The following is a 144,179-nucleotide window of genomic DNA, read 5'->3' on the forward strand; positions in this document are numbered from 1 at the left end:
AACAGGAGCTTCATTTTAAAAATAATGAATTCACCTTGTACAGCATCTCAATGTGGTCTCAAAGAAATCTTATCACAGCATGTGTATTACTAAGTGAAGTTTGTTAAGATGATGATATAGCATGGGACCTAATTAGTAGACTTTGTCTACAGAGATATGACTAGTCTAATAAATAGGAGGATCTTAAGAAGCACTTCTAACATGGTCTGATCATGTGCTTAAAAAGACTAATCTAGCATGATTTCAGGCGTAACTGTTGCCTCTGAAAAATATTTGGATCATCTGCATTGGCATTGTTTTTAGAGAACACCAAAACTTCTGTTCTAGAGTTCCTGTGTTTCAATCCTGTCGTCGGACGATTTTAATGTGTATTTATTTATTGCATAGTATATTGCTGAAAATGACTAGTTTACAATGTCTCAAAGCCGTTTGAAGCCAAACAGACGAAGTTTAGGCAAATCCATGTACTTCCCATAATTCCCATACTGGTACAACCGTTCTTGTTTCATCTCCTGTAGACACTAGCGTCAGAGTTCCCTTTAGTAATTATTGTATGAAAGTCTATGATTTGTGCACCTCGCTCGTGCAGAAGCGGCACCACACCTGCTGCGTAAACATTCACTACCTTTCGGCCAAGTGCAGGGAATGCTGTGAAATCGCCCTGTACAAAGACTGCACTAAGTAAAACAAATCACAACTTGCAATTGCTGCCATGTTGAACTGGTGGAACGAGTAGTGAAATACAGCACCTCCTAAACTAGTTTAAAAAGTGCAGGTTAATCGAGTGGAGATTATATAGTAACAGACGTTGAATGATTCTGCATTACATTGACGAAATATACTTCATGATACCTTTCCATTTGTTTCCTCAGTTATTAAGAATTCCTTTTGCATTGTTGGACAAAACTACAGAATGCCAGCATATTTTCTAGCATTGACTGGTCGCAAACATGTCAAAACTTGTTCTAGTTTCTGGATTGCCGCTTTACCCGTTAACCCCCAAGTTGATTCCGGAAGAATGTACCAAATTTTCCAAATTTTTTACGTACTAAATTTTTCCGTGTCATTCTCATTCTAAAATTATATTACTTCATTTGTCTCTGGTTAGAAATAACAAAAATAAAAGCTGCTCTTGAGGGCACCTTTCGCTCAATGCCGACTGTAACTCATCTTTGACAGTAAGAGCAGGATAACATCGGACAGGAAGAGTGCGACTTGTCATTGGCGATATTGGTACTACCTCCAGTCACTAGCACAGCTTGGGATAAAGGGTTAAAGGTTACGACTTCGTTGCTGCCCAATTTTAATTCTGCAGCTGTTACACTTGAGTGTAGCATGTGTATGTACGTGTTCATGCATTAAAATGACTTCATGCTAGAACAAAGCAACTAGCGCTGAGAGGCATTAGTCATCTTTATATGTTTGCTTTGTAAAGATGCCCTTGTGCTATTAAAACCTATCAATTAATTAGCTTTTTGCAGTAGCAGGTACTTATTCCTTTTTCATGATCGGTGTGCCAGTTTTAATTTGTTTTTCTAGAACTGTGCAATTCCCACTCACAGGGCTGCATGTCATCTGAGGTGTTCCTTTTGCAATCAAGAATGTTGAGGTTGTCTTTGTGAAACTCGATTTCTTGCCTCTAACGAGCTTGTACAAACTGACCAAGCTGATAATTCTACCTGCTTATACATAAAATATGTTGCGGTTATGAACTCTCATAATGAATGACACATAGTACAAAAAGTTATGTATTAAAACAATTTCATGAAATTGCGCGTGTTTTCGCGTTCGTGTTCACTTCTCCATTCTCGTGTCCTGTCTGCACGCCTCACCTCTTTTTTGCATATCAAATATCGTCGAAACTTAACCATGCTTTTTTTACCACAATGCAGGGGGAACGAGTTCCGGTAACACCATGCATTCAGTATGATGGGCCATACGTGTATGCAAGCAACCTCCTTCATGTGGACCGAGAACTACTCTGCAGTGTCTCGCAGACTCCCATGCGCAGCCCTCAGCATTCTCGTCTCAGTGGAATTGCTGCTCATCTATCAGCGTGTCCATCACCAAGACGGCCATTTGTAAAGCTTCTGAACCCGTTTAAGAAAGCTTAATGATTTTGTTTAGTTTTCACGGTTGGTCGTAGAATCTTAACATTTTTGATGTTTTGAACATTTTTACCGGGCACAAAGCGGTGCAATAACTTTAAACCAGTGTAATGTATTTAAGTGATGCTCAATGCAATGTCTATCTGGTTTTGCTAGTGTTTAAGAAATTTGAATGTCTGATGACGTAACAGCATTTGAATTTGTCATCGTGGCTCGTTTCAGTGAGCTGCTAGGAAATAAGACGCAAAACTTATCACGCGCTAGTTGTGGCATTTTTGTTTTCATGACTGCAGTATACGCGTTTCAAAAGATGGAAAGTGGGGAGAAAAGCCTCAAGAACATAATCATTCTTGGATTGTCATGTCCTTACAGCTCTGCAATGACTAATGCCTCATATATCTTGGGAGCACATTGGTCGCAATGCCTACAGGTATATTTGATAAGAGTATAGCTTGCACCCAGATTTGCCACACAGTTGATGGCTGATGGCTTTTTTTGTCGTCTTCATGTTACTACTATGTATTCAATATTCATTTAGATGTAAAGGACACTCAGGCACTGAAGTATCAAATGGCACTTGCATTTCAGGGGATCAAGTGCCCAGCATGCCTGTCATGAAACTTGTTCTAGGGGCTACCTTGCCTCTATAGGTAAATGGACACCAGATGCTTTGTGTACAGTGTAATCGGTCTACTTGTCTGGAGTGCTTGAAAGATGTACTACGGGCTGTACTGGCACTGTCTGAAGATAATGCATGGTTCTAGAAAGCCTGCAGCTGAGCATCTGCCACCGTACTCAAGGAACTGTCCTAATTTATTTTGTTGATGTGGTTGAAATTTAGGAGCTGCAATGAATAGTTGTGAATGTGGCAGTGCTGCCGAACTAAAGCTGAAATTACACACCTCGACTCACACAATGCACTCTGAAAGCTTTGCTACGTGGTATCTGTGTTTGCTGCCTGACCTTATGGCACCTTCACGAGTAGTCAGAATTGATTGCAGCTGCTGAGGCTTTATCAACTGGCAAGGTGAAAAAAGAATGCTGTGCCACCAGTGTGGCTGCACACTCCGAGATGCAAGCTATCTTGAACCAGGTGTTCGGTAGACAGTACCTGTGCAGGCAAAACCTGGTGTTTGAGCCCTATAGGCAACTGCGTTCACAACTTCCCACAAGTGTGCTGTTGCAACAGAAAGTTGAGAACAAGCTGCATTTTTACTGGTGTTTCTTCAAAACATTAGTGCAAGTCATTCTTTCACCAAGGCTGGTAATCATGCATATGTAATGAGAACAGGGAATTTGTGACACACAAGGTATCATGTGTCAAGTTTAATTAGATCAGTAATCTATGAGATGGAATTATAAAAAGTATACCTTTTGTTCCTCAGTGGTCTCTTGGAGAGATGACCATTTCGACAGTTTAGTTTTGACTTTTTATGTCTAAATTTGGTGGGCATATTGCAACTATAACTAACAGTCAGTTCTCTGTCCTACCCAGTTATGCTGTCTTTGTGATATTTGCAATATTTGACAGTTCAGCTGAGCGAAGTATATGTCTTTACTATTACTAGTTTTCATGTTAAACTTTTGTGCAGTACTCACTAGTTTATTACTAGCAGTGTTTTGTTCACATATGTTCTAGCATTGTAGCGCGAAGTGACACGGACACAGACTACAAGCAGACAGGACGAGCGCTAACTCTCAACTAAATTTTTATTGAAACGAAGAACATATATATAAATAGGTGATTGCAAAAAACCGCAGCATGAGAACATGACAAGGCATGAAGACATCAGTTAAACATATCAGGAAGTAAGGAAGTCAAAGGAAACAACAGAAAAACACTACTTCAGATTAACACAGGTGTTGTGAAGGTACTTAAATTCGCATTTTTACAGACAGAGATGCATGGCTAACGCAAGTCTCTCCTAATCTTTTAATGTGAAATGCCTCGATTATTTCCCCTGTGGTTTGGCATTTGTGTCTCGAAGGAACTTTTGTCTTCAAACAAAGGTTTGCAACCGCAATTGAAACAATGTGATGCTAGATGTGAAGCATTAGATTTGTAATGTGAATGTTTGTGTTCTTTTAGTCTACTATTAATGCACCTGCCGCTCTGTCCAATGTAGGTCTTCCCGCACTTGAGAGGAATCTGATAAGCTATACCAGTGTTAAAAGGCACAGACAGGGACACATGTCTAACGCCGCAATCATATTTTCTGTTTTGCCACCCTGTTCAAGTTTCCTATTTATCATAGGGCACATGATAGACAACTTGCGGGGCCGAGAAAACTTTATCCACGTCATATCTATTCGCCACGTTCCATAAACCATGGGATAATCTATGTACATAGGGCACCACAGCAAACCTTTTTTTTCAGTTTTTTCTTGTTTCTTAGAGGGCCTTTTACCCATTTTAAAAGCTTTTCGCAGGTTAGTGATAATAAATGCACAGGATAACTAGCATTATCGAGCTTATTTGTTGTGAAAAACTGTTTCATATTGTGTGGACATGACTTAGTAATGGCAAACTTAAGAGCTGAGTAAGCTAGTCATGTCCACACAATATGAAACAGTTTTTCACAACAAATAGATAGGCTCGAGAAGGCTAGTTATCCTGTGCATTTATTATCACTAACCTGCGAAAAGCTTTAAAAATGGGTAAAAAGCCCCCCTAAGAAACAAGAAAAAGAAAAAAAGGTTTGCTGTGGGGCCCTATGTACGTAGATTATCCAATAGATATGACATCGATAATGTTTTCTCGGCCCCCGCAAGTTGTCTATCATGTGCCCTATGATAGATAGGAAACTTGAACAGGGTGGCAAAAAAGAAAAGATGATTGCTGCGTTAGACATGTGTCCCTTTTGTGCCTTGTAACACTGGTATAGTTTATCAGATTCCTCTCAAGTGCGGGAAGACTTACATTGAACAGAGCTGTAGGTGTATGAATATTAGACTAAAAGAACGCAAACATTCACTTTACAACCCTAATGCTTCACATCTAGCGTCGCATTGTTTCATTTGCGGTTATAAACCTTTGTTTGAAGACACAAATTATTTCAAGACACAAATGCCAAACCACACGGGAAATAATCGAGGCATTCCACATTAAAAGATTAGGAGAGACTTGCGTTAGCCATGAATCTTTGTCTCTGTTAGAATGCGAATTTCAGTATCTTCACAACACGTGTGTTATTCTTAAGTAGTCTTTTTGTTGTTTCCTTTTTTGACTTCCTTACTTCCTGATATGTTTAACTGATGTCTTCATACCTTGCCATGTTCTTATGCTGCGGTTTTTTGCAATCACCTAGACACACTCACATAGACACACATAGACACATAGTTCACATAGACACACTCAGACTTGTTCCTTCTTATGTGACCGGTTATTTTTGCCCTTTATAATAAGATGCAGTGCTTTTCGAATGAAAACGTGTGATAGTTCGTAGTGAGGTTATTTTAAAAAACTGTTCTGCTTAAAATTTAATTGAACAAGCCTGTGCCATTATTTGGTGCTTATGTCTTTGTATTGGTATGGTTTTACTCCTTATCTTCCTTTTTACTTTTAAAATGTGCAAACATTATTATGTAACCGTTTCTCTTTAATGAAATAATAAATACTTTTCTTCTGACATTTCGTCACAAATTTTACAATGATTTTGTTCAATTAGGTAACCTTGGGCTAGCTGATTGTTTTTCTGGTAGCTCAACTTACAATGCCTGTGGGATATTCAATGCAAGCACATGGTGAAAAATAAACTAAATTATTGGTTATAAGCATGTCACTGGCAGTAAATGGAGCATACATAAATTTCAGGAAATAGTGCATGCTTATATATTGAACAGCATGCACAGCTACATATGCTGTTTTGTTCGTGAATGCTGAAACATTATTCGAAGTGGAAGCGCTTTGTTGCACTTTGTTCTTTGGCTTTCAGTGCTACCTTTAAGTCATATGTGAAGGTACTAGTAGAAGCATCCCGTGGAGATAAATGACAACTTTGATGAACAGAGGTATAAAATATGTGCTTAAAACGGCAAAAAACTGCTTGACAGGCTAACGTATGCTTCTCTAGTACTGCACTTGTTACTGTCGCCAACCCATGCTATGCTTGTGCTCTATTGCATTCAATATGAGCTACAACAATGAGCTGTGGTGTCTTTCCCTCCTGGTCGAGCTGGTGTTGCCGCAAAAATGTTTGACCAAGAAAAGCGGAGTCACGCGCGGTGTCACGCGCGCACAGGTAAACTTGAGCACATCTCGCTCGATGAATGCGTCAACTCGCTTTCAACATTATGGAATGAGGAATCGCGGCAGCAGCAAGCCGAAATGACCTTCATACATATCTCGCTTCAACGCGAACGAAACGTTGAAAGTACAACGCATACGAAGTTACCGCCACTACGCGCACTGTGCAAACTTCGCAAATCGCTTTAAGGATGAGGCCTGCGCGGGTGCGCGCTTGGGCAACGTCGCAGATCGCTTTGAAGACACATGGGCGCCGGCAACGTGTCCCTACGGCGTCCGCGATTTGCGTGCCGACGTCATAGTTGTCTCCACTTTGTATGGAGCGGCGAGTGAGGAGTACATTGGGGCACCCTAGCAGGCACCGGAGAACATCACTCCTCCCTTGTATGACCCCCCTGCTACCTCTGCCTCGCACGCGACAAGAGTGGGGGCACGCATCCGAGCCGCGTTCCTCACTGGCGCAAGCGAAATTGAATCGCGCTCGCCGGTTCACCCTCACAAGCTTTGACTCACAAGCCGACGTGGAATTGCTCTCGCAATAAAAATTTTGCCGAAATGATCCAAAACACGCGTAAGACAGTTGAATAGTTTATTTCTGTGGCCATGAACATCGAGAAGATCGCCGTACGCTGACGTCAAACTACGCAAACATTCAAGATCTAGGCACTGACCTGCGCGCGCATGTCTGACCGGTCGTGCGGGAAAAGCTGCAAAGGTTGTCTACTTCATCTGAGCCCAAAGTGGCCTGCGCTTGTGGCGTGCGTCTAAATGTCGTACAAAAATCCCTCACGTGACCTTATCCTAGGTGCCTAGGAACAGGATCGTTTGGGGATTTTTGAGAAGGCGCGATAGTGGCGCCGAGCGACGCCGTGGCGTGTTCGTCCTCGGCGTGATCGTTCTCTGGACCGCGCGTAGTTCAACATTGCTCATGTGATTGTGCTTGCGTTGCTTGTGTGTTGGTTGTAGGTTCTGTGTTGCTCGGAGGAAAGCCGTGATCAGTGGTGGTGCGGGAGTGCGGCTTTGGCCTCGGTGAACTCTGGCAGTACAGAATCTGCGTTGTGTGTACCCGGTGGTGGTGACAATTGAAATGCCGAAGTGGTCTAGCGCCTCGGCAGCGAAGTTCTGCAAATCGCTATGTGGCGTCGCCGTGTCCGACTTTGCTTAACGGACATCGAGGAATGTGCTGCTCGCTACAAGTCATGTAAATGCGACTGCGTCGACCGCCCACTGTTCAGCGCTGAATGTGTGTTTGGTGTGCTGTGCTTGAAACGAGTGGTGCAGCCGTGCAGCGGGGTTGGTGGAGGAGCAGAGTGGCTTTGGTGCTCCATTGGTGCGTTCACAGACATGTGCTCCCGTTTTGGTCTCATTAGCGGCTTTTGCGGGATTGTGGTGTGCTGCTTGCGTAGTATGAAGTTTACGATGCTAACACACAGCATGTTCACGTCTTTCCGTGCTATATGTCATTTGCAGGACGACCGATTTGAAAACGAGGCATATGTCTGTTCTTTGCGTTTGTGTGTTGTAAATTACTTTCTATTGTGGAACTTCTGGCAGTCTTATTACGCAAGGAGTGTGAACGTAAACATATAAACACACTTCTGTGTCTCTGAAATTTTGAATTACCCATAATATCCTTTACGGCTGATAAGTGGGTTACACAGTCTGTGTGAATCGGCTACCTTTTGTTGCGACGCTCTTCTGTATGGTCGACTGATGCATGGTGCGCGTTTATTTCTGTAGTGTTGCAAAACCATTTGTTTTGTAGTGAAGAGGAATGCCCGGCGCCGGAGCCACATCGCCAGTGGCCCGGGAGGCGCGAGCTCGAGATTGCCTGAGCTGCTCTGGTTGAGACACGCTGCCTGCTGCTTTCTTGTGCTGTGTTCATATTAGAGTATGGTGGAGGTGCTGGGCATTCCTCTTCACTACAGTTTATTCACTGCTTCTTCGCCGTAGTACATTTGTTGCGCAGTGAAGCATACTATAAGTGGGAGGGGGCCGCTATCACCCAGCATAGTATGTCCACTTAGGCGACCTGAGAGGCGGCGGGTGCGCGAGTGTATAATTAAACTCCTAACATGTCCAGTGACAATGACCCCTTTACACTTTTAGTATGCTTCACCGCAGTACACTGTTTCGGCTTCACCGCAAAACATGGGTGCATTGCGAGAAAGGTAATCTTAAAAAGCCCAGTAATGCAACGTTTATTTTGTGGCTTGCTACACCACAACACAGGAATGGAAATAAGCATCGTGCAGTAAAGCATACTAAGAGAGGAAGTGCTCGTAGGTTTACACTGTCCTCATTATTTTCAATTGTGATATAATTTGCAAGTGCATCCGGGCTCGTGGTAAGCTTCATTGACAATTCTTTGTACATTACAAATTCATATTGCAGGGAAGCTTACTAAAACACATTCACCATTATGGAACGCAGTATTCACCTTCAATGCAGGAGCACAATTAGGATTCATGCCCATACTTTTCGCCGGACTGCACATGCTCTTTGAGAATTGATTCGTTGTTCGTAAGTGCACTGGTACTTTAGTCTAAAGTGGAGGGCTGAAGTTGATATGGAAGCACAATTTTTATTAAGGGGACAAAATGTTGCCAAGACAGTTGCAGCACAGCGTTTTTTTTTCTTCCAGGCACCTTTTCTACTAGAAGCTACCATTAAAGTGTTTCGAGCCTCTTTGAGCCAGCACATAGTGTATATAAATATCAGACACTGATTGAGCTTGGGAGCATCACCTATGCTCTCTCGAGTTGGCTGTGCCTAGGAGAAGCTCATGCCTATCTATAGTAAAATAAGATATAGCACGACCAGACAAAATAAAGAAAGGGGTGGGCTGCAGCAATACTAAGTGTTAAATGGTGGTTTATCCTTTCCCTTGGGTTTTCTGTTTTTGTGCTTTTTAGTATGGATCCTCCACAGTAACCACGCGAGTGCCGAAGTTGAGCTTGTTGGTTTTGCGGTCTCATGGTTGTTACCAAGAGAACAATGTTATAAAAGAACAAGGGCTCGGAGGCGTCCAGTGACCTTTCTTGTCTCATGGTACCGCTCCATGAGCACCGTTAGCCTTCAGACCGACTAGGAAGAGGTTTGTTGCAATTGCTTCTGAACTATATTGCCACCATAGCAACAGTGCTCTCAATGATAACTTTTGGAGAGTAGAATGCTTGCACCCAGCAAAGTCTAAGAAGGAAACATTTAGGATGTGCGAAGTGGGTCTCTTGAAGCTGGCAGGATTGCTGAAGGGGCTTTGCCTGTCTGCCCTCTTTATGGATGCACAACGATGATTTCCTCTTTGAGAGGAATAGTTTCAGAGGTTGTTACATGGCAACAGTGTTGGGTGTTTGTAGCAACTGTCCCACTATTCGGCGACTTTAAATTTCCTGGTATTGACTGGCATGGCCTATCTTCAGCAGCATCAACTAATGCTGAGGCTAGAGACTTCACCGATATCTGTTTGAACTTTAATCTTTCACAGCTTGTTTCTGAACCGACACGTGTCTAGCTTGGCTGTGCGAACATCTTAGATCTTATACTAACTAATCACCCCGACAGCTTATCATCATTAACCTTCCTTCCTGCTATCAGCGACCACAAAGTTATTCATGCTACCTGTTTCTTTTCCGCACCACCACGTGCAACATACCGCAATACTATCAGCCTATACGATAAAGGAAACTTCGAAGCCACAAATGACGAACTGACCGCCTTTCTACCAAACTTTCAATCTAGATTTTACGAGCGAACCACTCGCACATATTGGACGCTGTTTTAAAAAAAAATTATTGAATTAGCAGACAAACATATACCGAAAATTACCTTCCGTCCAAACCGTCGGAACCCATGGTTCACCAACCATGTAAAACGACTAGAAAATAAGAAAAAAAGACTTTTTCGATCTGCCAAGCAAAGTACGAATGCTAACACATGGAAAAAGTATTATTCTGCCGAAAAAGTGTACTTATCTGCTGTTCGCAGCGCCAAGCATACCTGTTTTAACATCGACGTACCGAAAATACTCAGAGAGAACCCCAGGAAATTCTGGGAAGTAATAAAGCCCCCTCAAGCTCGCGCCATAACTCTTGCTGACGATACTGGAGATATCGTGACTGATACCGACTGCGCCATTTCGTTCAACAATGCCTTCGCCTCAGTTTTTACTAAAGATACCAGTTCTCCCTACCATTAATGCCTAGTAGCATAGTATCTGTAATGCCGGCCATCACGTTCTGCGTAGATGGTATCTCCAAAGTAATTGATAATCTCAAACTCTCTTCATCCACCGGTGTCGATGGTATTAACTCGAAACTGTTAAAAGATACTAAGTATATCTCAGCTGCATGTTTGTGCCTCTTACTTTCTCAGTCACTTTCAACAGGTTGCATCCCTTATGACTGGAAAGTAGGAAAGGTCATTCCTATCTACAAGGGAGGCAATACGAATAACCCACTAAATTATCGCCCCATCTCCTTAACGAGTCTTCCATGTAAGATAATAGAGCACGTCATTTACTCACTCATCATGGACCATTTAGACGCCAACCATTTTTTTCTTCCTGCACAGCATGGATTTCCTAAGGACTTTTCTTGCGAGACCCCACTAGCTCTTTCCCTTCACGACCTTCATGCGAATCTTGACTGTAATCAACAAACTGATGCTATCTTCCTCGACTATGAAAAAGCTTTCGACAAAGTGCCTCACAGTCACTTATTGCATAAACTTTCTTTCTTGAAATTAGACATAGATGTATTAAAATGGCTAGAAACGTTCCTCAGTAACCACGAATAATTCGTTACTATCAACGACCAGTCCTCCGTCAATCTTCCGGTATCTTCAGGTGTCCCTCAGGGGTCTGTTCTTGGACCACTTCTCTTCTTAATATACATCAATGACATACCGCTTCATGTAACTTGCCAAATTCGTATGTTCGCTGATGACTGCGTTATTTATCATACCAATAACAATGACACTGAAGGAGATAATTTGCAACAAAATCTCAACCATGTGCAGTCTTGGTGGGCCCATTGGCTAATGACTCTTAATCCAAAAAGATGTAAACATATATCATTTACTCGTAGTCGTACACCCTTCTTGCCTTCTTACACAATAGCCAACAATCGAATTGAAACCGTAAAATCATTCAAGTACTTAGGCGTCTTAATATCCCGTGATCTTAACTGGGGCACGAATATCAACAGCGTAGTATAATGGGTGAACAAAACATTCGGCTTTATAAGGCGCCACTTGCGTCATGCGCCTCAGGATGTCAGACTTGTGGCGTACAAATCACTTATCAGGCCGAAAGTCGAATATGCGTCCCCAATCTGGAACCCATATAAAAAATATCTCGTTAACGCACTTGAGCGCTTCCAAAATCGTGCAGTACGATACATTCATTCATCCTGCTCATATGACGTAAGCATATCATCCTTAAATGAGAAATCTGAGTTAGAGTCACTCTCGCACCGCCGTAAGATAGCCAGCGTTGGTCTTTTTCGTAAGTTTTTCTACAGTTCACTTAATCGCGCGCCATACATCATTCCACCCGCAAGAATATCACAACGCGCTCATCATCCGCTCCAAGTTTTAAAACCACGCTCACACAAAACTACCTTCTCTGCTTCTTTTTTTTCTCGAACAGCAACTGATTGGAATGCTCTTCCCCATCATGTTGTATATACAAATAACGACCATGTTTTCATTGCTGAGGTTGCTTCAATTGTATCAAATTAATTGCCTTTTTGTGCAAATTCGTCATCTACCATACGTTTTCGATTGTATGCAATGCATCTACCTTTTTTCAAATGTTCCGCAAGTTACTGAAGTAAATTGTCCATTGCCACTGTTTCTTCTCTTCGGCCAAAATAACTGTCGCTTTTTTCTTCTAATTGACAATTTGTCACGAGTATCTACTTGTTTATACAGGGTATCTACCACTTTTCAAATGTTTCGTTTGTTATCACGTTGAATTGTTGTTTCAAGATGTACCCCACCCCTTATGTAACACCTCTGATAAAGGGGCCTTTAAGGAAACAAATTGACCTGACCAGACCTGACCTGAATGAACGGAGGCCGAATCAGAATCGACAGTGTCGATGGGCGCTTATTGCTGCCTAAAAGAAAAGTATGCTGCGATTCATGCAAGGAAGGAATCATTATGTGTTAAACGTGTTAGTTTCAGAAGCTGTTTAGAATGTGATACACGGTCAAAAGCTTTCTAAAAGTCGAGGAATATGATATCAACCAGGCCAGATTTATCCGACGCTGCGGCAAAGTCGTGAATCTACTCTCGTATTTGCGTTTTCGTAGAAGCTCCTCATCGGAAACCATGCTGGCGACTTCCAATTATTTTGTTATTTTCAACGAATTTGGAAATGTGTTTGAAAACAATGTGTTCGAATACTCTGGCACACGTGCAAATGAGAGAGATTGGCTTATAATAGGTAACAATGGATTGATCGCCTTTTTTGGCCATTGGGGTTATTGTAGCGCGTTTCGAATCACTGGGAATTGCCGCGTGTGATAATGATGTCCTAAATATTAAGCACAGAATTTTTCACGCACAACTCAGCATATCGGTGTAGGAAAGCGTTAGGGATTCCGCGTATTCAAGGTGACTTTCTGACGCCTAGTTTAAGAAAATTTGATAGTATTATTTCCTCAATGATAGTGAGGTCATCATTGGGTAGTAAGTCTTCAAGCGTCGAAAAATAGGGAACGATACCGTCGTCGTCAGTGAACACCGAGCAGAACTAATTTACTTGTTACCAGTTCTAGCAGTACTGTTAATTAAGTGCGTCGTGATAGATTTTTTGTCCTTCGGAGAAAGGTGTCGCAAGAAATTTTCCGGCGATGTAGATGGAAAACGCTTCAAAGGCACACTTTGATAGTAGTCACTTGGCCTTGGTATGTCATGCTTTAGTCGAGTAACAGCAAAATATAAAACAAAACAGACTAAAAGAAAAGAAAGAACATAACATCCTAACATCGTACCAACACGCGTGCGTTGCTAAGTGCTTGTTACCAGCTGCCCCGAAGAAAACTTTTTTTTTTGGCAGACAAGAAAGGAGCCGGTGACCTGACGCACTCATAATCATCGCTATTCATTACTGCAGCTGCCACAGTCTCGTGCGACCTTATGTCTGATCGAGACTGCAGTGTTTTCAAGATACGGAGCACATTCACAGTCACGGGAGTGTAACACCAAGTAGCACAGTCCTGTCACATTCCTGCGGTGCACCTTTCACCACTCGTTCCGTCTGCCGCATGATAGCGGTATTCGATCCACAACACCTTCGGCACATGCAACCAATCTTTCCAGCGGAGGTGTCCATGGCTAGGATCTGGCAAAAGATGTGTCCGAGATGTTGACAAAAAGAAAGCGCCGAAGCGATGGACGCTGTGGCCCAAATTCCAGCCTATAACGATGCGTGTAGAAACGCGAGTGATGTGGAATGTTTTGCGCATGCTCTGCGTAAAGGAGGTGTTACTGCGCGCGCACTGCGTTGTCAGTCGCAGCGGTCGGTTTGAATGTTATCATATTATCGACCGTGTTATGACGCATGATCTTCATGGCCATATATAAAACGTGGGATGGTTACCCGCCGTGGTTGCTCAGTGGCTATGGTGTTGGGCTGCTGAGCACGAGGTCGCGGGATCGAATCCCGGCCACGGCGGCCGCATTTCGATGGGGGCGAAATGCGAAAACACCAGTGTGCTTAGATTTAGGTGCACGTTAAAGAACCCCAGGTGGTCAAAATTTCCGGAGTGCTCCACTACGGCGTGCCTCATAATCAGAAAGTGGTTTTGGCACGTAAAACCCCAAATATTATTATTATTAACGTGGGATGGCGGCGCTCCTTCGATCCTATCGGGGGGTCGAGAAGCACAGCGAAACGCGACAGCGCACCCACCAGTCGTTGTCTTTAACGCGACTGGACGGCAAGTGGATGGTCCTGTTGGAACGGATTGGAATTGAGCGCTACACGGACGTCAATTTGCCGACCACGCGTCATCGGCTGTGTATAGATTTAACCTTTGGCGAGAACGTGTCGAGCAGAGCAGTACAACCTATCGCGGTGTACCACAGCGAGCACAAAGCTATGGTCATTGCGGTAACGATGAGACAAAATAAAGACGATAACTACCACAAAGTTACGTGTTCGTGTACTTATTCACTAAATGTTGCAATAACCATATAAATAAATATCGTTGTCAATATAGTCATCGCAATACAGCTTCGCTGGTTATCCTTCTTCACAGATTGGAAGGGCACTAAATTTAGTTTGCACTGTTTCTTTTGGTTTTTCACCGCCGATATCAACCTGCCCAACTTCATCAATCTGTCCGGGCCTGACGTGACGACTTTCACGCCTGCATTTTCCCAATCTCCTTGAGATGATGGGACGTCATGTGCAGATACGGAATACCGTCACCTTCTTTCAATCGGACTTTCATTTTACTTTTGTTTAGTTTACCGCACGTATGCGTCAAGTTGTTTGCGAATAACTGAATTTCTAAATTCGGCAAGCATTACTGCGCCTTTATGTGTATTGAGTACCCAGAGATCACGGCCTCTGACCACCGGTGTTAGTACGTGCGTGAACGATAATTGCTTTGAAGTCGACGATGTGCAAGTGAGCAAGAAAAAGAAGTGGAACCAAGGGACCGGATATTGGTAAACATGACCACATGGAACCAACAGCAAATGCAGCCGCGGAGAGCATAGGCGAAGTTATAATGCAGGTGTAGAAAGGATAAATTAAAAGAAAAATGAAATTGGACGAAAGCCAACTTGCCGCCGGTGGGAAGCGGACCGCGAAATGCGACGTTTGTGCGCTTCCCTACCCCTGGCGGCGTGTTCGTCCCATTTCGTTTTCCTTTATCCCTTCTGCGCTTCAATTTAGACTACAAATAAGTTCCTCCGTGCTTTGCGCAATATCATTGATTGTTAGTTTCATATTGAATATAGAGAAGTGTGCAGCAGTATTTCTGTGCCAGTTATTCCATTTTAAATGGGCGTTCACCTAGTGTTCACCGAGTTCCTAGATTGTGTCTTTTTTACTCAGCATCTGGCATCACCGAAATAAAGAACAGGACTTGAGACGCAAAACGAACTCGATCACGTGTTTCCTTGCTTCGGACGGCACCGCCACGCTGCAGTGCTCAGTCGCCAAGCGACTTCGTTCAGCGAGCAAAACGTAAACAGGACGCGCAATGGCGACGGCGAATGCGACACCGCGAGCTTGCGTTGTCTCTTGTACACATTGTGGCAAGTTAGGCGACACCTCTATAGTGAGCGAACAAAAAAAAACAAAAAGAGAAAATAGGCGAGAGAATGCGCAAGCTTCGGGACGGCCCTTTGCATCCCGACACGGCGATACCAGCAGCGCGCGAGAGCCGACTCTCGATGCCATTCCCACGGGCCTAACAGACCGACCAACGGCTGACGTTCGCCCTTGGACTTGTGGTGTGGCCCCTCAGCGCGGCGGTTAAAAGCACAATAAAGGCACTAGTTGCGGAACACGACCGCGCGATGACGCTTGAATCTCCAGCAGGATTTTTACGAGACTCGCTCGACTTCCGTCTCGAAACCGCGGTGCAGGAATTACATGGCCTGCAGCGAGTTCCCTTGGTACGGTGGTTACTAGAAATGAGGATATAGAGAACGCCATTAATGTGTCTCTCGATAGCAGCGAGCTTACCGGGATGCAGATGGTAGCGCCCTCTGGTCGTGTTGCCGCTAGCGCCAGCAGGTGAAGCACGACTGGGGAGCGCAGCTTGCCTCCTGAACATCACAAGTGCGCGTCCTGCAGCTAGTTGATCGTCTGGAAAAGCGCCGCCGCGGCAGACGCTACGGGGACTCGTCACGCTGCACCATGGAGGCTACTAGCGGACAAGGTAAATACCCTGTTTACCGGCGCTGCGGATATTTTGTCTGCCAGTACAAGTTGAAAAACAGAGAAATATGTGTCGTCTACGTGAAAGTTATTCGCACGATCTGCTTGTTGCGTTTACTGTGTGTGCGTGTTTTGGGAATGCGTGTTTTCACCGCCAACCACCGCTAGCTGTTTGGGCTCAGAGTCCAGTGACTCTTCAATACAAACTATCTTCAACTCTGCACGCAAATAGGTGGTCCGCACAGCAGAACTGACACGCGCCTCACTTTAATGCATTGCGAAATTCGCAGCACCAATAACTCGCTATATTTCGCACGGGCGGGGTAGCTGTGAACGTTAGGTCCTACTGCTGTCATCCGTTCATGAAACACCCGCAAAGGCCCCTCATTCAGATGTGACAGCCTGTACAGATGTGCCCCACCATTTGAGCTACCTTAGCGAGTACAATTTTGCGGCTCCAGGGCCCTGGTGCTTAAATTGATTACGTTGTGGTCCTCGATTGCAAGGCAGCGGTACGGAGAAGACGTCTACGCTACAGGATACACGAATGGTAATTATCTTGCCGAGGATTGTGGCTTTGCGAGGTGTGTAGCACAAACGCGTTGAGCAGTTGTTTCCTTCTTGACTCTGAAATACCTTCATGTTCCTTTACGTCGTTTCGCGTGTACAAGATAGATTTCCAACTGGTATTTTTTTTCTTGTTACTCCACTCATGCCTTGCTAGTCTTATTTTTTATTCAATCACTTGTAATATGCTCCAAGCCAGCAATAGATCGACAGTTACTTTAACGCTTTCAGACGCCTCTTTATCCCGTTGATTGAAAACATGCTTTCACCACATCTCTTGCATCTTCAGAATCATGGAAAGTGTACAGCTGCAGAAAAAATTAAGAATTTTTAATCGTTTAGTCGGTTTTGTCAAGTTTATAGAATTTCGACTGCATGCGAAAACTCGCTGCATGAACATCAAATATTAGAACACAAACTATCTCCTGTTTTGAAAAGCTTTAAACGCACTTATTCAACCATTTGAAAATTATGCTTTGTGCATGACATTGTGAAAAACAATGAAAGAAGTGAACAAACTACATACAATATACTGTCACAGAGTAAAAACAACCAACCGTCTCCTTTCCCACTCATTTTGCTAAAACATGCTGCACGTTATTCAAAAATGCAGCACAGTTCCAATAATAAGTGTTTCAAGATGTATGCAACTCATTTTAAATATCAGTACTTTGATCAGTGCTTTTGCTGTGATTCACTACCGTGCTGTACACAATTGTGTTGACAGCGTCTGAAAGGGTTAAGCTTATGTTTGTGCAACCGCCCTGGGAAAATGCCGAATGAGTTGCATTGTCCCACTTTACTTAAGTACACATAACGAGACGTGGATTAAACCAAAATGGGCTACAGAAAACAGTTCGAGAAGATTCAGCATGCAGAGTATCTGCAGGTAGATGCTGTAGTTGTCAGCCCCACAGAATGTGCAAGCTGTCTCACCAAAATGAGTCGGTCGAAAGCTGCTCTTCTTTCTTCTCTTCGTTCTTTTTCTTAGAAGTACTGCATAATCTTGTGTTCAACATTGTTTACACGCAATAAAAGTTCACACCAACAACTGAACTACCTCGACAAGGAGTACTCAAATAAGAGCTAGAGTGGGAGCCACCCAAAAACACAAACGCTGTTAAGCCGGTTCAGGAACAGGTCGCATATAGCTCGTGTTCTTAATGCTGGTTTGCCTTAAGTAAACAGTGCTGTTAACGCACTACGTATTACAAATCGCTATAAGCACCCACAGTGGAACTCAAAAAAGCATGCACTACCTTCGGAAAAATTCGCACGATCCGCCGTTTGGACACTCACGTCATTTGCTGCTCATTGACGGCTTTCCGCTAGAAGCAGTGATCTGCGTTTCGGAAGCAGCAGTTTCGTCAGTACGTAGGAGCTGGAATGTCTCGCGAAAGCTAGAGCAACCTTCCAAAATGTTTTTCAAACTGCACACCTGAAAACTTAGCCAGCTGATATGTCATGTCGTACTAACCACCGCCATAAGGTTCAAGTCCCTTTTTGCCAAACTAATTTGTTTTCTGATTCATTTATCGCGGAGGTAGTCAAACAATTAAATCACTTGCCCACCTCTTTCGTCCCCATTCTAAAAGCTTCCTATTTAAACGTGCTATTGAAGAATATTGTATGCGCCAACCACTTATGCCATGTACTTTTTTTCGTTTTACTTGTCCCTTGTGAAACGCTTTCAGTTATTGAAGGTCCGAAGATAAATATTTTAGGCATTGATATAGGCGCAGACCGTGGCAGGATGGCAGAGTAGCAGACTTTCGAGGTGAATTAAACTCTAGAATATATCCATTGTTGCTGCTTTTATTTCGAAAGAATCAGTCATAATTGTTTTCTAGGAGCGCTGCCCTAAGGCATATTAAAGGACATTTAATTTCAGCAGTTATTTCGGGTCCGAACTCACTGACTGCGACAGTGTCGTTCTCCTAGAGTGAGACCAGCGTTTAAATTTTGCTCGGCTGCCGTTGTCCTCAAACACTGGCCCTCTACCACTACTGGGGATGGACAAAAAGCAAGCGGTTGTAGGTCGGTTGGTTGGTGCGTGTGTGTGCAGTCCTGAAATAATTGCATAAATGGACATATCTGGTAGATTACTTCAGCGACAATGCGAAATTATGATTTACTGGAGAACAGAAAGTGTCGTTTAGATAAGTTGTGAATTTATCCAATTTATTGTGTACTGAACTTCCCTTTTGTATAGCAGAGTAATGTATTTTCGCACAATTCTAATGCGTACTGCATTGACAGACTTCAGCAGTCTCAGTCTCGTGATTTCTGATTAGGTTGTATTTATTTCAACAAAGAGCGATACGAACCATATGGTAATAACTGTAAACAATGCAATGATTATTCTTTGTTACGATATGCTATGCGTATTTGATGCAGTTTATGACAATTTTTCAAAAGTGTTAGAAAATTTGTTATGAATATATTCTCTTGCAGTGGTGACGGTGAATTATACAGCGGTAAAACTGTGAATGAAGAAACCTTTTTATTGGGGAACTTGTGCCCACAAAAGAAAGTTACACTCAAAGCACAACGATACCGGCGAACACAGTTGGCGATAGTCGAAAATCTGATCGGCGGGTCAAGCGCGTCGGCGTTTATGCGCCTGTCATCGACGGTTCCAGTGAAATCGCGGGTGCCCGCATGTCTTCCAGAAAATTCTACATATTTCGCGTCGCACATGCATTGAGATTACATAAGATTCAGTGGCAACAGAAAACGGGTAGAAAGATCGATTACATTTGAGAAACTTCTAATACATGCGGGCGGGTTCCGCCCTCAGCGATAACAATTGTTACACGATAAAAAGCGGTCGCCCTAAAAACATAAACAAGTACACGTGTCAATAGCCTCCTCTCGAAAAGCATCGTACCAATACTACAAACAAAACAGCAGAACGAAAATCGAAAGCACACTTAAAATACAAAAGTAACACAACAAAGAAAGAAACTCCAAAGTAACACAGTACAAGAAAGAAAAAGAAAATCCGAAGTTCTTTAGCACTGGTACAACGGTTTAAGTCGCGCGTCAAGGACTCTTTACGATCGTGAGCAGCGCCGCTGTGATAGCGAAGTGCCGTCTGGCCCGACCTCATAGCCCAGTGCGCCAGTGCGTTGGATGATCTTGTAGGGTCCGAAATAGCGGCGTGTGAGCTCCTCACTGAGTCCTCGCCGGCGCATCGGGGTCCAAATCCAAACATTTCGCCGGGCTGGTATTCGACGTAGCGCCATCGAAGGTTGTAGTGTCGGCTGGTAGGCACACATGCTAAGGAATCTAGCAACTGCCTTCTTGTCGATGGGCCTTAGAACTTTGCGATGACAGGTGTCTTCTGCAGGTCGGCGAGGACTCCACTTTTGCTTATTAAGTGGCCCAGGAACACAAGCTCATCGTAAGCGAAGCTGCACTTTCCCGGCTTCACAGTAAGCCCTGATGACTTCATGGCCTCTAGTGCACTCGCAAGCCGCCTAAAGCGATCGTCGAAATTTCCGGCGAAGATTACGACGTCATCCAAGTGAACAAGACAAGTCTGCCACTTTAACCCATCACGTGCTGAAGCGTCGCAGCTGCCGAACCCAGTCCAAATAGTATGAGCTTGTCTCGTAGAGACCGTCTGGCGTAAGGAAGTCGCTCTTTTTGCGATCTCTATCGTGGACTTCTATTTGCCTGTACGAAGACTTGAGATCCATCGACAAGAAGTACTTAGCGTTGCAAAGCCGATCCAATGCGTCGTCTATCCGTTGAAGGGGGTATGAGTACTTCTTCGTGATCTTGTTCAGTTGATGATATCCAACACAGAAACGTAGGGTTACGTGCTTTATCTTCACCAAGACTACAGGAGATTCCCACGGGCATTTGGACGGCTCGATGATGCAATCGCGCAGAATTTGACTTTTTGCCTCATAGCTTCACATTCTCGGGTCGAAACGCGGTAAGGGCTCTGGCGGCATGGTCGAGCGCACTCTTCCGTTATGATGCGATGCTTTGCAGCTGGTGTTTGTCGAATCCTTGATGACAAGTCTTTGCATCGCCGAAGAACACTTTCGAGGTGTTGCTTACTCATCGGGAGGTTTGTATTTATGTCGAACTATGGCCGTCTAGGTAGATTCGGCAGTATCCGAGAAGACAAACGCATTTCTAGTTTTCACAATTTCCTTGAGGTATGCTATCGCTGTGCTCTTTTTGACATGCTTGAAGTCCCGGCGGAAGTTGGTTAGCATGACTTACGCTTTTCCGCCGTTCAGTCGAGCGATGCCTCTTGTGATGAAAATTTCCCGATCGAGCAGTAGACGTTGATCGTATTCGATGATGCCTTCTATATCTGCAGGTGTTTCGGTATGGACCGAAATGACAATGCTGGAGCGAGGCGGGATGCTCACGTGATCTTCTTGCACACTCATGGCGTGGTGATTACGGGAGCTCTCTGTCAGTATCGCTTGATCTTTGGACTGCGTTATGAAATTTGACTTCAGGTCGATGATTGTGCCGTGTTGGTTCAGCAAGTACATGCCGAGAATTACGTCTTGCGATCACTTTTGGAACACAATGAACATCGCAATCTAGGTCTGGTCATGAACTGTAATTTTTGCTGTGCAGATTCCAGCTGGCGTTATGAGGTATCCTTCAGCTGTCGGAATTTGAGGGCGGTCCCATGCAGCCTTGACGTTCTTCAGTTTGGCTGCGAATAATCCACTGTTGACGGGTCGCGGCTCCAGTGTCTACAAGCCCGGTGACCTCGTGGCCGTCGAGTACGACGTCGAGGTGTGTGGTTCTCTGCCTTCCGTTGTATTTAGGTCTTGGCGTCGGATCACGGCTGCGTCGCTTATACCGGTGGCTGGTACCTGACTTGGTCAGGTTATCTTTCGTCGGTGTATTCTTTACTTCCAGACTTCGTCGGGCTGGCATCTGGTTGATATCTCGTCGAGACAGGATTTTCGGCGTCTTCGTGAGCGGCGGAGGATCTTCGTCAGTTCGGCGGACAGCAACCACACCTCCATCGGTTACTTTGAGTTTTCCGGATATAGGCTCGAAGACCCGATTCGGGCTGCGCCAGTGTAAGGTTGGCGTTGCGGCAACAGCTAGCGGCCTGGTGAGGGCGAACGGAACGGACGTCGAGAACTCCCCTGAGTAGCGGCGAGGTAGTCGGCGGTGTCCCGTGGGCGCTGCCGAAGCTGGGAACGTCGGTGGACGTCGGTCAACGATGCGGGAGCCATCGGTCTGAATGCGATGAGTGACGACAGGCGTTTTATTGAGGACGGGTGAATGGACGTCGGACAAGGCACCGTGTTTTTTCAACAAATCGAGTAGCTCTCGGGTCTGAGTAGGTGAAAGGTCTGGGCTGATGGAAATTATCAGAAGAGAGCAAGAAGAGTCAAGAGAAGACGGAGTTGATTCCGTTGGTGGAACAGTCGAAGGAATGAGGGCAATGGGTTGAGTATAAACGGCGCATGTGATAGTTGATCCTCAAGGCAACAATTGGGGATCGGGAGTAGTGTTCAATGCAGTAAATATTGCGCACTAATGAGTGAAAAGACGAAGGCTGGGAGGGATCACAATTCCTCTAGATGAAATGCGTTCACAAGGGTGAATGAACATGTCGCCGTGTACATTCCTGGCGGAACGAACGGCGATGATTTATTCTCTAGAGGGCGAAAAAAAGCACATAAGCTGCTGCTGTTACGAAACGGCTATGCGCATCGTCTGTAGAATGGCATTGCTGACTGGCGTCGGTGAGGCAAAGGAGGCGCTGGCGATAGCTGATAAACGCGAAGGCTGATGACAAGAAATCCCAAACCAAAATAAGTTTTTGAGTGCACTCACGTTGCACGGCAAATACTATGTCATGACGGATGACATCAATTTAGACATGTACTGTACATTGCGCGATCAGGTAAATTCTTGCATGGCTTGCACCACGCAAAGGAGCAGCGCAGAATGGCGTCGTCACTTTTCGTAGACAGGAGCACAAATCAGCATGAATGATAAAATTGGTGGCACCAGCGTCACCAAGAGCTTCTCCGCGAACAGCTTCCACAGACAAATAATCCGACGGTGCACTGGTGCAATTATAGGCAGTCCGCTGGGTGCATTTTCCCCTCCTGAAACTGCAGCGTGGAGTTTTCCGAGCGGAAGTCAGGGGCCTGGGAGGGGGGCCAAAGTGGGGATATTGAAGAACGGCGTGGTGAAGCTGAGCGGCACCAAGATGAACGATAGGTGGAAGGCATATCACCTTCGTATGGGAGAGACGGTGCGACGAAGGTGGGTATGTCATTCGCGTAAGTTATAGGAACATGGGTATCGGAGCGTTCTTGAGCGTAACCACGCCTCTCGTCCTGTTGGCACCGTCGGCAGCACCGGGAAATGTGTCCTCGGTATCCGCAGTAATAACAAAGAGGACGGGTAGGACGCCAAGCAGGGCAGGAAGGTTGAGGACAAACCTGCGCCTATACTGAAGCCACGGATGCGTGTGCACATGGTGTGGTGCCAGGCGCAGTCGTATGTGGAGACATCGCGGCGATGTCGGCATATATGTAGGTACAATAGGAGCACCGCTAGCATACCTACACCTGTTATCCAATTGTTCCCTGCCGATTTCTTGATTTTCCACGGTATGAAGTGAGTAGTACAGTGCACCATTGAATTGTACATAAGCTAGAGCAAGTTAGCGTCACTGGATGCGTCTGAAGCTAAGTGCGAAAAGAATTTGAACTAATGTAGGAGATGGGTTAGCACACTGTAATCGTATACCCTATTTAAATCGATTTTAATGGATCCACGCTGCCGACATGCAAAGCTAAACCCGAGTGGCGCAAAGGAAGGAATATGCTATCGTCAAATATGCCCTCGACTACAGCATTCTTCCGGGAAGTGCTGACTAAAAAGTATAACGTTCAGCGTGTGCATGGCACAAGCGCGTTAGAGATGATACTATTTTTTTAATATTAAAATTCAACATTAAACCGTTAAATGTGTTCGAGGCCACTGATGTGTGGTTAGGTATAGTCCGATGAATTCCGGGAAGACAAAAATTTTTGATATTGTCTCGTAGAAGTGACGGTGAAGAAACCAGCAAAATTCGGAATAACGAAACTAGCCTTTTGGCGGGCGAACCTGTGCTCTCAAAAAGAGGCCACACTCAAAGAACAACGACAACGGCAAACACAGTCGGTGACCATCGAAAATCTGATGTGCCGGTCAAGCGCGTCGGCTTTTATGCAGGACTCATCGAACGTACCGGAGTAACCGCTGGTGCCCGCGTGTCTTCCAGAAAGTTATACGCAATTCGCGTCGCACATGAAATGAGATCACAAAAGCTTCGGTGGCAGTGGATAGAACCATCGATAACATTCAAGGAACTTCTGAAACACGCGCATGCGTGCCGCGCTGAGCGATAACGTTTGCTTCGTGGTGAACATCGGTCCCCTCAAAAAGATAAACAAGTGCACGTGTTGATGCCCCCCTCTCAAAAAGCATCGTCCCTATGCTACAAACATAACAGAAGAGCGATAAAATGGACACTTATCAAACAAAGAAAAAGAAACAGCAACGAAACAAGGTCCAAAGTAACCCAGCTAACCCAGAAAGTCTGACTTTAAGCTATGCAAAGCCACAAACTTCGTTAGTGCTGTTAGAAAAGATTCAGTCGCACAACCTGGACTATTGCAGGCCATGAGCGGGGCCTCTGTGATAGCGATATGCCGTCTGACACGACCTCATATTCGAGGGCCCCAATGCGTCATGTGTCGCGTATCGGGGTGCAAACCCAAATACGGTCATCAGGCTCGTATTCCACGTATCGTTGTCGAAGATTGTAATGCCGGCTATTGGTCCTCTCCTGATCCTTGATGCGCAGGCGGGCGGGCTGTCGGGCTTCTACGGCGTTCTAGATATAGGCGGCGATGTCGGATTCTCTTCGTCGGTGACGAGCCACAGCATGATGTCGACAGTAGTGATCAGGTTCCTAAAAGCACTTCTTGTTGGGCTAGTTGGTAGCTGTTCATTGTAAAATATGAAGACGCCAAATAAACAGACACACACAAGAGAAGAGAACGGGACAGGGCGCCTGGTCAGGTTCATTCCATAAAGCAGCTTGAGCGGCGTCATTTCAGTTGTTTTTTGCACTGCCGTGGTAAAGCGCAGGTGGATACGGAAGGACCACATCCCACGTTATGAAGTAAAGGCTCAATGCAAATCCTGGCTGCTCAGTGATTCTCTAGGCGCCCAAGTACCACACCTGGTTCATTAGGGGCTGAGATTTCAAATGTATTTGGGATGCGTTGCAGCTAACCATTAATTTCCACGACTATCTGCTGATAACAAGAAAGTTGTATCTATCCATCCATCTACTGATAACGCATGATACCTATGAAGGTAGAATTGGTAGTTCTTGATCTCTGAACGCAAAAGCTCGCATTCTACGTTGTGTGACAAAAAACAAAAGATCAGTGCCTTGCGTTTTACAGCGTAAGCTGTCATGGGCTCATTCCAATGGCTGTTTCGGGTGGCGGTGGTGCGCCGCCGCCGCCGATGTGCGTAGCAGCAATCGCCGGGAATGAAAAAAAAAAAAAGTTCCCACCGTGATCGAGCCTGGGCCCACTATGTGGGAGTAAGCTTCTGTACGACTGAGCCACGCCAGCTTTATTTTTCTTTAGCATCTGTTTTGTACTACTATATCAAACAACAAATGGCAATTGGGCAAACAAACTAAAATAGTAAGTTTTCAGCACCAAGGGCCAGCCTTACTGGGCTGACTCTCTTAGAATTCTTTGAGCGCGGTCAAATGTTCCACCCCCGATAGCCACGTAGGTACACATTCTTGCGCTTTCTGAATCTCTACAAATCTGGACGTGCATTCTCGAAGACGCGTTCGTGCGGGCCGAGCATCCGGATCGCAGTAAAACCCTGTCATACAGGCGCGCCATGGACAGTGAAGGCCAACTAGCATAATAAGGTCAAACGGAAGTCCATCATCCGTTTCTATAGATAAATGTCTAGTACCCCGTGGATCTAACGTAAAATCTTGCTTGATGGTCCTCTGAAGTACATCCCAAAGGAAGATACCCTGCAAACAATCAAGTAACATATTATGTACAGTTTCTGGTTTCTTACAAATAAAAAATGGTTCACAAACGCTTGGCTTCCTTCCTTGATAAGCACCATATGATCACTTCATCGCAGTTCGGTTTCATGAAAGGTCGCTCAATTGAGCACATTCTCTTAGAGCGGAAGGAATTTACACTGGATGCGTTTGAACACAAACTACATACATTAGGCATCTTCGTAGATTACTCGAAGGCTTTTGACACCATAAGTCATGTGACACTGTGAAAAAATGCTATCATTACCGCTTTCGAGATCTTTTTCTACAACTGATTGACTCTGAATGTATCGTCAGCAAATGGTTATCACCAATTAACACGCCTGCAATTTACAAGCACTTTGAGCGGGAGTGCCTCAGGGTAGTATTCTGGGACCCCTCTTATTTTGTATATATATCGACGACATTGTAAATATTGACACTTCCCTATAGTATATAATGTATGCTGATAATAAAAAAAGTACTTCTGACTGCACAAGATTATGCAAGCCTAATGAGCGACGCGAATTAGGTGCTGATGAACGTATCGCCATGGACACATGTAATCTCGTTACCAATAAACACTTCCAAAAGGAAAGTTATTTTGCTTAGGCCTAGAAATCGAAATATCGTCTCCCACGTATCGTTAAAACTTAACAATTCAGAAATTTAGATGATACCACGTTTCAGGTGTCTAGGTGTAACCTTCGAACAACAGTTGTCATTGACTGCGCATGTTGAAACACTGCTTTCCAGTACATCCAGAATCTGAGACTTTCTGTCGAGGCTGCGTTTTTTATTACGAAAAACAGTCAAACTTCTCATCATTTAATCGCTGTTTTATCTCATATAAACTACTGTCGTCTTGTTTCGGGCATGACGGCTGCGACAAATAGCCGTAAATTAAATAAAATACAGGAAAAGGCTATTCCTTATGGCAGTCCCACTGCCCCACTTTTCAATGAAATGAATATAATAACTCTACCGCACTATTACAGCACAATTATTACGAAGCTGTACCACGTAGACCTTCGAAAGAATAAATATATAAGCACCGTTACAGAACTAAAGCGCAGGATGCTTTTTCTTTTTCTGACAGAGCTATTGAGACGGCACTTACGCATTTGTCTTTGAATTTCTGGATTTCATGGGCTTCAATAATCTCTGTAGTGATTTTTGTGCAATTATCTGACAACGCGCTGCACTCACTGAAAATGAGATAACAAGGCGCTTCCTTATTCTGCTTTTTTCTCTTTTCCGTGCAGCCTCTGCAATGAATGCCCAGATGACCGGATGCGCGGTTGCTCACGTTGTAGTTATGTTCCCATAGACGGTCGTTCATCCGAGCGTGCGAGAACATCCGAGCGTAGGCTAGGACTGAAAGATGGAGTCATACGCCGCTGCTTCCTGAAGCTTCCTGTTTGTCTCAGGTTTTCATCATTTCTGATGATAGTCGGCGTGTTTGATCTACCGCCACACTTCCATGACGGATATATATTTCTGGCCTTCCTCTTGTAATTCGCAGCTCGTAAGGCAAGGATCATTTTTACCTTCTGCTCGCTAGAGAAAGACGTGCTGACTGGAACGAAACAAAACGCACCTTTAAACATTTGTACATCGTCAATACGATTTTATGGTCATTGGTGCTGTGGCAAAAAAAAAAAAAAAAAGAAGCATCCGCGCCCTTTATCTACGCCAAGAAAACAGCTATCACAGCTTGTTTGCAACCAACACCAAACACGACGTGTTACTTCGGCCGAAGCACAACATGTAAGGCGCTATTACGATGCTTTACAGTGAAGCTGTGTATGGCTAGCCGATTCATCCATCCCTCCATCTGTCGCCCGTACGCCGAAATCTCCTCCGGCGCCGCGCCATGCGAATGCACGAAAAGAGCAAGCGAGAGGCGCGCGAGAGCGACCGGAAGCGGGAACGAGCTCGTCTGCGCCGTCCCGATGCCGGCCACACGAGCAGGCTCGTGCCGCCGTGTGCAAGAAGCAAATGCGCACAGAGCAGCCTATCAAGCCGTCGTTTAATGAACCGTCGGGATTCATCCAGTGATAAGCACCGGGGCCGCACGTTTCAGCTTCGCCGGTTAACAATGTGCACGGAGTGCTTGTGCGATAATTTGTTTCTTTATTTCCTTGATTTCGTTCCGGCTAACTAAGAAGGAGCCTGTTCGAGGGCACTGCTCTACGATGAGAGTGGGAGCGCAGTCACATGGTATTCGACATATTTTGCAGGGTTTATTTAACAGTCGGAAAAACATAGTACGCAATTAGTATGTCGCTGAAGATACCGTGGTTAGATGTCCCATGGCTTTGTCTCCAAATGCCTCATTGACAGTTTGATAAATATAATAGTACATCTCGAGTTAGATAAATAATTACAATTACCTAATTAAGTCTAAGTAACAAAAGATTACTTGCAGCTACTCCACGGTACTGGAAACAATTGCACAAAGTTTTCTTCGAGTAACGCATTGCTTTTGTTTTAAATCTTGATCCATAATAGTTAAGTGGGGCACCCTGTATATATTCATGACCTCTGCCTGCAAGTCACGATGTTTTCATCCCTAATAAGGGTTGTAAATTACTAGCAGTTTTTTTTTGTGAGTCGTTAGTTTTTCTTACTGGAAAGAGAAGCGATGCTGAGATACATACCATTCAGGTGCATTTCACACGCCCTTGTTGAAAGACTGTGCCGAAGGGGCCAAATGTCTACAGCTTTTTTTCAGGGTCAGGAAAGCACCCAAAGAATTTTGAAGCGAATTGAACCTACAGCAATCACTCTAAGAAAAGTTTACACCCTTTGGAGTGCCCCTTCTGCCACACAACAATAATCGTCGTCTGCCTTGATGCGGTTCCTTTCTTTAACGCTGCGAGCCCGGTACTTTCCAGTAACGAATGGCATGCGCGTTATCAGTATGATAGCATTCCCGACAGGAAAGTAGCGGGCGCGGCGTTTTCAAGAAAGGAAACGCATCAAGGCAGATGACGATTATCGTTGTGTGGCAGACGGGGCACTCCAAAGGCTGTTAACTTTTCTTAGAGTGATATATTCATTCTGTATGCATAACCGATTCACACCCTTAGGCATAATTGTTAACTGGCTAGTTCCTTCTCTTTAAATATATGATAAACTTTGTCCTGTGTGTATATTGAAATATATTGTGTATGTGTATGGTGTTTACAATAGAAATTCAAAACAATGTTGAAGCGAGAAATACGGATGAGGCAGCCGCCACTGGTACTTCTAATGGGCTTGTTCTATTGTCAAGATTTGCAGAAATAAAACAAAGTATGAATTTAAATCCGTGCACGTCCGCGCCAACCATGATGCATTCACCTATTAGACACAATAACATTTTATGTGAAAAGGTCGAGACAAGTCAAAACTAACCTCAAATGATGTGGGTGACAAACTCTGGCAATGACACGTTGGGTGGGCGAGGGAAGTGGTACGCTTCGGCATCTGTGGGGTGGGGGGGTGGGCTCAGCCCTACTTTACCCCAGAAAACTCCGGAGGGGGTTCGGGCACCGGAGCCCCCCCCGTAGTCGGTGCCTATGGTTGACTTTGTTTCTTTCCTAGAGGCAGACGTCTAACGTTTAAAGCGGCGAGTGTAAGTGACGTTTGAGGAGCCATCGTTGATTTGTGGAAAAGATAGGCCGGGAGCATGGTGCCTTCTTTGCGCGTCAAGCTCAATGCTAGACGCCTCCGATACTGTCCGTTGGAACGGTCTCACCACTCTGCGAAAGTGGCTTGACTCAACATTCCTATCCGCCGTGCCCCCAGGCCTTGCCCTGATGTTCGTGCGCCTACCTGTTGATGCTTCGGGCACCGACGTTGTCTTCTTGGCATGCGGCGTCTTCTAGGGGTCTTTTAACTGCCGAGCTGACGCCAGTACCATAGCCAGTACTCCCAGAGACGCCACTGGCATTCGGGGATGCGCCGGCAGCGTCCAGGTGCGAACTTGCACTACGAGGGACGCTTTTCGCCCCCCCCCCCCCTACCCCGTTTAGGCAATAGTGCTGACGCTCCGGCAACTTGAGAACTTACATCCTTTGCTGAGTCGTCTGCTACCTCATCCGATTTCGCTGTAGGGTCCGGTGGGCGGTGGACTGCTTCTGATTGATAGTCACTTGCTGAAGTTCAGGCATCGCAACGTAGTTCAGTTCTTGTCCCATCTCCGCTAGCTTTCGCTGCGTTCTCTGCCTCGGTCCCGCTCATAATGTGCGCCGTTGAATCCTCGTTACCGTAGAAACGAATGCACTCGGCGTCGACGTGACCAAAACGCCGGCGGTGTGAGCAACGTGGCACGTTGCACTCGCGACGCACATGTGCCGAACCATGGCGGCGCAAGCGCTTCATGTGCCGTCCTGGTGCAACAAACAGGGCTAGTTCACCGCCGACGCGAATCTGGTGTGGCAGGTCGTCACCTTTGAGACCCCTCTTGACCTTCAGGAGCACAGTTCGGGTCGTGGAACCTTTCTCATTTACTGGGAAGGAAGGATGTTATGAGAGTCCCCTTTGGAACTGGGCGGTGGGTTGTGCCACCAAGGTCTTCCTATTATACTGTCCGATGCACTACCAGGTTAAAAAAGAAGAAAAAGAAAGAAGGAAACCAAAGATGAATTCCCATCACCGAACTTTCTGACCCCCTATTGCGAACTTTGTTACTGTACGTCTCCGTTTTTCGTCGTTTTCCTACTTTTCTTCCAACAATAATGCAATCGCCTCTTATAATCTCTATTGTGGACATGTTTACTTTGCCCCTGATCTCGCTGAAACCAAGCTATTCAAGGAGGCCAGTGGTGCCTAAATCGACGGCTGCGCAGATATCTTGATATGCTAATGAAACTTGCTCCATAGCTTGCCTAGCTCTACAGCAGCAAACACATGCTTATTCTTCCTTCTTATATCTCGCATTACATGTGCGTGTCTTAAGGCATCCTGATCTTGCTTCGAAAAGCAATGAGCTTCCCTTTAAGTTATCATAAATTGTTTCTTCCCTGATGTCGTTATTTTTTCTCTTAAGTAGTTGGTCATGGCAGGTTTCTTTTCCATTGCTGTCACACATGGGATAATTTCAGCCTCTCTGGCTTCCCGCTTGACGTTGTTTGTTGCTTCGTTGCTCAACCTACAGGCCGCATACTTGCTGATGAGCTTCCTAGTTCTTTTCCTCCACTGTGAACCCATGTTTTTCCTTTATAAATATCTCAACACTATCCCAGCCGATTTACTTTTTCCATGTTCCTTAGTCGTTTTTCAAAATCAATTTCTCTGTGAGCTTCCCTCACTTCAAAACTAGTCCAGCCCATATCGCCCTGCACAGCTTCATTTGTAGTGTTCCCGTGAGCGCCAAATGCGAGGCGTCCCACTGGAATCGAGTCCTGATTGTACCCCTGATTTCAAGCAAATAACCGCATTTCCAAAAGTAAGTTCGGGAAGCCTTACACCTTTCCACATACCCCGGAGCACCTCGTACCTATTGTATCCCCACAGCGCTCTGTGCTTCATTATGGCTGCGTATCTCTTTCCCTTTAGTGTTATTGTTTTTTCGTGCGTTTCCAATATCTATTGCCTTCGTTTGTCCATACACCGAGGTATTTATGTTCTTTTACCCGAGGTATTTTCTGGCCTTGTATTGCCACTGTCTGTTCACTATTTCGGTTGAATACCATAACACCTGATTTTCTAACACTAAATTGAAACCTAGATTCTCGCCTTCCTGTCCACAGTTATTAGCCACACGTTGCAAATCATGCTGCTTGTTAGCTAGCAACCCCATTCCGCCCACATAAAATAAAACTGGAGGCTATTGCTCTACTACTGTACCCAGCTGTTTGTAAGAGAGATTAAATCCGATATTACTTCTTTCTAGCGCCCTCTCCATCTTCACCATGTACATCATAAACAGCAGTGCGAATAAAGGGCACCCCTGCGTCATTCCCTTGTTGATATCAACTTTCTCCTCGCTCCTCATCTCTTTCCATTCAAAGCAAACAGCATTTTCTAGGTAAATCTCTCTCAAAAGCTGTATACAATCGTTACCTAAGCCTTCCCCTTGCAGAATATCTCACGAAATCTTGCGGTCTACATTGTCATACGCTCCTGTAATGTCTAAAAAGGCCACATATAACGGTCTGCTTTCTACTCTTCATATTTCAATACACTGTGAAAGAACACATAAGTTGTCATATAAACGCTTACCTATTCTGAAGCCATTTTCTCCCAAAATGCCATTATTCTCCGCCTATGCTTGCAGCTTTAATTTGGTTGCCTGCATTGCTAACCTGTATATTAGCGATCTAATGGTCAACGGTCTCTACGAGTGAATTCTATCGTTCTCCCCCTTACCTTTATAAATTAAGTTCTTTCTACTTTGCCGCCAACTGTCTGGTATTCTTCTAACTTTTAAAGTTGTTTCCACTGCTTCCACACGCCAGTGCTCCCAAGTGACCTCGGTCCCATTGCCGAACGCAGCCAACGCCTTGTGCACGTCGTCCTCTGCCACGTCGTGTGGCAACCAATGAAGCCGCAGCTTCACCAGCTGCTCCTACGGGTCGATGACGGCGCAGTGTCGCCCGTTGACCTGACGTTTTTTTTTTTTTTTTTAATCTAGCTAACCGTTTCGTCGCCTCCGGGCTGTTTATTGTCACTGCCCACACGTGGTTGATCTGGTAGGCGGCCAAAGCTACAATGTCAGGGAGCAGCCGTTATTGTCCAAAGCGTCCAGGAAACCTTCCACCCTGAAGGGCCACGCTCAGACATCTCCGTGCAAGAACAATGTGTTCAAAACGACACCTCCTATTGGCAAATGAGTCAAGATAACCTCAATATCCCTGTTGACTTTAGCCGGAGTCCTGTTACTGCTGCGCGCTGAAACCCCCCGTCCGCTCACCTCGGCGTCCGCTCACCTCGGTGGCTGAAGAGGGAGTGACTGACCCAAGCCACGCTTGCAGCGGAAGAATGCCCTATAAATGCGTCCTAGCACGCGAGGAAACACGCGATGCGACATGCCCGCTGCGTAGCGTTGATACATGCACATTTTGCATTGCAGTTGCATATTATTACAACAGGTAGAACGCCATGTAGCAGATGCACATGTAGCGCTCCAAGGCAGTTGAAGAAGGTTTGAGGAACAAAAAGAACTTCAAAGAGATCTATACAAGAATGCTGGAAAGACATTACCGTCATAATTTTCCATTTCACATGCGCGCTGCATAACGTCAATACGTACACACTTTGTAATGCATTTCCGTTATGTTCCAAAACATGTCCCGTCCGTTGCGTATAGCTGTTGTATGCTGCGTGCAGTTGACCCTGGATGTCGCTGGCTAGGTGAGAATATGCCACCTTCCCGTTTCGAAGGGGATGTCATCATTATCATCACCATCATCAACAGCAACGAACAACGTACCGTGCCACGAGTCGAGGGATGGGACATATGCGCCACGTAGTGTGGATACCTGCCTTCACTCTTCGATACACGTTATGGCACCTCCTCTCAAGGGACAAAGCCGAAAAAGCGATTCGTGGAGCTGCGCGCGCGGCTGCAGCCAGGCAGTGCCGGGCTCAGCAGGTCGCTGTACAGAGAGCAGGACTAGCTGCAGCTCACCGTTGACACCGGGCGGAGAGTTCAGTTCGTTCTCGTGAAAACGACGCGAACATACTTTGCCGCGAAGGCCTGTTGTACGTAATGCTGAAAATAGAGCTCCTATGCAGCCGCTCCTCCAGCTTACCATGTGACTACGCTGCGTGTGCCGCGCAGGCTTTTCACTTATTCCTTTATGTTATTGCTTTTTAATTTTTGTCATTTCAGAAAGCTCTAAGAGAGCCGCTTCCTAAATGTGCACCAGGGACGGTATTCTCGGACGATCGGTTTCGGCGATATTGCCTTCACGTTACGTAGTGCTCAACCAGCCAGTCAGTGCGCGCCTGATGGATGACGCGATAGCATCGCGGAAAGTGTTCGTCCCAGAATACGCCCCGAGTATGATGGATCTCCGTAAGCAAGGTTTGTGTGTTGCAGCATTTATATTTCGTAATAAAATAAAGATGCATGTGAACGTTGCAACCGCGGGGATGTTAGCCATCGATCCGAAAGACCTCATCTGGTACCAGTAGATATCTGAAGAAATAAAAGACCGAGAATCCTCGGACGTCCCATACTTGCGGAAAACATAACCACACCAACAATAGTTAGCCATGCGGTCGCCATTACTATTTGGTCTCACTTCTTCCTCCTCCACTTCTCTAAACCATCTTCTTGCGTTGTCATCCTTCTTGTTCGTCTTACGCTCCCACTGTCCCCCCCCCCCCCAAATAATTTTCTTTGTTCACCCCTCCTGGGGCGATAGCGGAGAACACTGCTTAAAGCAGCGAATTCGACCTGTCCGTTAAGGAGGTACCCGTAAGCCTGAGCAAACCCTGTTGTACCAATGTTTGCACGACTTTGAATGGGCGGAGTACTCTTGTATCGTTGCCGAGTAGTCCCTTCCGTACAAACACAATATCACGCAATGCAGTATCAACCAGGTGTTATTGGTGCCGCTTGTCATATTGCAACTACATCGTTTTACGATATACGGTTTCCTTCTCGTGGATTTTAAGGCACTCAAACAGGCACATGTTGCCGTCAATTGCAAGTTCTTTGTGAGCTGGTAGCATGGGTATTTTGCCATAAACTGAAAAATGAGGGCCACAACCAAGGCTATTAGAGTGTGTCCTGTTCCGGTGAGACAAAGCCGCTTCTGGACAGTATTTACACCCTCCTTTAAACGTTTGGTACATAGAGATGAACTGCGCAAGATCACGAGTCACTCTCTCGGCCATTCCATTTACCTGCAGGTGATATGGAACACGACGTCGTAGCGTAAAACGACAGCTATCTGCCAACTACTGAGCTTCTTGCTTAGGGATTCGGGTCCATTGTCTGATATCAACTATGAAAACATTGATCGATCAACAAGGGCCATAATGCTGTTAGTGTCTTCTCTTTGAAGTTGTGCTGCTACCATTCTGGTGTTCTCATCTATGGCGACCTAAAAAGGTAGTTTTGCGGACCCCAGAACTCTTCTTTCGTCCAGCAAAATCTACGTGTACAGCTACAAAGGGCTGACCGAGCCTTTATGGCAAAACTAGTTCGTCAGGTCAAGGCCGGTACTTGGACTTGTTAACTTGGCGCAAGTGGCACGACTTGACGTAGTCTTCGATGTCTTTTTTACTTATTTTTCCATGTGAACCTCTGAAGAAGTTTATTATACGTCCACCAGAAGCCGTCGTGGCCACCACATTTATGACTGTCACTTTATGACAGCCCTTTGGTACCTTTGGTACCTCTCGTACCAGTGTCACTGGTACAGCGAACCTTGTATCCTCGAAGTGCAGGTGCTCATAGCATTTCGATAGTTTTGTTAACTGGATCATTCGACATGGGACCTCAACCGCCAATTGAAATGGGGTAGCTGTATCTGTAAGTCGACTGCCTGCACGGCCAAAGACCTGAAAGTCGTATTGCTGGAGTTCATTGATTTAATTGGCCAGCCACCCTCTGGCCTCTGACATAATCCAAAGATGAGTTAGTGCTTGGTGATCAGTGTACAACTTGAAGTTCCTTCCATCGATGTCTGAACACAAATAATGCAGGGCCTTTAAAATGGCTAGTGCCTCTTTCTCAGTTGCAGCAGAGTAGGGTTGAATTCGTAGGAGTAGTATCCTAAAACCCGCAGTTGCTGAGTAGGACAAGAGTTCAAATCTGTTTGGTATAGAACAACCCTTGCACCGTAATTTGACGCATCCGTGTTCATGCCAAAAGCTAAACTATAGCCCGGCAGCGTAATGACAGTGTCCGAGGGTATACTTTGTACCAAGTCTTGATAAGCCTTTGCACATTCTTTAGCCTCGACAAAATATACATGTTTCTTTGCGAGCTCCCTCAAGACTTGGCGATCTTGGCAAAATCATTAATGAAGCTCCTGAAGTGACGTGCGAGTCTCAGGAAGACCTTGAGGGAGCGAATGTCCTAGAGTTTTGTAAGTTTCATGATCCTTTGGATGGACTTCTGTTTAGTGCTCTTGGCAGCTCCGCCAAGCGCTCTCTCGAAAGAAACCCTTGACATAAACAACTCTATTTTCTTCGAATTTATCGTGAGGCCCACGTCACTAAGCGTTTGGAAAACTTCCTCCAGGTGTTTGGAGTGAACCGCTTCTGACCGTGAGTACACCAGGATATCATCAATGTAAATTTTGCAGAAGAGTCCCAAGTGTTGCTTCAGAACACTGTTCATCATTTTCTGAAAGGAGGGAGGAGACTTTTTCCGGTTAATTGGGAGGCTAACGTGTTCATAAACATCAGACAATGTAATTAGTACCGAGATCTCTACCTCCTGTCACAAAAGAACTTGTGAGACGTTCTTGCAAAGGTCATGAGAAGAAAGAAAATTCACTGACGATTACGATACTGCCTAATGAGAAATTTGAGCGAAGCTCTATAAGTGTTTTTATTTCACGATATATCGAGACAAACAGCTTGAGAGAAACATGTAGCTTAGTTGGCAATCGCCGAAAATTTGAACTGCTATTATACATGACTCGTTGAAAGTTCCAGTGTAATCGCTGGTACCGCTTGGCTTCCAGAAAGTACTACGCAATTCGCGTCGGGCATACAATCAGATTACCATACAGTCGCAAACCATGACAATCAAAACAAGCGCGAACGAGACCAAACGAAGGAAACCAAATGAGCGCGAGCGAGAGGTTACGCAAGCAGACGATAGTACGGAACTAGCGCTTGGGCTGAGACCAGATGCGAGTACGCTCCTAGCTGTCTGGCGGGTCCGCATGAAACCACTTTCCCGCACACACGTCACTAAAGTACGCTCCAACATCACTGAAGGGGTGGCTCTGATTGGTGTCCGCCGTTCGCGGCTCGCGTCTTCCGCTCGGCGTTTGCTCTTTCGCTGCTGTGCTCCTTCGCTCGATTATACTGCCCTCGCTCGCCGCAGGAACGGGCCAAGAAGAGCTGCGCTCTAAAAGCTTTGCCACCTCTCGTCTCAATAATTATGTTGTGTATATGTGGCACAGAAAACGGGAAGAGGTTGGTCTGTTTATCTGCCTGCAGTCGGTGCACAGACAAAATGTGCGATCCTCTTTTGGCGCAATAGTGTTCGGAGGAGCAAAAGATGTAGAGGGGTGTCGACGCCAACGTCAAGCATTTTCTGGAACTTTTCTTTCAGCGAAAGCTTCTTGCCTCTCGACATGCTGCAGGCTTCCCGCTTTGCTACAGCATACCTTGTAGCTCGAATGGGACTTGAAACTTTGACGTCGCTTTGGGTAGTCTTCAACAAAAAGTAGCTCTGGGTACATCCGAGTGACTTCTTCTGCTGCAGTGGGCTTCCGAGGGTTTCCATCCAGGATTGCGAAGGAAGGGAACCGCGGATAGTCTAGGATTGTGACTTGGCCATCGCAGCAGAAGTTTAAGTGGAGCTCTTGCATTACCAGACGGGACAAAAGCATGTAGCACTTCACACCGCCAGGACTTTTACACACCGCTAAAGGCTAGAACATTTACGCATGTGCTCTTGCCCTGACATGTAGTGAGCACATCCACCCTTCTTTCTTTCCATCGTACCCGTAGACGTTGACAGGATAATTTTTGCTTATATTTAGCTCTGGCTCCTCGTTCTTATAGGCCACAGTAATTGACGCTTCGCTGTCGACGAGTGCTTTCACATCCTTTCCATTTGCATGTGCGGGAGCACATATTACTTCAAGCTTAAGAATGGCGCGACACGAAACACACGGACATGAAGTGACTGGACGTGTGGAAACTTCCAACTGCTTTATTCAGAAAAGCCTTCACCGAAGAAAACATCAGGCGCATCCGTATGCAGACAGCATTCAGCACAAACTGCAACCAAGAAGGACCAATATTATTTATATAGTCGCACCTATAAACAGCTACTCATCTTGACTCATTCGCTTTATATCCATGCATTTCGTGTAGTGCCATTCTTAACCTTGAGTTATGTAGCAACTAGCCCAGCAAAGAGTTTTAGTCAACATATATCAGCATGGCCCGATCAGTGAGGAAAATTCTTTCCTGTAGGTGCAGTGGGAGGTCACCAGGCTTTTTAAGTATATGATATTTCTGCTGTTTAGAAATATATTTCGCAGACTAACCAGGTTTGCCGCCTCCCTTCCAATAACTATCGCCTCGGAAATGTGATACAAGATATATGTCGTTCGCGTTTACTTCTGATGTCGCATGTTATCGTTTAGTAGGGCGCTCTGGCGGGCTTTTTGGTTCATAGCTTGAGACGTTTCTTATAACTGCGCGAAAAAAACAAGGACACAAGAAAGAAACACACCTCACCACGAGCGCAGACTGCTAACTGTTTTTTTTTTTTAAAGCAAGCAACAAACATATATTTCATTCAGGAAGCTGCACGTGTCGGCATTGTCACTCTCACAGGTGCCAATAAAGGTAACTACGTAAAATATTATCTGCTGGGTAACAGCGTAGTCCGAGATTGCGACAAGTGATCACCAAAATAACTATGAACCATTCTTTCAGCATCATCAAAAGACAGAGAGATAACGTAGAAAGAACAGAGGATGAAAAACAGGAAAAGAGCGCGAGTATGTGAAGAAAACGGATATTGACACATAACAAATAAAGGCAAGGGATGCAGTGTAAAGCAAGGGATGCAGGCATAAAATAGTTTGGAGAAAGCAAAAAGGCAAAAAAAAACATAACAGCAAACAGAGAATATCACGCCGATCAACAAATGTGGCAAAGACGTCATGAAAGCATGAAGGCTCAAAATATGGCCTAATGAAAACAACCATGGAAAGGAGGGGGGGCGGCGACATTCGAATTTACAAACGTGACTATGGAAGGAGTGAAACCTGGTGAAAAAACTAACCCTCGGCGGCATTCACAGTACAAAACACCTGCAACAAACAAAACCAAAAACCAAAAGAACCTTAGACCGTCAAAGAGAATTTTTTTTAAAGTGTATTCTAGAAAATTTACTTCTGGAAGCAACGAAAAAGATGGTATGCTGATACGTTTGCTGCCATTTTTTTAGTATGTAGAACGCTTCGACAATCTCCCTTTCAGCCTGATCCCTCTACTAGAACAGGAACGTTGTGTTGCAAAAAATTACTTTACAAGGGTTGTTTCTTCCATCCTGCTTTTTTTCTTCGGAATCTGTCACAGCGCACCGTCAAAGTGCTCCTGCTTTACTCTGTACATGCCACTGGTGTTCCCGTGCCCTTTCACTGAAACAGCTGCCCGTTTGTCCAATATAAATTCTGTCACATGTCAAGAGAATCGAATACACTACCCCCCAAACACAATCTGTGTAGTGCGTTTCGTGCATGGTTGAACACTGTGGCTTACTCTTTCTTTTTGCCGGTCACCATTGGACACGCTCTACAGGGCTGGCATGGAGCCGAAGACCTTGACCCCGTAGCGGCTTGCTACATTTTTGATGTGCGAAACTCGATTAATATAGGGCGTGACCAGCAGTTTTTTTCCCTAATACCCTGCGTTTGTTGCTTTTTATCTTTAAGTTTATGCAAAAGGCTTTCGCAGGCGCCTGTGATTAAACTCTGAGGGTAACCAACCGTGAGCAAGCGCCTAACTTGCGGGTTGAAACTGGTTTCTAACTTATGCTGACGTGATTTTTCCAGGGCGGACTTAAAAGCTAGGGTTATGTTGACTCTCTAAACTAGTTTGGAATGTGCACGTTTTTATGGGCTCTCTCCCTATTGTGATGATGCTGCAAAAATCGCTCATGTTTATTTTGGGGATCGCTTGTCGCAATCTTGGACTACACATTTACCCAGCAGATAACTTTTACGCGTTTATATTGATCGGCACAAGTGAGAGTGACGATGCGGAGGCGTGCACAGGTTCCCGATTGAAATATATATATGTGGCTTGCTGTCCAAAAATAAACAGTTCGCAGTCTGAGGTCGTGGTGTGGTGTTGCTGTCTTGTGTCCTCGTTTTTTTTTTTTTTTGGCGCAGTTGCAAGAAACGTCTAGAGCATGTTGTCGTTCCTTAACCAATAATTGCTTCCTAATTGGCAGTAGGTCTTCTAGTGTTTGAGGCATCCCAAGCTGAACTTGATGCTGTATCCACTTGGGACGTACCAGTATAATGAGGGGCATTCTGACAGTGCAGAATCTGCTGCATGCAAAAGCCTCCACTTTTAGAAAAATATAATGATGCACAGGGCCGGAAACATACGTGCAATTTATCACCCTGTCTTAACTTCGACGCCTATTCTCAGAAAATTAGGTCAAAAAGTTTTTTTCTCTAGTGTACCCAAGGATGTCATGCCTTTCTGTCACTTGGATCTCACACCAAGTCATCGCGATGGCTCCGAAATCCAACCGCATGTTCATTACATTCTCAACATTATCCTGCAAACAATTACGGTCGCAGGCGTGTTCACGGAATTCAAGCATTGTTTGAGCACTCCCTGTAAATGACCCGCCGAAGATATCCGGTTGAGTAAATTCTATTAGTGTCTTCAGAGACGATTGCAGGCCCGTTTGCATTCTGAGTTTCAACGGCTGCTGTGGCCGGTTGCTGTATTTTCTCGTATATGAAACGTATCTCGGAAAATATCTTTTGTTCCAGAAATAACCTTATCTTTTTCGTAGGAGACCATTTCCCTGTAAATTCGTGTCCCAATGCTCCTTATAAATTTGCTCAGATAGCCACTTAATGTACGTGGTCGTTGCTATTACAGTGAAGCTGTTTATGGCTATGATCCTGAGATTTCTTCGTGGCATAACGTCGACCGGAAATTATCATCATTTGTGGCTCAAACCACCGAATGCAATGGCTGATATCTCCGTAAGCAGAAAGCTACAAGCGCTCAGCGGAGTGCATCGAATAGTGCATAGATTCTTTGGAATCACGCATACAACATACGTAACAACATATGTTTAACACTTTAATGATTAGAAACATAAATACCAAGAAAACAAGTTTTTCCTTTCTAAATATGCAAGACCCATCACGAATATGCATAGTCAACGAAAAGAAAGAATACCTTTCGCAAGTTTTTTCAGCAATAAGGGGAAAATCTCAGGCAGGAAACTGGCATTGGGCTTCACCCCAAGCCATCTAATGTTGCATGTTAAATTTTTAAAGGCAGCTTTCATTATGTGTGAACCATAGGCGTACTTGTCATTTGCTTTGTATCGCACGTGTGCGACACCACTGCAGCTGGATACGTGGCATGTCTCCTCTGACAATTGCTTTCGCAAGACATCAGGTGGCTCAAAACAACCATCCAAACCACATAATTGGTGATAAGGTGCTCCTGCGACTACATGCAATGCGAAGCACGTAGCGCTCCCCGCAACTGCCGTGGCGACGGCTGCTTGGCTGTAGTATACGAAACAGGGAGTGAGGTAACTTGGTACGTAAAAGAAGAACCCGCCTAGCAATTTGCATTGTGACAATGCTTTTGGAAGGCCACGTATAGTGACGTCTCCTGAATAGCAGCGCGCATATGAGGATAAGCGAATTTCTCTACTCTCCGATCCGACCTTTGTAGGTGCCCGAAGCAGCGGCGCAAGCCAAGTCGAAGACCGTCGAAGCTTCGTAGGCTAACTATTAGGTAAAGTACATATGAATGTCGCCACGTGAATAATTTCAATCTACGTGGCTGTGGGTACTCCTTCTAGTATTCGTTTGCTGCTTCGCTGTCCAACCACTTTCACAGAGTAGACACGAAACCATTTTTTATCTTGAGAGTACTCATCGCTGCTGGGTCGCCAAAAGGCGTGTACGCACTGCTTAGGAAAACAGGCAGTGTTCCCGCTAACAGGGCGACAAGACAACTGGACAACAGGACGCTCCTCAACTTGACACCATCTATGTGGGTGGCTGTGACGTTGACACATTGTCCTTGGGACATTGGAGTGATCCATCAAGTGATTAGGATGCAGTAGACAATAGTCTGTCATAGGGTCTCTATTACTCTTTATTCTCACTCCTTCCTCCTCGACCTATATAAAGCGCTCTCTTGGGTCGTACCATTGTTTCCTACCGTTATCCTGCTGGTATTTTCAGAGAGCTAACATCTGGTTGTATATGCCTCTGCTACATATGAAAATTCGACTTCGATGTACACGGAAGCTTTGCTCAACGAAAGTTCATTCTACTCGCCCTAATAACCTAGGGTTATCCGTAGTATAACTGACTTAGTGCGGATGTTCTGCAGACATTCTTATGTGAAGTAATTGTCATTTGGGTGTCTGTTGAACATTCCTGGTCTAATTGGTATTTACCACAAGGAGCGCATGCTTAGTACAGGGGTACGTATACTACCGGGCAGTGCTAACCTCTCTAACCTTCGAGACATCCCCATTACAAAGCCTCCTAGCTCCTCTATGATTTAACAGAACATCGCTAGAAATTTCTTTAACAAAGAACATTGCTAAGACTTCTTTCTAACGACATCTTGTCCAGATCTCGAAAGTTTTTCACTCTCTGCATTGGCTTAAACAGATGTGACTACCACTTTGGTGAAGTGCTCTATATTCTCTTATAGGTGTCATTGTATTGCAAAATATTGCAAGCATGTGTGAGCCCCAAGGTGGTCAAGTCATGTTCTCACAGAAAAGTAGCTCATGCCGCGCTACAAAAATGTAATCGGGCCAAGAAGTGAAGGTGGTCAAGCGTAGATGTCGTAACCCGTTGCCAGTATTGTCGTGGCTTTGAAATTGCAAATGCGCTTCTCTGCAGATGCATTATTCAGGGACGCCTGGCTTGCACCGAGGCCGATCGCAGGCGGATCCTACCTGGGAGCGCTAACCGGTGGCCCTGACGATAACAAGACTGGTAGTCACGTGGCCAGCAGTAGCGGCACTGGGAGCAGAACCACGCTATCGCTCGTTGATGGTGAGCAGCCGGAATGCTCGGTTGCGTCCTCACCGCTGGCGGTCGAGCCTTACCCGTGCGCGACGGGTTCCCGAACTTCCACGCCTTCAGGGGCGGGGCTTGGCGCAGGCGGTCAATCTCGGCGACTAACCAAGCCTCCGTACTCGTACGTTGCTCTCATAGACATGGTCCTGAAGGAAGCACCGGACGGAAAGCTTACGCTGAGCGAAATCTACAAAGCCATCATGGCACGGTTTCCATACTTCAAGAAGGAACAACGCGGATGGCAGAACTCTATTCGTCACAACCTCAGCCTGAACGAATGCTTCGTTAAGGTGTGTTGCTTCTTTCATCTTCTCTTGGTAAAACATGAGAGGGCAAGCAGTTCTTATCGCTTAACATTCCCTTTGTGGCAAGTTGTTTATCTACACAGCCTGATTAGAAATTTTGAGTGGAGCTCGCCGTGCCCCTTCTCTCTTCGTATTGTTTGTATTGAGACAACCGTAGTGCGAGAAATGGTTGGGAAAGCTATATTATATGGAATATTGGGTATGACACGATCAATGCATACAAACACGGCTCGTGAACATATCCTTCCTTTGCATTGCTCAACAACGCCAAGCAGGTGCAGTGGTATATATGCTTTCGCGTATGCAGAAAAATGTCAAATATACAAGCGCTACATTCTGTCATTGAGTGATTGATTTGAGTGGTTTCTAGCACCAAGGTTTCCTCAACTGCATTGACTATATATATATATATATATATATATATATATATATATATATATATATATATATATATATATATATATATATCTATATATATATATATATATATATCAAGAGAAAAGCAATTCTGGGTCCGGGTTAATGTTGTATGGGTGACGTGATTTTTTGAAAAGGAGACGGAAGAGATGAGTGCAGCGCCGTAACTGTCTCTCACAGGAGGACACCTCAACGGCACTGCACGGGGAAGGGGGAATGGGGAGAAAAAGGAGAAGGAGAGAAAGACAGGAGGAACGTCGCAAGGGCAAAAAAAATAAAAGAAAATGCGAGTGCGGGGCTCAGAGCCGCGCTCTCAAATGCGTCGCGTTGCAATAGTCTAGCAGTGCCGAAAGAGCGTGCTTCACGATGGACGAGTGGGCTGCAGGGAATAGCATCGCGGTCGCCGTATCGCAAGTCAGTCCGAGTCGCCGATAAACTGTACACAAGTCCATGCGCTCCACGCCGAAGGCAGGGCAGTGAAGTAGCAAGTGGTCGAGCGTCTCCAAATCGGCGCAGTTGCTGCACGCGGGGCGGCCAATTCCCTGCAGCCTGTGTGTTCTAGCAGCCGTTTTGTAGCAGCCGACGCGCAGGCGAAGCAGGAAAGAGCGGTCCGCCCGGGAGAAGCCCACGCGGGGGAGGAGTCGAAGTGACGTACATGCGGCGACGCGCTGGTCCGGGTGCCGCGCGCGGAGCGTGCGCAGAATGGTTGTTTTGGCCAACGTTACTAGACTAGGTTCAGTTTTCAAACTCCCGTGACTGCGTGGACCCACCACCGATCCTCGCATCTCGTGGCGCTGCTGTCGCACTTTGCTCGGTCAGCACGGCGCGGACGCGGCGACGAAGCACTGTCCGTTGTTTATCTGTTTTGGCGCGTTGTATACATGCGTGTTTTGCTGCAGTCTCGGTGCATTGTTGACACTCTTGGGCGTTTTAAATGCCGTGTGCGTTTTGAAGAGTTTACGGGTCGTATCATTCAATTTTATTTGGTGACGCGAATGCAGATTTATGCTCCGTTCCTGCAGCGATAACCTACTTTGAATGTGCAAGTCTGCTCGCAAGGGAGCAAAGCTCACGTAGGTTTCGACATTGCACTTATGAATGCGGTGCTCTAATGAAAGAAATAGTGTTAGCTTCATTCTTTTTCATCCCGAAATGAAGTGCTGAGAGTGCGTATATACCGTGTGTCCCAGCTAACTTCAGGCAGAGTTTTAAAATATGCGAATGCCGCGTAGCTGGTCACAACCAAGGTAATGTTGGTTGCCGTAGCTTGGAGATATTCAAGGTATTTTAAATCCGCCTAGTTAGGTAATGCGTAGTTAATTCACGATGATATATATATATATATATATATATATACCAAAAAAGAGCAGTTCTGGGTCCGGGTAAATATTCACAGTTAAGCAGACGCGCGTATGAAGCGGTTTATTGACGTTTCGGCCGGGATCCGGGCGAAACGTCAATAAACCGCTTCATACGCGCGTCTGCTTCTCGATATATATATATATGTTCAGTTGATTGTTAGTGAATTGCCTAATTTAATCATTAATTGATTAATTCACCTAGTTAGGTAATTCATTGCCACCACCAAAGGTCGAGGCTTCAACTCTCACCAACGACCGCGGGTTCGAGCGCCTAAACTATATCTTACAAACTGGGCCTTAATTAACATCGCCCTAATTGACGCCAATGGTCGCGGGTTCGAAAGGTTCCCCAATGGTCGTGGGTTCGAGTGCCTTGACGCTATTTTAATTAACTGTGCCTTAATTAACTTCGCCTAATTCACTCTGCCTTAACTGGCGTCGTGAACTGCCTCGATTGGTTTGATTGGGCTCCCGTGACCTTTTTGGACCATCGTGTGGTCGCGCTAACATCGCCTCATGAGTCATACCATGCGTTCGCATTAATAATTAATTAGTATAAGCAGCAACAGTTGATTACAACTGCTAATCAGCTACTTACAGCTACTTATTAGCAACATCTGATTAATAGAGCGCAGTGGACGGCCGGGGCTGCTGCGGCCCTCGACTATGGACTCTACAGCGCATTCTGGGGTAGCGCAGCAGCATTTTCACAGCTACGTAAAATTTTTTAATCAATCTCCTAAACGCGAGACTATACAAACATATAAAGACGCATCGGTGAAAACACTTGCTGAGTACGTAAGCTGCGAAGTCGGAGGACCCGAGCCCCTTCGCAAACGCAGAGCTGCGCCCGCGTAGAGCTACCTTAAGAGGAAGCTTTAGCTCGGGTGCTCCTATCTAAATACATGTAAAAGCAGAATTCGTTTTTCTCGGCAACCACTGCACCAAATTTGACGAGGTTTGTCGCATTTAAAAGACAAACTTAAAATCTAATGAATGTTTGTTTCCAATTTTTAAGTTAGGTCGTCAATTTTGTATTAAAAATTGGCAAAAATTGAAAATTTTCAGAAAACGAAACTATTAAGTTTACAACTTTGTAACTCAACCACTAAAAATGATAATACAATTCTGTGAATTGTATCTAGTAGTACATCTAAAGCGGACAAAATTGATATGTTACAAATGAATACAAAAAAATTTATTCACAGGGAATTACAACTTTTGCAAAACCGTTGTAACCAACTTAACAAATTCACGTAGGATGTAAAATGACATGTTGAATTTGTCCGCTTTGAATGATCTAATGGATGCCGTTTACAGAACCGCGATATCAGTTCTTGATGCAGAGCTATGAATTTGTAACCTTCGTGCTTCTATTTTTTCAAACGGTGAAATATTTGAAAATCGTTTTAAGAAAATTCAAGCGATAAATCGAAATTCCGCTTCCAACAGTCACTAGAATTTAACTTTCTCTTTCCAATGCAACAAATTTCATCAAAATCGGTCCAGGGGTTATCTCATAAAAACGTTTTCGCGTTTTACATGTATTTGAATAGGCCGCGTCGGAGTTGGGCCCGAACTAAAGCTTCCTCTTAAAACCCCTCAATCTCCCAAAGTAGCGCCATTCGCTTCCCTCCTCCTCCGCTCGGCGGGGCCTCGACGGTGGCGCCGCTGGTGGTGGGCCTGCCGTAGCAGACGACGGCTAACACGCTACGGGAGGAAATTCGCAGAAAAGTTCGTTCGAGCCCTGCGAAGCAGTTTTTTCAATCGAGATCTTTCTTCGTCAGTCGGTAACTGGCCTTCAGAATTTCGTCGTGGAATGGCGGAAGAAATAGAGAAAATGACCATTATTCAAGGCGTATTTAAGGCGTAAAGCGCGCGACGTTGAGCGTTCGTGTTGCTGAAACACGACGCAAGCACGCGGTGTACTCAAACACGCGCGTAATTACCAAAGTTTCAGGTGTTGACAGCGTGAAAGTATGTGTACGTGGTTTCGTAGGTTCATTCACGTACCTACAGGACACTTTTGTTCGGTCGGCGCGTGAGAGATTCCGGCCGTGTGCGGTCACAATTCCTGGCAACAGGGCCGTTTTTTTTTCATTGCGGGGTGCTTTGGTAATCGTGATGTTATATTGTTTTTTTTTTTACAAGTACTGCTCCAGGAGGGCACATGTATTGGCTAACGGAGGCCTCTGAAGAGCACGTAACATTACACTAATGCAGGCGTCGCAGGGAGTGTTCGCATACAAAATTGGTTGGCCGCGATCTTATAACCCCTTGGCATGCGCAGGCTTCGGCGAGCCCCATCCAGCCCTGGTTCTAGCTTTGGTGTTCCCGTTGCCGCTTTGGTGTCCTGGAGGCGCCGTCAATAATACGAAATAATGACAAGTTGTTACAACTAGTAAATAAAATTTATTGAAGAAATACAATCGCGCCGAGGCGCCAACTTCTAAAGAAGCGCTAGCGCGCGAGTATCATGAAACGCCAACGAGGAATTTACCGGCCCACGTACGACTCCACGATCAAAGTGCACGTTAAACATCCCCAGGCGAGCTAGATAAAGTTATCTGGAGCCATCCACTACGACCTCCTAGCTTTAGTCGCTTCGGAACGTTAAAAACGTTAATCCCCACAAACCAAATCAATACATGCGGGAGTACATTCCAAGCTAAAAGACTGCATCGTAAGTTATAGTGAGCCTTGCAAAAGCGTCGAGAATGTGCCGACTTCTGGTGGAGCTCAAAACACAACCTGAATAAGGTCGCTTTTATGTCACAGGCAAGTTGCAGATGCGTGCATTTCACCGCAAGACGAAACTTGTGGGGCCGTGCTCTTGGGACAAAGGAACGACAACACAGTAGTGCAAACAATCACAAGGGCATTTATTGCACATTTCATAGATCAATGCCTGCTAGCCGAGTTGCTATCCACAAAACATGCCGATGGGCGCGCGACAAATCTAGAAGTCCGACTCACCACGACCGGATAACGGGCGAATATGTTCGCCCCATGCTGGATCCCAACGCCTGGTCGTTCGCGCGTACGCGAACGGTGGAGCATTCCAAGGCGGCCACGCGAGACGGTCTCGAAGAAGCATGGGTCGGCGCACGCGCGGCACGGCACGTCCGTCCCGCTCGCCGACCCGAATCCAAGAGAGAGCGCCTTGTCTTACCCGCCTCCAAGAATCCTGCAGCGGTGCGACACTCGCGCCATCTCTCGCACCGCGCTTGTACCACTCCGACCGCCGCGGGCGCCAGGCCACGCGAGCCGTGCGGGAAAACAACATATCAGGGAATGCGCGAGAGTCGCGCATCCCCACATGCCCCCAACCTTAAATCACTTCTTATTCCGGCGAAACATATGACACGGTCTAACATTAACCCGTGCTTCGCGAACAAGATAGTACATGCAACAGTGGCCGCGCTGAGGAAATATCCACACGCAGTCCATAGCATGCCAGCCGACTGTCCTTGGGTACACCGCTGGCGTCCGCCGGTCACAGCAGCAGCTTTGCAGACTCGACGGCACGATTCCAGGCCAGGACTCCGGAAACAACGACGCAGTAGTCGGTATACGAGCAGGCGTCGCTCGCGCCGACGCGCCCTGTTGGGAAGAGCCGCCGTAGCTGTCGGTGACCGCCGGCTCTTGTCCACCGACGAGGGTTGTGAGCTGGATACAGGAGGCCGCCGAAGTCGCTGCGCCGAACTGGCCACAGCATCACCATCGCCCGGGGTAGCAGCGTAGACGATGTGCAGGTGACAGCAAGCCAGGGGTGACTCCAATCACGCTGCGTACACTCAACGCACTCGGCAAACACTAAAGTAGTGCAAGGGAGAGGAAGTCTGCATGCGCATCGCCCACGTGGTACGATGTTCAACTCGGCTAGCAAAAGATCGGGCGGCTACTCAGATGCTAAGTTCATGTGAACGAAGCTCGCTTCCTTGAGTCGAACGAGTAATTTCAATTCGTGCGAGGCTAAATAGAATGAGGGAAGCAAATTGCAACACCTCAACGCCACGGTCCACCAGGTTGTGTCCCTCCACGTGCGACAGGCAGCTTCGTAAAGCCTTAGGCCTAAATCGTCGCTACCCTGACAACAACCGGCATCCAAAAACAACACCAAAAATGAGCGCAAAACAGGCAGCCACGAGGAGACGTCAGCTCTGTAAGGTGGTCCTACTCCGCTCGGTACACACAGCATCCGAGTTGACGGCGCCCACCGTCCCAGACGGTGTCGGAGCGCCCGGTGCCAGGCCGCAATACCAGTCAGCCCGTAGTGGCACCCGTGGCCCGCGGCCACCCGGCTCCCAGAGCCGCGACTTCATCAGAGTCAAAGAGATAGAAGAAGCTATTTACATAAGAAATTCGGACCACCCACGAGGCTTCCGTACTCACTCGCTTCAGCCTTGCCATGCTCCGCGGGCGCCAAGCCTCGCTCTCCCAGGATGCAGACCACGTGGCTCTCGTACCAACGAATGTCATTAAAAAAAACACTTGCGAAAAGGCTTAGCATGTTGACAAGTTCAAACACACTACAGCCACCGTCGCCTCTCTCAAGAAAGCACGCCGCCAACGCTAGCGATCAAAATCTACGCTAGCCCTACGCTTCGATTCAAACAAAGGTCTCGAACGAAGCAAAACTGTTAAATCTATCGTCCGATGCCCTAAGAGGTCCACGTTGGGCAGCCAGATGTGGGATTCTCCTCCCGTGCTCTTGGGACAAAGGAACGACAACACAGTAGTGCAAACAATCACAAGGGCATTTATTGCACCTTTCATAGATCAATGCCTGCTAGCCGAGTTGCTATCCACAAAACATGCCGATTGGCGCGCGACAAATCTAGAAGTCCGACTCACCGCGACCGGAAACGAGCGAATATGTTAGCCCCATGCTGGATCCCAACGCCTGGTCGTTCGCGCGTACTGTCACGCGAACGGTGGCGCATTCCAAGGCGGCCACGCGAGACGGTCTCGCAAAAGCATGGGTCGGCGCACGCGCGGCACGGCACGTCCGTCCCGCTCGCTGTCCCGAATCCAAGAGAGAGCGCCTTGTCTTACCCGCACCCAGGTAACCCAGCAGCGGCGCGACACTCGCGCCATCACTCGCACCGCGCTTGTACCACTCCGACCGCCGCGGGCGCCAGGCAACGCGAGCCGTGCGGGAAAACAACATATCAGGGGATGCGTGAGAGTCGCGCATCCCCGCAAACTACATGAAACAAAGAGAGCACATTCGAAAAAAAAAGTCAAACAGCGCGCTAAAAACCACGCAGACCATGAGCACACACTTTTTCGAAGCGGAAGGCGTGAACTAGGCTCAAAATAAGAGGTTGTGAGTAGCCGTGGCCCTTACTTCACTAAGCCGTGCGTTCTTTGCCACTTGCTCGAAGTCAGCCCGCCCGATCCTGCGACTCCACACTTCTTTTTGCGTTGCGCCCGCCGGACGGCAAAGCAAAAAGCTTTTTGCCCTCGCTGTGTCTGTTGCGGCAACCGAAGAAGAAGCAGCATGGCATCGCAATTATGTTCTCGGCCCTGCACATTCTATTACGCTAACGCACGCCGTCAGTCCGCCTGCCGTACTTTGGTCGCGCAGGCCCAACAGTGGAGGTCGGCGCGCGCTGGAAAGAAAAAATATACAAAAGCGCGGCGCCTGCTCCGTGCCTGGAAAGAAAAAATGTACAAAAGCGCGGCGCCTGCTTCCACATGACAAAGATTGGCCAATGGGGGAGCGGAGGAGGCTGGTGAGACAGGAGGCGTGGAGTTGGACGCGCCAGGGTGAGCGGGGTGGCGGAAAGATATAAGAATGGCGCTACTTTTGAAAAATTGAGGGGCTTTAAGCTACCTGCGGTGCTCCCGCCCTCTGGCGGTAAACCAAGAAACGGGGGCACCCGCGATGTACGGCGCCTACGGAGAGTTTGACAACTGAACCTAGTCTAGTAACGTTGGTTTTGGCCACGTCGAAACCGCTGACCGAGGTGGCGAGGGGGAAGCGCGGGGGGAGAGAGAGAGATTCTTGTTGTTTGGGAAGGAAAAACATGGGGTAAAGTGCAGCGCAGTAAGTGTCTCTCAGATGAGGACACCTCAACCGCGCTGCACAGCGCGGGGAATGAGTCTGCTTTGCGAGAGCGTCGGCGGCTTCGTTCCCTTGCAGGCCAATGTGCGCCGGAACCCATTGCAACGCCAAATCGCAGCCCTGGCTGATGAGATGGCGCAGCTTTGAGCCGACACAGTGCTGCGCGCGAGTCCGAAATGATCGCGGCAGAAACAACGACGCGCTGTTGAAGCAGGAGATCAGCTGCTAGGTCGATCGCAGCAAGCTCGGCCAGCGTTGACGACGACACAACACGAAAGCGGCACTGCCGGGTAGCGCAAATATCCGGCGCCGTGCACGCTGCAGCACCGGAACCATCACTCGCCACTGAGCCGTCGGTGTAAACGAGCAGCCGGCCCCCTAAACGTTCGTGCAGAAGTGCGGCCGTTTCCTGCTGCATAGCACAAACAGCTGCTTGTCGCTTGGACTTAACGCCTGGCACCGTGGTGTTTACATCGAGTAGCGCGGAGGCGTGTGGCGAGACCGGCAGGGGTAAGAATTGCGGCGTCGACGCGACGAGTGCGCTCAACTCGGTGGCACGCTGGCCCATGCCCTAGCCCTCGAGGGTATGGAGGCGACACACGAGGCGTTGTCCCTGTGGCGAACATTGCAGGCGCTCGATGTGGTTCATCGCTTGCTTCCGTGCGCGAAGTAAGGGCGGCCAGTCTCCCGCTTCGGCGAGAGTTGCTCCTACTTGCGAGTTGCGAGGAAGCCCGTAAAGTTGGCGGATTACGGTGCGGTGCTCCATATCGATCGCCTTCCAGTTGGCGGCTCTGACGTTGGTAATGAATGGGCAGTGCATAGAGCGCACGCGACGTTGCGACCGAGTTGTACACTCGGAGCGCAAGTTGCGGTGTACAGGGTCGTTGAAAATATGTGCGAACACGGCGAAGCGTGGCCGCGCTCCGCGGAGCGTCAGCGCATCCGGAGTGGTCACGCATCGAAACAATGTGGCGCAGGCGCACAGGAGTCTGGAGGCGGTGCTTCGTGTCGTCTGCTACAGCGCAGAAGCGCACCATGCTTACTTTGCTGGGAAGCGCACCTGTGTGCTGGCAGCGCCCTGACGAGCCGAGATGGCATTGTCGCATTTTACTGACTGCAGCGCGTTGTTGTTGGTTCCGCATACGGCAACTCAGCAGCGTGTGTTTGCAGTGCAGAGTTCTCGGTTAAATGCAGGCGTTGTTTCAAATTTCTCAGCTCTAGTGTGGATTAGTTTATGCTGTTAAATGCTCAAAAGCGACTCACGCTATGGGAGTTGTCGACGTAGTAGAGGGATCTGGATGGTTTCGACCCTCGGTGATTCTTACCATGCACTGATATAGCACATTAAATGACCGTCTTTACCCGCCGTGGTTGCTCAGTGGCTATGGTGTTAGGCTGCTGAGCACGAGGTCGCGGGGTCGAATCCCGGCCACGGCGGCCGCATTTCGATGGGGGCGAAATGCGAAAACACCCGTGTACTTAGATTTAGGTGCACGTTAAAGAACCCCAGGGGGTCGAAATTTCCGGAGTCCTCCACTACGGCGTGCCTCATAATCAGAAAGTGGTTTTGGCACGTAAAACCCCATAATTATTAAATGACCGTCTTTCCTTTCGCATCCGTCAAACCAGGGCCGCAGTGGCCGAGATCGAACTTCGTTCCGCCGGCTCTGAAGTCAGGCGCTCCCCACAGAGCTGGCGCAGCGAAACATTTTCAGCACTTGGCCGCACTCTGCAGGCGGCGTGAGGTAACGGAGCACAGCTTTGTTTTCTGTGCGTTCTTCCTAATTCGAATTATTTGTTTTACAGCAAGAGCTGCTAAACTGTGTGCACGGAGTTGGGTTCAGCCTTGCTCTTCTTGGTCCATGATCAGCCTAGGGCGGAGAGCCCGCAGATTGCCTGATCCTACTTGTAATTTTACTTTAGAAATGAAAGAAATCACCGAACCTTGTACGATGTTTTTAAAAGGTATCAATGTAAATTTGTACAATTGTCTGACTTTTTCTTTACTCCAGATTTCCTTACTTGCACCATTAAGAAGGCTGAACAACAATGTATTTGGTTGGAAGCTCATGCCATAAGTCAAAGGACCCTGATCGTAGCACTGAAATGCCTTATTAGAATTATTTCTTCCCTGTTGCCGCGCCACTAACGTGTTTTTCCTGTCTTAGCTGGCGCTTTCTGCCAGCATCGCTTTCTTCGAACGTGGTGTGCCGTAGCGTAACACCAAGGGAATAGCCGTATGTAACCGCGCGGAAGGGGCCTAATCAGGAACAAATATTTATTGCAGGAAGCACATTTGCTATAGGCTTCCAGTCGAAACGTCTCACGTGGTGACGGTGGCAATAAATAGAACGCGGCGCTTGGGATATATGCCAGTGCATATATCCCAGTGCATATATATATGCTCCTTGCAGCAGGATACTTAGGGCCAGAGTCCTCATAATATATGCCTCAAGGAATGAAAGCGACAAAATGAAGCGTTTGCACCTAGGTTGATTGAAGGCTTTAGCTGGAATCACATTCAAGATCGGCACACAGAATTCATTCACAACAGAAAAATCTGAGACGAAATAATTGGCTTTAAAATTTTAATGCCTCTGCTGTCATCGTTGTTGTCAAACATAAAAAGCTTGTCATAGAACGTTGTGATTGCTCATGGCAGACGGCCCACTGATATATACTGTTAGCAGCGTTTTTTGTACCGTTTCACATTCAAGTTCATCGCGCCGAAAAGAAGTATTTTTTTAGTTCTCCATCACGAGATTGCTTAGTTTTGCGGAATAAAATACCAGGTGCTAATATTTTGCGGGGATGTGAAAACGTACAAAATGCGAGAACACATAGAAATGGAACTCCCAAATGCCAAGAATTATTAAGTAGACAATCGAAAAAGAGTGAAATGAATTGCAATTTCAAAGAAGCGCATTACGCATCGTATTACAAAAGCGATGCTCTGTCTTACTTGGCTGAATATTGCTGTATCAAAAGGTAAACGATGAAAAACCCTACTCACAACCCTACTCTGCATGGCGAACTAAGGCTCCCACTCAAGCACTGCACCGGTTGCCTTTGACTTTCTGCTGCCATCTTTCTTTTTCACTTAGTTTACCCTGAACCCTACGCAGTGTGTCCGGAAATATTATTTACTACTTTCGTCATAAGACAGAAAAACATCCTACGTGCCGCACGCTCCAAGAAAAATGTGCGCATTCAGTTCGCACACAGCTGCGTTCATAGCGCGTCAAAAGTTTAGATTGTATCCTGCTATAGACGCCGAAGGTGCCGGTGCTCCTCATCGGACATTTTACATATAGTAGGAATACAGTACGCATTTAAATATCGCCAACATGACGAAACAAGCAACCATCTATCAGAACCGACAACTGGCGGGAGAACTACAACCCCGCACACCAGGTATCCTTTCATGGACAAAAAAAATTTGACATCAAGATAAAGCATCTAATTGAGAACGCAAAACTGATTGTACGAAATAAAATTCATTATCCACCCAGTCCGTTGAGAGTTTGCTCAGGCGTGGAGTTTTATTTTCTCGTATGTGCTGCTCTTCAACGAGTTCCATGACCAAGGTCAGTAGCAGGTCGGTTCGCCTCCTGCGTTTATGACGGCTTTCATCCTGTTCTGGAGGGACCTGTATAGGGATCTACAAAGGCTCGCATTGGACCTCAGCCGCTCCCACTCCTCTTGAACAACAATCTATAGTGCGTCCGCTGAGAGGCCGTGCAGCTGTCGGCCGGTCATAGCACTCTTCATGATGCCCCAAACGTTCTCAATAACATTTAGGTCAGGAGAGTGAGCAGGCCATTCCAGCACTGCGATATCGCGGAGCAAAAGAAATGCAGCAACTCTTTTCGATTTGTGTATTGGGGAGTTATCTTGCTGCAGAATGAAGTCGCCGTCCGGAAATGGTCCTCCTAGAAGGTACGGGAAGAGCACATCGTCCAGGATTGAGCAGTAGGCCTCTCCATTGAAGCGGCTCTCAAGGCGAACCAAGGGTCCCAGGCCTTCGGCGGTCACAGCGCCCCAAACATTCACAGCGGACCGGCCGCTGGCAGCGACTTGCTGCATGTACTCAGGCATATACCTGCAGAAAACTAAAAAAAAATTTTAGCGTTGGTAGAAATGCAGGTGCAACTGGCAAGCTAGAAGGAACAAAAATATCAATTACTATCTAGGATTGTCTAAAGGTCATTACCGGGTAACCTAACACAATCATAAAAAAAATTGTGAACGAGGCCATTCTTTTATGAATTCAATTGTTTTGAGGGATCATCAGATATTCCGAGACTGAGGCAAAGCATGATTCCTACGTATGCCACAGTGTAAAAATTTGCTCTCTATCCGCACCTATTTCTTGATGAATGAATGAATGAATGAATGAATGAATGAATGAATGAATGAATGAATGAATGAATGAATGAATGAACTTTATTTCCGTCATGATGGGGCCTCACGGTCGGGGGGCAGCAATTAGAAGGGGGTACCTCCCAGCCGGCTCTCAGCACCGGAGACGCGGAGACAGTCTTGTAGTAAGCTGTCTCCGCCTGACTGATGATAAGTCTTTGCTGATCCGGGTGCTGGCTCCGGATCAGCTCTTCCCAGGTGGAAAGGTCTGGGATGCTTTGTGATTTAGCCCCAAGAAAATCCTGACACTCCCAAATTAAGTGATTTTGCGAAGTCATTCTGTGGGAGCTACTGCAGCGCTCAGGCTCCCCAGTGTCTTCATCGTGCAGTATAGAGTACGGAAAGAATCTGCTGACCTGAATCCTCCTCCAGGCCCTGCACTCCTTTGGAGTGAGTGACCTATTCCGAAGTGAGAGTGTTCTCCTATCCAATCTAGGTGTTTCGGTTTTTTCTTCATACGTCAGAGAGGGTCTTTATTCCCACTCAGGGGCACTTCCAAATCAGCTCGGATGTATCATTCTCGAGCGAGGCTGTGAGCAGCCTCATCCCCCGGAATGCCCTCGTGAGCAGGAACCCATATGAGGGAGACCTCCCTGCTTGAGGGGTATCTTAGTAATTTGGCGGCTTGACTGGAGACCACCCCCTTACAAAAGTTGTGAACAGCTGCCTTACTGTCGGACAAGATTATCTTTGCTTTGGCACTGACGCACGCTAGAGAAATAGCAGCCTCCTTTCCCACTAACGTATTCCTAATATTAATCGATGCTACAGTCACTTTCTCCTCATTCCCATATTTCTTGTTGAACAATATGCTCTGCGCAATTTAAATGTTCGCGCCAGCTTATAACATTCGATGTTAATAGATTTCAGCCGTAACTGACACAAACTCTGAAACTCCAGTTATTATGGTTGCAGCGTTCGTCACTGATTATAGCTTTGCCGTTATTTTAGAGAATTTCTTTATTTTTGTCGAACATGACATTTTGCTTAAAGTACGTGCTTTGCAAAACTGCAGTTTTTAGGCCACTGCAAAAATTATTCTAGATACTTGTTAGAACAAGCATATTAACGTTTAAAGCTTAATAACACTAATACTAGTGCCTAAAATGATCCTTCATTTTAGGATACAATTGCTTAAATGATTACACTTACCGGCCGTTTTCAGGCCGCCAGACTCGCTGACGCTGGTCCCATCTGGTCGTGAAAGCAGATTCGTCAGTAAAGGCGACCTTTCCCCTGTGCTCCTCTGTCCATTGCTCATGATCGCGGGCAAATGCTAGGCGCGTCCCCTTGTTCTTCACGCTCACAAGTGGCTTCTGTGCAGCTATTCTGGACCTGAGGCCAGCCGCGCGCAGGCGACGCTTCACTGTTGCGTTCGACACACCCAGAAGCCCGACAGTGTTCTTAATTTCAGTCGCACTGGCAGTGGGCTTGTCCACAGCGGCCGCAACGATGTTCATGTCGTCGTCTTCATTGGTGACTTTGGGACGGCCTGTCCGCGGATGATCCTTGATTCTTCGCTCCTTTCGGTATGCCCGAACGATCCGGTTCACGGTCAAAAGGGGCCTATTTGTTTGCATTGATATCCTCCTCTGAGAGTATGCTTGGAGGCTTAGCGCTACAATTCGCCATCTTTGGCACTCCGGAACACGAGACATCGCTTGCTCTACCAAGGTTCGGCGAAAGATGAACACTACTCGACTGTTACGCCGCTTTTATTACTGAGGCAGCATAAGAAATAAGCAAGAAATAAAAGAAGTGACATCACTACTTTTAAAACTGACAGCTTGACGTTCGTAAGCCGATGAACATAAAGAATGTGCTGTGGGTCGTGCTTTGACATATCATTCGAGAATCACTCACTAGTACAGAGCAGTCGCTTAGCTTGGCACTTATTTGCAGCAGCTTACTTACCCGCGCCAGCGGATAAGAGATTGCCGTGCCCAAGCTAGCTCCCTCTGCCAATTGATATCCTTCCATAGGACTGAACACCGCGTTGCAATCAGTAAAATGCGACAGTGCCATCTCGCCACGTCTGGGCGCTGCCAGCACAGAGTTAGGTGCGCTTCCCAGTAAAGCAAGCACGGTGAACTTCAGCACTGTAGCAGACGACACGAAGCACCGCCTCCGGACTCTTGTGCGCCTGCGCCACATTGTTTCGATGCGCGACCGCGCTGGATGCGCTGACGCTCCGCGGAGCGCGGACACGCTTCGCCGCGTTCGCACATATTTTGAACGACCCTGTACATCCACGACCACGGGCGAGCAGGGAGCGTGCGGCGCCGGCCACCTTCTTCGAATCCTTGCATAGCTGGGAGACGGCAGCGTCGAAGTTGAGCCGGCAGTCTATGTTGAGGCCCAGATAACGCACTTTTCTCTGCCACGGGAGGGGGCTTCCACGCAGCATGAGAGAAGGTACTTCGAAGCGCGCACGAGAGACCGGGGATGCACCAACAGCGCCTCAGTTTTTGATGCCGAGAGCTGTAGCCCTATGCTGGCGAGGTGTTCATCCACGGCGTTGATCGCCTACTGCAGTGATTCTCGTACTGGATAGCCGGGGTCCGTAGGCCCGCATGCAAACAGCGCAATGTCGTCGGCGTAAATCACCACACGGACTTCGTGGGCTGTGATCTTCGGTATGTAATCAGGGAGCCTTGCCAGTGCCAGGTTGAAGAGAAACGGGCTGATAACGCTACCCTGTGGAACGCCGGAAGTCACGCTTCGGGTGGAGCTCAGCGCGTTGCCAACTCGGACTCTGAGCGTACGGTCACTGAGGAAGGCTGCGACGTAGTCGAAAAGGTGGCCGGTGACATGCAGCTCACGTAGTGCTTGAGTGATGGTGGTATGGGGCAGACAATCGAATGCGCCTTGCACGTCAAGCAGCACGAGATATCCAGCCTCACGGCGACTTGCCGCGTCCTCGAGCGTAGCCACGACGTCCGCTAGTGAGTCCGCTGTTGAGCGCAGTCGCCGGAATCCACTCTTTTCGGGGGCGAAAGCGTCGAGGGCGGAGGCAATCCACTCAAGGCGACGCAAGGCCATGGCCTCCAGTGTTTTGCCGGCTACCGAGGTAAGCGACACTGGACGATACGAGCTGGTGTTCGTGGCCGCTTTGCCGCGCTTGAGTATGGGACCGACGATCGCTTCCTTCCAGTCAGCAGGGATGATGCCGCTGCGCCAGACACCGTTGAATGCCTCGAGCAGTGAAGGGAGCTGCGCTGCATCGACGTTCCTCAGGACCTATGTGTCAGTCCGTCGGCGCCAGGCGCGGAACGTCGTTTACGCGTGTTCAACACCCTCCGCAACTGAGTGTAAAGTCCGCCGAACACAACACCTCGACATGCTCCAAAATTGCACGCGTAGGAAAATAGCGCACAGGAGCGAGGAGTTGAGCCTTGTTGTACGTCGGGAGTGCGCAGGCTGCACTCATGGGGCGTGCAGCGGGTAACGGCGGGGCGAAGGAGTCCGCGAATAGTTCCGCCAGTTGCTCGGTGCTCAAGCCCTGAGTTACTGCGATGGAGAGTGCAGGGTGGCGGGGGATCTTCGGGCGAAGGAGGGCAGCGAGAATGCGCCAAGGGCGCTACTTGTCGCGACTGTCCTCCAACGACATAGAAAAGCTCTGGTTGCGGCGCTGCCTGGCGTGACGGCGGCATGCAGCGTCAAGGCGGTTATATATCGACCAATGTTCCACCTTGTCGCTTCTGATGGCACGGCGTTCGGCGCGACGACGGACAGCGCGTAGGTTGAGGAGCTTCATATCGGGGGCCAGCGTTCCAGCAGGCACCAAGCACGATTTGGTGGCGGCGTTCAGGCACCTCGAAATATGCTTGACGAAATCTGTGCTCGCCGGAGGGGGTGTGGCGCAGTGTCCGGAACTTTGACCAGTCCGTGAAGCGGTACGTACAAGTTCTTGTGCGGTTGAAGCCGAGCGGGTCGAGGGAGATCGGGTAATAATCCGATCCCTGCGTGTCAGGGCTGCGGACCCACTCGTAGTGGCAGCGGTCGCTCACGAGCGACAGGTCTATTGCACTCCTGTGTACCCTCCGACGAACAAAAGTGGGACTGCCGGTGTTCAGGATGAGCAGGCCCGTTGAATTGATGCAGTTCAGCAGGTCCCTGCCACTCGTATCGCTGTGGGCGCTGCCCCATGCCGTGTGGGGAGAGTTAATATCACCGCACACGACGCAGTCGCCACCGATGCGCGCGGTGAGGCTCGAGACGAAGGCCGTATCCCACTGTCGTACGGGCTGCACATACACGCTGGCGACACAAGTGTCGGCCCCCCCAACGCGCACAATCACAGCCACGCACTCCACGGAGGCAGGGACGATGTCGGCCACGCGAACGACGGCTTGAGCAAGGCTCGCACGGATGTAAACAGCCGCGCGGGAGCGACCGGGCGGGTGGAGCGGGTCACAACACGGCACGTTCGCGCAAGTCCGTAGCTCGCAGGTGGTCGCGCTGTGGTAGCCCACGAAACCCGGTAGGTTGCAGTGCCCGTCGCGCGTGTACGTTTCTTGCAACGCGAGTACGTCGTATTCGTGCAGAAGTAGGTCCGCGGCTAATTCCGCGTGGCGACGCCGCAGCGAACGCACGTTCCACTGCAGGATGCGCGGCCGACGTTTGGTATTGCGTCTAGCCATGCTGGTTGGGTGGCTGTTGGCTAGCCATTGCCTGCAGGCAGATGGTCCGGAGCGGGTGGTCAGCTGGTAGCATAGTGCTGACTGCTTGCATGGTGAGTAGCAGATTCACTACCAGCTGATCCACAGTGGTCTGGGCAGGTGTGGCGGCGGCTTCCTGTCTGTGCTGGCGTTGGGACGCACGCGGGGCTGGTACTGGGCGCCTGGGTGCAGGGCTGGGGCCCTTCAGTGCGCTGGCGTAGGACCGCGCCGTGGGTGAGGAGGACCGCTGCTCCTCGCGAACTGCTGCCCTGACAGCGCGCCTCGACAGTGCCGAGGTGGAGGAAGCCATGATTGTGGTTACCGTCCGTTCTTCCTGCCATTTGGGGCAAGCGGGCGTGTCTGCTCTGTGGGAGCCCCCACAGTTCCTGAATCGGACGGTCTGGCAGGAGACGCTCGCCGCGTGTTTTTTGCCGCATGAGATGCAGTCGCTCGGCCATCGGCAGGACTCTAGGACGTGCCCGAAGCGGCTGCACTGCCGACACTGCACTGGACGGGGCCTGGCTGGCCTCACCCTGAAGCCGAGTTTGAGCAAGCGTACATGCTCAGGGGGGACCGGTCTCGCGAAACGGAGGGTTGCGGTGCTCCCGTCCAGCGTCGCCGACAGCACAGGAACGCTGGATTCGATTGCTCCCAGCAGGTCCGTGTCTGCAGGCAGCCCGCTCACCCCGTGTAGAAAACCAGTGCTCTTGCCCCGCTCAGCCGGTAGTCGAGCAGTCACGGGGATCGCGTGCAGCTCGGTAAGCTTGAGCAGCCCCTCTAGGCACTCGTGGGTGGTGGTATCAGCGGCCACGATGTTGCGCCTGTGGTTGACTCGAGCCGCTGCTACCCCGGGCCGCGAAGAGAGGGCCGCAGCGAGTGCGAGGCGCGGTGCTCCCTGGAAGGCTCCGCCGGGTGCCGAAGGACGGAACAGCACCGTACCGATGACCGCAGGGTCCACTGGGAGGGCAGCAGTCTCCAGGGCCTTCGCACGCCGCCTGTCCCCCCTCGACTGCACGAGGGTGAAGCCGTCTGAAGTTGGCTCGCTGGCGGGTGGTGACTTCCTCTGTACGGCTGCGTCAGGCACGCTGGGGGTGAGAAGGATAGCGAGTGGGCGCTGCGAGTCGTCCTTAGCGTCGGAGGAAGGCGAGGCATCGGCAGGAGCTTTGATATGGTTCTGGTGCTTCTTCCTTTTGCGTTTCGGCAGAGGAGCAGGTTGGCGTCACGGGTCCTTGAGGAATCGCGCCGCAGGGTGCTCGGGGCCCTGCTGGGACGAACCAATGGGTCCTTCGTACGCCAGCTCCATCGCGGCAGTAGCGTTCTCGCGTGCAGCGAGACAGCTAGCAGACGACGCTGCGGGGGGTGCGCCGCCATCGGGAGCAGACGGCGCGTTGGGGGGGGGGGGGGGGGGGGCGTAGTGTCCCATACTGCGGGAGCATATACAGGAACACTAGGGGGGCGTAGAGTCATCTAGGGGGGGCGTATAGAGGGACCTTAGGGGGGCGGGGCCAGGCGCGCCCTCGTTCGGAGGAGGCGCGAAGCAGGTGGCTGTCGACTCGACGGGATGCCGAGAGATGGCGCCCGCGCTTTCCGGAGGGTTTGGATTTTGTGGTGGATGGACGTGCTTTTCGGGGCTCCGTGGCGACGACGAAACCATAAGTTTTTGTGCATGCTTTGAGCTTGCTTCTGTTTTTTATTTGCTGGTTTTTTGCATTTAAATAGTAATTGGGGGGTTTTCTTTTTCTTTCCCTTCTTTTGTCTCTCGTATTTCGGGTGCGTGGGTGTGCTTCGTGTAAATTTGTGTTGCAGGATGATTAGAGCGTCCTTTCGTGCCACGTGTTCCAACACGTGCAGCCGGGTGGGACGTTGAGTGTTCGTAGTCTTTAACTAGTAGCTTGGAAGTGGCAAGACAAATAGCTATTAGCGGTTTTACTGTGCGTGTTTGGTAGAAAAGTGAGAGCGTGGCCGCGTGGTTGAGCGCGTGCGAGAGCGTGTCATACCTTCGGTCTCCGCGACATTGTTTATTTTTGAAACAGTGGTGACAGTTGCTTTGCGGCATTTTGAGGATTTGGATCCTGTGCGTATCGTTTTTTTTTCTAAAAGGCACGTGCTCTGCATTGATATAGTATTATAGTATTTGCAAAAAGCCGTGCAATACATGGCGAGAAAGCCGGTAAAGCAGGCAGTACGGGGGGGGGGGGGGGGTCCCTCAAGGCAGATGAGGAGACGGGTGAGAATGGAGAGGATGTCGAAACAACCGGCACACAATGTGATGTCGATACTAGGCTGGAGAAAATGGAGGCTTTCCAGGAAGAGCTTCTCAAACAGGTGCAAGAGCTCAAAAATGAGCTAAACAGTGAGCGTGCGGCACAGAAGGTAGTTGAAAAAAGGCTTGAAACAGCCGAGGAAAAGCTGAACAGGGCCGCCATTGTGAACGACAATGTGCGTGACAATGGAACGCAGACCCCCGACGCGACACGCGAGGGAGGGTCAGAGAAATACGTCGAACGCAGGCAGGGTGATGAAGGGTTAGCTGGAAAGAGCAGCACCTACCTTGAGGCCGCTACGCGGAAAATGCAGTAGCCCAGGGGACAATCCCCCTTGTCGAGTCCGAATCACGCGGAAAATGACAAAGGGAAGCAGGGAGAGGTAGCAGAATGTGAAATGGTCATTATCGCTGGCGATTCAAACCTGGCTGGGTGCTCAAAAGCAATTGTGGAGAGGGTAAAAGGCGACAGAAGAGTGGCAGTAGGGACATTTCCAGGGCGCACACTTGGTTCTATCATGGAGCGAGCAAAAGAAAAGCTCGCGAAAAATGCCCACGTGCGCAACCTCGTCATAGTAGCAGGTGGGCTAAATGACGTCCTAAACAGTAAAGGGACAGGACTAGCCCAGCGCTTGGCGAAGGGGGTGGACGACTTGCGTGAGCTATCCCCTCAGGTGCAGATCGTGGTGTGCACGGTACCGGAGGTGCCTGTGCGTGACAGTCACGTACAAAGAGCCGTAGTGGCTACTAATGAGGCAATCTGGAAAATGAGCCGAGAGAAAGGCTTCGAGGTTGTCGAAGTAAACAGGGAAGTGAGAAGTTGTGGTGGTTTTAAACGAGACGGGATCCACTTCAATTACACGTTAGCACGAGAAGTGGGCTGGCGACTTGGTGGTCGCACTGTTGCTTTCTTAGGGGGCCCGCAGGCGCTCAGGAGGTCAGAGTAGATAGTAATGAAGAAGGTCCCCTAGGGGAACATCAGAAGAGCATCGCCGTCGATAATAGAAACAGGAGGAAAACAAGAAAAAGAGCTCGCCATGCAATAGGCTACATAAACATGCAGGGCGGCAGAAGAAAGGAAAACTGGGCAGAGATTGAGGAGCAGTTACACAGAGAACAAATAGGGGTGTATGCGGTTACAGAAACGAACCTTAGAGACTCAGAAGAGCCGCCAGTTATTGAGAATTATGTTCGGGAAGGGTGCAACAGAACTAAGTCGGAAAGAAAGGGAGGGGGAGTCTGAACGCTCATCCACCAGGGAGCCAAATGAAAAAGAGTAAATTCACAATGTCAAGAGCATCTTTGGTTATCAGGTACAATGAGTGGGAAAGAAACTTGGCTGGGTGTTACGTATTTGTGGACCGGAAAAAGTTGCACAGAGAAGAATAAAGAGTTAGTGGAATGCATAAGCGCTGATATTAAGGGCTTCGGGACTGGTGCTGAAATTGTCCTATTAGGTGACATAATGCCCACATACAGGATTTAGATGGCTATACCGACAATAACGGGAAGTCAATGCTGGACCTTTGTGAGCAACATAACCTCGTGATCGTGAATACAGGGCCTAAGTGTGAAGGACAGGTCACGTGGGCAGTGGGAAACCGGCAATCAACCATTGATTACTGTCTGATGACAGAAGGAATGGTCATCGATGAGGAAGGGTTTAACAGCATAGGGAGTGACCATAAACGCATCATATTGAAAATGGGATATGTAGTTGGGAAAGAGAGCAAGGAGAGCAAAATGGCCAGTCCAAATTTGAACACTGAACAAATAGCAAATACAATCACTAGAGTTGAGGAAGAACTTGGCAAATGGCCAAGTAAAGAGTGGGAATATAGTGAGCTTCTAAGTGTAATAACGACAGAAATACGGAATGAGAAACAACATGTTCGTTGGAAAGGAAAAAAGAAACCAAAAGCTGGTGGAACAAGGAGATACGGGAAGCGATCGCCGAACGACAGAAAGCATCTCGAGAGCACAGGCAGGCAAAGAAGGCGCAGCTGTCACAGGATGAGGTAACTAGTAAATGGGAAATATGCCGGGAGAAAAAGTCTATGGTTCAAATACTGGTGCCAGCAAAATTAAAAGGTGAAAGTGAACGTTGGTTGTCAGAAATACGTGAGGAAAAGAAGGCCGCACCTAGAATATTTTGGAATCACATAAAATTATTAGGCAGGAAGTCAACAACAATACAACAACATATCCTAGACGAAGATGAAAGCAGACTGGAAGGAGAAGCGGCAATAAATTACATCCGAAAAATAACAGCCGAATCTTTCCAAGGCAATGACGAGGTTGTATTTGAGGAAAGAAAGAGCATGAAAGAGACCCAGGAAAAGGAGCTGGTTCTGACAAATTTAAACTGGAAGAACGCGGAAGAGAAAATTCCTAAGCGCACAGCCACAGGGCTAGACGAGGTTCCCGTTAAGCTGATAAATGAACTAGGACCAAAAAGTAAGGAAGCTCTGGTGAAAGCAGTGGAAAAAACTTTAAAAGATAGACGGATACCAGACAGTTGGCGACAAAGTAGAATGAATTTAATTTATAAAGGTAAGGGGTAGAAAGACAGAATTCACTCGTATAGACCGTTGACCATTACATCGGTAATATACAGGCTAGCAATGCAGGCAATCAAATTAAAGCTTCAAGCATGGACAGAGAATAATGGCATTTTGGGAGAGCTTCAGAATGGCTTCAGAATAGGTAGACGTTTGGACGATAACTTGTTTGTTCTTACTCAGTGTATTGAAATAACAAAAGCAGAAAGCAGACCGTTGTATGTGGCCTTTTTAGACATTACAGGAGCCTACGACAACGTAGACCGCAACATTTTGTGGGATATTCTGGAAGGGGAAGGCTTAGGTAACGATTGTATACTGCTTTTGAGAGAGATTTACCTAGAAAATACCGTTTGCGTTGAATGGGAAGGGATGAGGAGCGCGGAGAAAGTTCATATCAACAAGGGACTGAGGCAAGAGTATCCTTCATCCCCGCTGCTGTTTATGATGTACATGGTGAGGATGGAGAGGGCGCTGGAAGGAAGTAATATCGGGTTTAATCTCTCATACAAACAGGCAGGTACAGTAATAGAGCAGCAACTCCCAGGTTTATTTTATGCGGACGACATTGTGTTGCTCGCTAACAAGCAAAGCGATTTGCAACGTGTGGCTAATATTTGTGGACAGGAAGGCAACAATTTAGGTTTGAAATTTAGTGTTAGAAAATCAGGTGTTATGGTATTCAATGAAAACAGTGAACAGACAGTGGAGATACAGGGCCAAGAAATGCCTCGGGTAACAGAATATAAATACCTTGGTATATGGATAAACGAAGGCAATGGATATATGGAAACACAGGAAAAAAACCATAACAGTCAAGGGGAAGAGAAATGCAGCCATAATGAAGCACAGAGCGCTATGGGGATACAATAAGTACGAGGTCCTCCGAGGTATGTGGAAAGGGGTAATGGTTCCAGGACTTACTTTTGGAAATGCGGTTGTTTGCTTTAAATCAGGGGTACAATCAGGACTCGACGGGAACCAAAGGTCAGTGGGTCGCCTCGCATTGGGCGCTCACGGGAAGACTACAAATGAAGCTGTGCAGGGGGATATGGGCTGGACTAGTTTTGAAGTGAGGGAAGCTCGCAGTAAAATTGAGTATGAAGAACGGCTGAAGAATATGGAAGAAAGTAAATGGGCCGGGAGAGTGTTCAGGTATCTGTACAGGCAAAACATTGATTCACAGTGGAGGAAAAGAACTAGGAAGCTTACCAGCAAGTATGCGGCCTGTGGGGTGGGCAACACAGCAACGAGGAAGGTCAAGCGGAAAGTCAGAGAGGCTGAATTAATCTCATGGGTGGCGGCAATGGAAAAGAAACCTGCCATGAGTAACTACTTAAGAGGAAAAAACGAAATCAGGAAAGAAACCATTTATGATAAATCAAAGGGAAGCTCATTACTTTTCGAAGTGAGATCGGGATGCCTTAGAACACGCACCTATAAAGCGAGATATAAGAATGAAGAAGAAGCATGTGCTTGCTGCAGTAAAGCTAGGGAAACGACGGAACATATTTTATTAGAATGTGAAGACGTCTACCCAGCGGTCGATTTAGGCACCACTGGCCTCCTTGAAGCCCTTGGGTTCAGCGGGAGCAGTGGTAAAGCAAACAGCTCCGCAATAGACATTAGTAAGAGGCGATTGGAGGATTGGTGGAAGAGAAGTAGGGAAACGACAAAAGACGGAGACGTACAAAAGCACAATTCGCAATAGGGGATCAGAAAGTTTGGACGCGGTAGTTCATAGTGTTTTTTTTTCATTGGTTAACCTAGGTAGGATATTAGGCAGCATAGTAGCAAGAGCTTGATGGCGCGACCCACCGAAGGGGACGCTCATAACATCCATCCATCGGGTAAAGCCCCTAAATGTTTTCAAAAGTAGCGCCATTCTTAGATCTTTCCGCCACCCCGCTCACCCTGGCGCTTCCTCCTCCACGCTTCCTGTCGCCCCAGCCTCCTCAGCTCCCCTATTGGCCAATCTGTGTCACGTGGAAGCAGGCGCCGCGCTTTTGTATATTTTTTTCTTTCCTGCGCAAAGCAGGCGCCGCGTTTTTCTATATTTTTTCGTTCCAGCGCGCGCCGACCTTCATTGTTGGGCCTGCGCGACGAAAGTACGGCAGGCGGACTGACGGAGTGCGTTAGCGTAATAGAATGTGTTAGGGCCGAGAATTTAATTGCGATGCCGTGCTGCTGCGCCTTCGGTTGCCGTAACAGACACAGCGATGGCAAAAAGCTTTTTGCTTTGCCATCCGGCGGGCTCAACGCAAAAAGAAGAAAAGTGTGGATTCACAGGATCGGGCGGGTTGACTTCGAGGAAGTGGCAAAGAACGCACGACTTTGCCAAGTAACCGCCACGGCTCCTCACAACCTCTTCTTTTACGCCTAGTTCACGCCTTCCGCTTCGAAAAAGTGTATGCGTGTATGCTCTGCGTGGTTTTTAGCGCGTTGAAGCTCACCTTTTTCGAATTTGCTCTCTTTGTTTCATGTAGTTTCGTCTTGCGGTGAAAGTGCACGCATCTGCAGCTGGCCTGTGACATAGAAGCGACTTTATTCAGGGTGTGTTTTGAGCTCCGCTAGAAGTTAGCACATTCTCGACGCTTTTGCAAGGCTCACTATGACTTATGGATGCAGTCTTTTAGCTTCGAATGTACGGCCGCATGTATTGATTTGGTTTGTGGTGACTAGCTTTTTTAACGTCCCGAAGTGACTAAAGCTATGATGGAGGTCATAGCGCATGGCTCCGGATAACTTTATCTAGGCCGCCAGAGACGTTTAACGTGCACTTTGATCGTAGAGTCGTACGTGGGCCAGTAAATTCCTCGTTGGCATTTCATAATTCTCGCGTGGGCGCGCTAGCGCTGCTTTAGAAGTTGGCGCCTCGGCGCGATTGTATTTCTTCAATAGATTTTATTTAGTAGTTGTAATAACGTGTCATTATTTCGTATTATTGATGGCACCTCCAGGGCACCAAAGCTGCAACAGGGACACCAAAGCTAGAACCACGGCTGGATGGGGCTCGCCGAAGCCTGTTCATGCCAAGGGGGTATAAGATCGGTTGTCCGCGATAGCGGACAGCCAATTTTGTATGCGCCTGCTCTTTGTAATGTCACGTGCTCTTCAGATGTCTCCGTTAGCCGTTACATGTGCCCTCCTGGAGCAGTACTTGTAAAAAAAAAAAGCAGTCTATCGTCACGATTAGCAAAGCACCGCGCAATGAATAAAGCGGCCCTGTTGCCAGGCATTGCTGACCGCAGACAGTCGGAATCTCTCACGCGCCGGCCGAACAAAAGTATCCTGCAGGTACGTAAATGAACCTACGAGACCACGTACACATACTTTCACGCAGCCAAAACCTGAAACTTTGGTAATTAGGCACATGTTAGATCACACCGCGTGCTTGCGTCGTGTTTCAGCAACATGAACTCTCAACGTGCGCGCGCTTTACGCCTTGAAAATACGCCTTGAATAATGGTCTTTTTCTCTATTTATTCCGCAATTCCAACACGACATTCTCAAGGCCAGTTACCGACTGACGAAGCAAGATCTCGATTGAAAAAACTGCTCCGCAGGGCTCGAACGAACTTTTCCGCGGATTTCCTCCCGTAGCGTGTTAGCCGTCGTCGGCTACGGCAGGCCCACCACCGGCGGCTCCACCGTCGCGGCCGCGCCGAGCGGAGGAGGAGGGAAGTGGTTGGCGCTATTTTGGGAGATTGAGGGTTTTTACCGGAGGGGTTCCTAGGGCGGCCGCAAGTGGGCGGCCGGAAGGGTGAGGCTTGCAGCTGTTTCGCGGGAGGTTGACAAAATGGCGCTGCCCTAGGCTCCTTGCTCCATGTGGCTGCTGGCTGCAACGTGCTGCTCCGAGCTGGGGGGAGCGCTCAGCGGCTGCTTACGACTCGTGGTGTCCTCGTCGTCGTCGCTTTCCGTTTCGCGAGCTCGTTTTCTCGAGCTCGACAGATCCATGTCCTCGTCGTCAGAGGAAGGGAGGGAGATTGAGGCATGGGGCTCCTCGTGCGCTGGGAAACCGTCCGCGGGAAGCTCCAAGGCTACCTCGGGGGCTGACGGCGTCATGGGGTTTCCTGGGGTATCCTCAGACGGTGGGGAAACCATGGGTGGAGGGATGGTGGTGGCGCGGTGTTTGAGCCACTGGCCCAGCATGCGTGCGGCACGGAGTTCAAGGTCTTCCTTTGACCGGAGTTCATCCAGTGACGCGGGGCCGAGTGTCACCAGGCTCTTAGACTGGCGTGGCGACGGTGGCGAACGCGCGGCGGGCGCTCTCCAGGCGAGGCGAAATCCATGATGTGCTCTGCTGCCGGTCCGTAGAGAGTCAGGAAAGCGAATCCATTGCTACTGCTTCGTATCAATCAGGAGAGCGAATTCTCTTGCTGCTGCTTCGAAGCGAGTCAGGAAAGCGAATCTTACTGCTGCTTCGAAGCGAGTCAGGAAAGCGAATCTTGCTGCTGCTTCGAAGCGAGTCAGGGAAGCGAATGCCGGGTAAATATGCACAGTGAAGTAGAGGCGCGTATGAAGCGGTTTAGTGACGTTTCGGCCGGACCCCGGCCGAAACATCAATAAACTGCTTCATACGCGCATCTGCTTCACTGTATATATATATATACACTGCGGAAAATCAGCACTTCCTTCCGCATGGAGACACTTCTTATCAGAGGTGCCGCGAGCGCCGCCAACGTAAGAGTGGCGACGAGCAAACTAGGAAAGCCGCAGCCTTGTACACCGACACGAATGCTAGTGCCGAGCAGCAGCACCTGTAGGACGAACCTATCGACAGCCATGGCACATATGCTACCTGTTTTCGACCTAGAAACGCATAATTGGGCCGCTTACCTAGTAAAGGTTGCGGCGCATTTTGAAACAAGCGAAGTCAGCGATGATGCCAAGAGAGCTTTATTGTTCGCGGCGTTGCGGTCACAGAGGATGCGTCTCGTGCGGCAGAGTAGCACCGCCTCAGCCGAACTCTCTCAGCTACTACGAAGTTGTAGTTTCGGTAAATGAGTTTTATAACCCAAAGCCTAATGACATCTCGGAGAGCTTCAAGTTTATCCATCCTACCAGCAAGAAGAAGATTCCTTAGTTCATTATCTCGACGGTTATTGTCGAGATACGTAAGCTTGCCCAGAAGTGCATTTGTTCGCTGATGTTAGAAAGGACGCTTAGGGATAGTACTGCATGGGGTGTCCGTTCAAATCAGTTTGCAAAAGTAGCTACTGCCGAAGAAGTACTTAGCACTTAAAGAATCTGAAGCCCTTCCCTGGCTGCGAAAGCCGCAAACCACGGGTCACAGCAGATACATAAGCAGTGGTATGCGTGCGAACACAAGTGGTGCAAACAGAACGGTAGACCGAAGAGCAGAAAACTCAAGAGAAAGTGACCACAGCAGCACATTGCAAATCTGGTCCGTCATGGGCCTTTGACGAAGCGCCTTAGGCAGTTTATCGCGTGGGATGCAGTCCCGATATGGATGGACATTGATACTGGATCTCCTGTTTGTATTTTTCCAAAAGTAACGTATGAAGTACATCCTGACCGTTGGTTTCGGCTGCAAAGTGCATCGTTAAAGCTTTTGTCAAAACTACCAGTACTGGGCGTTTTGGCAATGAAGCCTGCTTATGAGTGAGTCGGTAGAAGTTATTTGCACCCTGACGGTGTTGGATTGTGAAGGTCCCAGCCTGTGCGGCCGGGACTTATTGCAGAAGCTTGCAGCAGAAGCGACCCCGGTCCCTCCACGTGATGACGCAACCATGCGCGATAATTAAGCGAGAACCGGCAGGTACCTGTGCCATAATACAAGAGTATGCCGACGTGTTCGCTTAGAACACTTCAAGGTACCACCGCCTTGCCGCTCCGTTGACATTAGGGACAAAACACCAACAAAATTTTCCAAGACAAGAAAGATTCCCTTTGCTCTAACAAGGTTTCTTCTGAGCTGGATAGGCTGGAGCAAACGGCATAATATCGCTAGTCCCATATGCGGAGTGGGCAACACCGATAGTCCTGGTTCTGAAAAGTCCCGGCGTGATGCATACTTGTGGAGTCTCTCAAGTGACATGAAAGCGTGTGTGGGAAATAAAAATGGACCCTCTGCCGGCCATAAACGACATCTTCACAAACTTGCGTGGTAGACAGCACTTCAGTATTGTGGATCGAGACCCCTACATCCAGATTGTACAGGAAGAAAGCTAGCGAAAGCGTGTCGTTGTAAATACGCATAAAGGATTGTTCTGTTATAATAGGTTGCCGCTTGGAATCTTGCCAGCTCCGGCGATATTTCAGAGAACGACTTGACTCGGTCGTTCACGGAATACAAAGGGTACAAGCATATGTGGACTACGTTTTCATAGCAGAGACTGCTGAAAAGTTCAACGTAATCCTGCGAGTGGTGTTGCAAAAATTTGAAGTGCATGGCATTAAACTGCGCTCTGACAAGTGCCAGATAAACTGGGCCGTGCTGAAGTATCTAGGCCACTATACCGACGAAGAAGGATTGAACCCAAATAAAAAGAACACCGGGGCCATGAGGCTCGTCCCAGCCCCTTGGAATGTTTAGATATACGATCGTTCCTGGGTATGCCGGCATTTTAAAACAAATTTTTACAGAATGTTTCGACGCTACTGGCCACTTTGTACCGACTTCTGCAAAACGCAACCAGATGGTCATGAGACGCAACAGAAGAAGATGCATTCCAGAAGGCTAAAGGTGCTTTGTGCTGCGCCAATGCTGACTCACTTGAATCCAATGAAAAATATATTATTGGAATGGGATGGTTGATGCTATGGTGTAGGAGCCGCTCTTGGTCATGGAACTGACGGGCAGTATTGACCAGTTGGATTTCGGTCGCGAACGCTGACCGCTGCAGAAAAGAAATATTTCCCCAAATTGAGCGAGAGGCTCTGATTGGCGGCGTTACGCAGTTCCGCGATCACCTACTGGGCCACAGAGTCTACTCCAATTACAGGCCACCAGCCATTCTTATAAGGACGTAGCGGAAAACAAATGCAGCCTAGACCGGGTTAACTTTCGTGCAACGCTGATACACGAGGCCGCATACCTAAACCCGTGTAGCATGAAGCAGAGCCGGATGTCATCACGCCCGTCGTTCTGGACCAACAGGACCTCCTTGCACTGCTTGCGACACAGTTGCAACCAACCACGGCGACTGATGACGTCATCTCTCGAGCATTCAAGTACACGCGCAATGGTGGGCCGCGTACTAGTAAAAGGGTCAGTTAGCTCACAGGATATTAAAAGAAACGGTCCGAGCTGTCAGCAGAAAACGGTTTATTTTACTGGGGCCATTGCGTGGTCATACCTGCAGCATCCTGCAGGAAGTTTTTCATGTTACTGCATGAAGCCCATCAGAGAGTGTTGTCTAAGGCGAGAGCAAGCATTTTGGTGGCCCTCTTGGGACCACGACATCCAGCGCGTCGCTGGCACCTGTAGTAACTCTGTTCAAGCATGTTCGTGACTAAACTACCCGCTGCCGTAAACGTGCCGGAGGCAGGAGAACAGTGGTTGCGCCAACACACAGACTATATGTGGCCATTGCACGGCAAGATTGTTTTAATTGGGGTGCATTCCCACAGTAAATGGCTCGAGGCTGTTCCTGTAGGGTGTGCGAATTTCCGTAGCAGTGTCAAAGTTCTGAGAACAATGTTTTCCCAGTTCGGTGTACCACACACACAGTGGTGCCGCATAATTGAGCCCCTTTCACAGGCTCCGTGAGTTCACGCAACGGAACCACATCGTATATAGTGCAACAACCTCCGATCACCCACAGATTGATGGTCTTGCTGAGTGCGATGTGCGGACGGTAAAGGATGGATTACAGAAGAGCGGAATCGCCGAATGAGCGACTTCTTTGGCTCACGTCTTGTGCAACTATAAGAGCACTCCCGTTCTTCTGTCTGTCTGTCTTTTTTATTGAAATGAAAATGAATAAAAGAGACGTAGTCACCTTATAAGTGGTGACAGCTACTCCTTTTCTCATAGCGGAAACAACAATATAAAACATACGCAGGGAAATGAAAAGAAATCACATCATACGGTCAGAAATCAACAGCACAGTCCTATACGCCCATGTACATAACAGCATAAAAGTCAAATGCAAGTTGCACCACAATGAGTTCGTAAACAGTCACAAACGCACACAAACGGCCGTGATGTAGTCTTCGATGAGCATATAAACCGATGAGGAATTACACAGTGTTAAAATAATTCACGCATAACAAATGTATGACACGTAATATACAAGCACAAATATTGTTACGTAGGAAGACGCAGACGAAAAGCTATGTACAAGTATACAAGAAGATACGCTGCGCTTGGCCAAGAGGCAACAGCCCGCGCTAGCTTCTAATCGTCGTCGTCGTCTTCACACTGCTCGCCTTTTCGTGATCGCATATATTGTTCCGTAGCACTACCCCCGGCTGCAAAAGCGCCGTCCCGGAGCGACTAAAGATCGGACTCGGAAGTAGTGTAGTAGGCCTTGAGCCTACTGACATGCACGACATCACTAGATGCCAGAGGAGAGGACGAGGTTGAACCCACACGAGCAATTTCGTAAGTCACAGGCGTCACCTGGCGCAGCACGCGGTAGGGCCCTGTGTATCGCGAAAGGAGCTTCTCGGAAAGTCCGACGTGACGAGAGGGCGACCACAGGAGCACGAGCGCACCAGGCGAAAACTGTACGTCACGATGGCGGGCGTTGTACTGACACTGCTGAGTGGTTTGTGAGGCCGTCAGTCGAGCACGGGCAAGCTGGCGTGCATGGTCAGCGAGGGCGATGGCGTCGCGCGCATACTCGCTTGTTGAGATCGCAGCAGGAGGAAGTGCCGTGTCTAGGGGCAAGGTAGGTTCACGACCGTACAGTAGATAAAATGGAGAAAATCCGGCGGTGTCGTGCCGGGAAGAATTGTACGCAAATGTTACGTGAGGAAGGGCAAAGTCCCAGTCGTGGTGGTCTTTGGAAACATACTTGGACAGCATATCGTTAAGAGTACGGTTTAACCGCTCTGTCAGGCCATTGGTTTGAGGATGGTATGAGGTAGTCAGTTTGTGTTGAATGGAGCAGGAACGCACAATGTCAGCGATAACTTTCGAGAGGAAGTTTCGACCACGGTCAGTAAGCAGCTGTCGCGGGGCGCCATGAAGCAAGATAATGTCTCGCAAGAGAAAGTCCGCGGCGTCAGTGGCGCAACTGGTAGGGAGAGCCCGAGTGATAGCGTATCGGGTGGCGTAATCAGTCGCGACGGCTACCCATTTGTTCCCATAGGATGACGTGGGAAAGGGACGGAGCAGGTCTAATCCAACACGAAAGAACGGTTCCACAGGGACGGTGATCGGCTGGAGATGACCGGCAGGTAGCACCTGAGGTGTTTTCTGATGCTGGCAGGGATCACAGGCAGCAACATAGCGTCGGACGGAGCGAGCAAGACCAGGCCAATAGAAGTGGCGGCGGACGCGGTCGTACGTGCGGGTTACCCCAAGATGTCCTGCAGTGGGTGCGTCATGCATCTCAAAGAGCACAGTCTGTCGTAGCTGTTTTGGCACGACAAGAAGAAGATCAGAGCCGTCAGGGAGGACGTTCCTTCGATACAGGATGCCGCCCTGGAGGACATATCGGCGAACGGATGCGTCGGTAGGTGTACAGCGCAGACTCTCGATAAGTGCTCGCAGCGATAGGTCTCGGTACTGCTCATCGGCGATGTTAGCGAAGGCAGACACAGAGAAAATGCCGTTGGCGCTACTACTGTCGGCGTCGTCAGGCTCGTCGACCGGGTAGCGAGACAGGCAGTCAGCGTCCTTGTGCAGTCGGCCAGATATACAGGTGACAGTATACGAATATTTTTGGAGGCGTAAGGCCCAGCGACCAAGTCTTCGTGTAGGATCTTTCAGTGAGCATAACCAGCAAAGCGCGTGATGGTCTGTGACAAAGGACAGGGTCGGCCATATAAGTATGGGCGGAATTTCGCAACGGCCCAAACTAGGGCCAGACACTCACGCTCAGTGATGGAATAGTTGCGCTCCGCGGGTGAGAGGAGCCTGCTGGCGTAAGCGATAACACGGTCGTGGCCATGCTGGCGTTGTGCCAGTACTGCGCCAATTCCGTGACCGCTGGCATCAGTACGGACTTCGGTAGGCGCAGAAGGATCGAAATGGGCCAGAACGGGAGGCGTTGTGAGAATATCGATTAGATTTGAGAATGCAGAGGCCTCGTTATCGCCCCACTGGAAAGGGGCGTCTTTTTTCAAAAGCTCGGTTAGTGGTCGTGCTATGGCGGCGAAATTTCTCACGATACGGCGGAAGTACGAACAAAGGCCGCTGAAGCTGCGCACATCCTTGACACACTTCGGAACATGGAAGTGCGCAACAGCATGGATCTTGCCTGGGTCCGGTTGCACTCCGTTCGCGTCAACGAGATGTCCAAGGACGGTAATCTGGCGACGGCCGAATCGACACTTCGATGCGTTGAGTTGCAGACCGGCTCGACGAAAAACGTCCAGGACTGCTGAGAGGCGCTCGAGGTGTGTAGCGAACGTTGGGGAGAATACGATAACGTCGTCCAAGTAGCACAGGGACGTGGACCATTTGAAACCGTGAAGAAGGGAGTCCATCATGCGTTCAAAAGTGGCAGGGGCGTTACATAGACCGAACGGCATCACTTTGAATTGATAAAGACCGTCGGTTGTTACAAAAGCAGTCTTCTCGCGATCGAGATCATCCACGGCAATCTGCCAGTAGCCGGAGCGAAGGTCAATAGAGGAGAAATAGCGAGCACCGTGGAGGCAGTCAAGGGCGTCATCAATCCGAGGTAGGGGATACACGTCCTTTTTGGTAACCCTGTTAAGGTGCCGATAGTCCACGCAAAAGAGCCATGAGCCATCCTTCTTTTTGACCAATACAACAGCTGACGCCCATGGACTATATGATGGTTCATTAATGTTCTTGGCAAGCATTTTGCGAACTTCTGCGTGAATAACTTGACGCTCAGCTGGTGACACTCTCGATACGGGCGGCGTTGAATAGGAGGGGCATCGCCGGTATTAATGCGATGTTTGATAGCTGTAGTTTGGGCCAAAGGACGATTGTTAAACTCAAAAATAGCGTGGTAGGAAAACAGAACGCGGTAGAGTTCACGAGCGTGCTCGCACGGCAAGTCGAGCGCAATCATTTTCTGTAAGTCAGCGATGGTGCAATTTGCCGACTGCGATGGTAGAGGAGTATCGGATGAAGTGTCGTCTACTGCAATGGATACTACTGAGTGATCCTCGAATGAGCAAAGCTGGGCCAGACACATCCCGCGTGGCAGCACTTGTGTCGTCAAGCCAAAGTTGACCACTGGCAGGAAGACGCAATTCGCCGTAATAGATAAAACTGTACGAGGTACTGATCCCGTGTGTAAGGAGGACGTCTTGCATAGGAGCCGCGATGTAGTGACCGTCGGGGACCGGTGGGGATGACACTAAGTCAACGTAAGTCAGTGCCGAAGGTGGCAAGCGAACGAAGTCGACGGAACTGAGGCGACTGGGGTGTGGTTCAGCGGGATCCAGAACAGTGCAGGTCAAGGTGGAGAGTACTGGCGGAACAATCGATGAGAGCAGAATGTGCGGAGAGGCAGTCTAAGCCGAGGATGATGTGGTGCGGACAGTGGGCGATGACTGTGAATAGCACGATAGTGGAGCGATCGGCGAAGGAGACGCGCGCGACACACATACCAACAACGGGGGCTGCCGCCATCGGCGACACGGACAACAGGCGTCGTGGCGGGCGTGATAATTTTCTTGAGCCGGTTACGAAGGTCAGCGCTCATTACGGACAAATGCGCCCCAGTGTCTATGAGTGCAGACACAGAAACACCGTCGACTTGCACGTCAAGAAGGTTCAGATGAGTTGGCAACGTCAGTAGAGGATTTGGTGGCGTGGGGAGCAATGCAGCGTCACCTCGAGGCTCTGCATCGTCTAGTTTTCCGGCTGGGAGCGGCGTCCGAAGGGAGTCGGTGAATAGGAGCGACGGAGCTGGGGAGAGCGAGATTGTCGTCGTTGGGGCGAAGGCGAACGAGAACAGGAGCGGTTTGGTGCAGGAGAATCAGCGGCGGCGTTATCGGAGCGTGCGGCATAGGGACGAGAAGGGCCACCTGGGGGGCGAGAGTAGGCAGTATAATAGACCGGGTGGGGGACTCCAGCGACTGCGACAGTGCCGAGAAATGTGCCCGATTCGATGGCAGTGGAAACAAATGGGCTTATCGTCAGCAGTGCGCCATTCAGATGGGTTGCGGAATCGCGGTGGGTAAGAAGATGCGGGACGGGGCGGAATCGAAGAAGGCGGGCGGGTATCAGGACGATGGGCCGAGCAGATGGTGTGAAGACCCATGTTTTCGAACTCTTGGCGGACAGCTGCCTGGATCAGTGTGACCGTGACTGCAGATGTGTTGGTGGGACTGGAGTCGAAGGCAGCCGGAAAGGCGGCCTCGATCTCACGCCGGACGATCCTGGTAACATCGGCAGTGTTGTTGGGACGAGGAGTATCGGCACAGGAAGATGTCGCTGGGGTGTTGGGCAGACGGGCAAACTGCTGGTCAATACGTCGGCTTTTAGCGAGTTCCAGGCGGCGGCACTCTTTTATAACAGCATCCACCGTCGCTACGTTGTTGCAGACGAGCAAGTTGAAGGCGTCATCGGCGATGCCTTTGAGGATGTGGGCAACCATGTCTGACTCAGTCAAGTGGGTGTCAACTTTGCGGCACAGAGCCAAGACGTCCGTCCTGAATGTACGTGACATAGGGCTCTGTTGAGGTCTGCACACGGCCGGAAAGCGCCTTCTGCGCTGCAGGTTGGTGACCGTAGGGGTTGCCGAACAAGTCTCGAAGCTGTGTCTTAAGTGAATCCCAACTGGTGAGCTCATCTTCGTGCGTGCGGTACCAAACTTTAGGTGTGCCACCGAGGTAAAAGACTACGTTGGCGAGCATAATAGTAGGGTCCCACCGGTAATTGCGGCTGACGTGTTCATACAGGCTGATCCAGTCATCAACGTCTTCCCCATCTTTGCCCGAGAATACGCCAGGATCACGGGGAGCGGGAAGAGTGATGTAGGTCGTCGAAGTGGCAGCAGGTGTCGGAGCCGGCGGAGTCGGGTTGTCGTCGCCGGGAGCCATGAAGGAAGGCTCGACGTACCGTCCACTGCGAAGCTCCGTGATGAGGTACAGGGAACGTCCACCTCCACCAGATATGTTACGTAGGAAGACGCAGACGAAAAGCTATGTACAAGTATATTTACAAGAAGATACGCTGCGCTTGGCCAAGAGGCAACAGCCCGCGCTAGCTTCTAATCGTCGTCGTCGTCTTCACACTGCTCGCCCTTTCGTGATCGCATATATTGTTCCGCAGCAATATTTACAAATAATAGAATAATGTTATAGTAACGTCGTGTTATTCTTCATTGCAATACCTAGTATTTGTTAAGGATGCCTGTTTATTCATAATAATGTTCAAGTGCATTCAATGCTGTTCGCTGTGCTATTTTAGGTGGCCATGGGCTTAGCAATTTTGCGACTGAGAAAGGCCGGTGAGGATCAATGGAGTGCAGCTCCTGTTCTAGCTGCCGTCTTTGCATCTCGTATATGGGACATTCCAGGAGTAGATGGCGAACATCCTCATCGTCGTGGCCACAGGAGCAAGCCTGGGAACGAGCCCGTTTGAGGCGATATAGGAAATGTTCGGTTTGTCGGTACGTTTAGAAAGTTGTACATCCAGCTGGTATTTGAGTTGAGGGTCCCCTACGTAGAGGATTGATTCCTTAGTGTTTTCATTGTGTGTGTGTGTGTGTGTGAAGTGATTTTAGGAAAGGAAACGGAAGAGATGAGTGCAGCGCCGTAACTGTCTCTCACAGGAGGACACCTCAACAGCACTGCACGGGGAAGGGGGAATGGGAAGAAAAAGATGAAGGAGAGAAAGACAGGTCGAACGTGGCAAGGGGAAGAAGAAAAAAAAAATGTGAGTGCGGGGCTCAGAGCCGCGCTCTCAAGTGCGTCGCATTGCAGTAGTCTAGCAGTGCCGAAAGAGCGTGCTTCACGATGGACGAGTGGGCTGCAGGGAATAGCAGCGCGGTCGCCGTATCGTAAGTCAGTCCCAGTCGCCGATAGACTGTACACAAGTCCGTGCGCTTTAGTAGTCTCAATATTCGTTTTGTGTCCATTGGTGATAAAGGGATGAGTTGAATTTCTGCATCCTTATGGGCCGATTTTGCCAATGAGTCCACTAGTTCGTTGCCTGCTATACCAGCATGGCCCGGCACCCACTGTAATATCACTTCATGTTTCCTTTCATTAGCCTGAGTTAAACTGTTCAGTTATTCGTGTGTGTGTGGTTGGATGTCATCAATATTTTCAAGACATGCTAAAGCCGATATGGAGTCCGTGCAAATTACCCACTTTGTGGGTGTCTCATCTTTTTTGATAAAATGAGTGGCTTGGAGAATTGCCACTAATTCCTCTATTGTTGGTGACGACGTCTGTCCTAGTCGATAAGCGTACTCTACCTCTAAGGATGGTATAACAGACGCTGCAGTCACACTTTCTTTGATTACAGAACCGTCTGTGTAGACGTGAATAGATTCCTGGTACTTGTCAAATAGGTGATGTAACGCTAATTGTCTGTCTGTCTTCTTACGCCGACATTGTGGCCCAAGTTGTCTATCAGCTTGGGCCAGTAAGCATGTGTTCGTGGTCCTGATACGGTGATGATCGTTCCATCGCCGTCATTCCTGCTTCGTGATCCGACTCCCGTAATGTCGTCGTCGTCACACCTTCTATGCCGGCTTAGTGGCACAAGTTTAATACGTAGGTGCTCGTGTTTTTTATGCATTCGCTGCCATTGCGTCGTCGCCATTCCAGGTTTGTCGTCCAACTCTCGTCATGCCTTCGTTGTAACACCGTCATACAGCCGTCATGCATTGGTAGTGATACCGCCGTCGTGATGCCATCTTGGTCGTTCCAGTTCTGGCTTCGTCACCCGATACTCGTCATGCCGCCGTCGTCTCGCCCTCCTCGTCATCAGGCTTCGTAATACAATCATCGTTACGCCGTTGTCTTCAAACGCTCGTCTCCATCCCATTTTGCTCATACCGTCGTCATGCCATTGCCTTCATTGAGTCATTCTCACACAGCTGTCATCACGCATTCGATCACGTACCTTCGTCATGGTGCCATCACGATCCTTCCATTATTGCAACTTCCGTCTCGAATCACGCCGTCATCATCAAGCCATCACCATCAAGCAGTCATCAGCATACCATTGTCATGATGTCGTCGTTGTTCACTGCCTTCGTCGCTCCGTGAAATTAATCCTTGTTTGTCATTCAAACGCGATTATGGTGTTGCTGCCATACCATGGCAGCATCACAGCGGCTATTATGCATCCGTTGTCTTTCCGTCGTTTGCAATGCCGTCGTGGTCGCTCCAACTTCTTCATTCAACTTCTGTCATGCAGTCGTCGTGACGCCGTCGTCGTAGTGCCATTGTATTCAAGCACTCATTGCCATTGCATTGTCATCTTACAATAGTCATCGCGTCGTCGTCATACAGTCATCGTGATGCATTTAATGTAATGTCGTCAGCATGATGCCAACGCGGTCGTTTCTTCTTCGTCATTCTAACTTCGTCATCCAAGTCTCGACAGGAAGTGGTCGCCACGCCATCAACGTCATACAGTCGTCGTTACACCATTGTCATCATGCTGTCGTCGTGACGCTATCGTTTTACCATCGTCATCACATAAGTAATATCACCCCATTGTCCTTAATTGATACCGTCCAGTAGCTCTTGCTCTTGACGACATTCCTTCTTCGTCATTTTATCGTAACTATGCCGTCTTCAATCAATCGTAACTATGTGCCGTTGTCATTCGGTCGTCGTCATTTGCGTCTGTTTGAGACAGACAACGCGACCATTGTGAGCCGTCGCCGTCATGTCATCGTGGTCGTGCCATCGCCGTCATTCCAACTTTGTCATCCGGTTGCCGCCATGCCAGCGTCGTCACGGCTACGTTGTTGTTCACTCGTCATTATCCCGGTGCCACCATGTTTTCGTCAAGCGTAGCCATTACACCATTGTAATCATTTAGGAATTGTCATCTCATTGTCGTCATAGGGCCGTCGTCATACCGCATTTTTGTTCCTTCCACGTAAGTCTATTGTCGTCGCTGCGTCGGCGTTACACAGTCGTCGTCATGCCTTCATACTGATGGGCGACTTGAGTGTCATAGCAAAGCGGGGCTATACCGGACAACGTACAACACAGCCAAAGAAACGCAAGTCTCACAGTAATCACTAAAGATGCTAAACAAACGTCACCAAAGAAATACTGCATCCCAGTGCATTGCTCAAATGACAATGGTATTACCATCGATAGCCATCGTTAGATGAATTCTGCAGTAATTTCCCTTAAATAATTTTTGCGTAGTGTCCCAACCAAATGCGACGGCTACGGTTGGTAATCTAAACTAGCAGCCTCAAGCTCAGAAGCATGTTTTAGTCACTTACTCACCACGCCGGGTACAGGCACTGAAACTCCTATGCTTTTTAGAAGTCGCGCTACCAGTAATGATTTGTGACTGTCGCATGGCCTCAGAAAGACGCGCGAAGTGCGAGTCACCTACCCCAAGCAACCTTCCATGGTGGCAGAATGGCTACGCAGCATTCTGTTGCAGAGTACGAAGTCACAGATCGAACTGTTGGCTTCGGCAGCCTCGTGACCGTGGAGACAGAATCAAAAACACGCCCGTGGCTGCTGCTTTAAATCCGCGTCAAAAGCGCCAGGTGGTTTAAATTAATACGGATCCACCTGCTACATCACATGTCCCCTCTGCGTGCTGCTTTGATTCCCAAAGCCCTACAATTTTGAAGAGCCGCTCTCGAAAAGACAATCTCAGCCCTTGGTTCACACCTCCATTAGCCCACAATGGGTTTTGGTACGCAGCACCTGGTGGCTGTAGCGTGCAGCATGAGGATAGCCGACTGCGTAACGTCGGGGTCCCTGAAGACACGATAGTGTCTGTGGCTGATAGCCTCATTTATGAGGTCAGTGACACCGACAATCCACTAGGCAATGCTAACCACGGCACCCGGTGCGTGCCGTGCATATGCTGTACATGCACAATATGTCGCACTGCCTCAAGAAGAAAACGGGAAAGTGTGGTGTTGTGGTCGTTTTCTCGGTGCCACAAAAACAATCGAGAATGTGTCACACGGTGAACAAAGGTTAAAGTACTGACGCCTGTTTGACTTCCATGTGGCTGCAGTTTACATAAATATACTTCCGTGCGCCAAATGCTATATTTGTCAAACGGTGGGTGTTTAAACGATTGCGTGAGGGAACACAGGGCAGCTGTCAGTGCATTAGCGGCTGGGGACCATCTGGCTGATGTTTGCCGTAGGGGCTCGTGCACCACAAAGTTTCAAAGCACTGTTGTGCTCAATTGGCTTCATAGCCAAGTGGATAGATAAGTATTCGAAGTGTTGTGGGTGATAGGTGTGTAAGCACCGTGTCCCTGGCTCTAAAAAAATGTTTTCGTATCTGGAAAATAACCTGTTCATCAATTTGTTCCGATAGCTCCTGTGTTAGAGGGGGAAAAGATGAGCGTTGCTTCCTTGCGTCTAGCTCGTCCCATGAATGTTAGGTTTATTCGTAGTAAAAATTCAGCGCAAGTCTAGCACTTCGTCCTGTGTGCTTCTTTGCCTCGTAACGATGTCTTTTTCGCACTAGGTAATGATGTCTGGAGATTTACGGCTATTCACGCAGCTTGTGATCAGAAATTAGTGTGACAGCTAAAATCAGGTTTCGGCAAGAACTCACGATGTTTTTACAGCGAAGCTGTCTATGGCTACGATCCAGGAGTTTATTGCGTCAACGCGAAAAAAACTCGACCTTAAAAAGCGAGAGTGAAAGAGACAACAACACAAGCAAACGCATATCGCCCGTGGCATCGGAGCTCGGTTTAACGGCAGCCTGTGCCTAAAAGGGTGCTCCATCGCAGCTGTCTCTGTGTGAATGTAATGAGGTAGTGAGTGACGTATTGTGCGCCCGGTGAGCAGACCACGGGGCATCTTGCAGCGAACTTTATGTGGCGCAGATTCGGAGTTTCGTGTTGTCTGCCAGGATACATTATCATCATCAGCAATGGCTCGAGCGTCATTGTTTTCTTCCTTTGCAGCCCTCGTCGCCACCGCACAAATGCGCTCATGCTGCTCATCATCTTCCACAGCCGAGGCCGTTAAGCGAAAAAACTATCAACACCAATGGCTGTTTCGTGTACAGCGGACGTCACGGCTCTACAGGTGGATGGTGTAGCTGATCTCACTTTCATTCTGCCGGTGCAACGGCTAAGCCGCACGTCGTCAGGACTGCGAAAGAACAACATCGTGCATATGAAGATGAAGTGATGGAGTGATGAAGTGATGGAGGGAGCAACGACGCCAGTGTGAACATGGACGGGGGGCGGACGCGGCGGCCGATGAGCGTGCCCACATGACGGCGCGTAAGCGACTAGAACCGACGAAGCATACCGAGAGCCAGATAATGGCGCGAAGCGGCGTCAAGGGGTCAACGTGACTGATTTGAAGGGTACGAGGTTCCATAGAGACTTTCCTGGTCGACATCTCGGCCTTACCTGCAACGTGTGTGACACACTTGATAACGGCCGCCGTCGTAATAGGGAGGCCGCGTTTTCGCGGCTATGATGCCCTTTTTAGGGGGTATAAGCCATTCGTTGTCTCACGTAACGGGCACATTTAATAACACAAGTGTACGTGAATGTGTGTGCGTACCCATATCGTCACGATGGCCACAGATAAGAATAAATATGTTTGTACGATCGTTCAAAAATCTGTGCCACATCTGTGTCGTGCGCTAAATATCTTTGCTGGTCATCCACCTTCACAGAATGGTATGACTCATGAATTTTTTTAAAGCTTGAAAACCGTTTAGGCAAATAGGCGTACTGTCCCATTAGGCCCATGATGCTGTATCATGCCCATTAGGTGTAGGAACGGTTTCAATGTTTATTCCACCTTCAAATATAGGAGAGGCACGGATAGTTCAAAGTAGAGGAACCAGGGTGCTATAATTTTGCTTAAAATACTCATTGCGCATGTATCGGTGAAGTCTTTCTCAGGTCCACAACTGAACCGTCAACAATAGAGAATGCACTACACCGAACGGGACGAATCATGCGAGAGCAGTATAATGACAGGAACATATCGTGACACAATCGACTCACTTTAACATATAGTGGGTCCGAAAGGCCTGTGGAGCAAATTCTCGTTTCGCCTAAACTCCGGTTGTTTATGGGCACATGTCAGATTTTTCTATCTACACTTATTACACGGAAAACGAATGTGCAATTTCTATTCGGAATAATGAAGCAGCGTCCCTTCCGGGGAGCCCAATAACAAAACATTGTCATTAGTGGGTACGTTACCTGCGTACAAGTTTTAGTCGCAATGCATAAACAAGTTAATACACTGAGAACAACGCATATCTAACGACATTGTCCAAAAATTACGGTGTTTATTGTGCATTGTTTCTACGAAGCTAACTAACCCTCTACTAAACGGAGTTAACTTTGAGTCGCCGAGGCACCGATGTTAACACACCGATAAAGTAAAATAGTTTGGAAATCAAAATATTTAGGCATATTATTCTTCCATCATGATAAGGAAATTGGAAATAAATTATTCAAACGTAGAGTCATCAATTGTTATTACCTCACGTGCGCGCATCAGCTGATCTATTTCTATCATGCACCGGGACCTAACAACACGCAAGTACCACGTAGATGAATAGAACCTCAGTAATGTTGTTTGCAATCGCTTGGAGATACTCAGATTATTTGTTGCATTCCGCCGGATTACATAAATACTTTCAATATTTATTCAACTTCTCTAATAATATAATTAGATGAAGCGTCCGAATGAGAAAATTGTAGACCAACATAAAAGGCTCCCGATATAACTTTATGTTACTCAACACGTGATGCATAAAAGTGTTTTTCCGAGCGTAAAAGAAGGCCGCGAATGCACCAAAAGTTGCTCGAGCGGCCAGTCGTGCGGCAATCTTGCGTGTATTCGCCGGCTTTGTTCACGCTCAGGAGGAACTATTATGAAGCACGTAATGAGGAACAGAAAGGTGTACCGGCAGTTTTTTATGTTGCTCTACAATTTTCTCATTGGCACTTTTTATATACACCTAATTTTTGAGAAGTTAATTAATTAAGACTAGTCATCTAATTAAACGGAGTGCAAAAAATAACCTGAGTACCTCCACGGAACGGCAAACAACATTATCGAGGTTCTGTCTGGCTACGAGGCTACGAGGCAATATTTTTAACATCTTCGTGCATGATAGTCGGGACAGCCTGTACATGTACAAGGAATATAAAGAATACTAGGAGCGACCGTTCGTCGATATTTGCTTTGTATACTTTTATGGTCGGGAACCTTATCGACTACGATTCGATGTGACTCTTCCACTTCATTTGTTTCTTGTGGTGACAAACAAACCCTACATATTTTCGAAACATGTGTTTCTGAATACTTAAAGTACCGGTCGCAGAATCTTGGCCCGCTCTTAACACTGTAGTGGTATACTTGGTGTTTCCAGGCCCATAAATGTATTTGCGGATTATTGCTCCGAAAGTACTGTCGAGATGTGGTGACAAAAAAACCCTACATGTTTTCGAAACATCTGTTTCTGAATACTTAAAATACCGGTCGCAGAATCTTGACCCGCTCTTAACCCTATAGCGGTATACTTGGTGTTTCCTGGCCCATAAAGGTATTTGCAGATTATTGCTCCGAATGTACTGTCGAGACAAGTCTCTTGAAACGTCGCCATATTTCGTAACAATGGAGCTATAATAATTTATAATGCGGGATTTAGAAGAAATTCAAAAGATTTTCCCCATGAGGCCGCGGCATATTTGTTTCCTCTGAGCCTTCAATATAAGTGCACTATATACGGTGTTTTGAGTCCATCAAACTTAGTTGCATGGAATTATATTCTTTGGCTACTACAGTTGAAGTTCGCGAAATGCCTCCAATACCGTATTATGAATTTATAATGAATGCTTAAGGAATCATTTTTCTAGAAATAATATACAAGGCATAATAGGACATCCTATTGATATTTCGTTCTTCTGCAGAACTGTAAACTGGCACGTTTTTGTTAAATATTGAATTCATACAGCTATACAATCAAGCTTGAAAAATTCTAGAAGAACCTTGTACATAGGTGTCCCAACAATACAGCGTGATTTTAATTTCTAAGTTCGACTCTACGCATGCTCTACTTTCAGCAAGTAGTTGGGATGGCTCAGAGTAGCCTAAAAGGCAGTACGGCTTGCAGTAAGAAAAGAAAGGAAAGCGCGCTGAGCTATAAACCTCTAATACGACTGATCGGTGCGTCCATCAGGTACTAAGAGCCATCAAGTTGTTCCCCTGCTTCCCCCCAAAAAAGACGCTTTTAGCCTTAAATGGAGCTGTACAGAGCTATACAGAATCACTCTCCGAATGTGTTACTGAGGAGTGGTGTGTGAGATTAGCAAGATGACAAGAGATTACGCAGGAATGTCCGATAAATTGTGTTTAAATGGCCGAAGCACTGGACCCGTTGATAAAATTTTGACGATCGACTATGGTGCGCACCGCTGTCGTAGTGCTTTGTGTGTCAGATGTTTTTATGGGGAAGTATTCGGTACTGTGTGGATCTCCATTGCCACTACAACATGACAATAATCATCATCTTCATAAGCCTGGTTACACCCCCTGCGGGGCAAAGGCCTCTCCCATACTTCTCCAACTACCGCGGTCATGTGCTAATTGTGGCCATGTTGTTCCTGCCAACTTCTTAATCTCATCTGCCCACCTAACTTTCTGCCGCCGACTGCTAGGCTTCCCTTCTCTTGGAATCCAGTCCGTAACCTTTAATGACCATCGGTTGTCTTCCCTCCTCATTACATGTCCTGCCCATGCCCATTTCTTTTTCTTGATTTCAACTAAGATATCATTAACTCGTGGTTGTTCCCTCACCCAATCTGTTCTTTTGTTATCCCTTAACGTTACACCCATCATTCTTCTTTCCATAGCTGGTTGCGTCGTCCTCAATTTAAGTACAACCCTTTTGCTAAGCTTCCAGGTTTCTGCCGCGTAGGTGAGTAGTGGTAAGACACAGCTGCTATACACTTTTCTCTTGAGGGATAATGGCAACCTGCTGTTCATGATCTGAGAATGCCTGACAAACGCATCCCAGCCCATTCTTATTCTTCTGATTATTTCACTCTCATGATCCGTATCCGCGGTTACTGCCTGCCATAAGTAGATGTGTTCCCCTACCACTTCCAGTTCCTCGCTACCTATCGTGAACTGCTGTTCTCTTACGAGACCTAAACATTAATTTAGTTTTCTGCAGATTAATTTTTAGACCCCCCCTTCGGCTTTGCCTCCCCAGGTCAGTGAGCATGTATTGCAAATGGTACCCTGAGCTATTAAGCAAGGCAATATCATCAGCGAATCGCAAGTTACTAAGGTATTCTCTATTAACTCTTATCCCCGGCCACGGCGGCCGCATTTTGATGGGGGCGAAATGCGAAAACACCCGTGTGCTTAGATTTAGGTGCACGTTAAAGAACCCCAGGTGGTCGAAATTTCCGGAGTCCTCCACTACGGCGTGCCTCATAATCAGAAAGTGGTTTTGGCACCTAAAACCCAATAATGCAATTTTTAAACTAAGATTGTATCTCCCTGCCTGACACCTTTCTTTATTGGGATCTCTTTGCTTTCTTAATGGAGGACTACGGTGGCTGTGGAGCCGCTATAGATAGCTTTCAGTATTTTTACATACGGCTCGCCTACACCCTGATTCCGTAATGCCACCATGTTTGCTGAGGTTTTGGCTCGATTGAACGCTTTAATGTAATCAATGAAAGCTATATATAAGGGTTTGTTATATTCGGCACATTTCTATATCACCTGATTGATGGTGTGAATATGGTGTATTACTGAGCAGCCTTTATGGAATCCTGCCTGGTCCTTTGGTTGACAGAAGTCTAAGGTGTTCCTGATTCTATTTGAGATTTCCTTAGTAAATACTTTGTAGGCAACGGACAGTAAGCTGGTCGGTGTATAATTTTTCAAGTCTTTGCCGTCCCCTTTCTGATGGATTAGGATTATGCTAAGCGTTCTTCCAAGATTCCGGTACGCTCGAGGCCATGAGGCATTGCGTATACAGGGTGGTCAGTTTTTCTAGAACAATCTGCCCACCATCCTTCAACAAATCTGCTGTTACCTAATCCTCCCCAGCTGCCTTCACCCTTTGCATAGCTCCCAAAGCTTTCTTTACTTCTTCCTGCGTTACTTGTGGGATGTCAAATTCCTTTAGACTATTCTCTCTTCCATTATCGTCGTGGGTGCCACTGGTACTGTATAAATCTCTGTAGAACTCCTCAGCCACTTTAACTATCTCATCCATATTAGTAATGATATTGCCGGCTTAGTCTCTTAACGCATACATCTGATTCTTGCCAATTCCTAGTTTTTTCTTCACTGCTTTTAGGCTTCCTCCGTTCCTGAGAGCATGTTCAATTCTATCCATATTATAATTCCTTATGTCAGCTGTCTTACGTTTGTTGATTAACTTGGAAAGCTCTGCCAGTTCTATTCTAGCTGTAGGGTTGGAAGCTTTCATACATTGGCGTTTCTTGATCAGATCTTTCGTCTCCTGCGATAGCATACTGATATCCTTGCTAACGAAATTAATACCGACTTCTATTGCACAGTCCTTAATGATGCCCATAAAATTGTCGTTCATTGCCTCAGCACTAAGTTCCTCTTCCTGAGTTAAAGCCGAATATCTGTTCTTTAGCTTGATCAGGAATTCCTCTAGTTTCCATCTTACCGCTAGCTCATTGATCGGCTTCTTACGTACCAGTTTCTACCGTTCCCTTGTCATATCTTGGCTAATTCGAGTTCTTACCATCCTATTTTCACTGCAGCGCACCTTGCCGAGCACGTCCACATCTTGTATTATGCCAGGGTTAGCGCAGAGTATGAGGTCTATTTCATTTTTAGACTCGCCATTCGGGCACCCCCACGCCCACTTTCGGCTATCCCGCTTGCAGAGAAGGTATTCATTATCCGCATATTATATCGTTCTGCAAACTCCACTAATAACTCTTTCCTGCTATTCCTAAAACCTATGCCATATTCTTCCACTGGCTTATCTCCAGTCCGCTTCTTGCCTACCCTGGTATTGACGTCGCCCATCAGAATAATGTATGTTGTTTTGATTTTACCCATCGCCAATTTCACGTCTTTATAGAAGCTTTGAACTTCCTGGTCATCATGACTGGATGTAGGGGCGTAGGCCTGTACGACCTTCAATTTGTACGTCTTATTAAGTTTCACAACAAGACCCGCCACCCTCTCGTTAATGCTATAGAGTTCCTGTATATTAATTACCAGGTATATCTTTATTAATCAGGAATCGGACTCCTAGTTCTTGTCTCTCCACTAAGCCCCGGTAGCACAGGACGTGCCGGTTTTTTAGCACTGTATGTGCTTCTTTTGCCCTCCTAACCTCACTGAGCCCTATTATATCCCATTTACTGCCCGCTAATTCCTCCAATAGCACTGCTAGACTCGCCTCACTCGATAACATTGTACCGTTGAACGTTGCCAGGTTCAGATTCCAATATATCAGCCTGTCCGGACGCAAATATTCTAGCACCCTCTGCTGCGTCACAGGTCGGACCGCCGCCGCGGTCAGTTCCTTCGCAGCTGCTGCGGACTGAGGGCCGGGGTTTGATTGTTGTATTCATATGGGAGGTTGTGGCCAAGTACTGCACCTGGGTGGCCAATCCTACTCTGGTGAGGGAGTGCGTTACCTGTTCTGGTCACCGGAATCAGGCCGCACTCCAGGCCTGTTTATGTAATTTTATCAACACGGGGATCTTTTTTTTATCCGGTGTAAAATTGCGCGGCACCGGGATTCGAAGCACGGTTCTCTTGCAGCCGAAGTGGATGCTCTACCTCTACGCCACCGCTGCATCATGGCAATACCTTGTGACAAAATTTCCATGTCGCACAGCAGACCTCGAGATTGCAAATCTGATCCCGGCCAAGGCAGGCGTATTCTGATGGAATACGTTCAAAATGCCTGTATACCGGAAATTGCGTGCGCGTTGAAGAATTCCAGATTATAAAAAATAATGCTCCGACCCTTTGGCGTGCTTCATATACAGGCCGTGGCATAAAAAACCACACAATTTGTCTGAGGCCCGCGAACGACTGAGGCCCGCGATCGTAATTAATCAGTTCACCTTCAGCAACCACTGTGTCATTCATCTTGCACATACCACCAGTTCACAATCATGTTACAAGGGCTGTCACCGTTTCTCCCCAGAAAACTACCGCGATTCGTGAGATCCTTTCTTCTAATCATGCAAGAATGCTTTGGATCTGTTCACGCTTGACTGGCGTTATGGCCGCAGAAAATTTTTCATCACTTGTCTATGTAGAACTAGTGAATGTAAGGAGAGTGTCTTTGAAGTCATTTCCCTAGTCAGACACTGCTTCCATCGTTCAGAGCCACGGTCGCATAGCCAGACCAATGAAATGAGCGCAGATTTGAGCATTATTCGCCATGTCATCATCTGAGGCAAATTGTGATATTGTGTCGCTTCCTTTGGTACTAGGTGGCTCGCGAGGACACGTCGGAAGCCAAAGGCAATTATTGGTGCCTGCACCCTGCGTACAAGGACATGTTCAAGGACGGCAACTACCACCGGCGCCGGCGCATGAACCGGTGCCCGAGGCCCGCCGCACTGCTCGCCGGGGCGCCGCCGCCGGTGGCCGCCAGGGGGCCCCACCAGCTACCGGGCGCCTTTGCGCCCGTGCGGCCTTCGCAGCCCGACGCGTTCCTCGGCTACCGCGGGCATCACCACCAGCACGACTTGGGCGTCGCGCAGTCGCAGCTGAGCGCAGAGTACTTTTTCGAGGCCGCGCAGAGGGCTACTGGCCTGTGGACTGAGCAGGGGACCTCCAGTGCCGGCGAACGACATTACTGACTCGTGACCACAAATCACTCAACTACTTTCGCATATTAGTGAAATACCCTCACGTCTCCTCCCACACAGCGGCGTGAGTCCAGGATCCAATGGTCCGCCTATGTACCCTTATCCCGATATTAGTCAATATTTTGGTCATGTTTGCAGTGGTGATTGATATTGAGGATAGCCGTAAAATAAACTAAAACTCAAGCTGTGTCTTTGTTCACTTCCTGAGAAATACAGACGGGGGGAGATAAAGATACGTAATGTCTAAGAAAATATGAGATATAAACTACATTCTTTTTCCTTCCTATCAAGGCATTATTTTGAGCCAGACAGGACGCATCAATATATTCCCGGTAACAAAAGTCTTAACCAAATCGTTTGAATATGCTCAAAATTCTCGTACTGACGCCGATCCACATGGGAATTCGTATGTTATAGAATTGTGAGAGACCACGTGTAACCGCTTAACGTTATCTCTCATTGAATGCTCGACTGCAGAGCGGTGTCAAAAATAGCGTAAACAATGTGAAGTAGACACCATGCGTGTTCCAATAAGTCTCTCACGCTGCACGTACATCCTTTATGCCAATGCCATCTGTGACGGGTAGAATTGTCCGCACATATGTCAACCTTGTCTGCAAGAAGAAAGACAAGAAAGATGCATATGCATTACTTTCCACACATTGCTCCTTATGGGTCAATATACATGCCTAAGCGTTGAAGCATTTCAGTTATTCTCTGTACAGCGTGTATCACGTAACTTGAGCAAAACTTTGAAAATATGCAAATGCCACGTAGCTGGACCGAACCAAGATAATGTCGTTTGCCGTGGCTTGGAGATACTGAGATTGGTTTTTGCATTCCGCCAAATTAATAATTACTTTTATTTGTTAATAAACTTCTTAATTATTTATTTATTTATTTATTTATTTATTTATTGAGTACCCCATGGGCCCGTTAGGGCATTACATAGGGGGGGACGGACGAAAAAGTTCAAGCGTAAGTGGAATGTGTCCAATGCAAATATATGCAGGCATTTGGAACCATAAAAAAAAAAATGATCGAAACATCGAGCAGAAACAAACAAAATAAAAAAAGGAAAGAAAAGAGAAACGGAGTTTGTACAATATCTGGTAGCGTGAAAAACGCATAAGAATCTAAAATTCCATGTAGACAACCAGTACCCATCAGAACACGAGTTTAAAGATGCAATCGAATGATGATTTAGGTAAACAACCTACACACGTACATGTCAGGTGAAACGGAATGAATTTTATACAATGCCAAGCACATGAAAACACTGTTTAAGTAAATATTTAAGCAAATTTGGCTTCGTAAGAGTTAGTAGACTCTAAAAAGGTTAGCATTGCAGCATGAAATGATGATTCCATAAGCGAGGCAATGTCTGAAGGTAGTGAGTTGCATTCGGCAATAGATAAAACTAGGGGCGAATTTTGGTAAGCGTTAGGCCTGGCCAATTGAAGTTTTACTTTATGAACATGGTCTGTGTGGGTCGAGATGTGGGGAGTGGGAAGAATATTGGCTCGAGCGAATGCAATGTTGCTGTGGTAAAGGCTGTGGAAAAAGGACAACCGTGATAATTCCCTGCGCATGTCAAGGGAAGGGAGAATAAGTAATTTCTTTAACGCCGACACACTTTGATATCAAGAGTATGGAGTTAAAATGAACCGCGCAGCTTTATTTTGAAATGATTCGAGTAGGTTCGTGAGATTATAGTGCTGGGGGTGCCAAATAACGGACGCATATTCTAAAGAGGGCCTGATAAGAAAAGTGTATGTTCGAAGTCTGGTGTCTGTGTTCGCAAGGTGTAAATGCCGTTTCAGGTAACCAAGCTTTTGCATGCTTTTCTAGTGATGCGTTCAATGTGACCATTCCAGCTTAAATTGGAGGTAAACAGGACACCCAAGTACTTGATTGAAGATACTGAGTCAACAGTAATACCGCGTATTGTACACTGGTCAGATGTATGTCGAGTTGTGGAACCAAATTTTACGTTTTTACTTTTGGCTATGTTAATTTCCATCTGCCATGTGTCACACCAGTTAGTTACTTTTGTTAAATCAGACTGCAGCCCAGAGATGTCGTCAGGGCACCTTATTTCGTTATACAAGGCGCAGTCATCTGCGAAGAGATGTATTTGTGAATTATTAATAGTTGTGATCTCATTAATGTATATTAAAGATAGCAGTGGACCAAGCACTGATCCTTAAGGAACTCCCGAACTGACGTGAGTGCGGTTAGAAAAGCAGTTCTTTAGACTCATTACTTGAAATCTGTTCGTTAGGAACTCCTGAATACATCACGTCATGTTGTAGTCAAGCTGTAGGTTTCTAACGTTCAGTTTTAGTCGACTGTGAGGTACCCGCTTGAAAGCTTTAGAAAAAGCAATAAAAATGGCGTCTGTACTAATCAATTTCTGTCAAATGTCAAAGAAAAAAATTCAGAGCAACACAAGAAAATCCCGATACAGCTTTCTGTTGCTCAAGACGTGCCACATAAAAGTGTCTTTCCGAGCATGAAATAAGCCCGCGAATACGAGCAAAATTGCAGCGCGATTAGCAGCTCTAGGCATTTTGCGTGTATTCGCGGGCTTCTTTCACGCTCAGGAAACCACTTCTGCGTGCCATGTATTAAGAAACAGAAAGCTGTATTGGGAGTTTCTCATGCTGCTCTGTAATTTTTTCATTGACCCTTTAAATATGGATACAATAATTGAGAAGTTCATTAAATAGTTACGACTAATAATCTAATTAGGCGGAATCCTAAAACGTAATCTGAATATCTTCCAAGGGCGGCAAAGAACATTATCTTGATTCAGTCCAGTTACGTGGCATATGCATATTTTTTTAATTTTGTTCAAGTTAGGTGAAACACCCTTCATTTTAGGTACAGAACCTTTAAAAATCGCGTATGGCCGACAGCGGAATGGTACACTTTGAGCTGGATTACTCAAAGCAGCAGACATTACTCGCACGAAAAATCTAAGTGCACATTGGAGTTATTAGCAGGATTAATGGTTAATGGATTACCCGGGTTGCAATTCGTACATTGCAATAGGTGCCGTAAAGTTAATAATTAAAACGTTGACAAGTGAATTTTGGTAATTGGACTATGCATTCCAATTTCTTTTGCAAATCATGTCAGCCTCTTTAAGTAACCCAGGGGATTGACTGCAAATAAACTATTCGTGCCAGGTGATTCTAAAAAAATTCTTCATGGTCTAAAAAAACGACAGCCTGCGTGCCACGTCCATCAGGCTGTATTCATCATGATGCATGACAAATTTGTGATAATTAGAATATGTTTTACTTATGCTGTGAACTGCATTTTTAATTCTGACAGATTTTTGTGTTTTTAGACTCACAGTGATATACAATGTGGAGGTAAATATACGTTTAGAGATTAACGAACAATTTCAGTTCTGCGAATACATTCTAAGGGGATTGAGAAAAATATTATATATAAGGTTGTCTAAGTTTCTCAAACATCACAGCGTCATAACGCCGTCACACTACGGCTTTGAGTGTGGTGTATCAACGGAAAGTGCTTCGCTATAACAAACGCAATTATTCTTACAGAAAACAGAATCAAGAAAGCCTAATCTACGAATTTCCTTAGATTACTGGAAGGCAGTGGAGCGAACTAACCATATTAGTCCGTCAAAAAAGCTATATTCCTACGGTATCCGCGGTTTAATTCTAACTGTTTTAAAAAGTGAGTTATCACACGATTTGTCTAAAGCTACTAACTCTTATAGATAGGTGTCGAACGAACTGTCTAAAACTACGGGGACGTAGGAACAAATACTCCAGTTTGCAATATCAGAGATATATGGCGGATCTGCAGAGAGAACGCTCTTTGGCAACCGAGTTCCAAGAAACTTGGCACTAGCTTCAGAATCAGCATCATCATCATTAGCCTGGTTACACCCACTGCAGGTTAAAGGCCTCTCCCACAGTTCTACAACTACCCCGGTCATGTATTAATTGTGGCCATGTCGTCACTGCAAACTTCTTAATGTCATCCGCCCACCTAACTTTCTGCCACCCCCTGCTACGCTTCCCTTCCCTTGGAATCCCGTCCGTAACCCTTAATGACCATCGGTTATCATCCCTCCTCATTACATGTCCTGCCCATACCCATTTATTTTTCTTGATTTCAACTAAGATGTCATTAACTCGCGTTTGTTCCCTCACCCAATCTGCTCTTTTCTTGTCCCTTAACTTTACACCCATCAGTCTTCTTTCCATAGCTCGTTGAGTCGTCCTCAATTTAAGTAGAACCCTTTTCGTAAGCCTCCAGGTTTCTGCCCCGTACGTGAGTACTGGTAAGACAATGCTGTTATACACTTTTCTCTTGAGGGATAATGGCAACCTGCTGTTCATGATCTGAGAATGCCTGCCACACGCATCCCAGCCCATTCTTATTCTTTTGATTATTTCAGTCTCATGATCCAGATCCGCGGTCACTACCTGCCCTAAGTAGATGTATTCCCTTACCACTTCCAGTGCCTCGCTACCTATCGTAAACTGCTGTTCCCTTTAGAGACTGTTCAACATTGCTTTAGTTTCCTGCAGATTAATTTTTAGACACACCCTTCTGCTTTGCCTCTCCAGGCCCAATTCTTATGCCCAATTCTTATGCCTAATTCTTCCCAATCCAGGTCTCTGGATACCTCCTGTAAACACGCTGTGAATAGCATTGGAGAGATCGTATCTCCATGCCTGACGCCTTTCTTTATCGGGATTTTGTTGCTTTCTTTATGGAGGACTACGGTGGTTGAGGAGCCGCTGTAGATATCTTTCAGTATTTTTACATACGGCTCGTCTACACCCTCATTCCGTAATCCATCCATGACTGCTGAGGTTTCGACTGAATCAAACGCTTTCTCTTATTCAGTGCAAGCTATATATAAGGGTTCGTTATATTCCGCACATTTATCTATCACCTGATTGATAGTGTGAATACGGTCTATTGTTGAGTAGCCTTACGGAATCCTGCCTGATCGTTTGGTTGATAGAAGTCTAAGGTGTCCCTGATTCTATTTGCGATTACCTTAGTAAATAGTTGGTAGGCAACTGACAGTAAGCTGATCGGTCTATAATATTTCAAGTCTTTGGCGTCCCCTTTCTTACGGATTAGGATTATGTTAGCGTTCTACCAAGATTCCGGTACGATCGAGGTCATGAGGCATTGCGTATACAGGGTGGCCAGTTTCTCTAGAACAATCTGTCCACCATCCTTTAACAAATCTGCTGTTACCTGATCCTCCCCAGCTGCCTTCCCCCTTTGCATAGCTCCAAAAACTTTCTTTACTTCTTCCGGCGTTACTAGTGGGATGTCAAATTCCTCTAGACCATTCTCTCTTCCATTATCGTCGTGTGTGCCATTGGTACTGTATAAATCTCTATAGAATTCCTCAGCCACTTGAACCATCTCATCAATATTAGTAATGATATTGCCGGCTTTGTCTCTTAACGCATGCATCTGATTCTGGCCAATTCCTAGTTTCTTCTTTACTGCTTATAGGCTTCCCCTGTTCCTGAGAGCATGTTCAATTATATCCATAATATACTTACTTATGTCAGCTGTCTTACGCTTGTTGATTGGCTTCGAAATTTCTGCCAGTTCTATTGTAGCTGTTGCGTTATAGAGGCTTTCATACATCGGCGTTTCTTGATCAGAACTTTTGTCTCCAGCGATAGCTTACTAGTATCCTGTGTAACGGAGTTACCACCGACTTCTATTGCACACTCCTTAATGATGCCCATAAGATTGTCGTTCATTGTTTCAACACTAAGATCCTCTTCCTGAGTTAAAGCCGAATACTTGTTCTGTAGCTTGATCCGGAATTCCACTATTTTCGCTCTTACCGCTAACTCATTGATCGCCTTCTTATATACCAGTTTCTTCCATTCCCTCCTCAAGTCTAGACTAATTCGAGTTCTTACCATCCTATGGTGACTGCAGGGCACCTAGCCGAGGACGTCCACATCTTGTATGACGCCAGGGTTAGCTCAGAGCATAAAGTCTATTTCATCTCTAGTCTCGTCATTCGGGCTCCTCCACGTCCACTTTCGGCTATCCCGCTTGCGGAAGAAGGTATTCATTATCCGCATATTATTCTGTTCTGCAAAGTCTGCTAAGAACTCTCCCTTACTATTGCTAGTGCTTTAGAAGAGTTAAGTGCTGGGCTAGTTGGTGATCTGGCATACTGAAAGGATTATGCGCCAAAAAACAACACACAAGAAAGACGACGACACCACGGGCGCCCGTGGTGTCGTCGTCTTTCTTGTGTGTGTTGTTTTGTTGGCGCAAAATCTTTTCAGTATTCCTAGTGCCTATGCCCTATTCCCCCACTGACTTGTATCCAGCCTGCTTCTTGTCTACCGTGGCATTGAAGTCGCCCATCAGTATAGTGTATATTGTTTTGACTTTACCCATCGCCGATTCCACGTCTTCATAGAAGGTTTTGACTTCCTCGTCATCATGACTGTATGTAAGGGCGTAGACCTGTAGGACCTTCAATTTGTACCTCTTATTAAGTTTCTCAACAAGACCTGCCACCCTCTCGTTAATTCTATAGAATTCCTGCATATTCATTTTTGATTTCATCTATTTGTTGTTTGAGACATACAGCTGTCTCAGGTGCTGCAGCAAAAGGTAGTATTCTTGTCTGACAAAAGCTGCAGCACCCCATTACCAGCTATTCTTATTAATGAGGAATCCGACTCTTTTTTCTCGTTTCTCCGCTAAGCCCAGGTAGCACCGGACGTGCCCGCTTTTTAGCACTGTATATGCTTCTTTTGTCCTCCTACTTTCACTGAGCCCGATTATATCCCATTTACTGCCCTCTAATTCCTCCAATAGCACTGCTAGACTCGCCTCACTAGATCAAGTTCTAGTGCTAACGTTGCCAGGTTAAGATTCCAATGGTGGTCTGTCCGGATCCAGGGATTCTTAGCACCCTCTGCTGCGTCACCGGTTTGACCGCCGACGTGGTCAGTTGCTTCGCAGCTGCTGGGGACTGAGGGCTGTGGTTTGATTAGCTTCAGAATACAGCAGTTAAAATACATAGAGGGCTGCCGATTATGCAGGCGCTGCTTTGGGTCACGACATGTGTCATCTTGGATCCTGCACAAACAAGCAAGAGGAGCATGCTTTGTAGCACATTTCGACGGTAATCTGTGCTAACGTGGTGGAGAGCTGAATAATAAAGAGACTATAAGAAACGGCTTCAGAGGTTCAATACAATATAGGACGAGAGGTTAGGTTCTACGTAAACCATCAAACAACCGTTCTTCGAAACACCGAAATCAATGAAAATAATGCGGGAAAGGTCTCAAGTTTTGAGGCAGTAGGTAATATGGGAGCTAGAAAACGGCACTCTGAGGTTTTGGTTATGTTATTAGGACCGTATTCCTTATGGAGAGGCCGCATGTTGGACAGACATGCTAAACCACTTCACCCGACAAGGCCTCATTTTAGAAAGGCTGCTCAAGAGCGTAGTGTGGTTGAAACTTTTGATCCCTTTCCTAAGCGCATTTCGCATCTAAACACTTGCTTTGGTTTTCCCCAATTTTTGAACTTTCATAGGACTGCGTAGCACTTTGCGCTTGTTCTGCATACGCGTGTCTAAATATATAGGAAACAATTTTCGCACCACATTACCCATAAATCAATGGAAAAAAAATAAAATAATGTTTTAGCGATGGCCTTGGCGTAGCGTCTCTGCCTGCCACTAAGCACGGCAGGGTCCGATTGCTTCTGCCAACTTCCTTTGCTTCGTTTCAATTAGCAGTCTGCCTAGCGGTGTGATTAAAGCAGCCTACATAAGAAGCGTCAAGAAAGAACTGTTTTAGGCGACAAAGCAAGCGGTACGACAAGGGTCATTCGCGCACTTTCGCGAAAAAAACCTGAAGGCGATTTGCAGCGAAGGTGCGGAGAAGAGTGGCGCTCCACGGCTTTGTCAGCTCTTGGTCACGGCAATATGTGGATTGCAATTTCCATTTCCACATCTTCTTAATTGCGAAAGTCGTGAAGATCAATAGATGGCCACCAATCGGAGGATCGGTAGAAAAGCCTACTTGGAGCGTTGGGCTATTTGCAATAAGCATATATTGACATAGTATCATGTCGAGGGGTACTGAATGAAACGTTTTTCTTTTTGTTTCTTTTTTTGCGTTGAAACCGCACAACGATATGAAAGCGATTGCGGCTGTTTTTATAGGAATGTTACAAACCGTCGATCAACGCAGCTGCACCGGCACAGGCAGGCTGCACGTCAAAACGCCAACAATAAGCGCGGACGCCACCGAAACACCTCTTTAGCGTTTAAGCATGCTTGTGCCCGACCAATCCATGGAAACATGGAAAATGCTACTAAAATATGTCGGACGCACTTTAGTTTAAAATATCCTGTATCGATATAACCTACTTGTTGTGAACGTTGGAGAGACATGTGGGACGTAACTTTAGCGTAAGCCTTTATCAAATTGGCATCGGCGTGCCTCAATTACCCGGAATTTCTCACTCTCTAAATATATTAGGAATGGCATACCACAAGGCAGTATACTGGGGCCCCTTTATTCAATATTTTCATTAATGATATTGTTGCGTAAGAAGATACACGGGAATCAATATGTACAGGTATATTTGTAAGCTCATATGCATGTAGCCCTGCCAAAACGAATAGCCCAGCCAGGTTACAACGTCGTCCTCATCGTCTCTGCAATCATGACAGGTCTGGTGTTGGTCAATGAAATAACTGTTTCATAGCATGACCCCAGGTGGCAGAGTACCATCCCTGAGCTATAAAGGAAATCTTCTGAACCACGAGGGCTTCTCTTGTGGAACACATCTCGCCCGTCTCTGTGCCTTTCTGGACTTCCCACTGCAGTTGTGGGGCCCACCGCCCCCTACATCGCGGTGATGGATGTACAGCACCCCGAGGACCTTCACGGTGCCCGTGCACCCGCGCGCATCGGTTCGAGGAAGCGAGTAAATACATCGAATGATAGTGAGGACGCTGAGCTGTACTCCGCATCAGGTGACGAATCCTCGGAAGACAGCTTTCGACTTGTCCAGTACCGCAAGGCTAAACGAAGAATTCTCAACGGATGTTCGGCATGCAGCTCGAACACCATGAAAACTGCCCCTCAACGATGGCCTCACTAATCCTGTTTGTGCCACAGAACGCTTCTGACAACATACGCGTCCTCAACAGGCAAGCATTTTCCGTATATCAAGCACTCTCCGTATACCTAGAGAACACCGTGCTGAACGGCATCAAGGATGTCAGGATAAACGCTAGGCGAAATATCCTGGCAATCGATGTTATGAAACCGAGCGCGCTGGACATACTACAACATGTAACGCAGCTGGGTAACATCAAGGTCCGCTCCATCGTGCCAGCGAATGGTGCCACAATAACAGGAGTCATCTATGGCATTGACGATGAAATACCTAAGGGAGATCTCCCAGTTCTCATAAAACCAGCAAGTGAACACAACGTCATTGTGCATGTTGGTCGCCTCCGTAACACACGTTGTGTGAGGATAACGTTCAAAGGTGACTGCCTCCCATCCTACGCTAAGGTTGGCCACTTTCGCCACAAGGTTTGACCAATTATTCCAAGACCAATGCAATGCTTCAATTGTCAGAAGATTGGCCATGTGAAGAGTGTTTGCGGAAATTCCGCCGTGTGCCCTCGATGCTCCGAACCCCACTCAGAAGACAACTGCAGCGCAACCACGTTGAAGTGTTCTAATGGTCTGGGTGATCACTGCACCTCTTCCAAAGACCAAAGACAATCCCCAGATCAAGAAAGAGATCACCATTCTTAAACAAATGGTAAGAGACAATTCTACCCGCAAAGAGGCCGAGGTAAAAGTGCGGCGAAGACAGCGCCTCCGTCGAAGGACTTCACGACGTAGAATATAAACTTTTCAAGAAAAGTCAACTCGTGAAGCAGCACCATTAGCGGAAGTTTCCAGCACCCCAAACGCCGATGTTGGAAGGGAGAAAAGTGCCAGATCTCTCTCTACAAAGGAATGGTCGCCACTTCCGCGTACACGACCAGAAGAAGAGCCGCAGGAGAAGCCGCCCCCAGTACATCAAGGTGCTGTATCCGATGAGTCGCGGAATACTGATGAGCAAGTGATAGCACTTATTAGGCCTTTATTGAATGCCATTCGCGTGTTGCTAAGCAACATGCACACACCGTCTGCCAGAAGTGCGCTTCAACTACTGGGCGCTCTGAGTCCGGTGCTGGCAACCCTTGAGTAGATCATGGCTCCCCAGCCACTGTCCTTCAGGGATGAGGTCCGACAAGCAGCTATTTTTCAATGGAATACCCGTGGACTGAGAGCGCGCATTTCGGATTTCTGTCGCTTCGTGTACGCCAATATGCTTCCCATTATCGTCATTTGCGAGCCTAACTTATCCAACCCGATCAGGCTTTCTGGATATGAATCATTTATGTCGTCAACTGTTGGTGAAAACAGTAAGGTTTTGGCGTTTATTCGCCATGACCTCACTTACATTCATCAGCCTGTGCCACCTAACGACGATAATCAATACATATGCCTAACAGTAAGGAAGAAGAGTTTTGCGTTTACTTTTGTGGGCACCTACCTATCTCCGTCAAGTCGATTTGGTCACAAAAGACTACGAGACATCTTGTCCTCATCTCCCGGTCCCTGGGTCATTACTGGAAATTTCAACGACCATCATACACTCTGGGGAAGTTCGAAGGTCAACGCGAGAGGCAGAGTTCTGGTATATTTCGCCTCCTGTAATGAACTTTGGCTGCTGAATAATGGAAGCCCTACGTTTCTACGTGGATCCACATAAGCAGCTGCCTTGACTTGGCTTTTGTCTCCTGAAGCCTTGTCAGACGTGCTGGGTGGTTTGCGGACGTAGAGACGCACGGGAGCGACCATATACCCACGCACATCAAAATCAGAGGATTGTCGCCTTCCAAAATACGAGATACGATCCAAAGAGTTGACTGGTCTAAATTTCAGTCTGTGATGGAAGAACACTGCGACGCCAATCCATCTTTCGACTTGGAAGAGGCAATCAAGGGCGCGGAGCAAGACACTATGCGCACTCTCATATTGAGAAGAAGAAAACTCAGCACACTAGTTCAATTGAACCCATACATCCTGCCGTTTCTCAGAACGCAGAAAATTCCTTTCCTAGGCAAAAGCAGCCGAACCATACAAACGTACTCTGGAGCCCGTCAATCACCTCGCATAAAGGCATTGCTGGACGACGCCCTCGTTATTACGGGCGCGCCTTCGATGCCGTCGAACTGGAATCCGGCGAAATGTGAGGCTTTGGTTTGCAAGATGGACGACGGTGTGAACTTTCTTTTCTGGGCGGCTCCTGTGCCTTCCCGCTGCCAGCTTCGTCACCTTCGGAAACTTGCGCGTGTGGCCGTTTCGCAGAGGAGCTGTTCGCGACGTCCATGTCTTCTTGGTCGCTACTCGGCGAGGCTTGAGTGGTGTCAGAGACGTCTTTGACGGCGCACGTTGGCGTAGCGGTAACCTGTCGTACAGGTGCCACGTCACTGTTGTCGCTTCCAACACTTTTCACAATTTCCTTCTCTGACGTTTCAACAGCTGCCGACGTAGGTTGTCTGTCCTTGAAGTATGTCTCTGTGGTATGGTATGGTATGATATCGTATGAATAACTTTATTTAGGTCCTGAGGGATCAGTGTGGGACTGATGCGGTCCGCTCCCACGTCGGTACAGAGAGGCCGAGCCCCTCTGCCGTCTGGACAGCCCTGAGTTGGTCCGCCAGCACTTCACGGTGCAGCATCCGCTGCCACCACTGTTCACCTCGAGAACCATCACCAGCCAACGCCAAGCAGCGCCAAAGCATGTGTTCTAAATCGAGCAAACCCCCACACTAACTACAGTAGACTGAAACCCCGCAGTCCGGATTAATTTTATTCATGTGACCGGGTTACGGTACGTGCCTGTCTGCAGAAGCCCTAATGTAAACGCCTGTGCCCTATTTAATTTAGAATGTGGCAGGGGAATGGCCTGCGCCGTAGGTAATAGTGCTTGGTGATTTCGTTATAGGTAAACAGTTGGCCCCTTTACTCAGGAGCGGGAGATCCAGCCCCTTCAGGGAGTACACGGCACACTAATCCTCGTGCCTCCCTGTGCGCCACCTCGTTGAGGTTACGCGGGGCTCCCTCCACTGCCCCCATACGCGCCGGGAACCAAGTAACTGTATGCGAAGTGATATCCCTACCCTGCAGCAGTCTGTTAGCCGGTTCCGCAACAAGTCCTCTCGAGAAGGATTTAATCGCAGATCGCGGGACACTAAACACCAAAACTCTTCTTGAATCAATTAGGGCTAGAGCAATAGCCACCTGTTCGGCAACCCCCGGATCTTCGGTATAAATAGAACCGGCATTTCTAACACTCCCTTTGCCATTAACCACCACCACTGAATGAACATTTTTACCATTAATCCATGCGGCGTCAACAAACGCAGACTTCTCCTCCTGATCCTTTGACTCTCGCAACAAAGCCCTAGCTCTCGCGACCCGCCTCCCTAGAATGTGCATGGGGTTCACATTCCGCGGAAACAGACGAACCATGATATTTGCCCTAAGGTTTACGTTCAACTCGTGTAGGGGCGCCCTATCGTGCGGCACAACCACCGATTCCTCAATTGACTCTAAAATATGCCTACCCGCTGGTGTACTTAGCAACCGCTCCCTCTGTGCAGTACGCTGAGCCTCGGCAATTTCATCTAAAGTATTATGCAAACCCAGTCGTAACAACATATCGTTTGACGTAGTCATGGCAGACCAAGCGCAGCCTTGACGACATTTCTGTTTAATGCTTCCCATTTATTTTTCTCCCCCTATTCCAATTTAGCATAGCTGCCACATACGAGAAATGACACATAATAGATGCGTGAACCAAGCGCATCGCACCTTCTTCTATAAAGGTCCTTCTTATAAGTCTTATGGCCTGCTCCGTCTTCTTGGTAATACGCTGAATGGTTCTAATTTTCGATCAATTCGCTTCAAGTATAAAACCCAGGACCCTGATTGTTTCAACTTTGGGCGTCCCTGACCCTTCCCTAGTATGAATTCTAATGCAAGGCTCAACTTCCGGTACCAAACCCTTCGGCCTACGACCTAGCTTCTTAGATTTAAAGATCAACAACTCCGACTTTTTAGTCGAGCACTTGAGCCCCATGAGACCCAGATACTCCTCCGTGAGCGTTACCACCTTCTGCAGCCTAGCCTCAAGCTCTCCATCACTATCACCGACACTCCATATAGTAATGTCATCCGCGTAGATAGAATAGCCAATATGCTGGACGGTGTCCAGCGTATTAGCCAATTCCGACATCGCCAGATTGAATAACATAGGCGAGAGTACGGATCCCTGCGGAGTACCACAGCAACCCAATTTAGTCTTCCGACGTTATCTCCCCAAACCTGAGACATGGCCTTCTATCCATAAGGAAAGCCTTGACAAAATGGAATAGCCGCTGCCCCATATTTAAGTCCAATAGCACCTGTAGAATGAAAGAATGTCGGATTTTATCAAAAGCTTTTTCCACATCAAGTACAATTAGTGCCTTGGTATCCCTTGTCCGCCGGTCAAGGAGCTGATGCTTAATCCTGATCATATCATCCCGAGTCGAGAGGCCGGGTCGAAATCCTATCATCGAGTGCTGAAAGACCCCATTGCCCTCAACATAACGCGTTATCCTATTTAAAATGACATGCTCAGCAACTTTCCCCAAACACGATGTCAGGGAAATGGGTCTGAGATTTTCACGCCCAATGGCCTTCCTCGGTTTGGGTATCAGAACATTAGTTGTAAGTTTCCACTCTTCCGGGAAAGAGCCTTCCTTCCATCGGCAATTGACCTCCCACGTAAGGAACTCAATTGACCCGTCGTCTAAATTCCATAACATTTTATTCGTAATGGCATCCGGCCCTGATGCCGATCGACCATTAAGATTCGGCAGCGCCATCTTTATATCACGTTCAGTAAATTCCTCATCCATAGCTGCATTTCCGTCCCCACTACATTCCAAGATCACGTCAGGTGTATCGTGCCAGGTCTCCAACGGAAGGTATCTTTCAGCCAAATCCTTCAGCAACTCCTGCTCCATGAAATCCCGACTCGCCTGATGGACCGGCTTACCTATCGCAGTCCTCTGATTAGATTTAGTGTTGATCTCATCTAGTAAATGTCTGAGCAAACTCCAGGCGCCTGCCCTCTTAATGCGACCATCAATAGATTTGCATACTTCATCCCATTGCTGCTTGGACAGTACGCGACAATGGTCTTCAATTTCCACTGTTATACGCTTTCTAAGCCTTCTATTCAATCTGTGACCCTTTCATCTCGCTAAAATCGACTGCTTCGCTTCCAACAAATGCGCCAGGCGACTATCCATGTGTGCCGTGTCAATATCGGTCTGAACCTCTTTAGTGGACGCCTCAACGTCACTTTTAAGATGACTAGTCCACTGTTCCAGGGTCAACTCATTTCTCTCATCTTCGATTGTCTGCGCTCTTAATTTCCTAAATGCATCCCAGTCAACCATCCTTAATGTGCGCTCCTTTTTATTGGCCACTACCAAAGTAATCATAAGTATGTAATAATCGCTACCAAAATCTGTATTAGAATTGGACCAGGACGAATCCACGACCCTCCGAACAAAAGTGAGATCAGGTGTCGAATCTCTGCATGTCGACGTGCCACATCTGGTGGGATACGAAGGGTCTGTAATCAGAGGTAAATTCAAGTCTAGTGCCTGCTGCCATAGTCTCTCCTTCTTAATAGTGCTATAAACATACTTCCAGACATGATATGGTGCAATAAAGTCCCCTCCAATAATCAACGCTGCATCCTTAGCCATATTGGTTGCCTTCGTCAAGAAAGATTTGAAACTCTGCTTCGTCTCCCGGGGGCTACTGTACAGGTTAAGCAGGTAAACGCTTCTCTGACATGACCTTTGCCGACCAAAAATTACCTATACCATAGTATATTCAATCTTGCAATCCGCCATGTGAAAATCATGTCTAATATACGCCAACCTCCTATTAATGGGAGTAGCGAGTCCTCTGCCCTGTTCATTATCCTTAACTTTCGCTTTGAAATCCGTTAAGGTCACGTTAGACGTCAGTGTTTCCTGTAACATAATAACATAAGGTTTCACACCATGCGTTCTAACAAACTGCTGCAGAGACGCCTTCTTATGATTGAACCGCCTACAATTCCACTGCCAAATACTAAATTAACTATTTAATAGAGCCATCTTGACCACGGAAATTTGGTGAACTAGTTTTGAGCTCAAGTCCACTCGGTGACTTACCCTGCTGGGCTAGCGTCTGAGTGCACTCCCGCTCCATAGCAGGGACCACCGTCTCGTTTAGATATATTTCAAGTTTGCCTAATCTCTGATCCGTGATATTTTCCCGTTCTGCTATCCGCTTCAGTCTATTAATGATCTGATTGCACAACAGTTCCATACGTATTCTTCGAGGTGTAAATAACGAATGTTTAAAGAACGTCCGGGCCAGGACTTGAACCTGCACTCGTCTGATCCGAAGTCAGACGCCTTATCCATTAGGCCACGCGGACAAGTGTGCAACAGTGGTGCACCACCGATTAATACGTATCCTTCGAGGTGGAAATAAGTGTTTTTAAAGGAGCGTCTGCAATTGGACTCGAACCTGGAAACTTCTTATCTGAAGTGAGATGCCTTATCCATAAGGCCACGTGGACAAGAGCACCACAGTGGTACACAAGAGTTTAGTACGTATTCTTCCATGTGTAAATACAAAATACTTAAAGAACGTCCGTGACAGCACTCGAACCTGCAATCTTCTGATCCAAAGTCAGACGCCTCATCCATTAGGCCACGCGGACTTTTTTTTTTCTTTATTACCTTGATTTCTACACCACTCAAACACGTACAAAGTAAGTCACTTGGTGCAGAAAAATAATATTACATCACTTCGAGAGACGGTACATATTTAAAAGGCACTCAAAGAGGATATCACAGACACCAGTGTCAAGCTCCTGAAACCACTCTGGCGGTTCAATCATGTGCTTGAGGGCATTACGCGTGTACCTAAGACTTTCACTTAGGTGTTCCCTCGCAGACCTTTCATCTACGCGGGCATTTCTGACATCCATACGTGTTTTCCACACGCTGCTCATACACAAAAGCATTATCAAGTCAGCCGGCACTCCCCCTGTGTCTGCACACAGTAAGAACCGAATACCGAAAGGACTTAACGGCAGTTCTTTTTTCAGAGTTCGTTTGAGAACATCGCACAAGAAAACTGAGTCATGGCAATCCAAGAAGGTGTGCTCAATAGTTTCAGGTTTCTTACATATGATGCAGATAACAGACCATGGTCTGTTATCCATGGTTGCTTTGCAGCCATGGCTTCACAAGGAGAGTGCCCGAATGCAATTGAAAAAAGAAGGTTTTCGCTTAATATCTAACGGCATTCTTCTAACGCGTTTCAGCACATTGCGTTCAGGTCCTAAGTTATACATCTTATGGTAAGCAGGATGCGGCAAGAAAACATCAACCAGTTCACTATAAAGTTTCTTACGCGTCACTGAAGTCAAAAATTCATTCGAAAAACGCGCATTCAGTAAAGAAAAGGACATAACAACTTCCTTCAGAAAGCCAATTTATGTTCGAGTATTTTCATTTGTTGATAAGACAACCCACTCACGCAAGGAAGCGCTAAATCTCACTTGAATAACAGTACGCAGAGATATATCACTTTGGTCCCTTAAGAAAAAGAACCTGCTAACAATCTGTTTCAAAAACAAATGTGTTAATCCTATTCCTCCATTCTTCACCGAGTTAAACAAGTTACACCGGCTAGTTCTCTCCCAAGCGGATCCCCATGTAATACCGCAAACGCTCTGTGAAGTTTCTCAACCGAAGTCCTTGCCATGCATAACACTTGTAGTACATAATACACCTCTGAAACTAAAAACAAATTGCAAACACTAGCTGTTGAAAACATCGAAATATTATGCCCACCCCACTTTTCTGTCTGATCTTTAACTCTTTTTACTTCTTCGATCCAATACTCGGCAGTGTCACGATAATGTTGTAATGACACCCCAAGATATATTCCAGGGGTAACGCTCCATTTCATATTGCAAAAATACTCGGGTACCTGTGGCCAGCTGCCGTGCCATAAACCTAGGCACTTAGTCCAGCAGATAACACTTCCAGTTGCGGAGCGAAAAAAAAAAACAAACATCTTTCATAGTGTTATTCACGCTTTCTGTCTCACGGCAAAAAATTGCCACGTCAGCTACATAAGCCAGAATTCTAGTATTAATTCCTGCGTAGATAAACCCACGAATAGATTGGCTTTTCATTATTTTTAAACAGAAAGGCTCTAAATACAAGGCAAATAAAGCAGGCGACAAACAGCATCCTTGTTTTACTGATGATTCCACTTTCGTACTGGCGCCTAATTTCCTGTTAATTACTAACTTTGCAGTGCAATCTTTGTACACCATTCTTACTGGGCCGTCCAGAGGGCCCATGATGTCGCTGAAAGGCTTGGCCTGACAGTGCCAACGTGGGAGCGGCCCGCCTTGACTTAAGAAGTCGAGCCTCCGGACCTCATTCCAATAAATGTTTTCACACACACATACCATTCTTACTCCATCTGGTATCACGGCACCGGCTTTAACATGTTCTAAGAGCAAAAATATGGCATCATGGGTTACTGTCAAAAGCCTTTTCAAGGTCAATTTGTATAATAGCGACTCTGTCCTCTCTTTCATCGTAGCATTCTAGTATGGTCCTTGCAGTATGTATATTCGAAAAGATCGAGCTGCCTTTGATACCGCATGTCTCATGGGGGCCCACAAGTTCTTTTATAACGGTCTGCAATCGTCGCACCAGTACTTTAGTGTAAACTTTATCGTCCGTATTTGTCAAGCTTATTGGTCTGTAGGCTTCAACTGCCAAAAGTAGCGCACGATCTTTTACTTTAGGAATTAAAATAACGTGCGATGTCCGAAAAGAAGGAGGTGCTTCGTTATTCTCGCACATCTCCCTTATCACGCGATATAATGCTACAGCTACTCCACTTTTAAAGCACTTATAGAAAGCCCCTCTCAGACCATCAGGCCCCGGCAACTTGCCGGGAATAAGTTCATCAATCGCATCCTCAACTTCTGAAAGGCTTATTGGTCTATCGAGCCCTTCACAGACCTCGTCTGATAAGGTTGGCATTATTGGCAAGAAGTCAGTTCTAAACCTTTCAATATCACATGTCTTTTTCCCAATCAAACTTTCATAATAAGACTCAAATGTGTGGTCAATCATTCCAACATCACTAGTGACTTCCCCTTGATAACTTATGTCTGTTGATTCTTTGGAAACCGCGTGTTTCTTCTCGTCACTTATTGCTCGCTTGGTAGGCGTTTCTCCCATCCATAAACTCTCCGCCATTGCCCTTAATACCGCACCCCTGTACTTTTCTCAATCCATGACTTCAAGTTCATACTTCTTCGATTTCTTTCGAAAATATGCCAGGCGAAGAGCTTTCTGCGCTGAGCATATATTTTAGCCTAAGGTGTAATTCCTTCTCACGCTCTTTTTCTTTGTGATAGACTACGCATGCTCTTTCAATGGCAGTGAATTTAACGTCTCTTTTGAAGAGTTTCCATTCTGCAATGAAGAACGCTGACGTAGCTATGCTGAGGAAATTTTCGAGATTTTCTTGAACAGCCTTTTGAAAAAGGTCGTCTTGCAAAAGCTTAAAAGTCCCAGCTGAATTTCGATGGTTTTTGTTTGTTTCCTATGGTTGACATAATGAGGCAATGATCGCTAAAACTAACATGTAACACTTGATAACTTGCAAATAACGCTACACATGTTAACGGAGCATAAATTATGTCCAGCCTGTCATGACACTGACCTTGATAGTGCGTATACATGGTATGATTTTCGTTTGACAACACATAACCAATGTCTTCAAGCTCTTGTTGCCTTACAATCGAGCTTCAAAGCAACGCACTTTTATCAGAAACACTAGTCAACTTAGATTAATCTTCTGGAAAGCAAACACAATTAAAATCACCCGGGTACGTTCTTGTGTGGCAGTCTGAATATGAAAGAACAAGCAGGAACAACTTGTTTCGCAAGTTGGGTCAGGGGGGCTTGTCATTACCGAATTTATACTTAAAGCAACTGCTTTCTTGATTTTTGTTCTTACGAGACACGACAAATACTTTCTTGAGAGCAATTATTCAAGTCCGATTGAGCAATGTTTTACCTCACTTTGTTGTCTCGATGAGGGAGGGTGGGTGTTAGGCAACCAGTAAATTTTTACGTGAGGTGGTCGTAGCATTTAGATTTTTAAACCACCACTTTTCCATATAATATATGGCTACAGTGAGTCGTAAGTGGATAAGCTCGAATTTAATAGATATTATGTTCTCCAGAACCATTATATCAATTATTGGACCGCAAAGGCCAAGCGAAAGATGTGCTAAAACGTGTGAAATGAATGATTGCACCAGGGGGAGTGAAAACATTCTTTTTTAAACTACATACTAATACCTTGCCTGTGAAAACATGGCTAGAAGAAAGAGGGGATTTTTACCATGGATGGCTAACTGTTTGATTTGCAAGAAACCAGAAACTATAGAACACGTTTTTCTAGACTGTTGAAGTGCGGTCTTCTTTTGGGATATTATGCATAGAACAATTAAAAAAGAGCTGCCGTTAACAGCTCATGGTATTCGTTACCTAGCCACAGTGCAAGACAGTATGACCTTATGACATATTCTTTCTTCTGGGCCTTCACAGGATCTGGAGAAACCGAATGGCTGTAAAGAATTGTGATATAAATGTCAGAACAGTAAACTCCTATTTTGCTGCAAATATCAGGAAACTACGAGAAATGTTTCAGAAGTTAGCGTATGACGATGAATTGTTGTTATTGATGGATGCCCTTGCCAAAATGAAAGTTTTGTAATCTCGAGCGCAAGCTCCAAGCGCAGCGGTGGGAAAGCGAATATTGTCTAATGGTGGTAGCAGTGTGTTTGATGTATTTGTCGATTGTATGGAAATGAAAAAAGAAATTGGCCGCATGGCCTAATGGATAAGGCGTCTGGCTTCGGATCACAAGATTGCAGGTTCGAGTCCTGTCGTAGACGTTCTTTGAATATACCCGCCGTGGTTGCTCAGTGGCTATGGTGTTGGGCTGCTGAGCACGAGGTCGCGGGATCGAATCCCGGCCACGGCGGCCGCATTTCGATGGGGGCGAAATGCGAAAACACCCGTGTGCTTAGATTTAGGTGCACGCTAAAGAACCCCAGGTGGTCGAAATTTCCGGAGTCCTCCACTACGGCGTGCCTCATAATCAGAAAGTGGTTTTGGCACGTAAAACCCCATAATTTAATTTTTTTTTCTTTGAATACATTTATTTACACCTTCAAGAATACATATCAAACCGTTGTGCACCGCCGAGGCGCACTTGTCCACGTGGCCTAATGGATAAGGCGTCTGACTTCGGATCAGAAAATTGCAGGTTCGAGTCCTGTCGGAGACGTTCTTTGAATAATTTTATTTACACCTTGAAGAATACATGTCAAGCCATTGTGCACCGCCGAGGCACACTTGTCCGCGTGGCCTAAAGATTCTACTTCCGGCTACCGTACGGTGCGGACGCAGAATGTCTTGCTCCTCAGGGGCGGTTTCAGCGGCCCAGCTGGATCGCGGCATCATGTTAAACGACACGACATCGCAGGAATACCAGATCATTTTAACGCAGTTGCCTTCAGGTACGACCGTTAAGATTGCTGTTTTTTTGCACGCTGATGTAAAGACAAGGTCATACCGTGTGGAACATTAACCGAGATGCTTTAGACCATCTGGAGCTCATGCCGGAAGTTGTGGCCCTAGGGGTATGTCAAATGAATCACGTCTGGGCGATAACATTCAAAGACGGAAAAGCCAAGCAGATTTTGACAGCCCCAGCCTTCAGTGTTAAGGAGCAGTGGTGTATTGTGATAGACCCCTGCAACCAAGACATCAGGATGAAGCTGTATTGGCTTCTGCACACCACACCGGACGAAGACGTGAGAACTGCCCTGGCGCCTTACGGCACTATTAGCGATATATTGAGGGAGAAGTGGCGTGTGGCAGGCTGTAATGACAAGGGTTCTCCCACGCGTCTAGTGTCCCTGCGCCTGAAGGCTGGCTACACCGTGGAAGACCTGCCACACCAGGTCCGCGTTGGCGCAGACCATGCACTAGTACACGTACCAGGGAGACCGTTGCTCTGCCTCCGGTGCCACGGCACTGGTCACATACGGCGCGAGTGCCGAGTTCCACGCTGCGGGCTCTACCATCGCGATGGCCACGATGAGACCCAGTGTGTGCGTAGCTACACCAACGTAACAGGTCCGGTAGAAATGACACTGTGAATGAACACCTCGTGGACCAGGTTGATGCGGAGGAAACCACCAGCGAAGGTGGGGATGCATCAAGCTCTGGCGTCAAGCCATTAACGCAACCCTCCTTTAATAACAACGCTGAAGGAAAGGATGACAGCCAGGACAGCAAAGCCAACGAGCTACAAGAAACAGCAGAAGATGATAAAGTCTCGGACAACACAAGCCTTCATGCGACCATCATGGAAACCTATGAGTTCGAACTTAACAAGAAAGGCGCTGTCAAAGACAGAGGCAAAAACGGCACTTCAGCTGTCTCAAAGAGGCCGCGTGAACGGAATGAAGACGTCGGCAAGCGAGGTGAAGACTGCACTGCTGAGCCACTCTTGAAGACACCAGTCATCAGAAGTAGTTCGCTTAAAGTAAAACCCAAAGTGCCGCCAGACAAAAAGACCACACCAACAGCTACCCCGCGTGAGCGGGGTAGCTGACCGGAATAGCACTTGGCGGTTGAACTGGGTCGGACGAGCAGCGCTGTGTGTCGGCAATGTGTGCCGCCAAGGAACACGCTTCGGCCTCGTTTCACACAGCGAGGTTACTTCTTGCAGAGCGGCGTGAGACTGTGAGTCTGAGTCCCAGAATCACGAATCTTTCGCACTGCACTCGGCTTCACCCCTCACACTCAATTGTGAGGGGCTTGAGCCCTCATAGTCTTCTAAATTACCGTCAGCGCTTCGGATAGGTACTCTGAATGTACGAGGGCTAACGGCAAGAAAGCGACAAGTACAGTTAAAGCGACTGTTAATTGAAAATGATATCAACATCTTATAGCGCTACAAGAACAAAAAATTGAGAGCGAGGAGCACGTTGAGCGCATGGTTGATAATTATCAAGCAAATTTTAATGTATGTGTATGCCATACCATAGGGAAGTCGGGAGTCATCTATTTAAAACGGTCTATTGGCATTGTTGAAGAAAGTGTCAGAACTTCTCAAGATGGCAGATTAGCACTTTGTGATTTTTCTTCGCATGGAAAAAAATGGTGAATTATTTGTGTATACGCACCTAATACATGTTCTGACAGAAAATGTTTTTTTTTTTTATTACGCAGCTAATTTCCTAAAGTGTGAGAGGATTGTCGCGTTACTTGGTGACTTCAATTGCGTTTGCATGCCTGAAGACAGGGTTAGTAATAATCCATTTCGTGAAAAAAGTGCGCTACAGCTTAGAGCTTTAACAGAGGACTGTGACCTTGTGGACGCTGGTGATGTTCTTCATGGAAATCATGCGCAGTTCACACACATTCAGTTTCAAAGCCACGCTAGATTAGATCGCGTGTACATTTCGCAAAGTATCTTGGCTTTTTGTAGCAACTACATAGTGAAACACGTTAGCTTTAGTGACCATAGTCTCGTAATGTTCCAAGTAGGTGATGAAAAAAGAACCAGTGTGTTTAATAGGAACCTGTTGAAGTTAAATGAAAACCTTTTGAAAGACGAAGCGTTTGTTAAACTTGTGAGCCAAAAGTGCAAGGAAGCTCTGATTAATAATACCACAAGCTTTAGTGCGGTTTTGGAGAATTTTAAAACCGAAGTAAAAATGTGCGCAATTGAGAGGTCAAGCATCCTACGATATAAAGAAAAAGAAAACGAGCTACAAGCCACACTGGACTATCTTTTAAATGCCGATAGCATGATACCCGGATTGTTCAGAAAATAAATTAAAGAAGTGAAAAGACAGATGAAATCCATTGCTGAGGCAAGATAGAAATGCGCCGTGGTAAGGGCACGTGCGGAACAGTTTTTGGTGGGAGAAACACCCACCAAACGCGCGCTAGCTGAAGAAAATACGTATGCTACCAAAAAGGAGATAAAAGAAATAAGCTATCGTGGCACGGTTTCGTCAGACTAGAAGATTATCGAACTGGCTTTCCTTAAACGGTATCGTAGCTTGTTGGGCAGTGAAGCAGAAGTGCAAGATCCTTTTCTAAAAGATATTCTTTCGCTTACGCCCAAACTGGATGAGGACGTTAAAATTGGTTTTGAAAGGCCAATAGCAATAGAAGAAGTTCAGAAAGCGATTGATGACCTCAGCAACGGTAAGACGCCTGGACCAGATGGCATGGGGACTGCCTGTTATAAGTTTTTCAAAACAGAAATTTCAGAAATGCTTCCCGTACCATAACGGAGGCATATGACGTCAAACAAATGCCCATGTCTTTTAGGAAAAGCCATATTATAACGAAAACTGAAGACCCTGAAAGATTGCAGTCGGTAGAAAATTATAGGCCAATAAGTCAAATGTTGATTACAAAGTGTATATGAAGGTTATTGCAAAAAGACTTCAACCGGTAATTACCGATATTGTTGGTACACACCAAACATGTGGAATAAAAGGAAGAAGTATCTTTAGCGATATTCATACGGCAAGAACAATTTTGGAGTGCTGTGAAGCGCCATGTGGCCGTATAGCCATGATTCAGTTAGATTTGGAAAAAGCATTTGACAGGATGTGTCATAACATACTTTTTGCATTGCTGGATTACGTAAATGTAGGAGCGGTAATAGGAGATGATGTGAAAATGGCATACAATCATTGCCAGGCTAAAATGATAATTAACAGGAAACTCAGCGAAGATATAGCCGTGCGTTCTAGGGTCCGTCAAGGATGTCCCGCATCAGCCTTGTTGTTTGCTATTTACTTAGCGCCCTTTTGTTTAAGAGTGTTGAGCAATGAAAAAATAACGGGTTATCAGTTTTTATCGCATGAAATAAAAGTTTTGGCCTATGCAGATGACATCGCGATAGTTTGTGAAAATAAAGAGAGCATACAAGAGGCAATCAGTGACTCAAGAGCTTTCTGTAGACTCACTGGAAGTGCCATTAGTTGGAAGAAGTGTCTAGGGTTTTGGCATGGGGAGTGGGATTCTAGGCCGGAACAGCTTGAGGGGATCAACTTTACCACTTCTCCGTCCAGGTATCTTGGCGTACCTTTAGGATGTTATCAGGAAAATATGGAACAGTGGACTGATCAAGTGGAATACGTTAGGACACAGACAACAAAGTGGGGCGGATGCTACCTGTCGATATTTGCGCGCGCAACAGTTCGCAATGTGTTTCTCGTGGCGAAAATTTATTATATGCTACAGGTGCTATGCATGTCGCGAACGCGTGTGCAAAAGATCCATAGAATTTTTGCTATCTTTTTCTGGAGATTGACTTGGGAGAGGACCGTCAGAATCAATCTGTTTCATTCTGTCAAGAAAGGCGAGCTTGGCCTTTCGCACTTGTTCCTTAAGCAACTTGTTTCGCGATATTTTTTGTTGCGTGATCAAAGCGATGACTTTCTACGTACTATCATGCCTGCGCCTGCGTGATGCACTATCACAGTACATTGTATCCTCTTTTTGTGCACCGCATGTAGCGGCAAAAGCATTTTTGAAAGAAGTTGTTTATGCTGCTCGTTTTCTATGAAGTGCATTTTTCTAGGGATTATTTGTCATCAGTAAGCAAAAAACAATTGTATAAGGATTTAGTTGATGTGCTATGCCCTGTACCTTTATATCGTGCAAAGTATGCATTAGGAGCCGAACGGGATGTACTGAAACGTGTTAAAATATGCCTATTAGAGCGTCAACTAAAACATTTTTCTTCTTACTGCACAGTGGCACGCTCCCTGTTAAACCATGGTTAAAAGAAAAAGGTATCTATATGCCTTGGGGGTAAATTGTATGATATGTAACAAGCCAGAAACAATTGAACATATTTTCTTACATTGCTCTGATTCAATTTTCTTGTGGGACGTCCTACAGAGGACGCTTAAAAAGGATTTTTAGCTCACGCCATTCGGAATTCGGTCCTTGCCATTTGCGCAAATAGGGGACGTGCAATATGATGTTATGATGTTGGTTACAATGCACAGTGTCTGGAAAACAATATTGGATTTCAGACACGAGCATACGGATCCCAAGCCAGCCAAGATATATCTTGTTGAAAATATTTCATATGGTAGAAATGTGGTAAAGGCTCTTTACGAGCCACCTGAATGGTTGCCCATTATCGAAAAGTTATTGGAGCTTAAACCTTACTAACCAAGCTACACTGGACGAGCTGAAAGTCCCGTTTTTAGTATGTGTCGACATGTGTCCAGTTACGTTGAATTCAGTTACGAATTCTTGTGTGACTTATAATTGGCGAAATCCGGAAATAAAGAAAGAAAAAGTCCGCGTGGCCTAATGGATAAGGCGTCTGACTTCGGATGAGAAGATTGCAGGTTCGAGTGCTTTCGGAGACGTTCTTTGAATATCTTTATTTACACCTTGCAGAATACATATTAAACTGCGGTGCACCGCCGAGGCACACTTGTCCACGTGGCCTAATGGATAAGGCGTCTGACTTCGGATCAGAAGATTGCAGGTTCGAGTCCTTTCAGAGACGTTCTTTGAATATTTTTATTTACACCTTGAAGAATACATATTAAGCTGTTGTGCACCACCGAGGCGCACTTGTCCGCGTGGCCTGATTCCACTTCCGACCACTGTAGTGTACGGACTTGGCTGTGATGAGCTCCGTCAGAGCGACTTCAGCGGCCCAGCAGGGCCGCGGTTCTAGGTTTTATGTCAACGAGGATTCTGATTATCAGGTGCTACTGCCTCAACTACCAACAGGGTGACTTGTTACGAATACTGCATTTTTGCATGGTGATATGCGTGCAAGGCCATACCGGGCGTGACATGCTTCCGTGACTGCTTCCGTGACATGCTGACAAGCATTAAGTTGCTACCTGACGTTGTCGCCCTAGGGGCGTATAGAATGAGCCATGTGTGGGCCGTGACTTTCAAAAGTAGTGACGGAGTGAAAGAACTGGTGCGGGCAATAGACTTGAAGGTGAAGGACAGACCATGCATCGTCGTCGACCCTGGAAATCAAGCAATGCACCTCAAGCTTCACTGGATGCTGCACAACGTGCCGGGCGAGGACATTCGTGAAGCCCTGGCGCCTTACGGCCGAGTCACGGATGTGGCAAGAGAGCGGTGGTGGGTGGATGGCCTTCAGGATAAAGGTTCTTCAATGCGCCTGGTCACTCTGATGCCGAGGAAGGGCTTGGGGGAGGACGACGTGCGTCATCTGTTACGGATGGCCGGTGAGGAAGCTCTTGTGGTGATTCCTGGAAGAGCATCGCTCTGCCTTCGTCGCCGCAACACAGGACACATCCAGCGCGACTGCCGCGTCCCGCGCTGCGCCCGTTGTCGTCGTCACGGCCATGACGAGTTGCAGTGCGTGAGGACATACGCGAACGTGACGGGGCTGACGGCTGCGGATGAAAGCGCTGAACGTCTTATGGATGAAGTGGATGCCGAGTAAGCCTCTGCCGGGAGCGCCAACGAGGCGAAGGTCACAGCGACACAACCACCGAAACCGCAGGGGCAAACGACTGCCGGAGCGGTTGGTGTGCCAGGAACGCCTACGAGGACTGTCTGCAAATGCTCGGCCGTCGGCGTTCATAAGCAAGACACCGCGACCAAAGAAACGCCGGCCGTTTTGTCTATGACATCAGCAGACAACGAAGCGATTGACGTTACCAATTCTAGTGTGGTGGTCGGGAAGCGAACACACGAAGAATCAACAAGCGACGGCGGGAAAACTGGCCCACCGAACAGCGAGGAACCGCCGCCAAAGTCGGTGGTAATGCGCCGGCCGTCAATACGGCTGACGCCGAATATCATGCCGGACAAAAGACCACCGGTGCCGACGGCTGAGTAGCCGTAGGGACTTGTGCCTGCAAAGGCACTCAAGCGCGAGCTTGCGAGTGCCCATCGCTACCGAAGGGTCGGGGAGGTCAGCTGCTGCTCAAGCAAGGTATTCTTGTGGACTGCACTTCGATGTGTTGCGAAGGAGCTGCTCTGTTCGTTAGCACTTGTAGACGTAACTATATGTAGACCTAGAAGTGCTACGTGTGATTATATAGGTTTTTCTTTTGATTACCTTTCCCGCTTATTAACAATGGATTTGAAGAGGGGAATACGACTTGCTACTATTAATGTACGCGGCCTCGCTGCAAGGCGGAGACAGTACAAGCTCAGCCGACTATGCGTTGAAAATGAGCTCGATATTATAGCTATAGAAGAGACGAAAGTTGAAAGCGAGGAGCAAACAAACAAAGTGGTAACATTATGCGAAAACAGAGGTGAGGCGTGCAGACAGGACACAAGAGTAGAGAAGTGGACAACACGAACGCGTTCGTGTTGTTCACTTCTCTAGTCTTGTGTCCTGTCTGCACGCCTCACTTCTTTTTTTGCATAATGAATCCTTACCAACTAGCACAACTTTCTGTCGTTCCAAAATGGTAACACCTTTTAGAACATATTATAACATACGCACATGTCACGCTGTCGGCACGTCTGGTGGATGCGCTGTTTTGGTTCGAAGGGGTATCGGTATAAATGAAGATATGGTTACTGTGAGAGAAAGTTGGCGATTTATTGTTCTTGATTTTTCTTTTAATGTATCACAATGGAAGATTATATGTGTGTATGCGCCAAATGAGATCAATGAAAGATGTCGTTTTTTCTCAAATCTAGAAGAGTACCTTCATTGTGACAAGTACATTATCTTTCTTGGTGACTTTAATTGTGTGTGTCATGCAGAAGATCGTGCTAAACATAAATTCCCGCGAAACAAGAGTGCAGTGATTTTGAACACTTTAGTAAACGATTACAACTTAGAAGACGTTGGTCGCCTTTTGGCCAGTACTTTGCAGCCGCAATTTACACACTATCAACGAGATAGCCAAGCACGACTTGACAGAGCTTACATCTCAAAAGATCTTGTGCCTCTATGCGATAACTATGTCGAGCAGCCGGTGTCATTTAGCGATCACAGTATAGTGTGGTTTGAACTCGGTGCCAAGCCAAAAAAGCCGCGGTTTGATTGGGCACTTTGGAAATTTAACGAAAAACACCTAAGTGATGACAAATTTATAAACGATGTAAAGCGCGAAATTAAAAACATGTTCAGTAATGAAAGTGTACCGCGGGCAGAGGTATGGGAAGACTTTAAGATTCGCGTGAAAATAGTTGCAATTGAAGTAGGAACTGTTAGACAATAGAATGAAAAAATGAAAGAAAATGAGCTCCAGAAGGAACACAATTTTCTCATTTTCATGGACAGAGCGGAAGCTAGAAAATTAGTGAAGAAATCAGAACGTTTAAAAGCGCGATGCAAGCTATGGACACGGAAAATATAGAGCAGCGGGTATTCGGGCACGGACGAAAATACTGTGGGTTGATGGAACGCCGAACAAACGCGCTATTGCCGATGAAAAGAGGTACGCAAGGAAAAATGAAATAGGAGAGATTAAATATCGAGATGGAGGTTACTTCCGACTCGAATATGATTGAACAGGCCTTTACCGAACATTACCGCAAGCTGTTCGGTGTCCCAATCCACGTGGGAGCTGAGTTTGAAGCAAGTTTCGTGAATCTTATGCCGCGCGTTGATGACGACGTAAAAGCCACTCTCGAGGAACCGATAAGCGTGCGAGAAATAGAACACGCGATCGAAGAACTTCCTGCAAGCAAATCACCGGGTCCCGATGACTTAGGAGCCGCCTTTTATAAGGCATTTGCGCCTGGGCTTATTCAAGTGTTGGAGCATGTATACTCTGAGGCACATGAACATAAGCGACTGCCACCTTCTTTGAAAAGTGCACAGATGGTTTTAATACCGAAAACAGATGACCACAAGGCGGTTTTATAGGTTGGGGTACGCAAGGAAAATTGCCTTACAGATACCGATTATAAGATACTCATGAAGGTATTGGCAAAGAGTCTTCAAACAGTCATTACAAATCTTGTCGGTCCGCATCAAACTTGCGGCATAAAAGGCCGCACTATTACTACAAACAGCCACGTAGCGCGAGACGTTCTAGAGTGTTGCGACTTTTTCGCTAGACGCGTTGCTTTGTTGCAACTCGACTTGGCGAAAGCCTTCGACCGTGTGTCCCACGATGCTCTTCTTCTTGTTTTGGAATATGTTAACGTAGGGAAAGTAATCTTAGATGGCATCAAAATGACCTACGACCAATGCACGACACATACTATAATTAATAAGTCCCTCAGCGAAAAGCTTTCACTAAGATCTTCCCTTAGACAAGGGTGTCCACTAAGTCTATTGCTTTTTACATTGTACCTCGAGCCTTTCTATTTAGCAGTGATACGCAATGACAACGCCCGAGGATTTCAGCCACAGCTTTCTGAACTCAAGGTACTGGCATACCCTGATGACATCGCAGTCTTCTGCGAGGATCGTGATAGCATTCTTGAAGCTGTACGTCTCGTAAAGAAATACTGTGAACAATCTGGATCCCAGGTCAATTGGGAAAAGAGCATCGGTATATGGCACGGTCATTCGGACATTATACCAGCTCACTTTGCAAACATCCTGTGGTCAACAACGCCAACTAAGTACTTGGGTGTGCCCAGGCACGTACCCAGGATTTTTTTTCGGGGGGGGCCCACCACCTCCACCATCATCATTATAGTCATCATCATCAATCTGTTTTATGTCAACTGCAGGACGAAGGCCTCTCGCTGCGATCTCCAATTACCCTTGTCCTGCGCCAACCGATTCCAACTAGCGCCCGCGAATTTCCTAATTTCATCGCTCCACCTAGTGTTTTGTCGTCCTCGATTGCATTTCCCTTCTCTTGGTACCCATTCTGTAACCCTAATGGTCCAAGGGTTATCTAACCGGCGCATTACATGACCTGCCCAGCTACATTTTTTCCTCTTGATGTCAATTAGAATATCGTCTATACCCGTTCGCTCTCTGATCCAAACCGCTCTCTTTCTCTCTTAACGTTATGCCTAGCAATCTTCGTTCGATCGCTCTTTGCGCGGTCCTTAACTTGCTCTCAAGTCTCTGCCCCATATGTCAGCACTGGCAAAATGCACTGATTGCACAACTTACTTTTCAATAAAAATGGTAAGCTTCCAGTCAGGAGCTGACAATGTCTGCCGTATGCGATCCAACCTATTTTTATTCTTCTGTGAATATCCTTCTCATGATCAGCGTTCCCTATGATTAATTGACCTAGGTAAACGTACTCCTTCACAGTCTCTAGTGGCCGACTGGCGATCCTGAGCTCTTGTTCCTTTGCCCGGCTATTTATCATTATCTTCATCTTCTGCATATTAATATTCAACCCCACTCTTACACTCTCTCTGTTAAGGTCTCCAATCATTTGTTGTAACTCGTCTGCATTGTTGTTGAATAGAACAATATCATCGGCAAACCAAAGGTTGCTCAGATATTTGCCGTCGATCTTTACTCCTAAGCCTTCCCAGTTTAATAGCTTGAATTCTTCTAAGCACGCAGCGAATACCTTTGGAGAAATCGTGTCTCCCTGTCTGACCCCTTTCTCTATAGGTATCTCCCTGCTTTTCTTGTGTTGAATTAAGGTAGCTGTAGAACCTCTGTAGATATTCTTACGCGAAGGACGAGTCAGTAAGACGAGAAACTATTTACAGATTATATTTACAACAACAGTTGCAGCGCTGACCGGTTAGATTCACAGCGCGAGCCAAGTTCGTTCTTCTTCCTCTTTTCTGGAGTGATGGCGCCTACGCGCCTCGTTCAAACAAATACCACACGCACGTAGCAATATTTTCCAAGCTTTTTACGTAAGCCTTCTGTACTCCTTGATTACGTAGTGCCTCTATGATTGTTGGTATCTCTACTGAATCAAATGCCTTTTCGTAATCTATATAAGCCAGATAGAGAGGCTTATTGTACTCTGCAGATTTCGCGATAACCTGATTGAGGACATGGATGTGATCCATTGTAAAGTATCTCTTCCTGAAGCCAGCCTGTTCCCTTGGTTGACAAAATCCAGTGTTGCCCTTATTCTATTGGTGATTATTTTGGTAAATATTTTATATAATACTGGGAGCAAGCTAATGTTCCCATAATTTTTCAATTCTTTAACGTCTCCTTTTTTGTGGATTCGTATAATGGCTGCATTCTTCGAGTTTTCTGGGACCCTTGCAGTCGATAGACACTTCGTATAAAGAGCCGCCAGTTTTCCAAGCATTATGTCTCCTCCAGCTTTGATTAAATCGACTGTTATTCCACCTTCTCCTCCCGCTCTTCATCGTTTCATGTCTTGTAGGGCCCTTCTGACCTCATCGCTAGCTATAAAAGAGTTTCTGTATCCTGTTCATTACTGTTTCTAAGTGAGGTATCGTGACTCCTCTGGGTACTGTACACAGGTCAGCTTAGAATTTTTCCGCTGCAGCATTTACTATATCTTCGAGATTGTTGATGATATTATCCTTCGTATCTTTTAGTGCATACATCATGGTTTGTCCTACGCCATGGTTTCTCTTTTACTGATTTCAGGCAGCGTTCATATTTTACGGCTTCTTCAGTCTTTCTCATGTTATAGTTTCGAATATCAGTTACTTTCGCCTTGTTGATCAGTTTTTACAGTTCCGCGAATTGCGTAATGCTGTGCAGCCCCCAGTCCCATACAAACGCGTAGAGCGCAGGACTCTGCGATTCTAGACGTACTGCGCTCACCGCGGAAGGTTAGAAAAACACTCACATAAGCACAGCAGAGAAGTGGCTACGTGAGGCGGTTCGACCGATAACTGTAGAAGCGTCATTCAAAACAAGTAATTGTTCTCCACTTCCGGCGGCGTTTTCTCTACGTCCTTTTTAAATAAAAAGATGTTGATCCATAAATATTCTCATAAACAACGGTTAACATTTTTATTATTCGCTTTTGCTTGCAGTTTGGTTGTTGCCTTGGCTCTCTCCCTTAGTAGATCGCTTAATTACTCAACTCCTTGCGATTTTTCTTTCCGGTTGCCAGTTTTGCACGAAAAGTGCTATACAATTAGGGAAAAACAGACGAGGTAACGGGCGACAGTCATCTTGCTTATGGGTTTAAGGGTTATTGCAGGGTTTCATGATGGACGCTCTTTCACATTATTTTATTTTCCACCTTATCTAACCCATATCACGTGTATATGGTTCCGGGCATCTGCCAGCGTCGCGGCGAGCCGTAACTCAAGGAAATAATGAAGCAAAGGGATAAGTTAAATGCAATTGGCGTTTTCTCCGGCCGCAACTCGTTCCATGAGAGTACAGACCAGCTGAGTAACAGCCGCATCCCTCTCCTGGTCCCAGGATCAGCCTAAAAAAAAGAAGGTTGAACTAACAAAAGCAACAGCTATGCGCGTGACGGTTGAATAGATGGTGACAACTGAACGCATCTCGAGTTAATCGCGCGGGTGCGGAATCTATGAGAAAACTGTCCTTCACATTACAAGAGATGCCGATAACTACCGCCATCTAAAAGGAGTGAAAAAGGCAGCATAATGCTGACCGATGAACAGCTGCCAAGTCTCAACATTGGTCTGGCGGCGCTTTAGGAATGTGTGAGGAGTGGTGGCGTGGGTGGGGGGGGTATGCCATATGATTTCGGGGGGGGGCCCGGGCCCCCCCGGGCCCCCCCCTGGGTACGTGCCTGGGTGTGCCGCTTGAGCACTATTATGATACCGCACGGTACTGGTCAGATGAAGCTGATAAGTGAGTGAAAAATCCAAAGGATGGCTTGGCCGAGATTTGTCAATGTTTGGACGCGCTTCTGTGTGCAACCTTTTTTGTAGTAGCGGAACTGTGGTATATTATGCAAGTCTTATCAATGTGTCGTTCAAGTGTGCAAAAAATGCATCGTGTTCTTGCTGTATTCGTATGGGCTTCTAGTGTGGAGAGGGTAAGCAGAACCAATTTGTTTCGTTCAGCCCGCAGTGGTGGGCTAGGTCTGTTGCATTTGTTTATCAGACAAATTGCGTCGTGCTTTATCTTTTTTTTTTCGTGATGAGACAAATGATTTTCTGCGCACGGTAATTCAAGTACGTTTGGGAAAAGCACTGCCGCAATATGTTGTAACGACCAGTGATGTGAAGGGAGGAAGTATTAGGGGATATCTGCGTGAAGTGGTTGATTCACTTCGTATGTAGCATGCGTGGTTTTCCATGGAATATCTGTGCTCTGTGACAAGAAAAACACTGCATAAAGATGTAGTTGACGCAATGTTGCCAAAAGCATTGTACAGGTCTGTAAACTGGGGAGGCCAAGGAGATGATGTACTTAAACGGGTGAAAAAAATGCCAATTAGACCCTCTCAAAAGACGTTTTTCTTTAAGCTACACACAAACACGCTACCCGTAAAAACGTGGTTAGACGAAAAAGGAATGTATGTGCCACGAATAGTAAACTGCTTACTTTGTAAAAAGCCAGAGACCATCGAATACGTTTTCATCGACTGCTGGGATCCAATATCCAAGCGCTGATCCAAGTCTAGATCAGCGCTTTAGAAGAAGCCACTAAAGAGAAGTTTAACAAAAGGAAAAAAAAGAAAGTGAAAGGCAACGTGAGCTCGATTTTTTGTACACCGTGGAAAGCGAGAGACCTGAGAGCCGAACAAAAAAAAATAACCGAACTGAAAAGCCAGCTTGAGCTTATCCAAGAAGAGGAGTTGAAAGGAACAGTTATAAGGGCATGAGCTGAAAGGGTTTGGCTAGGTGAGACACCGACAAGCCTTATCTGATGAAAAGGCGTACGCGAGGCGAAATGAAATCAGAATGATTCGATACGAGAACTAGATCACGAGCCAACCTCAACAAAATTGAACAGGCGTTTCTTGATCATTATAGCAAATTATTCGGGACTGTTAAAGACGTCACATAAGAATTCAAGGGGACTTTTTGTAAAGCATGCCGCAATTAGAGGAAGGTATTCAAAAGCGTCTGGAGTGGCCTCTGAGCATCGCCGAAGTGAAAGGAACCATAGATGATTTAGTTGTAGGCAAGTCCCCAGGACCTGATGAACTCAGAGCGGCCTTTTATAAAGACTTCAAAAGTGATGTCAGCCAGACCCTGTTACGGTTATTTAAGGAGGCCTACGCGCAAAAACAGGTTCCTCCATCTTTTCGGACATCGCACATAGTGCTGATACCGAAATCAGAGGACCCAGAAAAATTGTTAGCTGTTGACTCTTACCGGCAGATATCATTAATGAATGTAGACTATAATATAGTTACAGGAGTGCTCGGAAAACGATTACAGGGAGTGGTGACCAGCATAGTAGGGTCGCACCAAACATGCGGCGTTAAAGGAAGGTCTATTTACACAAACATTCATATTGACTGCAACGACCTAAGGGAACACTGTGCTATGTTACAGTTAGGTATGCAGACCACTTTCGACCGTGTGGCCCTAAAATTCTTTTCAGTATTCTAGAACATATAAATGTAGGGGGTTTGATCTTAGATAGGGTAAAGATGTGCTATGAAGACTGTACTGCCATCCTCATTATAAACAAGGAGGTTACCAGAAGCTTTAGCGTCCGGTTATCTGTGCGCCAGGTGTGTGGTTTGTCGCCTCTTTTATTCGCAATTTACCTAGAGCCGGCTTGTAGGAAAATCAAGAATGACAATAGAATATCGGGGTTCAGAGTGCAGTCCGTGGAAGTGAAAGTGCTGGCATACGCGGACTACATCGCGCTGTTTTGTCGGGATAAAGAAAACATCGAAATCGTGGTCGCAGAGGCTTTATCATACTGCAGAATGACAGGCAGTGCTATCAACTTTGATAAATTCCTAAGGGTATGGATCGGCAACTGGGAAGACCATCCGAGTACGTTTGCAAATATCCGCTGGACAATCACGCCGGCAAAGTACCTAGGGGTGCCGCTTGAGCATTACCGTGACGCCGTATTACTGGAATGCCGACACGGAAATGGTTCGTGATTGTACAATTAAATAGTGAGGCCGCCATTTCTTAATGTTTGCTCGTGCGACAGTGTGCAACCTGTTTGCCGTCAGCAAAATTTCTTACGCGCTCCAAGCTTTGTGCATGTCAAGAGCTAACATACAACGTATACACAGAGTACTTGCAGTGTTTGTATGGGGTTCAAGCTGGGACCGCACCAGTCGCACTCATCTCGTTCGGTTAAAAGTGGAGGATTAGGTCTCGCACATTTGTTCATTAGGCAGATTGTGTCGAGGTTTGTTTACTTACGGGACCAAAATGACCCATTTTGACTATGTTTCAAACAAGGCTGAGCGAAGCTATACCTGAATTCATTGTATCGTCACATCGGTGCAGTCTATGCAAAGTGCGTGGTTTCCTAAAAGAGGTAGTCTGGGCTTTTCAGCTGTTAAAGGTTCGGTTTTCCATGGAATACTTAAGTAGGGTACCACGAAAGCGCTTTTATAAGGACCTGATAGACACAATGTTGCCGGTGCCATTGTACCGCTCGATGTTCTGCTTTGGACCTGAAAAGGACGCGCTAAAGAGAGTAAAACGAATGCCAGTACGCCCGTCGGTAAAGTCCTTCTTTTTCCAGCTCCCCACCAATACTTTACCTGTGAAACCGTGGCTAGAGGCAAAAGGATTTCCCGTGACTTGGAGCGTCAACTGTATACTATGCCGGAAACTCGAAACAGCTGAACCCATTTTTCTTCACTGCTGGGATGCTGTGTTCCATTGGGACATTTTACGGAGAACGCTAAAGAAGGACTTGCCGATTACACCATATGGGATTCGTTTCTTGTCTACTCTAAATGAAGACAAAGTACCGTATGACATGTTCATACTGGTGTCCTTACATAGTTTATGAAAAAATAGAATGGTCGTGAGACATGCTGAAATAAACGCCCAGCCTGTTAGAGAGTACTTCATTAAAAGCATTTGTTATATTAAGGAAATGTATAATCTCCAAAAAGAAAAACCAACATGGCTCAGTGTGATGACGGAGCTTGCGAATTTCAAGCGTTTTTAGCCCTGTGACCGCCAACCAATGGCAGAGATTTTTGGCGTGACTGTTGTGTATTGTTAAAATGTCTTTTTTGTATGTTGCCATGTCGGTAATAAATATTTTTTTTCGCGTAGCCTAATGGATAAGGCGTCTGACTTCAGATTAGAAGATTGCAGGTTCGAGTGCTTTCGCGGACGTTCTTTGAATATTTTTATTTACACCTTGAAGAATACATATTAAACTGTTGTGAACCGCCGAGGCACATTTGTCCGCGTGGCCTGATTCTACTTCCGGCTACCGTCCCGTACGGTCGTGGAATGTCGAGCTCCGTAGGAGCGGCTATTGCGGCCCGTTCGGGCCGCGGAATCAGGCTTTCGGAAACGACCCAACAGGATTACTGTGTTCTTACACGGTGACTTGAAGGCAAGGCCTTTTCGCCTCGAGCATTTTCGCGATGCACTAGGGCGCCATCAGCTCATGTCGGAAGTAGTTGCCCTCGGGGCCTACCAAATGAACCACGTCTCGGCCATCACCTTCAAAGACCTTCAAGGCAAGAAGCTTTTGTCTACCAAAGCTTTTAGCGTGAAAGACCACGGTTGTGCTGTGATAAACCCCTTCAACCAAGGTGTGAGAATGAAGTTGTACTGGCTTCTCCACACCACGCCCGATGAAGACGTCAAAGCAGCCCTGGCAGCATTCGGAACCGTGACCGAAATCTCCAGAGAAAAATGGCGTGTTACCGGTTGCAACGAAAAGGGGTCACATACATGCCTAGTGTCATTGCGTTTGAAGGCAGGGAGGTCAGTCGAAGACCTGCCGCACCAGGTGCGAGTAGGAGAGGATCAGGCACTAGTCATCGTGCCAGGAAGGCCTCTGCTTTGCCTCCGGTGTCATTGTACGGGCCTTATACGAGGCAAATGTCGCGTGCCGCGCTGTGCGGTGTGTCACCGCTACGGCCACGACGAGACCCAGTGCGTGCGTAGCTACGCGAACGTCACTGGGCCGGGTCGTAGTGACGTATTAGACGAACACCTGATGGATCAGGTCGACGCTGAAGAGACAGCAGCAGCAAGCGAAACACATTCCAGCGAGGACAAGACGCCTGAGGACACGCCCCCCGATGTAGACGAAGCGCAGAAACTTCAGAGGGCCACTGAGGAACTACCGCAGCAGCTTACACCTGCAAACGATATCGTAAGCGTAACTGCTGTCAAAGAGCCTGGGCCCAGCGAAACATGGGAAGGCAAGAAGGAAGAAACGTGCACCGAGGTCACCATGGGAACGGCGGCTACGGCAGTCACTAAGCGCCCGCGAGAAAAAGCGAGCAGCGACGACCAGCGCTCTGACTCAAGAGAGAGAGACAAAAGGGAAGGAAAGACAGGGAGGTTAGCCAGTGTAAATACCGGCTGGCTACCCTGTGCTGGGGAAAGGGCTAAAGGGAATAAAAGGAGAAGGAAGAGAGAGGAAAAAAACAAGAAAAATGCACACAGTAACGCGATGTTACGCGCAACAATAGTCAAAGTCGTTCGCACAATTCACATGTCCTTAAGAACTTGAGCAAGGCCCTTAAGGCCTTGAGTGCCGAAACCCGTCTGGACCAGTGTCCTAGAACTTTCTCTTCTGTGAAGGGGCGATTGTCCAGTTTTTCGAGCACGGTCCCGAGCACTTTTCTTTGCACATTGTAACGTGGACAGTCACAGAGGAGGTGCGCGATCGTCTCTTCGCAGCCGCAGGTGTCGCAAGCAGGGCTGTCGGCCATTCCAATACAAAAATAATATGTGTTCGTGAATGCCACGCCGAGCCATAGGCGGCACAGAAGTGTTGCTTCTGCTCGTGGCAACCCTGGTGGAAGACGGAGTTGCAAACTTGGATCCAATCTGTGAAGACGTGTGTTCGTGAATTCGCTGGTGTTCCACAGAGTTAGCGTAAGCTCGCGTGCGAGGGAGCGAAGACTTGTGGCTGCATCTGTTCTTGACAGCGGTATGGGTACAATCTGGGCACCATCATGGGCCGACCGGGCAGCGTCATCCGCACTGTCATTCCCCGAAATTCCGCAGTGACCCGGTATCCACTGGTAGATGATGTTGTGTCCCTTGTCGATTGCGTAATGGTGGAGTAGTCGGATGTCTGCGACTAATTGTACATTTGGTCCGTGGTTGAAAGGGGACAGCAGACACTGGAGAGCTGCCTTTGAATCACAAAAGATGGACCATGAATGTGGTGAATTGGGACCTATAAACTCCAGAGCAGCACGGATAGCTGCGAGTTCTGCAGCCGTCGATGATGTAACGTGAGACGTCTTGAATTTGATAGTGACAGATTGAGCGGGAAGTACCACTGCTCCAGCTGAACTATTACAGGAGACAGAACCGTCCGTGTAAACGTGAGTGCTTTCGTTGTGTTTTTCATGTAAGAATGAAAGGACGGTTTGTTTGAGGGCGATAGATGTCATTTCCGTTTTCTTTTTGATGCCGGGAATAACAAGAAGGGCCTGGAGTGGATGCAGGCACCACAGCGGTAGAGATGGCCGTGCTGCATGTGTGAAGTTTGACGGTAAACTTCCGTGATCGGCAATAATTCTGCTAAACGCTGAACGAGGTCGAGGGGCAGCTCTGAATCAAAGTGTGCAGAAGAACCTCCCTCCAAAACATCCACCCATAGGTCTAGCTTCAAGCCAAAACCTACCGTGCCACCAGACAGGAAACCGCCGCCGTCTACGCCCCCGCTGTAGAGGGAGCATAGTTCGGCTGATCACTTCGTTACTGGACCAGTGAAAGACTTACATCTACAATGGACAATCACGGATGGCAACTCAACCAAGCGACGTGCTGCATCGAGTGCAGCAAAGACAGCGGTATTCACTGGTCTAGCGTTGTAAGTTTCCACTCATCTGAACAGTATCTTGTGTCGGTTTGCGTAAACTATACTTACAATGGCCGTTAATCCTGGAATAGCCCTTCGTGTTGCAATACTAAACGTACGCGGCTTCGGAGCCCGAAGGCGGCAAGTTCAACTGAGCCACCTGTTATTAGAAAATGATATTGACATTCTGGCTATCCAGGAAACAAAAATTGAAAGCGAGGAACAAACTGATAAGATGGTGGAAATATTTCGGTCAAGATATAACCTCTGTGTGTGCCACGCTGTGGGTAAATCAGGGGGGTGCGCAATTTTCTTGCGTAACTCCGTCGGAATTGTAGAGCAGTCTGTCATCGTTTCTGAAAGTGGTCGGTTAGTAGTTTGCGAATTTTATGTTAAAGGGGCACTATGGCGAATTATTTGCATTTATTCTCCAAACAAAGTTAGTGAGTGTATAGATTTTTTCCGATGCATCGAAACCTTCTTGAAATGCGAAAGAAATGTGTTACTATTAGGTGACTTCAATTGTGTATGCATGGCTGAAGACAACGTCAAGAACTTACCGATACATCATAAGAGCGCAGTGCAACTTTGCACAATCGTTCAGGAATACGACCTAATTGATATTGGCCATGTACTGCGAGAAAAGCGAGTTCATTTCACGCATTTCAAAGGCACAAGCCACGCCCGACTTGACCGAGTGTATCTGACAGCAAGCATTTTATCTTTTTGCACTACACATGTCGTTAAACATGTAAGCTTTAGCGACCATAGCTTAGTAACTGTTACAATAGGCGCAAAGCGTAAAACGAGCATCTTTAATTGGGACCTCTGGAAATTCAATGATAGCCCCCTGCAAGACGAAAACTTTATCGAAGTAATAACGGCAAAAATTAAAGAAAAGCAGGAAAACTACCTAATCAGCCCTGTAGAGCTGTGGGAGCACTTTATGTCTGAGCCATTGAAAGAGCTAGTGTCATGCGCTACAAGGCAAGACAGAAAGAAACCGAGTTGCAGCGTACTCTAGGCTATATCTTAAATGCGGAAAGCACTGTTTCTCGCCTGCTTGCAAACAAAGTTAAAGAAGTGAAAAGGCAACTAGAAATATTGATACGGAATAATATCAAGGTGCGATGATAAGGTCGCGTGCTGAGCGGTTCTGGATGGGCGAAACACCCACCAAGCGAGCGTTAAGCGACGAAAGTTCTTTCGTCGCTACTACAAATGCAATAACAGAGGTGCGCTACCAAGGTGTGCTTTCCACAGACCAAAAGGTTATTGAACGAGCACTTGTGCAACGTTTCAGAAACTTGCTAGGCTGCGAGGCGAATGTGCGAGATGGCTTTGAGACCCATTTTCCGAAATTAATGCCACGATTAGAAGATGAAGTAAAAACACAACTGGAAATAACAATAATTGTTACTGAACTGGAAAATGCGATAGGCGACTTCCCTACACGGAAAGCTCCGGGGCCCGACGGGCTGGGTGCCGCTCTTTATAAATTCTTTAAGCATGAAATGGCAGAAATGCTCCTCAGAGTTATAGAAGAAGCTTATGAATCCAAATTGATGCCTCCGTCATTTAAAAGAAACCATGTCGCACTACTACCAAAGACAATATATAAATATGGGGTTTTACGTGCCAAAACCACTTTCTGATTATGAGGCACGTCGTAGTGGAGGACTCCGAAAAGTTTGACCACCTGGGGTTCTTTAACGTGCACCTAAATCTAAGCACACGGGTGTTTTCGCATTTTGCCCCCATCGAAATGTGGCCGCCGTGGCCGGAATTTGTTCCCGCGACCTCGTGCTCAGCACCCCAACACCATAGCAACTGAGCAACCACGGCGGGTTCCACTGCTACCAAAGACCAAAGACCCTGTAAAATTACTGTCAGCCGAAGCATACCGACCCATAAGTCTAACTAACATGGATTATAAGGCTTTTATGAAAGTTATAGCTAAATGACTACAGTCTGTGATTACAAACTTGGTCGGTGATCATCAAATTTGTGGAATCAAAGGGAGAACCATACTCACGACTATTCATGTGACCAGAAGTATATTGGGGCTATGTGACGTAATGCATGGACGGGTAGCCATGATTCAACTCGACTTCGAAAAAGCTTTCGATAAGGTAACCAACAGCATTCTTTTCTCCCTCTTAGAACACATCAAGGTAGGTACCATCATTTATGATGGAGTAAAAATGGCTTACACTGGCTGTTCTTCGAAACTAATTATTAATAAAAAATGAACCGAGAGCATTACAGCATACCCTGGTGTAAAACAGGCATGCCCTGCTAGTTCATTGCTATTTGCAATTTACCTCGAACCGCTGTTTAAATCTAATGATGAATAAAAAGTTACGCGGCTTCCGGCTCTTATCAGATGAAATAAAGGTCTCATCCTATGCTGACGATGTCGCAGCATTCTGCACTGATAAGGAAAGTATTCAGAAAGCTATGCATACCGCAAGAACTTTCTGCAGCCTTACAGGAAGTGCAATAAGCTCGCAAAAATGCTTAGGTTTTTAGCATGGTGAATGGCAATCTACGCCAGACATGTTCGGCAATATAAATTTCAGCGAGACACCTGCTACTTACCTCGGCGTACCACTCGAACAATATCGCGACACGACCGAGCAGTGGGGAGCAGAAACTGAGCGGGCAAACGAGCAAACAAGAAACTGAGGAGGACGGAATCTCTCAATGTTTGCGCGTGCAACTGTGTGTAACTCATTCCTCGTGGCGAAAGTGTTCTATACGTTACAAGTATTATGTATGTCTAGGATGTGTGTCCAAAAATTGCACAGGATATTCGCAATGTTTGTTTGGGGATCGGGATGGGAACGTACAAGCAGGCTAAACTTATTTCACTCCGTGAAGAACGATGGTCTTGTTTTGTGTAATTTGTTTTTTAGACAAGTAGTCTCAAGGTTTATTTTCCTTCACGACCAAAGGAGTGCATTTCTACAAACTGTTATACACGTCCAACTACACAATGCCTTATCTGAGTTGTTACATCATGGGGAACCCCGCAAGTACTGGTGAAAGGATACGTGCGCGAAGCGGTAAGCGCTTTTCGTTTGCTCAAAGCACGTTTCTCGTTTGAATATTTGTCTGTTGTCGGCCGGAAGAAATTGTATAAAGACCTCGTGGATATTTTGTGCCCCGTGCCTATATACCGCTCCACGTATGCTCTAGGGCCTGAACGCAATGTCTTGAAGCGCGTAAAGAGAATGCCTATCAGGCCGTCTACCAAATCTTTCTTCTTTCTTGTACACAGCGGCACGCTTCCCGCAAAACCATGGCTAAGAGAGAAGGGTTTGTTTGTACTATGGGGTATCGATTGCGGTATATACCATAAACCGGAAACTATAGACCATATATTTATAGACTGTTGGGACTCAGTGTCCTTGTGGGACATCCTACAAAGAAACATCAAAAAAGAATTCCCTCTGACACCATTCGATATTCGCTTTCTACCTTTTGAAGAGACGGAAGGCGTGCCGTACGACACAATAATGTTGCACTGCATGTACAGTGCCTGGAAGACAAGAATGGATGTAAGGCATGAAGCTCTCCAACCTCGTTCTGCTCAGGAATATTTCGTGGAAAACATCCTGCACCTAGGCGACATACATAAGGCCAAAGTGGAGCCACCAGCGTGGCTACCCATATTAGACAAATTGGCCACAGTTTCCCTAACCACGCTGCATTACCCAAAATGCAGCCGGTGTTTTTACCAAAGTACAACTATCTCTTTCTGTTTTTAACTCTAACGTGTGGAATGTTCTATTAAGAGGAAACGTGTTACCTTTTTCGTACGTGCGTTGTGTGTAAAACTGGCAATAAAGAAAAAAAAAGTCCGCGTGGCCTAATGGATAAGGCGTCTGACTTCGGATCACAAGATTGCAAGTCCGAGTCCTGTCGCGGACGTTCTTTGAATATTTTTATTTACACCTTGAAGAATACAAATGAAACTGTTGTGCAACGCTGATGTACAGTTGTCCGCGTAGCCTAGCATTCTGCTTCCGGCAGCCGATCTGAGCGGTTCGCAGAATCACGGGCTCCAGTGGAGCGGGCTCTATGACCGGGCCGCGCATTTATACTCGCTCGCCTGTGCAGCCGGTCGACTGCAGCGCCGCCCCCGCGGCACCAACGGGAACTACATATCTAGGTAACTTTTCGCCTTAGGGGAGTCTAGGCGCCTAGTCGTCGTGTAAAAAACGCGCCTAGCTCCTGAAATGCCCTTGTCCCCATGCGCGCGCGCGCGGCGCCCATAGAAATATGCGCTAGCGCAGGGTTTGTGCCAACTCGCCGGAGGAACAGGGTGGGAGGTTCATTGCGCGTGCACGCAAGCAGCACGACCCCGAACGAAGCGATACAAGGTGGAACAGCGGGTTTTACGGCAATCGAAGCTGTGTGTGTGTGTGTGACGCGCTTGGTGTGTGCAAAGAGCAATTAAGTTGCGTGTGTGACGAATGTGTATGCGCAAAATAGCACGACCGCGAACGAAGGTGGAACATCGCGTTTTGGCGTTTGGTGTGCGCAGAGCAATCGAGTTGCGTGTGTGACGTGTTTGTTCGCGCAAACAGCACGACCACGAACGAAGCGATGCAAGGTGGAACAGCGCGTGTTGCACAATCGAGTTGTGTGTGTGCGTGTGTGTGACGCGTTTGTGATGCGCAAACAGCACGACAACGATCGTCTTCTAAAACTGCGCAAGAGCAAACCGATTGTTGAGTACTACATACGTATTGCGCGGGCGTTAAAACTAGAGAAACACGGGATTGCGACGCGACCAGCCGCAGTGTATAGGACTGTACGTACGTACGTACGTTTTTGTAATGTGGTCAATCTTAAAAGGACGATGGCATTTCTGCACCGGCGGAGAAGTGGGAAATCGTGATTAAATTTGGCCGATCATCGTCAAAAGCAAAGGCTTACCCTTAATCAGGGGTTATCCCCTACCTTCTACTAAAACTGCAGCCTCTAGTAGTCTTCATGCACTATTGTAATCATGACACCATACGACGATACCCTCTGACGTGGGGCCCAGACTACTGGAGAGCTGGTTGATCAAGCTTGCTCAATAAACTTGACCTTTTGTTCTTTGATTATGCTGCAGTGCTAGAGCGTAGTTTCTTGCTATTAGTAAACAGGCAAAACAAGAAAGCATTGCTACTCTACTCCTGTTGTGGCTCTTCAGTCAATGACACTAGAGGGGAAAGTAATCGAGATCCAAGCCAAGGGGCAAATTGTGTTTAGTCAGTCTTAAACACCCTTAACTCAATGTTTTAAATGCCTGTGTGGTTGATACCTTGTCTAGTGGAACTTCTTGCCATCCCCAAAATGTGCATAGCACCAGAGGTATAGTTTGACAGCTGTAAGCAGTGCAATTACGCGAGTGCAGTACCTGTATTGCAGCTTTACACCGGCTAAGATATTGAAGCTTGGGAGTATGTTCATATTTCTCATCTATAGTGTGGCGCGAACTTGTAATCCGCCCTCAAGTTCTGCTGGAGCACAAGCTACTGTTGCTCTTTTGTGCAGCTAGTGTCAGCAGACAAGCTTGCAGTATTGCTAGGTAGAAAAGCACTTAGGCTTCACGACCATCCAAGTCATGAATGAATAAGTGCGTGGCTAGAAGTTGTAAATTGCAAGAAACAGTTCAAATGCCATTGAGCATAGTTGCGCTATTGCAATGTATCCTTCGGAGCATTGTACGAGCCATGGTAGTTACCACATTGTGTTGAAGTGCCACGCCAGTGACATATGATAATGATGCTAGTGTGATCCAGTGTTGCTGTACTTTGTTCTATAAAAACTTTTCATGTGTTTTAGATTATATTTAGTGCAGTATCTGACAGGTTATGCGCAGAAGATGATAGTTGACCTTACAGCCATTTTTTCTATACAGTCCTTCACTTTCCAGCAAGTTCAGTAAATCATTAAAGCCCCAAAATAACACATTTAATATTGGTACTCAGATTGAACAGTTTCAGTTCTATGTGTATGTTTCAGAGAACTGGACCAAACATCAAGAATGAAAATTTAGCTACCTATTGATGCTGTAGCTTTAGGCTCTGCAGGAACCATTTATCTGCAGCACCCAACTTATCCCGTATTTGACGGATCATGACAGATGTGTGAAGAAGCACGAGTGTTATGCTTAACAGTTTTCAAGAGGTAATGAACCTCTACCATATAATTCATAAATAACTGGAAGGCTTCTCCTAAGGAAATGTTCGTGCTCTGCACTGTAACATTGACAAGTCCCTCCCTAAGATAAGGTGATAAAGAGAGCTGGTTTTATGAATCTGTTGTATTTCCACAATTTTAACATGGTATAAGTGAGGCCCAAGGCATAAATGGGACTGCGTGCTGCTCTGTATGCGTGCTGCGCTTATTGTACAGATCAACAGTCGCCAATCAATAGCCATTTTATTGAAGATGCAAACTGCATCATATCCTAGGGCCAACTCACTGTCAATGAAAACTGTTATACTGGTTTCCTGCACTGTTTATTGATCATGGACTTCTTTTTGAGGTGCGATTGAAGTCGCTCAATATCTTAAACTATGAATTGCAACTGGGAGAACGTGTCCATTCATTAGGACCACACTTTTTGTATTTAGCTCTCATCATTGTAAACAGCTTCATAATGAGAGGAACCTCAGACGAAATGCTTATTTTTTCCTGGCATCCTTCTTCTGCCTTTGTAAGCACTAACTATGGACATGTAAACAAGGTAATCTTGCATTTATCCTGCCTAAAAATGCCTCTTTTGACATTCATGCCTGTATTGCCTTTTCAGTGCCACTGAAAAGGCAATACTGGCCACTGAACCACTGAACAGTAATGAATCTGAACAGTAATGACGAAAGCATTGTGCGGAAATATGCAAGGTGATCAGGAAATGTAAAATGAGTCATACACCCGACTGTAGCAAACTGTTACAGAGAAAACCCATGCAGGTTTCTCGGAAAGTCTTCACAAACCTACCACATGCTTCAGACTGCTCCTGTGATTCAGATGTCTGCGATAAGACGTAAAAGTAGGTTCTCACGGGCCCATCTATTCTCTAGTTCATGAAGTCTTCATTCCAGAGAGCCTCACCATGCCGTAACACGAACCCCCGTATTCATAAATGCATCTTAACTTGAAGCCCATGCTTAACTCGATTTAAATGACGCCTGTCGTGAACACACCAAAAGAAACGCAATGAGCATCTTGGGCGCGTTCACACCATGCGTCATTTATATCAAGTCAAGCATGAGCTTCAAGATGTATTGCTGAATACGGCGGTAAGACTTGATAAAGGTTGCTATTAATTATTTGTCCAATGTTTCAATTTTCTCATCAAGAATATCTGGCTTTTTCTGAATGCTACGAATTTTTGCTTCATTCTCCTTTTCACCACATGTGCTTCATGGCAATCTCTTTCATCTTTCCATCCCTTCTCCTTTCCCATGCTGTTGGCCAACGTGCAGGTGTCGTCTATGCGCTAGACAGTTACGATGTGGTCAGCAGGCTTTGGATTTCTCTGTCAACCAATTTCTCTCTTTGCTTTTGTGATCAAGTCCGCCTGACCCTTAGATTACTGTATACAATGAAAACAAAGCCTTTTTCTTCATGAAATGGGCAAGCACTTGCATCTCTTGCAAAGGATCTTCCAGTAAAGTTTCTCGTTCCTGCAATCACACTGAACATGCACGTCTATCATAATTTTTATGTATCTAAAACGCACCGCCAGAAAGAGTAACAAAAAGCAGCTATATTTTCAGATAACACTTGTGGCTAAGAAAGCAAACCAAGACCAATTATGGATGGTCTCCATTTTTTTTTCAACATGCAAGGAGCATTGTGCACACACCTCTCAAGCACAAAGGCAGCACGTACGAGCCATGATGCCTCAATGGCTCCCATGTCTGATCACCCAAAAGAAGGCAGGCCAAACATAAAATTTGTTTTTTGGAAATTCTGTTTATTATAGCTAAAATTTTATCTTGAAAACACAAAAAGTAGTCTTCATTTCAAGACTGTGCAACCCCTGGCTGTATATTGCAGAGCATGAAAACATGAAAATATACTAAATTGAAATGGCAACAGCAAAGAAACACTGGCTTCCATCTTCTGGAATGCAGAAGAGAGTGACACTGTACACGGTAATCCAAAGTATGGACCCAACTTGGTCGTAGCATACATGCTCTGTGCTGATGTAACTTTAATTAGAACGGAAGTGTGGCATCCACTACTCGCCTGTGTCGTCAAAGGTCATTTCATGTTGCCACGCATTCTTTATCCGCTACCTGAAAACATTACATTACACCATGAAGATGACAAAGCTCACATGCATTAAAGGAAAATTGGTTGGCTATTTTGTCTCCTCTACAACTCCGCCAAATACCTGCAATTAGTGTAAGTATGCTAGTTCCTTGCACTGTTTCCCATAACATCTTTGTTGAAGGTACTGGGTAACAATATCTCAATCACTTCACAAACTGTGGAGATTATTGTTAATTTTTAAAGCGAACAGCTTTATTTGCCTCTCGACAGCACATGGCATAACTTGCTTAATGTAAAAGGTTGAAGCAATTCATCGGCATGTGCTTCACAATGTGCCTTGCAAAGATTCCTCATTAACGAATATACTGTTTCGAGAGTTTTCATTTCAGTTTGCTGACACAATGACAAGAGACAGGAGGGAAGCTATGAAGCTGCTTGTCTCTCCATACCAAAAGCCAGCACCTATAAACTGTGCTAAAGATGTACTTCTCAAAATCTGGCTACTCCTTGACCAATCTGTGCAAAAATGTTAAATACGTGAGTCAGAAGTTATGTCAATCAGGCTGCTGACACTCAAAGGGCAAAGCTCCTTGAAACAGCAAAGCTCAAAAAAGAAGGAAAGAAGAGCACGTGTGAATGTTTCATGCTTTATAATGTAGAATAAAGATTTCACCAACGCCAGGAATGACACGCATCAGTGCCAGCGGCAACATCGTCTTGAGAATGGCTCCTTGATTTGGATTACATATTTCAACTAACAATTCTGCTGTATTGATTTACAGGTTGTATTTATGAAATCAGGAGCAATTCGGCTTGTACAGTTTGAGAAATAGGCCAAAATTGATGCATGGTTCTTTCACATAAGAATTTGAAGGATAAATTCTAGGAAGCGTTACAAAGGCAGAAACAGTGTTCGAAGGTGTCAGAATGAGGGCCATGAAATGAGGTCCTTGACTAACCGAACAGTGCCGCTGCTGCAGACATTTTAAGCATGAAATGCTTTTAGCTCCTGTTGTCAGCCACCTTCAAGAACCAAAAGCCAGAGCCATTATCCTGGCACTCAAACCATCTCATCCGAGCAAACAGTCAAGACTGCAATACATATGCTACTGAAATACATATGCTAGTTACTTCCCAAACATGTTACAAAAGATATTGCTTCTGAGTTCTAAATATTTGCTCACAATATCACTCAAGCTGTAACTTCTAGTACGCTGAAGTTTTATTTGTCACTTCTAATAGCGACGTTCAGAGGCAGATACAAGGCACTGTACACTTGATTGTCATTTTTTGGCACTGAGACACAGTTGCTTGTGCTCTTTTCAATGCCAGCAGTCCGCGAGGTCCACGGCACATATGGTGGACCGAGACGAGACTTGCAATGGGGTTCTGTCTTTGACAGGAAACTTGCTTCCATATGGACCAGTGCACAGTTGCGTGATGCAGTGGGGTGGGGTGTGCCGTTGCGAATGTGCGCTACACCCATTTTAAGATTGTGGCTAGTATCATCTACAATCAATCTGCTTTGTCGGCAGCCATTTCATGCTTACATCTACTCTCGATTACAGGAGAGCCAGTATTTTTTAGTGTCACCAGAACAGCCTGAAAATGCTCATACAAAATTCTCCAAAGAGTGCAAGCGCTTCCGAGCTTTTTTATTCTGTACATTCCAGCTATCTGAAATGAATCCAAGAAAGTAGTGGATGTTAAGGATATGATCATAGAGCTATGGCATATTACTCCGAGGTAGATGAAGTGGTACACGAAGGTGTCCTGTGTATTCTATTTCAGTGATAACATCATAGTGGACTGTTGGATAGTGTTCAGGAGAGACGCCACGCTAGTGCGGCCAGCATCAAGTGCAATCAAAACGTGGCTTTGCTGTTGTTCAAAGCAGACATTGCATTCGCCCTACAGTAGAAAGGAAACGAAGCAACACCTTCAAGGAGGCAGTCCCCAAACAGCGAAAAAAAAAAAGGTTGGAGGACACTTAAGCTGCGCCTTTAAGAGTGGAACACGATAGCATTAAAAGATCCCTGACTGCTTCTCACGCTTCCGGGCAGCTGCAGCTTATGCTTCTGTAATGTTTCCCTGGAAATGCTGGTGGCAAATGCTATGCACGAAGGCGAGCTTTCTGGGGCGTGCCACTCCTAAGACAGACCTGAAATGGCAGCTGGAAAAGGGGTTTGTGTTTGAGTTTCCGCGCAATAGAGTTATGTTTTCTCGCATATTCAAATTACAATACAACGCTATCATGTCTCAAAGTTGTGTGCAAAAGTCACACTTTATGAATTTTTGACACATCCTACTTTGAGAATTTTAATTAGTTCAGTAATGCCTATATGCCATGTGGAGGGCCTGCATGAATCGGGATGCATGGTTCGGGATTTATTTTCTCATATGGAAAAGGTCGCCAACACCACTGCTGGATTTTCAGCGACACGGTGCCCTGAATGCTATGGCTGTTAATACTATTGTGAATCAGTTCCAGGCCAACAGCACATGTGCCATGCACAAAAAGAAAATAAAAGCAGATGCACGTGGGCACTTCCCAAACATTTTTTTACAGGAAAGGCAGAGGAAAAACCTTCGCTGCTAAGGCATCAGATGAGTAATGTGTAAAACATGCAATATAAAGCTTAATTGTACACCCAACAACGACTACATTGTAACGTAGATTGGAGACAGAGTCTTGCAATATATACGCTTCTCTTTAATGGCGGGCCAGAACAAGCGCGTGCAGCTTACGCACTTCATCGTCTTTAGTGGCACCGACCTTTGCGCGCGCCGTCCTGCGGTGCGGGAGCCCCACATCTTTGTGTCAATTGCCTCCCATGAGGAGAGCGACCGTCTCGGTTGCGTCAAAAAGTTCTTTCAGCTACATAAGAAATGGAGCTCCTCAGGTGCATCTCAGCATTCAGGTATGCGCACAGTATGGTTTCATGCGCACTATACGAACAACTTCAGCGGGAGGACGACGACGGAATGAACTGGGGTCAGAACTGCAGGGGACCACTTCGTAGGTCACGTCACTGAGGCGGCGTGTAACCTTGTAGGGACCAAAATACCGGCGGATCAACTTTTCTGAGAGTCCACGGTGGCGGACGGGCGTCCAGACCCACACGCAGCCACCGGTATTGTAATGGATGTCTCGTCGACTCTGGTTGTATCGAAGGGTGGCGGTATGCTGTTGGCTCCGGATACGATGCCGAGCAAGCTGGCGTGCCTCTTCGGCTCTTTGTACGAACTCTTCTACGTGTTCGCTGGTCGGGATATTATCAGCCATAGGTAGCATGGCGTCAAGTGTTGACCTGACGTGGCGCCCATATACAAGTTCGAACAGCGTAAACTGTGTAGTCTCCTGTACAGCAGCGTTATACCCGAAAGTCACATAGGGTAAGATCGCGTCCCACGTCTTGTGCTCTACGTCGACATACGTGGAGAGCATATCAGCCAGTGTTCTGTTCAGACGTTCCATTAATCCATTGGTTTGAGGGTGATATGCAGTGTTCTTGCGGTGAGAGCTATAAATCAGCTGGAGAACATCCTGCATAAGTTCCGCTGTAAATGCTGTACCGCGGTCAGTGATGAGAACAGACGGTGCACCATATTGTAGGACGATGTGGCGTAAAAAGAACTTGGCCACTTCATATAAATTTACTTGCGAAATAGCTTCGGTTTCGGCGTACCAGGTTAAGTAGTCGGTAGCGACGACTATCCATCTGTTGTGCGAAGAGGTCACTGGGAATGGCCCAAGTAGATTCATTCCTATTTGTTGGAACGGTGCTTGAGGAAGGTCCACAGGATGGAGAAAGCCAGTCGGTTTAACTAGTGCTTTCTTGCGGCGCTGACAATCATGGCAGGTCTTCATGTACCGTTGCACAGAAGAATAAAGCCGGGGCCAGTAATACTTCTGTCGTATCCTTGCCTAAAGTCTTGGCGAATCCCAGGTGTCCCGCGCATGGCTCATCATGGCAGGCTCGCAAAATGTCGTGGTGTAGCGCCGATGGCACGACAAGGAGGTACGTATTTGGGCCGCTTCCGCCGTTTTTCCTGTAAAGGACGTTGTTGTGCAAGTAGTATGATGATAAGCCGCGCATGAGCAAGCAGGGTAAAACACCTTGAACTCCTTCGAGGTGTTCGATTCGCGGCAGCAGCTCAGCGTCAGTGCGCTGGTGCTCAGCCATCTTTACGGCGTCTATAGCTAATGCGGTGACAAATGGCAAGTCATGGTCAGGGTCCAATGAGGTCGCAGGAAGTGGTGCACGTGACAAACAGTCAGCGTCACTGTGCTTCCTGCCAGATCGGTAGACAACTGTAATATCATACTCTTGTAAGCGAAGGCTCCAATGGGCTAGTTTGCCTGAAGGATCCTTCAGGTTGGCAAGCCAGCACAGGGCATGGTTGATCGCTGACAGCGTTAAAGGGTCTACCGTACAAGTAGGGACGGAATTTACCAATTGCCCACACAACCGCTAAGCATTCTTTTTCAGTGGTTGAGTAGTTTTTCTCAGCCTTGGTGAGACTGCGGCTTGCATAAGCAACGGGGCGTTCCGCACCAGCTTGCCACTGCACAAGCGCCGAGACTCGCATTGCTGGCACCAGTATGGATGTCAGCGTTAGCGTCTTCGTTGAAATGAGCAAGTATCGGGGCCTCTTGCAAACGCTTGCGCAATTCATTGAACGACTGCTGCTGCTCGTCCGCCCGAATGAAAGGCACATCGTCGCGTGTGAGCCGTGTCAGAGGTTCAGCAATTCTCCAGAATCCCTCGACGAAGCGCCTATAATATGCGCTCAAACGAAGGAAGCGTTGGACAGCCTTCTTGTCTGTGGGTGGTGAAAACTCGGCTACGGCGGCTAACTTGTCGGGGTCTGGTCGGACGCCTTCAGGACCATCGACATGGCCAAGAAATTTGAGCTCTTGGAACCCGAAGTAGCATTTTTCAGGCTTGATGGTGAGGCCGGCAGTATGGATCGCAGTGAGGACACCCTCGAGTCATGCGAAATGTCCGTCAAACGTGCTCGAGAACACAACGACATCGTCCAAGTATACGAGGCAGGTTTGCCATTTGAGTTCAGCAAGCACAGTATCCATCGTCCGCTGAAAGGTGGCAGGTGCGGAACAGAGACCGAAGGGGAGAACTTTGAACTCATAAAGCCCATCAGGTGTCACAAATGCTGTTTTTTCACGACCCTGTTCATCAACGTCGATTTGCCAATATGCTGATTTAAGATCCAACGAAGAAGAAAACTTGGCATGTTGTAGACGATCCAATGCGTCGTCGATGCGTGGCAATGAATAAACATCCCGCTTGGTGACACGGTTCAACTTTCTGTAATCTCCACAGAAGCATAGTGTGTTGTCTTTCTTTCTAACACTACAGGGGAGGCCCACGGGCTGGTGGATGGCTGGATCACGTCGTCTTGGAGCATCTCTTTCACCTGATGCTTGATCGCTTCTCTTTCCACTGGAGACCCTCTGTAAGGATGCTGACGGACAGGACGTGCAGACTCGTCCGTAATAATGCGGTATTTTGTGATGGACTTGCGCCGCTCTTTGGATGACGTTGAAAAACAGTCCACAAATTCATTCGCGAGACTCAGTAGACGGTCTTTCTGATGGTCTGGCAGAGCGGCGTTAACGTGAATCCGTTCTTTTTAGGCTGGGG

At 46.9% G+C, this 144,179-nt stretch overlaps 1 protein-coding gene across 1 annotated transcript; it reads left to right on the plus strand.

The window, feature by feature from the left end:
- Window positions 1-15,380: 15,380 nt before the first annotated feature.
- Window positions 15,381-91,267, plus strand: LOC126536149 (uncharacterized). The gene is made up of 3 exons (XM_050183022.3): window positions 15,381-16,263; window positions 42,702-43,171; window positions 90,698-91,267. The coding sequence occupies exons 1-3, from the start codon at window positions 16,242-16,244 to the stop codon at window positions 91,067-91,069; spliced, it is 864 nt and encodes a 287-aa protein (XP_050038979.2). The 5' UTR covers window positions 15,381-16,241; the 3' UTR covers window positions 91,070-91,267.
- Window positions 91,268-144,179: the final 52,912 nt, after the last annotated feature.

The sequence above is a fragment of the Dermacentor andersoni genome, chromosome 3, assembly GCF_023375885.2.
Source record: "Dermacentor andersoni chromosome 3, qqDerAnde1_hic_scaffold, whole genome shotgun sequence".
Taxonomy (NCBI): Eukaryota; Metazoa; Arthropoda; class Arachnida; order Ixodida; family Ixodidae; genus Dermacentor; species Dermacentor andersoni.

Coding starts and splice junctions, on each gene's coding strand:
- LOC126536149 (XM_050183022.3), top strand. CDS start 16,242: ATGGAGGCTACTAGCGGACAAG. Junction 16,264..42,701: donor GGAGGCTACTAGCGGACAAG/GTAAATACCCTG, acceptor GCTTCTCTGCAG/ATGCATTATTCAGGGACGCC. Junction 43,172..90,697: donor TGAACGAATGCTTCGTTAAG/GTGTGTTGCTTC, acceptor CTTTGGTACTAG/GTGGCTCGCGAGGACACGTC.